We start from the raw sequence: 120,235 nt of genomic DNA, 5'->3' as shown, positions 1-120,235 counted from the left end.
TTAGTATGTGATTAAATATATGTAGTTACCTACTGCATGTATTAACAGCTCATGTCAATAAATCATGCCACCTTAATTCTGGCATTTCCTTACTTTCACTTATTTCCTCTTGTGTTTTGCAACTATATTTTTTAAATATAATTGCCCAGTTTAAGATGCTGGGGAGGAAAAAGAGCGGTATTAGCTTCCAGTTGGGCTTGTGCAGCTTCTGAGAGCTGCCAGACCTCACCTAAAGGGGAAAAAGGAGCAAAGCCCTCCTTTGGGTGTGCTGCATGGGGCATGGGGGGCACGTGGTGGGGACAGACCTGCACCAGCCCGGCAGAGCAAAGGCTGCAGCCAGAAGGGGAGTTGGGCCAAATTGCATTAGAGGAGCATAGTCCTGCTGGAAATCGCATTAGTGCCTGCTTGCCTCTCTCCTGAAACCCAAATCTTGGAGCTGGAAAAGCACGGAGTTACAGCCCCATCCTTCCAGTGCCCTTAATTCTCCCTGACAGCTTCCTGTGTGTCTGATGGAGGATCCCGTTCGGATGTGTGCATGTCAGGCAGTGTGCCGTGGGCAAACACAACCTTCTTCTTCTCAAGAAAATGGGGTTTAAAGAGATGTCTGTTGCCACAGCCTTCCCACCCAGTACTGAACAAGGAGCCCTCCGTGTTCCCCCTTTGTTGGAGGCACAGAAAGTGTCAAATGTGTGGTGGAGCAAGGAGGGAACAACCATGTAGGGGAACCCACCAGCCCTGGCGCTTTATGGCAATAGTATTTCATTTGTAAACTTCCCTCGGCTTAGCTGGCAGCTCTCACACCTACCTGGTGCTACTGCTCTGAGGGCTGGGATGTGCCTGGAAAGCTAACGCTGAGGACTGCTTGGATTTTGAGCTGTTTCTGAGTTTAAAGGGAAGGGTGACCAATTTGGGGGTAAGAAACAGAATAGTTCAGGGGGTGGGAGCTGTGTATATTATGGGCCAAAAAGCACAGGGAAGTTGATTGTGAAATACAATAAAAAGACAGATTTAAGCTGCGATACCCCAGTGTGTTTGGATAAAGGATATAAGCCACCCTGTGGCCACAGTGGCGAGTTGATATTTCACTACTGTTTGCCCAGAGAGCAGTTTCAAACCCCAGCAGTAACCACAGAGCAGCGGCCTGGGACCTCTGGGGTGAACCCAAGGTCGGTGCCAGGGCTTTCTGAGCATGACAACATCTGGTGTGAAATGCTGCGGGATTACAGCGGCTAAATAAAGCCAGGGAGCTGTACCTGTTGCTGCCTGGGGACGAGCAGGCTCTGCTTTAAGCTGCCTGGACGAACTAAAGGTGTCTGGTCGCCCTGCCGGAGAAACCCAGCATAAGGAGCAGTCAGCAGCAAGCCCAGCAGTGGTGGCTGGCCCTGCCTCATGACAGGCCAATTGCTTTGCCTAACTCTGTGGCCCAGCAGCCTGTTGCGGCCTCATCAGACTCCTGAGGCACTAAAGGAAGAAGGTGCCATGTGGTGAGTGCCACAGAGAAGAAACTTTGGGTAAATGTTAAAATACCCCGCATTTTGCAGCCGTACCATGTCGAATCAGAGCCCCTGAGCACCCAGCTGTGGGGCAGCAGCCCAGAGAGGCCGAGGGGCCTAGGGCACAGAGAAAAGAGGCAAAGCCTCCCCCCATTCACAAACCCATCCCGTTTTAGAGCCGGGCTGAAGGCTTGGTGGAGTAAAGCACACAGATCCCCACGGAAAAGGTCAGCCTGTCCCAGGTGTCAAGAGGCTGTCAGCAATTTGTCAGCAGCAGGGTTTCTGCAGTGCCAGCGTGGGTGACACAAAGTGGCTCAGGTTTTAGTCCTTGCCTGGCACATCCGTGGCCAGGTTTCACAGCGGGGCGGTCTGTTTTGCTTAGCACATAGATACATGAGGGCTGGAGGCTTCATAATTTCTGTCATATAAAGGGGCCGATGCGTGGCTTCGGCATTTCGGAGTGGAAGGAATTCCCACTGCCTACGGCTCAACTGGACGTGGGTGCTGAGGCTGAAGGACAGACGCCTGACACCTCTGATTTATGGTGATGATCAGCTCTGTATGACATTTATTTAGGGATATAAACCATGGCAGGTCTCCAGACATGCTCTTGGTTTCACCAAACTTTGAAGCCCCCAGCAAAAGCCCTTTAACGCAGGCTTGTGCTGGCGTGTGGTGCTGGAAGGACACCGCAGCCACGTTTCCTCCAAACAAATGGTTATTTTTGAAAGCTATGTTCGTGCAGGAACATCCTGCTTGGGCATGTTTCTAAGTGTCTGTATCAAAAAGCTTGACTCTTCTCATAGCTGAAAGCAGCGCTCCTTTTGAGATGCCCCGTGCACAAAGGAATACGAACGTGGACAGAGGAACGATCCCCGTCCTGAGAACAACTCCAAACTCACCAGTTGCTCAGGGAATATAAGAAAATGACTTGATTGCCTGATGATAATAGAGGCTGAAGAAATTGTAAATTAATATTTAATTGCTTTGTCTGGGCAAAACTAGCCCTGACACCGTGGCATAAATTAAAGGTGAGAGAATAAGAATCCTTGTAACACTGGGCAGGACATTTATTGAATTGGGTTGAAGAAAATCAACAGTGAAATGTCCCTGCAGGAGTCAGCGGGCGATCGGGAAGTTCAGGGTTCCCCTGGGAAGGGGACAACTCCTTAAGGCCAAGTGCCTGCCCCTCGCTGGCACTGTGATGGGCACAGGGCAGGATTTGCAGACAGCCACGACACCCCGTCGTCTACACAAAGCATTTTGTTGTGGCTTTTGGGAAACGTGCCTGCCACCCGATGTGCAGGACGATGTGCAGGACGTGGTGTGCCAGCCAGCGTTGAACACCTGAGCGCACGGCTCAAGTGTCAGGCCGCTGGGACGTGAGTGGTGCCAACCGGCACAGGCAGCACGGCACGGGCCTTCCTCACGCCCGCAGGAAGGAGGCCGGGTACCAGCTGCCAGGCAAAAAAGCAAGTGGAAAACCATGACCTATAGGAAACTATGCGAGGCACGTCTGGTCTCTGGAGACTACAGATGAGCTGACAACACCAGCACTGGAAACAGATGCTAAATTAATTGGAGATTATTTACAGGAAAGCCATAGCTGGAGCAGGAGCCTTGGTATAAGGACAAACTGATGCAAACGGGGTTTTTAAGTCTCAGACCTGCTTGGTTTTGAGAAAAGTGACCCAGCCTCTTTGTGGCATAGCTGCAGAAACTTGCAGAAGCCACATGAAAGCAGTGAAGTTCATGCTCACAGGCTGCTGGGTGGTACTGGGGTCTGTTGGGGGCCCTGGCAGGGAAGCAGCAGTTTCCAGACCGCCAGCTCTGGAAGGACGAGTGGGACACTACCTGCAGCTCCTCCTGCTGCAGGCAGAACTCTGACATTAACGGTGACTCCCTGCTCCAGCAGTGGGTAAAGAGCAAAAAGATCCTAAAGAAATATTACTGAACCTTGCATGCAACCAGAACAGCAGCAAAGTAACAGAGGCTGGTAGAAGGTGAAGGTTAGGGGACTGCAAGAACATGACAAAACTTGGAAAAGCCTTTTTCGCTAATTTGGAGTCAGGGGTTGAGCCTGCACTGCCGTCTAAACTCCTTCACCCTCACCCCGATGTCAGCTACACCAGCTCAGCACCAACAAATGAGACACGTGGAGAGATGCGGAGTGTGGGGCTCCTGCCAGAGCCCTCACTGAAGGTCTGGCATTGGTCTTCAACAGCTTCTCAAGATGACCATGGAGATTTCAAAGACTTCAGATACTCCTGAAGAGACTGGAATGTAGGCAGAAGGACATATAGTACATGTAATTATTAAATATGAATTCTTCTGACAGTGCCAGGCTGGCTTTTGTAACTACAGCCTTCAGCTATTTGCATTGGCCAAGGAACCACAACTTGATTGCAGATGCAGCTTTTATTCTTGTAATCAAAACAGGCTCCATGTGTTAACATTCTTCATACAAAGATACATACAGGTAGTTTCTATGAACCAGAAACATACTGTTTTTGACTGTTCACACAGTACCTCAAACAGATGCAGTCCTGAAGAGCACTTTAGGCCCTCTGTTGTAATAAAAAAACAAAATCCATGCAAGGAGAAAATGAGATTTTAAAACATGCTTATTTAAAATAAGTTTATTATCATGAAATAATATAAAAGTCTGTCAAAGGTCTTAACAATACTCTGAAAGAAAAAACAGACAGATGCTGTGTGATCTGAGAAATGATGCAGACTGGAAACTCCGAAGTACTTCAACACTGAGCTGCTTACGACAGCATGATTTGTGCAATGCTTACACTGGAGGAGGTGAGTTTGGGGGCATGAAAAAGCCCTTACAATTAAATTTAAAGGGTGATGCAATATACCTTCTCTTCTTACAATGTATTCATCTAAGTAAGGCTAACTGTAAGCTCAGCTTGACATTAATAAAATGAATGCCCAAAACTGGATTGAAAAGTGAAAGAAAATAGGAATGGAAACCACAGAAGCAGGCGGCTTTGGTTTTCAGTTTAGTCACCATATCCTGGAATGCAATTTACTTGTTTAGTTTCAAGTAGACAAATATCACAAACTGTCAAGGTAACATTAAATAAAGGAATCAAAGAATAAATTTTGGACCCCTGAATGCTGCAAAAATAAAGTAAACAAACATGAAACTTCCTTCTTTCCTGATTTCTGTTTAACACTTTTTTTTTTTTTAATTAAAAAAAAAAAGCTCATTAGCACATCGGGGTAGTACTGGAGGTGGGTGGAATACTATACCAAGAAAGGGATATTTAAAAATTCCAGTCAAGGGCCACATTTTGAGGAAACAGATGCCAGTGCAACAGAGTGTGTGTTTAAGTGAAACATCTGCCTATGCTCTAACTTCAAAGCAAGTGCTGAAATCCTTGTGCGAACTGTGAGCAGCTGTATGGCCTTACCCTGAGCCAGTGAGTGTGCTCTGATACTACCTCTGCTCGTAGGTAATTTTCTATTATTTGGAGAATGCAGAACATCAGAGTTCGCAGGGTTTGTTCACCAAGGAGCTACACAAGGTAGCAAAAAGGCATGAATTCAGTTTTCAGACATCCCTCCTCCCTTCTTTTTGTTTTCAATACTACGCATGCAAGAGAAGTAAGCCCATTTAAAATATAAAGTGTGTTCATTCGTAAGAGTTAGAACTACCAATTCTGAAGTGTCCTGATTTAAATTTCATCAGTGAAATTAAAAGTGGTATGGTTTTCCTGGCAGAATGTGTCAAACAAGAGCAAAGCTTTGAAGTCAAAGCAGCACATTCTCCACCTGACTGTGTTTGGTTGCCCGCCACTGAATTCAGATCTGCTTTTCAAAGCTTGTATTTTTATGGCTTACAAAACCTCCTGCTTCACACTTTTATAGAGGTGCTTCAGCTGGACAGCAACACACCTGGCAGCAAAGAAACTGATGAATAGAAGGAAAGGAAAGGGTGGGGAACAGGTGGAAAGAGGGAAAGACAGCTAGATAGGAATGTGCTAATGATCTTTTTCTGATGTCTTAAAGGCATTTCAGGGTCCTCTAAAGCTTTTCACGAAAGCTGAATTGATAATAAAAAGAAAGGGTTAGAGGGTCCAGCATATGCATGTCAATAACACTGGTTTCTATAGTGGTCTATGTCCCTTTGTCAAAGCACACTGCAAACAACTGGAGCACATTTTGGGCACACTTTTTATATGGCCAGCCAAGCAAGTGACAATATTCAAACTATGAAACATTTTTAAAGCAAACAACAGTAACCTAAATCATGATGATGCTTTACAAAAAGTTCGTAAATGAAGGTATATGGCCCTTAACTGTAAGTGCATTTGTTGAATTTGAAGAATTTGTTGACCCATATTACGACAGCATCAAGACAGGATGTTTCAATGACTCCTGAACACTAAAGCACTCGAGCGTCCAGGTCATACTCTACCATTGTAATGTCACAGAACTTCACTATGCAACTGAGTATGGTGTCTTAAAATAGCAGAGGGAGCTCCAGAACATCGTTTGTTTTAAAAAGAAATACAAAATAAATAAAATAAATAGAAGCCTCACATTGCTACGCAGAACTCTGCTGAAATTATCTGGGAGCTCTGCTCTAATGCCAATAGCACTACGTTACAAAGATGTGTGTGTGATTTCTATTAAAATCTGCTGACAGCCATTATTCAGCACTAGATAGCACTTTGATCAGATTGCTTTGGGATTAACCATGTCTCAGCAAGGACATGCACTGGATAGACTTTGTCCATGTCATATGCTGTACAGAGTTCTATACCCTGCCATACTAATTTCACAAAAACACTCTCACTCCCCTAGGGTAAGGCTGTGATTACTCTCATTTTGCCATGGCTAAGTAAAATCCCTGAGAATATGCAACTGTTGGACATCGAAGGAAACAGCCGAAAGCATTTCTAAAGGAAAGGGATGCAAAAACTTCAGACCAGTTTAAGAAAATAAAGCAGTTCAAGTCAAGTATACAGAGCAAGGGTGCTGTTTATCTGAGAGTCACATGGACCGAGATCAGTATGCAGATCGGTTGTTTATAACCTCAGCCATTAAAGAAAAATAACAAACACACTCCCCCACAATCAATGAACCAAACAAATCAAACAAAACCCACCCACCTCTTTCCCAATTCCGAATTTGAAGGCCAGAAGTTAGTTGTATGTCCTTTACAATCATCAAAAGCAAGAACAACCTTCTGTGCTTGCCAAACTGACATCATAAGAAGTTAATTGCCTAGCAGTGTTACTTGTTTATGCTTGGAAAACTGGTCTATCGCATCCCTAGAGGTATAACTTGGAGTTCAGCTCTGCAACATGCTGCATGGGTTCCTTTCTCAGTGGTGGCAGGACTGGAAAGATAGCATCTGTAAGTCTTCAAAGTGCTCAACATCCTGCAAGAACAGTGCGTGGTGAAGTACAGGATTTGAAGGCAAGGTGACCTTGCTCAGTTCCATCTCTACAAGTCCCTTATTAACCAACAAGGACTCAGGGGTCTCCTGAAGCCACTGAGAACGTTCTCAAGCACCAATTCCACAGTTCAGAAAGACCAGCTTTACACAGCAGAGTAATACGAGAAAGCCTGCTCTCAGGCATGATGCCACATTATTGGTTAGAGAACATGCGATGTGGACTACTATCTGCTTGTTAGAGGAAAGAAGAACTGTAGAAGTTAGTAATTGCTGAAGCTAGTGGCCCAATGAAGCTGTTAAGTTCTTTGCTTAAGAAATGAAGCTTCTTTACTTTTTGCATCAAACACTGGGTTTGATGCGCTACTAACAAACCAGTGGTTCTCCTGCTAGTTAAAAAGAAATAAAAAATAAAACCAAAAAACCTCCAAGCCCTTAAGTGCTAGATTTATTTTCCTACTACTGGAAAAGCTTACAGCAAAAACATGATCTTGCAATACATTTCTGAGAGAAGAGTGATCTCTTCCTGCTGTCCCCATATGCCAACTGATTTTGTGACAATGGGGGGGTCTCTATTGCTTTCTCAGAGCACTCAGCTAAGACCTATTATAGCAAAGTTTCCCTCATAATAGCTGAAAACCCTGAGGAAACCACACGGGGCAGAGAGCTGGTTGTTTGCTGTAGGTGTGGGTGTTTTTTTCTTTTTTTCTTTTTTTTTTTTTTTTGCATTCATGCTTACAAGAAGCAAACAGCCAAATTCCAAAGGCTCTCTGCTTCATTTTTAGCACTGCAAGTAGAGAAATAACTGAATGGAGCTTTGGTCAAAAGTTCTTACTTTATATGCTAACATAAATATACACTACTTAAATTAAGAAAACTCCAAAAATTAAAAACCCTACATCCTTTTGATTCTTCCCTGGTGCATGTAGCAACTACAGATAGGCACAACTCAGAGAAGATGACAGGAAAAAGAAAGTGACACTGTTTAAATACCTAATTACAGTCCTACTATCTTGCTTTATGCACCTAGTGTGACATTTGGTCTTCAAGCATCATATGCTTTTCTTAAAGCTTGCAATGCTGGGCTCCTTAGAAAGGATCAAGTACAAAGTACAAAACATGCAGAGAGGCTCCCGTCTCAGAACAACGCAGGGCAGCAGGCCTGCAGTACATTCATTTTAGATAGAATTAATTTTTTAGCCTAGCAAAAGCTAGTATTTCTCCTGTGAGTATGGCAACAATGAAAGTTCTCCTGTATTTATGAAGATATTACTAAGTTTAAGTACCTCATTAGCACAATCTTATCTCCTCCTCTACATGGGCTAAACTCATCTCTTCGGACAAAGCTATCCAAATCCCTATGTCATTACTGAGAGACCCACTTACGCCTTGTACTGGCAGTAAATAATTCACAGACAGTGTTCTAGTCTTCAACACAAATAGGAATTTTGTCCGTAACCATATCACTAAAAGGACTTCTTTATTATTTCTAATAACAGCAGTGCTAAGGAGCACATTTTTTTTTAAATTGATATTAGCAGAAGAAGAAAACCACCAAATCTTACTTTCTTAATTTCAAGTCACTTCTGCATAATTTCAGGTTTTAAGGTTTGTAATTCGCCCGATGTGTAATGGCTCAGTGACACATTCTAGCTTCCCCTAGGCGTCACTACTTCATGTCCACTTTCATGAAGTCCTGCCTATAACGGCAGCCTAAGAGGGACTTTAATGAAATCTGCTTTTTAAACTGCTAGCTGCACTCAATTTAAAAGCAAATATTATATTTGTATGAATTTAATTTAAAAAAACCTAAGCCCAAAATATAGAAAAAACACAAAACTTTAATAAACCAGGGTGATAGACATGATTTTCAATTGCTTGTGTAAAGCACTACTGAAACTAGCTGGGCTCTGCCACTCTGTGCCAGCTAAGGCTCTGGCTCACCAGCCACAGCACTGGGACATGGCGGGCAGAGGGAGCAATGGTGGTACCAGTGCAGAAGAAATGTCACCTCGTGCTTATAGCCTTCCTTCCACTCGTCATGTGTACACGTCTCCTTCCTGCACTACGATAAATGGTGCAGCAGGTTGCCCTGAACCACAGCTCGAGCGCTATGGGCAGGAGCATCCTCTTGCTGTGGAGGGCACTAGGGGAAATTTCCTGTACATTTGGCCCACTGGCAGGAGCTGAAAGGAATAAAACTCAGCACATACTGGTAGCTGGGAGGGAATGCAATGCCCAGTTTCAAAGGCTGGTTCCTGGTGGAAGCTCTTGATCACCAGCCATGTGTGCTTGTGATAAAGATCGCCTCTTTCTGTGGAGGCTGAAAAAAAAAAAAAAGCTTCAACCCAAATTAAAGGAAACTCACAGCATACACAATGAACTGGCATTTAACTGCCCTTCTCTTTGCTACCAGGGTAAAAGTAATGCTCACTACAGTGAGCAGCACAGGGCACGGGAGAATCCAAGCCAGCAGCGCCTGCTCAGGCTCCGTGTTGACATCATGACTGATCTGCTGCATGCGGGGCTCCCATGTAAAGTGAGGGAGCAAAGGGCAAATTCTGCTCTGCTACTTTGAAGAGGTGAGGGGAACAGGGGGTGAGGCAGGAGAGGAAAGAGTCAAAAACATTCATCACAGACATAGTTACGACCCAAAGAGAAACAGTACCTCTGCATTTAAACACAAAATGTGCACATCAAAAAAACAAAAATCATACATACCTTTCCCCCAAAACACTCACACCCTTCTCACCTGAAAAGCTACAATGAACAGAAACGATGTTAAAAAAATCTTTGTTAACAGACACAGTCCCTGAAGTTTTTAAGATGTTGGCTTGCTGTAGTCATACCACCTCATCCGACTCCAAACCATGTACTTCATAGAGAGTGTCCAAGATATTTAGCTGCTTTTCCATGGCTGGTAAGTAAATGTTGAGGTCCCTCTGCATTCCTTTGTAAAATGTTTCCTCCTGAGGATCACAGTCCTCTACTGACAGAGCTGCTACAAAGTCTTCGTATGTTGGAGCTGCCCTCAGAGCTAACTGGGAGAGGAAGCAAAGATTTTAAGCTGAAGGTCTACACAGAGATTAAGACATCTTCAGAGGTGCCTGATTTTTAGGAAGTGTCAGTATATCATATTTTGTACAAATAAAGAGTAAATATTAGAAATTAAATACAAAACCCAAATGAATTCTAGATTGTTAGAGGAGCTCCCAGGCCAGTGTCCCACACTTCTGCACTGAAGTCCCATGCTCAAAATGCTCTTCAGAAAACTCTCCCATTCAACATTCCTGCTTCTCCCTGTCAGTCTCCGTTTAATCAATTGGCTGAGGCTTTCGTTTTCCCTTTTATAGTTTCAGTAACAGTTTCCAGCGACAGACACACGGGGGAGCTGCTAGGTTGGACAAAAAATAAAGCATCTCCTCTAGTCTGTAAATTCTACTTCAACTCCCTGACACAACCTGCATCAGCTGCTCTTCTTGAATGCTAATGCCCCAAAGAGAGATCAATCCTCGAATTAGCAACCTCAAAATCTCAGTTCTTTTAAGAGCCCCCACAAGACTGCAAAACACATAATGAAAACAATACACATGCAAAAAGTAATCCTTCTGTTTTGGCTCCAGAAAACAAGCTCCACCCTGAAAGCTCAATACTAAACGTAGTGATAGCTACAATCCTCACCCTGAGGATAAGATCTGACAAAAGAACCTACTAATTTTAATGCTTCTAATTTTAATACCATTTGTTAACTAAAACCAACAGAAGATCAGAGTAACAAGACCCCCAGCTCTACCAGTAACTAAGATGAGCACTTACCGCAAAGACCCCACGGACAACCCAACCATGGTGCTGCCGTAACGTCTTTCCATAAGCATTGTCTTAAAGAAAAGGGAAAAAAATAGAAACATGTATGGAGTTTGCATTTGCATCACCATATCATTACTGTTTGATGCACATAATTGCCCTTCCTGAGCACCAAAGTTATAACTGAGAGGAAGGAGAAAAGGGTTGCCAGATTAGAGATTTCTGCAGTGGGGTCTCAGCTCTGCTGTCATTCTCCTACAAGTCATCCATGTCAAGTAAGTGTTCTAGTAGATACAAAGGAAAAATTATTTTTTATTTGATTAGCTGTGCTTCACGACTAACTTTTCTTCTACTTTCTAGTCCTCAGTTCAGTACAAGTCTGAAAAAATGTTATATGGGGTGAAAATGTTCTGCAAGCAGATGGCTAGCCAGCCTCAGTCTGGCTGGTTAGCTCAGACATTGAACAAGAACCTTCACTTTACATCTGAGAGTCAACTTTTAACCCCTCAGAACAGAAACCACAGGGCCTGTATTTAAAAAAAAAACGAACACCACAAACTCCATTCTTCTCTTACGAGCGCCCAAGTGTAGCCTTTGATGAAGGTCCTTGTTATGTTCCTAGACAGCTCCACTTTCATACAGAAAGCTTGCTATATAAAAAACTAACACCTTTGAGTCTCATTTTCTCCAGTCTTAGCACTGTCATTGTTTCATATCCTTGGCTTTCAGTTGAATTTTTAAATATCAGACGTTGTGTTATAGTTTCCCTGAGCTGAAGCAAGAAAATCTGTTTTGCTGTGTTTGGATATTTGCTCAGAAAACTGCAGACGGTTATTCTTGAAGAGTGCATAAAGTCAGTAAAAGCCAGGTACAATTTTTACTGTAATGTGAAGTACTTCCCCCATCTACCAGTCTAATGACTGGGGAAGGCGTCTTTTTCTTTACATTAAGATAGAGAATGTATGAGAAAGGTATTCAGTAATAAAAAAAAGAAATAAGGAGGAAAGAAGGTATTTAGTAGCGAATAGGATTGACAAGTCTATTCTCTGCCTTAATAGACAATATAAGGGACATTAAAAACATCAGAAGTTGCAAAGTTTGGATTATTATAACATAAGATTGCATGCACACAGAAAGGGTCTTACTCAGGAAGAACCAAGTCTATGACAGTTCTGTATTTTGCACTGTACTTGCTGTGGTCACTAACCTGACTCAGTAAGTGACAAAAATTGTGTATTTGGAAAAAATTATTTTTCTGTTGTGATCATCCTTCTAACTGACATAGACAAGTCACAACCATACTGACAAGGAGGTGATTTTAAAGAGTGCTGGCCAATCTCACAAGGAACTGAAGAAGTAAAATATCAGCTGTAAATTTGGGAATGCTCTCACTGCACACCAGTGGAGAAAACGGAATGAGACAAAATACTTTTTTCCCCTGAAGATATGACTGTCTCCACTGATAGAAGTATGACAATTAAGTGAATCTTTATCTGGCATCAAGTCAAGATCAACCAGTTATTTAATCTGCCCAAAGACTATTATTTTCAAAAAACCCCTACAACTTTCAAAAAAAAAAAGTTGTGTCTTGGAGATTACGTGCATCATTAATCACTGGAGAAAAGAAAACGCATGTTCTAAACAAAAAGGAAAGTAGCCAAGTATGTAAAATCACATGAAGAATAAAGCAACTAGCACTTACTCAGAGCTGTTTGGATATTCTTTTCTCCATTCTTCACTTCTGTCAAAAATCCTTTCAAGAACTTCAAGCCTCTGCCAGGATGAGCCCACAAAATAAAGAGAAACCATGTTTATAACAAAGTAAATCCCCACATTTGGCAGTACTGCTTTAACTTCAATATACAGTCAACCTCTTATTTCCATATCTCAGAGGGATATCCTGGAGCCAACCTAGCTTAATCTCCACTGCTTATGACACTCAGAATTAAGAAGCCATTTTCCATCTGAACAAAGATATGCAGCCACGTTCTCCAGCCTCTTTGCCAGCCCAAAGAAAAAAACACTTTGCTAAAACAACTGTACTGAACCCTGAAATTATCTGCCTGATGTACTGGCCCAGCAGGAACAGTCATTCCCTGTAACTTGTTCTTTTCTTTTATAGGAAAAAGGGTTGTCTGCAACCACTGTTTTAGGCCTTTTGGTAAAGTTGCAGTGACATGACTACAGACAATACAGTGACCTTGAACCTAGTAAATTTGGACTGATGGAGCCTGTGAAAGTAACTAGTTTGCTCCTGATATATGAGTTTACATTGCTGAAAGGTCCTTTGTTGCACTTTGATTGTTTATAGTTGAAGCTGATATGAAGCTGTTACCTTTTCAGCCACAGGAGAGCCTCTGTAGCAGAATTTCTAACTTGTGCTACACCTGCATTGACTTCATGGAGCACTATCTTCTGCAGGGTATCAAACTCTTCTTTGTTGGTTATAAATTTCTGGTTTATTTTCTGGAGGAAAAAACAAGAGGAAAAGTTTTAAGATTTTAAGATCAAACAGCATCCCGTCCCATAAACAGCACCGATTTATCACGATTCTTCCCTTCAAAAAGCTGTTACAGCTCTCCCCCAGTCAGTTCCTCCCTCAGGCTCAGAACGTGTGATGCATCGAGCAGCTGACAGGCTCACATCATGCATTCCCCATGGCTGTGCACCGGGAAAGTGTGCACAGCCCCAGACACACCTGGCTAGCCTAGAGCAGGCACAGCTCAAGAGAGATCACATTGCTGCTGGATCAACCTCACACCACAGCACTGCCTGGTTCTACCTGCACCAGGACTTAGCTGCTGTGAGCCCACCACACCTACATCATGCAATGCAAATAAAAGTGAGTGGCTTAGTCAAGGATCTCATTTTCTTTTTGGAATAGCATTCTTCCCTCTTACTATTTCTACAGTCTTTCAGTGGCCACTTCCAGCAAGATAAGCCAATTCCTGAGTGACTTTGCTGCAAACAAACCTGAATGTATACAGTGTTCCTTATCATACACACAGGAGATGTTCTGCTTTTTTTTTTTTTTCCCCTTGAAAAAAAAGCTATGAATAGTCTTACTACAAATACATCTTATCTCACAAATGGCACTTCAAACCTTTCCAGACTTGGAGCAAGAAAAACTTTCAGAAGAACCTAATCTACAGGATCTGCTCTGACTTGCAGCTACTGAAAAGCTGGTTCTTAATGCACTAATTTGCTCCTACTTTGCTGAGGAAAAGTATTTTTTCCCCATTTGTCCTACAATCTAAAGATAATATTGATACCACCACATCATGGCTTATAATCCTTTCAGCTCAGAATCCAAGTCACATTCATCAGGTGTAACAGACTTTTTACTTGGCAGTCAATCAAGTATTTTCTAGGTTTGGGTGTGCACAACAGTTAGATTTATTAAACACAGCACGTACTGTAAGGACAGAATTAGGGACATTTCAGCATTCTGATCTGACAGCAACGTTATCAAATATTAAAAAGCTTTCTAGTAGTGACTCCCATGACAAAAATTCTTGAGGCCTGGTAGCAAAGAAATGTATTTCATTCAAAAAGTCAGTGTTAAAAATCAGCTGTTACCTTGATGTTACCTACAAAATCCATTTTAACAGGAGCAAAGACAGTTGGTCCCAGCTTGTCTAGGAAAAAAAAAAGGCCAAACTTTAAGATTATGTCTTTTTCCAATCCTCATGTCTTAGCAACAATTCTATTTTACTGTCTAAACAATCCTTCTAACTGGTAGGAAAATACTAGAGGAACGACATAAACCTAAGTCTTTCTTTGGTGTAGAACAATTCTGCCCCAGTTGGTACAAATGTTAATGTACACTGACTTTCAAATTGTAAGTCCTGAAAGAGGTGTATACTTACAAGGACCTCACATCCACTGTTAAATTCAGAGGGAAAGGAGGTGGGGGTCTGCACTAGCTATAGATAGAAGTATTTAGAAGAAATAATAATTAAAAAAAAAAAAGAGTGACAATAGATAGTATAGCTGATAACGTGCTGTCAGTTGTACTGGATGCATAAGGCACTCCATGCAGTTCTGCTGAGGGGAAAAAATATTGTTCCAAATATACCCATAGATTCCCAGACACATTATACGTGGGTCACATCTAAATGAGAGTGGATCCTCTACAAAGAGCAAGAATGAGAAACATCTAGTACCATTCATGTTGATTCTGCTAATAGAAACTAATTCTATCACTTCAGAGAAGTAATAAATTCTCCAAACTAACCGCTCCACCTTCTTGTAGCTGGTGTCAGTCAAAAGGACTCAGAGGCACCCCAGCATGAAAAGGAGCTGCTTACCCAGAACTGGCACAATTGCATAACATGACTCCAGAAACTCTTCAGTTGGTATGCCTTCTTCCTCCCGAAGTTCAATATCACTGAATCTGGTATCCAGGACAAGCAAGAGTGATTGTTACTTTAATAATGCCTTTTCTGCAACTTCTAAAGACAAAAATTACATTTCATGCCCACTTATTTGAACAGAGATAAAATTTATAGACATTGAACCATCAACATGGCTTTTGTTTCACTCAAAGTAAATGACTGCAGAAAATGCGTATCTGCTGGCATGCAAGGCATGTAATTACAAACAAGGAAAAAGCCCTCCCACTCTTCTGTACAACTGATTCTACAAAGAATATCTTCTTCCATTTCTGTGCTGTCTGCATGCTTGTTAAATAATCTCAAACACAGCTTTGCAGACAGAACAGACTTGAAAATGAGTCAAAGGTTTAACAGTTTCATTATTTTTATATTGTAAATCTGCAACATGTACTACCTATTGCTCATGACACTGAAGAAGGTAGGAAAGCCATTTTCATTTTGATCTTCGTCACACAGAGTCAATCCACTTAAAGAATTTGTTTCTGACTGCAGCAACGTGTGGGCACCAAAGCCTTCTACAGCTTGCAGCTTGTTCTTTCCATCTTCTTTAATGCCTTACGTTCATGGGAAACAGGAGGAAAAAACAGAAAGATAAAACAGCCACACAACCCATATTGTTGTTATTGTTTCTCAAGATGTATTCAACTTGAAGGAAGGCATTGGGATATCTGGATCATGCAAATTTAATGACACCATACTTCTGCTGCTGTCAAATGCTAAGACAACATCCACACCAGTCCCCTCCCCACTACTTCTAGTAATCAGTCAGACCAATTGTGTGCAAGCCAGTAGCAGACATCTGTTTGAAGACGAGTGTAGTTCTCACCCAGTTGCAACTGCCCCAGTACCAATCAAGTGGCACAGCCCATTTCAGAAGCTAAAGAACAATGCAGACTTGTTTGCTCCTCCTGATGAGGAAGTACAGTGACTGCTCAGACGGGTACTGCTATGACATGAAAGGTTGCTACATTCTCCCCAGTTTGTAAGAATCGTCTTAAAGTTTGCCAGAAAAAGATCCAGTTGCCTTTCCCCCTCTTTGGTCTATTTGATTTCTTCTTTGAGGTCAAGCGCATCTGTTTCAAACAAACACAGGACTACAAAAGCACCTCCAAAGGAAGACCTATGTAAGTCTTATATACCCAAAGACAGGGAACATCCATGCATGGCAAGACCTTCTGACCTCATGGAGAACTGCAGGTAGCAAGTCAAGAAGCAGAAGCGATACATTCAACAGCATCCGCAGTGCACAGGCCGTGGATCACAGCAAATCTTCCTGCCACACCACCAAACTAACACGCAGGATTTCTCAAGGACCCTGCCTCTCCAGGAAAGGAATACTTTCAAAAGCCATTGAGCATTTGTAGACCTGAAGTGGAACTGAACTTGGCCAAAGAGATCCAACTGCAACAAACTTTCTTCCTTTGAGCAAAGCCTGAAAGCAAGCTGTTTGTAGAACCACTAAATAAGCCTGGTGCTGGGTGAAAAGAACCATTTACGCCTGGTAGGAGGAATGAGACTTTAGCCATGCTCTTCAGGGAAAAAAGGAAATGAGAAAGAAGTTTTTAGGGAGAAAAAAACGTCTTCCACACAAAATACTACGGAAGGCCCCTGCATTTAGGCTTAAAAAGAGTAGCTGCTTGACTGATGGCATATGGATGTTTTAGAATAACAGTGAGTCAGAGAAAGCTCCTGCTGAAGAACAACACAGTCCATTCAACAGAAGGAGGAGACATAAAATTAAGTCTATACAAGAAACATTTAAAGTTCAGCAGCCTTTAACAATATAGCTACAATGGATGGAATTTTATATGGAATTGGTTCAAGTGTTTTACCAAAGTCACACACAAATCCAAGTTTCATACTACTGGTGAAGCAATGGAAGAAATAAGGTGCTCTCTACTATACTCTCCATTGGAGGATGAAAAAAAGGGTTTACTTTCCATACAGATTTGCCAGAACAATCGTTAGCAACTACAAGGCCAACGCCTCTGACAGAGGCGCATAAAGCTTCAATGCACCCTTCTGACAGTGCAGCCCTACATAATAGGGGAGGTGCTGGTTTTCCCAGAGGAGGGCCTCTGGGAATTAAATGCTTGTCCACAGACCAAGAGCAGCTGAACCTCTGCCACAGCGTATTGTTCTTCATGTCAATCAACATCAACAGGAGCCTGCACCTGTCCTAAAAAACTTTTAATTTCCTTCCCCATTCAGTCCTAAGTTAGCTGTCAGCAAAGGCAGGAGCTATGCTGAAAAGACCTGACAACAGGCAGATATCAGACTAAACTACACTGACATTCCCTCTCCTGGGAAGCAAAGTATTAGTAGCACTCTCACAGGCAGCCTAAACCTCCCTCCACTTACGGAGCAATGATTCTGGATAAAAGGTGGTAAATATATATTTACCTGCCAGATTCTCTTCTATGTGATCCTCAACAGAACCATCGCTACACTCTTCATTTGCTTCCAGGTTTAAACACGCCAGACTTTTAATAAGGGTTTGTTCTTGCTGGTTAATTTCTGCTTTTACAGAGCCATTTTCACAGGGATTCAATTCCATCTGCCTGAAGAAAGCAAAGGAATAATGGATAGTACAAAACACTGCTTGGTAAGCTTCTTCCTGTGAAGGCACACAAATAGCAATACAGGAAAAACAGTTGCCAGAAATTACATGTTGTCACAGGCTTCTCTGAGGAAAAATGACTTGTCTACAATAATAAAAGGAATTATTAACTGTCTGTGGCAAGTAGGATAGACATTAATGATTCAACCTCAGCCTACAAAATATAGCGTATATTTTTAATAAAGATCATTGCCAAGAGACACAATCAAAAAAAGTTTAACTGATTACAAAAAAAGGAAATCACAGGCATACATTGTAGGTAAAACAACATCCCTTCATTACTGCTTTTAAATACATAATATACACTCTTGCCATCTCATCCACAAATAATAATCTACCCTTCATCAATGACTTTACAAGCATATGGAGTGGAACCTAATGTGCAGGAAAGAGCACTGAAGTGGAGAAGGATGTTTGGTGACTGGCCAGGAACTCACTGGGTGGATGGCCAGGGAAGAGAAAAATAAAAAGGAAAGGACTCAGAAAGAAGAGGCATTAAGTGAGGCGAGGCAGCTCTCTTTTATTGCATCTGTTTCCAAGTACGGAGCTCAGAGCAATACAATTCTGCCTGTATCCACCACTGGTAATATCAGAGCGAAAATATGGAAAGAACAGACACTACCCAAAACACATCAGAAAGACTGATAGTAACTCTTATTATACCTTTCTGTTGAGGTGTGGCTGGACAAGACTGAGTGTTTTATCTGTAAGACAAGGGGGGGGGGATAGAGAGACATCCTTTATAGCAAGAAGACTGTATTGTGTTTCTTGAACTTTTAATAAACCCAAACTGCAGTCAGCAGAAAAGCCAAAAAGCATAAACTCACTACTTCTGACCCAAAGGCACTGTACAGAGAAACTTGAAAAGGTGCTACAAAATCATAACATTAATATATTGAAGAAAAAAAAACAAACGACTTCTTTCAGAAGCTAGTTAGCAAGTGTCAGGTGAGATGCCATACAGCACATGAACAAAACTAGGGCAAGGTGTTCTTTGCAATGACATTTTCTTTACTTAAAAAAGAAATCTGAAAAACTAGGCTAAGTCATGTGAAGCCAGATACCAGGTACAGTGAAGTGAATTCACTTCCCAGAGGCAGTGAAGCATCTACCTTCCTACACAAACTTTAATCTGCTGTTTGCCAGAGATGCTCCAATTTTACATATGTAGCTGTGGATTCAAGATTCAAGAAAATGTACTTGTCATTGAAAAGATAAGCTCTTTAGCCCCTGTTGGCATGTTAACACAGATGTGATGCTGCAGTAACTTAAATGAGTTGTAATTGCTGTGAACTCCCACAGTGGACCAGTTTGCCATATAGTCAGGATGTTTTTAAACACCACTGTCTGCAGCTGGATCAGGCCCTGAAAGTCAGCAATTAACAGCTTTCACCTATCATTAAAAGTTAAGGACTTGACCAGTGAGTATTAAAAAAAATTGCCCTACCTAACTTGCAAGCCACAGGAAATACCAGAACGGGTCTAGTGGAGGACTGCTAGCTACAGTAGGAGTAAAAATTCATTCCCTGCTTCAACAAATGCTACTTTACAAAATGGTACCTTCCATGCCAAGACTGGTAGAAGAGGGTACTCATCATTACCTTGTTTGTTCTGAGAACTGCTAAATGAGGGGATCCAGGTGGGGTCTGATGCAATAACTCAGAAGTAAAGGCAGTATTTGCAATCTGCATACATTCTTCAAGAGTCTTCAGGAAAGTGTCACAGGTTGATTTCAACAGAGCTCCCATATCAATCCCACTCTGTGGGAAGAAACCAGTTGGAACAGAGACTCAACACAAAAGATCAACTTGGAGCAGCTAATGTCTACAAAGACCATGACTGCTACAGTCATGATTCTTGTTTCACACAAATTAAAATGCAAAGGGTCAGTTGATGAGAGAACTGGCACCACAAATTACTGGGGCTATGCCCTCTCAGAACATTGCAACTTCTGTGAGCCTCTCTCTACAACAAGCAGAGCAGACTTGGGTTTTAACAACTGCATCTTACATTACTCATCTCTGGTGTTAAATACATTAAATACAAGTCTTGATGTATTCAACAGTTGTATTCCAGTAGACATCACTGACAATGAAAGCAAACAAATGAAATAGATACAGATTAATCTGAGGGTAACAGTAACTTCAAAAATCCCACAAACAAAAAAAAATATACTGCAACTGAAAAACATGTAGAATGAAGTATCCCATTACCAACAACAATACAGTATTACTTAATTTAAACGAGAACCATTATGGGGGTATGCTATTTCCCACAAGTCCTCAGCAGAAAGAGGGTGAATAACACAGACAGTAAATAACTGTGAATGAATACTGCACTGACTAACCAGAAGGGTTCAGAACACTCAAGACTTTACAGAATCGGTCTACACCGAATAAATAATCGTACCTCTGGTTCTGATACACCAGAAATGCTGGCTTCTTTAGTTTTATGCACTTGCTGAACAAGGAGGTTACAGTACAGTCTAAGTTCAGACATTTTAGTCTTCAAGGCTTCTGTGTTTTCAGTGAACTCTAAAAATGAAACAAAAGATAAGTTAAATTTGTTGTATCCATCTTGGAGTACGTGATTTAAGAAAGCCGCTGCAACAATACTATCCAATCTAATTCAATCAATACTTCTTTATTTCAAAACGTTTTACAATCAACCCCAAAAAATGAGCTAGACTGCTATAAGTTATGCTCATGACAGGTAAAAATGTTTCACTATTTGCTGTGATGGGCAGGAACAGTGTGTTGCTAGGCTTAGAACCCAGAGGAAAAAGCAAGTACATGACATTTGACCCCAACGGGCTTTTTAAATAGAACAAAAGCCCTTTATATCTTTTTGTTTTCATTAAGTAGTTTAAAGGGCAAACAATTACACTGTGAGTTAAAGGATCAGGGTTCTGCGTAGAAAAATACTGGAGGGAAAAGACATGTACTTTTAAACACAAATGGATTCACTTAATATATATCCTTGAATCACAGAGTGGTTGAGGCAGGAAGGGACCGCTGGAGACCAGCTAGTCTGATTCCCCTTATTAAAGCAGGGTCATCTAGCGCGGCTTGCTCAGGGCCAAGTCCAGTGAGGTCTGGAATACCGCCAAGGATGGACTCGGCTTCTTTGTGCAACCTGTTCAGTGCTCTATCATCCTTACAATAAAACATTTTTTTTCTTCATGTCCCAATGGAGCTTTTCGTATTTAAACTTGTGCCCATTTCCTCTTGTCCATTCACTGAGAAGAGCCTGGCTCCATCTCGTTTATGCTCTCCCATCAGATATTTCCTTAAAACATCTCAGTGTCTCTTTGCTGGACCAGTATGCCCATGTATTTCTTGTACTGGTGAACCCAGATCTAGACAGAGTACTTCAGCTACTTTATGACTAATAGTCAATCTGAGATTTTTCAGAAGTCATTTTTTTTTGACATTAGAGTCCCGGAATTATGAAAGAAATTAATTTGTCTGTGATTAGTGAGGGTCTTGCCTTCATACATAGCCAAACAGTAACAGTCTGCATGCCAGTGACCCAGAGCCAGGAGCTAGTCACTCCTTGTACTCACAGAAGCCATCAACAGGCAGTTTTCAAATGATTAATACATAGTATGTCTTAAGGAAAAGCCAAAGTTTTCAGATTCCTGGACTAATGCCAGAGCTAATGCCTGAGATTTCCAGCTAGGGTTCCCATATGGCTTGATGTTTAGGAGCTCCAAAGACCAGAAGCACAGGTTGGACGCAGAGTTCAAGTACTCATTTTCTCATTTTTGTGTGTACGTCTACTAAGGTAAGGATGGGGAAATAAAAAGTAAAAAGTATGTGCCAGAAAAGGAAGTTCTTGCCTTTTTCCTTTTGTGTCCTGCTGTCTGTCAGACAGGCTTTGGCAGTTCCTAGCGCAACCAGCCACTTTTGCCTCTCAACTGCATTTCTCGCCTTCAGATAGAAGTATTGCTCCCCTGGGATGATCAGGTCCATTCGTGTGTTATCTGCAGGATGAACTGGAAGCAACACAGGTTTCAGGCCAGTTCTTCAGCCCTTCCCAGCCCAACTGAATATCCCAACAGATATTAGGTGGCAGGTCAAACAGTAATGGGAGAGTACGAATCTATAGCCCCAAACCTCCCCCACTACCATTTCGTTACTTCTCTTCTAAGTAAGGGAATGGACAGGGCATGTGTACTGCTGTGGGACAAAAGGCTATGAAAGACAGCTCTGTGATCAATACAGCATCATCCAGGAGTCACACTTCAGAGGCACAGCAAGTAACCCAATACAGGTGAGCAGACCTAGTACTGAGGTTACTCATATTCCTAGCTTTAGCTTTGTGCCTATGAAGAATTGTTGGAAGATGTGCTCTTCTACCACAGCTCACATAAAACAGTAACATACCTCCACGTAGAATATTCACTATTGTAGAGCTTTGCAGCCCTTGTAACATTTTCAAAATACTGTAGAATACAAACTTGAATAAAAATCAAGTTACTGGTTTACTACAAAAGCGCAATATCGAAATAAAAACAAATAGCTTTTGTGTCCTGAAATCTCATCTCAAATGCTGCCTGTGCTTATCGGACAAACTTTGTACAATTGTGTCACTGTATCATACTTACCTTGAATTTCACACACAGCCATTTGGATGCTTCCCTTACAACCCTTCCAGGCATCTTCCTGAGAGTCATAGTAGGACAAGATGCCACCACAGAGAAGAAACCACCGAGGCTGCCAGCCTGAAAAACAAAACTAAATTTCTCAGTCACTTCTCTCCTTGCAGTTCCACCACCCCTAATTCAAGACTTGCTGCAAATAAAGCCCCAAAGATTCTTGGTTCCCCCAGGAAAAATAAACCATTTGAACAGGTAAGATTTATGACAGGCCTGGATGTTGTACACCACAACCACTGCTTGCTAACAATCACATCCTGCAGGCAGCCCTGTCTGCACACAGCTGGGCTTGAAGGCTTTCAGCTACACCCCAGCGATGCGTTCCTGAGATGTCATATGTCATTCCCAGTACTTTTGCTAACACAGTATCACTGACTCTCTCTCTCTCCCCAAACCACCTTTTCAGACCACTATCCCTCAATTCCTTCACTCCTCAGTCCTCCCCTTTGCTCTTTCCAAAAGCCACCACAGCAGTCTTGCCTTACATATAGAATCATCCAGGTTGCAAAAGACCTCCAAGATCATCTGGTCCAACCGTGTCCTTCTTGTACTGAGGGGCCCAAAACTATCTTCTTCTCCTACAGAAAAGCCTAGTCAAACTAACTTCAAAAACAAGGGCAAGAAAATCCTAAATCAAGGTAAAGAGGAGACAGAGGAGGAAACAGTTTCTGAAAGCCATCTTTAACAATAGCTCTTGGAACTCCTGTGCTGCCCATATAAAAAACAGTCTTAATTAATAACTTGTGCTCCTGGATCCATTCCAAGTGGATGATGAAAACATCAGGCTAAACCAAAACCAATAGCTCCGGCTACCACTTTTGCCCACCCTGCTGCCCACCCTCAGAACTAAATTACCCCTTTTGGAAGTACTTCTTCGGTACGAAAAGATATAAACAAACAAGACACCAGCCATCATTTTACTTCCAATTAAAAGCTGAAGCTCATTAACGTAAGAAGCAAGACCACAGCGTTGTCACTGGAGGAAATCAGCTTTCATTCCTGAGCAGCACCAAGCAGCTCCCCAGGCCAGGGCCAGAGCCAGGACACCCAGGCTCCCATGCTGTGTCAGCAAACCAACTCTGGATTTACAACCTATAGATTACTGATCCTTCGGGACTGTGGGAAAACAAATTAACTTATATCCTTCTTCACACTCTTCTAGAGTTCCTCCATTGTCTTGAATATAAAAGCATTCTAAATGCCAAAATATTCTCCATACTTCTTTATTTTGTTTGAAAGGAAAAAATTACAAGAATGAAAATTTAAAAAGTGACAAAAGAAAACAACAAGACTGGGTTTTATTTGTCTTGCCACCAAACTAAAGAAACTATCCTAAAAGTCACTATTGATACAGGGACCTTGCAAAAAAAGGAGGCGATTGTTGAGCAGAGACAAGCAGTTAATTGCTTCAGACACTCGGTGGCACAGATCCAACCCTTTAAATAACACCCAGTGCCACAGTCGATACAAGCCTCTAATTCAGTCTGGGGATCCTGCTGGTGCACACCAACAATTTCAGCCACGGTCCTGCAGCTTACAATTGCAGCTGATGCTCAACCAAATTGCAGGCCATCAATCAAGGGCCGTGCAATCAATTAGCCAACATACACAGCGCTCTGCCTCCGTTCCCTTTGGATGCTGGTTAAAAACGTTATGAGTCAATATATTTGGAGGTTTTTGTTTGGTTGGGTTTTATCTGCAACATCAGCGGTTATTTGTCTTGCTCTGCAGAACCTAACTCTTCTTTATTAGATGGGTATTAAAAGTGCAATGATATGCTGTTCAACACACACACGTATATATACAGCAATTGCCTATATTTTCTGAACACAATTGTTATCCTAATAAAGCCATTTTTATAAAAGGAAACCAATCATAATAATGAAATCACAGCAGGATTGTGTCAGAAGATGCACTAACCACCTGGTACTCAATGACACTGAGTCAGCAGCCATGGGAAGGTTATCCTAAACAACCAGCTGAAAATAATGTGTGGCTGACAAATCCTGGACAGTACAACAGGGATACAATCTTCAGTCAGAGTAGCTTCACATTCACAGTCAGGCAAAGAACAGATTAAAAAAAATACAAAAAACGAAGCAGCAAAAAGACATTTCCATGAACACAAATCCTGTTTTTATTCTGTTTTATTCCCTCCCCACAAACTCCAGTAAGAATATTTCTGGAACTAAACATTCAGACTTCACCTGAGATAAAACGTTAAGGCTGAACCTCTCCAGGTCTTACTGGCGATAGAGCTAACACAACTCTGCAGAATTTACTAAGCCCATTCATACTGCTGGTGTACTGGCAGGACAAAACATAGCTCAGACTTCTACAGCTTGTCTAAGAGGCACAGAACCATTAACAATAAAAACTGACTTCTTGGAGGGAAAAAGGAAAAACAAAAAACCCAGGCAGACAATAAAATTCAAGGCACACGAAAAGAAAGCAATACCTTAAGGGCTCAGTCACAGAAGCCAGCAAAGAGATTCCAGACAACTCAGCAGCCACTGATTCAGGTCCTAATACACACTGTACTCCTTTGTGAAACTTAAAGTTAGCACCTGCAGTACCTGCAAGACCTAATATTGTCCACAACAGATATTTAAGCAGCCTGTGCCTGCTGAGGATTCCGTGTTTCTCCAGAAGTTCCCCCAGTCTGAAAGATCTGCCTACTTCCATCATTACACTTCAGGAAGTCTGGATGCAGCTATCACTAAGCAAACTTGACATTTCTTGATAAAGTTGAAATTTGGACTTAATTCAAACTTTAATGCTACGCAACACAGGCTCCAGAAAGCCCCGGTTCCAAAGTGCCAAGCCTGAAGAAAAAACCATCTGAATACACACAGATCACGACAGACATCCACAAAGCCAAACCATCTGGGAGAATTACATAGTCAGGAAGTCAAACTGATGACCTGGAAAACAAGCTGCAATTAAGAGATGCCAGTTCCAGTTGCATTTCTAAAAGGCACAAAGGCAAAACACTCAGGCTTTTTATTACTGCTCGCTTCCTACCAGAATTTTGCAATAATTTATGCTTAGTAATTTCTTGGGCTTCAACGTTAAGTCTTTAGAAAAACTTATGCAATAAATAGTCCCTGGATTTCCTTGACCTTAATTCATATTTTTAGTGTGGATAGGAGATAACTACGTACTTCCACATTGGAGCAACATCTACCTAACAGCAGGAATTAAAGCCTTCATCACATCCCTGCTGCCCACATCCCAGGCTGGCAGTAGGACTTTGTGGCAGCCCCCAGCACAGCTGCAGAGCAGGGGCAGCTCCCTGCTTTCCTTTGTCAAGTCACAAGAGAACCCAGATAGTCAGAGACATCTCACAGCAAGCACAAGCACCATCCATCTCTTCACCCCACCCTGGGCAAAGCAAGTAACTTTATCTCCCACCACCCAGGGACAGACAAACTGCAGCTTCAAAGACGGACAGCCAGGTGAAAGCTGCTGAAAAAGCACAAACAAGCCTAAAGCAGTGCTGCTAGCTTGCAAAAAGCAAGGGAAAAGCCACAATAGGTCCTTCCCCAGTTGCTAGTGCTGACAGAAGTCTACAAACATCATAAATTTTGGACCTTTGCTAAAACCCAGCCTGCTCCAGGTAGCAGCTGTTGCCCAGAACACACCATCTTCCCAAGACGTAACTGCTAAAATATCTGCCTCCCAATTATGAAGGAAGTCAAATTTTCCAGCTAGAGGACTTGCCTCCACCAGCCAAAACACAGGACTGAGTCAAGAGCTCTTATTTCCAGCCTCCCGTTACCTTGCTGAGCTGTCACAGGCAGTGCTGAAAACCTTCTGCACTTCCTCATCTGCACAACGCAAACATTTCGTACCAGCCCAAAAGCTACGCTCTTGATGCACTCACATCTGATGGACAAGGATATCCCTGGGGAACGAAGGCAATAAAAATCTTCACATTGCAAATGCACAGAACAGTTTTCAAAATCCCACCTGTGTGAAGGTACCATCTGAGGCACTGCAATGCATTTTGCAGCCTTAATTCCGTGGTGAAACGACTTGGCAGCACAAAACCCCACCCGTGGGGGCAGCAGAAGCACAGACAAACGTGGCACAACTTGCGGGCCTCCTCAGTGCTGTTGCTAGCAGCGGTGGAAGAGCAGCCTGCCTTCACAAGGCAACTGATTGCATGTTTGCAAACGAGTTTTATGCCCAAGGCCAGCCATCCGTGCTTGTGAGGAATGGAGAACACCGTGCCAGTAACGAGGCATTATTAATAGGGGCAGTGGAAGGATGAAGGGCAGAGAAGCGATTGCTGAGAGCGACGGAGGCAAAAGTGCAGTAAACCAGGTCACTGCTCAGACACACTAATTCGAGTTATTATCGGCAACAAAACGTTCACCTGCTGAAAGCTCCTGGGGATTTCCCTCCTCTGGTCACACTTCCTCACCTCCTGCCTGACCTGGGGGCACCCACAACCTGTGGTGTGGTCATCCTGCTCGCCTGAGCCAACACGACAGATTTACCCAAACACACAAGATGCTGTCTTTTTGCCGTCATTCTGCCACACCTTTTGATTCTGTCTGACCCAGCTACTCCAGTGCAGAAGGGCAGAATGCAGAGGCACCGGTACTGCAGCATACCTGGTGGGAAACGCAGCGCTGCCGGGCAGGCTCTGCAGCGTCACTCCTGCACCTTCCCCTACAGAGGACAGAGGGGACACGGCTCTCTGTTCCTGCAGCCTCAAACTTCTGTGCTGCCAGGCACGTTACTCAACTCCAAAAAGGTGTGACAAAAGCAGGAAGAAAAAGCAGGGGGCGGGGGAGGCATGCTTATGGGGAATTGATAAGAAAGGTCAAGCCACACAAACGATTATGTAAAATCCAAAGAGAATGACCTAAGCAGTCCCTGAAGCATCCTGGGTGAGACTCCGTCGCCCATCTAAACCAACGCCTGGTTTCTGACAGCTGCTGTGGTCAGTAATGCTGGTCACACCACCTCCCTTAAGACAGCAGGCACCTCTGCTGTTCAGTTCCACCTCCACAACAGCCAGACTTCTCGTTTTATGCAATCAGAAACTGGACTATACCCAGAGAGCTAAAACAAGGAAAAAAAGAATTATAAACAAAAGCGTTTTTAGAACCAAATGTTTATCTAAGTGTGAAGTTTTCAATTATTTCCTCCATCTCTACAAACAGAGGACCTTATTTTCAGAGCTTGGTATCAAACAGATGGGAGGTGGCTCCCATCCTAAAAGGTTGGATTTCTTAAACTCCCAAAACAAAGACTTGCTCTAAGCAGTATCATACTGATATCCATGGATCTATGCATCCACCTGCACCCAGAATCAAGCTATAAAGGCTAACGCTCTTTCACATTTTCTTTAGTGTTCCCCTCAAGTTTGGGAAGTCTGAAACATCAGAGAAAAGAGTAACTTCAAACTTTACATGAAGCCTGAAAACTACTGCTTGGTGTTGGTATCTTGGAAATAAACAGGAAAGAATTCAGAGCGCAACAATAAAATGATGGTGAACAATCCACAAAGGCGGATAGGAGGAGCCAGCCGTGGTACGTGGCGCGACGCAGCGTCACTAGTGATGGCATGAGTGTGAGCATGCTTCAGGGAAGATGAGTTAGTTAGTCAGCACAATTAAAAAAGAGAATATTTAAATACAGGAAAAGGTGAGCTTTCTGAAGAAAGTGATCAAAGCCACTTGCCTGAGCATATCAAGAACACTAGGCGAATCAGTGGAGGCCGTCAGCAGTTTTCTTTCTAATGACTAGGCTGCCTTTGATCCACAAGCCAACACCTGATACACACCATACCCTCCAGAGTCAGCCTCTATCCTTCCTGCGGCCAATTATCCCAGGTAAAGCGTCCCAGGTAAATGCTGGAGATCCAAACTTAACTGAACTTCAGTAGAAAAATCAGCTGAAAGTGCCAAACTGTTACACAACTGAAAGAAGGCATTCCTCAACTCTACTGTTTCCCTGTGGGTAAATAATAACTTGCTCATTCTGCAAGCCTTGGGATAAATAAAAATCTCAGATTATTGTTAGTAGGTCATCCCCAAAGACTAAAGAAATTTCTTCTATTAATCAGAAGGTCTGGTTGACAAGAAGCGTGACTCACAGCTGGAGTTCAGGAGGAGAGTCACACAGGAGACAGTTTCCAAACGGAAGTGAGCAAGTGAGTATGGGGAACATAAATAGGAGCATATGATCCAAAGCTGGCAAAGTTAGCTTGGCCTTACAAGAACAGCAATCATCACACTGAGAAGTCACTGTACCGGGGATACAACACCGCGAAGTTCTAAAAACTGAGCTCTCTCAGGCTAAAGCCAAACTCAGCCTTCAGAGGCAGCCTGGAACACCTGCATGTACAAATCACAACACGAGCAGAGGATCAATGCCAGAGAAAAACTTATCTCCAAACAGAAATCAAGCAACACTAACTCGGTTTATCCTAATCTACATAAAGCAAACAAGCACATTTCTTACAAATGGAGATAACTTGTTTGAGCAGTAAGGCGAGCTGACCTGCCTTTCAGTTGTTGGCAAGCAAACCCTGCATTCCAACCTTTGCCCACGGAAAGCCCAACGCGTTTCCTACTTGTGAAAGGTTCTTGCTGTCAATAACTGGGTAGGCTGTAACACAGATCTCGCTCCCCGCCCAAGGGCTGTGGGGAAATACCTCGGTGTGGACTTCACCTCTCACGGTGGTGCTGACAGAATACACTATAAAACCAAAATTCCCAGAGAAGACTCAATTACCAACCGACTGCATCAGCTCCTCTCTCACTGCAATAAGAGCAAGCAGTTCTCCTTTTTCGCAGACTTGAGCTTGTTCTTTCAGTGAATGTCTTACCTGCTCTCTGACTGTGGAAAACAGAGGCGTGTTCCTTATTATTAGGAGGAAAGGGCACAGGATAACTGCTGTGTATATTTACATAGACATACACTGACATACAGACAACACACATTTTTCCCCACTTTTAGTGTACACCATTAACCTTACACAAGTGGAAAAGCAGACTGGTGTCAGAATACTGACAGAAGCACTGCCCTGAATGACCCTCTGAGCCCTTGTTCAACCTCACGCTTCCTTTAACCTCTGAAATTAGGTTTTCCTGGCTCTCAATCCCTCGTTACCACTTCTACGATAAACACCGTGTTCCAGCAGTGTATTTCTTTCTGCATCACTGCATAAATTCATAACCTAATGCCTTCAGGGCAGGAAGTCTTCACTATATGCCAAAAGAAAGCACATGCAGGCACAGCTAGCTTGCAGAACAGCCGATCTACTGTTCTCAAACACGTAACAGACTGGCTTTTGACAACTGAAGAAAAGACATAGAGTAAGACTATCCCTAAAGACACAGAGTAACCCTGACCATCACGTTTAATAACAGAGTGGAGTTTCAGCAATGAAATAGAAAGATGCTTCAATCCTCCATCACAGATTTCCTGTCGAGAACAAAAGCTCAGCCAGTTCCCAGCTGTGACACACCTCTGGCCCCCAAGGAAAAGCTTCCTTCGCCCTGCACTAATTGAGACGGAGGTGTGTGAAGTGTCATCCTGCTTTTGTGGGCTGAAAGCGAAGCTCAGTGCTGGTGGTAGGAACGAAGTAGGTAAATGTGGAGGGAACGAGCACATTTCTGGTGGCAGTCCCGTGCGGCTGGTCCTAGCGCATCCTGCGGTGCCAAGGGCACAGTCACCCAGCGGGGCACCGACACGTCCCACAGACCTCAGTGCGAGCACGGGCACTAGGGCTGGAAACGCACAAACCAAACACCCCAAAACTTTCCCGTGGCTGGACCCAGGGCTAACTAAACCACCACGCCGCCATGGGGGAGGACCGATACCACCCCCAGAGCCCTGGGGTCCGAAGGGGAAAGCCGAGCGGGGCTGCCCTAACCCCCCACGCCCCGACCCTGCAGCGTTTCCCCATTAAACCCATTAACACCACCCCCCCCCCCAACCGGGACAGCCATTTAGTGCCCCCAACGCCCCGATGCCGGTCCCTCTGGGTCCCCCCAGCCCTGCCCGGCCCCCCCAGCCCCTGCCCGGCCCAGCAGGGGGCTCACCGCTCAGGTAGTTGGTCCACTTGTACAGCACCCCCTCCATGGCGGCCGCCCCCCCGCCCCCCCCGCCCCCGCCGGGGCCCAGCGCCATAGCGCGGCGCCGCCCGCCCTGCGCGGCCCGGCCCCCTACGCTCTTAGCGCAGGGAGCGGCTCGAACAGCGGTCCCGCAGCGCTACGCTAGCGCAGGCGGGTCTAGGAATCGCGAGCTGGACGCGAAAGGGGGAGGGAGGGGAGCGCGGAACGCCCGGGGCAGGGGGCCTGCCGCAGCCAATAGGAACGCGCCCCCCGCGTTGTGCGGACGCCAACGTTCGCTTCCCGGAGAGCGGAGGCCGCGCCGCAATCCGTGGAGCGTCCCCTCCGTCCGATTGGACAAACGGCGCGACAGACGGGGAGCCCTCCCAATGGGCGGCTGCACTTGCTCGTCCTCACCAATCAGAAGGCGTGCCCCGCCCACTCCGGGACAGCACGAAGCCGGGGGGCTGCCAGTCGCAGGCCCGCTGCCACGTCTGCGGGCCGGGCTGTGGGTAACGGGGCTAACGGGCCCGGGGCGCTGAGGGGGGCGGCCATGGCGGCCGTGCTGCGGGCCGTGCTGCTGGGCGCCGCCGTGCTGCGCTGCGCGGCCGCCGCCCTCATCCCCCCGGCCGAGGTGGAGGTGGAGGTGCTGCAGAAGCCGTTCCTGTGCCGGCGGCGGAGCAAGTGGGGGGACCTGCTGCTGGTGCACTACGAGGGCTTCCTGCAGAGCGACGGCGCCATGTTCCACTCCACGTAAGGCTGCCCGGGGCTCTGCGCGTGTATGTGTGTGTGTTGGGGGGGGGTGTATACGTTTATTTATTCCTCGGTGGGTTAAAGCAGCGCTGCACGGACTTGAGGGGATCCTTCCCGCCGTGCTCCTTGCGGAAAGCTGCCCTGCCCCCTGCTTCAGCAGCTCAGGAAGGTCTGGCGTGGAAAGGGGGATGTCAGCTGTAAGGCTCCTCTCCTTTCCTTTCTGCAGATCAAAGTGCTAAAATAAATTATAAATAAGCGCCGCTTGGCTTCTGCTTGCTGGTTGGCCTCCAGAAAGCAGCGTTGGATAGTGGCTGGTAAAAGATGAGGGTGATGGGTGACCTCTTGGACCGACCTGGGGACAAGTTTTGGTGTAAAGCCATCTGCTGTGCACAAATCGTTCCTTAGTTTCTGAAGCAGACTTAGAGGGGAGAAGTTTGCCTCTAATTTAAAAAAAACCAGCAACATCCCCCCCAAAATGCCTTCCAGCCCTGGCAGACACTGATGTTACTGAATGGCTGTAACACTGATGTAACTGATGGCAGTTACTGAAATGACCTAAATGACATATATGGGTCCGGTCTTGTTCAACGTCTTCATCGACGACGTTGGTGAGGGAATAGTGCCCACCCTCAGTAAGCATGCCGATGATACAAAGCTGTGAGGAGTGGCTGACATGCCAGAAGGCTGTGCTGCCATTCAGCGAGACCCGGACCGGCTGGAGAGCTGGGCAGGAAGAAACCTAGTGAAGTTTAACAAGAGCAAGTACAGAGTCCTGCACCTGGGAAGGAACAACCGCATGTATCAGTACAGGCTGGGGGACGACCTGCTGGAGAGGAGCTCTGAGGAGAAGGACCTGGGGGTCCTGGTGGACGACAGGTTGACCATGAGCCAGCAGTGTGCCCTGGTGGCCAAGAGGGCCAATGGGATCCTGGTGTGCATTGAAAGGAGCGTGGCCAGCAGGTCAAGGGAGGGGATCCTCCCCCTCTACTCTGCCCTGGTCAGGCCTCACGTGGAGTACTGTGTCCAGTTCTGGGCTCCCCGGTACAGAAAGGACAGGGATCTCCTGGAAAGAGTCCAGCAGAGGACCGCAAAGATGATACGGGGCCTGGAGCATCTTCCCTATGAGGAAAGGCTGAGGGACCTGGGTCTGTTCAGCCTGGAGAAAAGAAGACTGAGAGGGGATCTCATCAATGTGTATAAATACCTGAGGTGTGGGAGACAGAGGGATTTGGCCAACCTCTTTTCAGTGGTTTGTGGGGACAGGACAAGGGGCAATGGCCACAAAATGGAGCACAGGAAGTTCTGCACCAACATGCAAAAGAACTTCTTCACGGTGAGGGTGACGGAGCACTGGAACAGGCTGCCCAGGGAGGTTGTGGAGTCTCCTTCCCTGGAGATGCTCAAGGACTGTCTGGATGCCCACCTGGGCAGCCTGCTCTAAGGAACCTGCTTTGGCAGGGGGTTGGACCCGATGATCTCTGGATCATCAGCTCCCTTCCGACCCCTACAATTCTGTGATTCTGTGACATTCCTCACCTGCCCCAGAGCAGACAAATCCACATATTAGAGCAGCAGTGATGTAAGTAGGAGGAAGAGCTAGGAACTCAGGGAGCCTGTGGAGAGCCTGCAAAGACTTGCTAATGTTGCCTTTCCTGTAAAACAACAGAGTGTTAATAGTGGGAAGCAGCGAAATGAACAAGTACCTGCAGGCTATGTCTGAAATCTGCTTTTGTGGAACCCATTTAAATAAAAAATGTTTTGCATGTTCACGGATATAAACTAAAATCTCACTAATTTTCTCTTGTAGTTAACCTGCCTCTCTAAACGGAGTTCTAGTGACACTTTAAGTTTTTGATGCTGACTAACTTCTGTAAGTGCTCGTATTTCTTGTTAAGCACCTTTCCTGCATGGCTGTCAGTTGAGCTGACTGTAGTTAAAATTCTGTGCTTGTCAATAGAGTGAAGGCAGCCCTGGTGTTACCACCTGGTTAAACTGGGGAAGGGGATTGTCTGCCTATTTTGAACTTAAATGTTTTGCATGCACTTGTTTCTCTTTTTCTAAATTGTCTGCTATGTAGTCATTTTTTCCCCTACTGGCTTTTTCAGAAGAGATGTGTCAGGCTCTTCTAAGCATGCTATAAGATAGATTGTAATCGTGACCTAGCTGGTTTTTGATATGCACTTTACCAAAGATGTGCAATAGCCTCAGAAGTAGATTTTTTTAAAGTAGAAATGCCTTTCTAGTCTGATCAGTTTCAAAGTGGAAATAGGTGATCAGGGAAGTGAAGGTGGGGATCCAGGTTGCTCAGCATTGTCAGAAGCACACCGTGTATATGCTGTTTTATTTCTCTCCAGTTCTTAAGAAACCTTGTCGTGCAAGGCAGAACTTCTAAGAACTTTAAAAGTCTAGGTCTTTGATTTAAGAAATACCAAGGTGCCAACTGAGATTTTCTTTTTTATTATATAACTACGCTGTGAACATCTTCCATCTGTTCCATGTGCCTTTTATGGAGCTTGCTGTTTAAAGACTAAGTGTTTTATTCCATTCTTTTCCAGTCACAAGCATAACAATGGTCAACCTATGTGGTTTACACTTGGCATAAGGGAAGCTATCAAAGGCTGGGACAAAGGTTTGAAGGACATGTGTGTGGGAGAGAAGCGGAAGCTAACTATTCCACCAGCCCTTGCTTATGGAAAAGAAGGGAAAGGTAAAACCCCTGAAGTCCTTCCCTCGCTTTATTTTTTACTTTGTTGATTTACTCTTGGCCTAAGAGGTTAGCAAGCTTTCAAGCTCCTGTTGGTGCCGTGTTCAGTGGTGCTTAGCTTTATTTTATTTAATTTTTATTCAGTTAAACTTGAAGTGCTTACTTAGGTATCACCTTGGCTGTTGCATCTGTGTTTGTGTTAATACTTCCTGGATGTGCATGTGCAAGCCCCATTCTTGTTTGTGGGTTTCTTTTGAACGCAGAAGAACTCCCCGTACTGCTACCTATCCTCTCGTGTTCTCAGCTGATACACTGAAAACTCGCCGTTTATTTCTCCATAAAGGGATGCTTTATTCTTTCCCTCTTCCAGACATTTTTAGTCATGCCTGTTACCCAAAATGAGATATGCAGGAACATTGGCAGCCATGCTGACATCTACTGAAAATGTATTGAATGCTGTACAGAGGGATAAAAACATTGCTTGAAATGTTTTCTGGTCAGTAGTACACAGGCTGAGAGCATTGAGGATATTTTTTCCTTACAAACATTTCCAGACCCCTCTTTTAATGGGAAGGTCGGGTCTGGGATCTGCAGTTAAATGAGTGTCAGTTTGAATGATGCAGGAAGGTTACTTTTTCTGCTTTACACAGGGCACTACTGTAGATTTTTCCACAAAAAGCTACTAAACGCTGCAGAGCTCACCTAGTAATTACAGCCCTAATTGCCTTGATTAATATGTACAGCACTACAAGCCTTCAAAGACTTCTAAGCCTCACCTATGGCTTTAGTGCTTAGAAACCTGAACGAGTAAACACTGCTAGCTGCTGTAAGGAATGATGTATTTTAGGAAAAAATTCAAGTATTTGAACGTAATTATGTTGCTATTTTCAAACGATGACAGAAATACTCCATTTTCTTCATACTTTGCTCTGAACACACATGATTTCACTAGCCTCCCACCTGGTGCCTTGCCTGCTGTCTGCCCTGAATGATGAGTCAGATGCCTTATTCTGTAACGCTCAGAAAAAATTACCTGAGTTCCAAACCCTGCGCAAGCCACCGTGGTCTGCAGTTCCAGAAGTTTCTGCACATTTATTCTTCTCAGAAATCTATAATCTTGTTTGGTGCTGCAGCTCAGGGTGTATCTGACACCACATCCCCAAGATAGGGAGGATTAATTTTCTCCCTATCATCTCAATTTATATGGATATTGTTGGGGTGCCTCCATCCAATATAGAGAGCTTAAATAGGACCAAATGTGAGAGGAGCAAAGTTGTGTGCTGAACAGTCTTTGACATTAGCATCAGCCATTAGTGTGAGGGCCTTGACAGCAGCACTGCCCTTCTGTCCTTCTCTGCAAGAAGAGGTTTTGTTTTGTTTCTTCCTCAGTGCCAGAGTAGCAGGTACAAGGCGTCACTGGGCAACGGGGAGGAATTTGGAGACTGGCAGGGAGATGGTGCATCAGGAGGATGCACCTAAACTCTCCCTTCCTGCTATGCTGTCCATTGCTCTAGGCTGTATGATGCAGTAGTGGCCCCCTGGCTGTACAGCCTCCTTCAGTGTTTGCGACTCAGACTCCGACTGGCTCTGGGCATGAAAAAGTGGTTCAGGAATCATGTCTCATAAGCCTGTGATGATGATTGCTGGGTGTGGGCTCACATCAACACGTACTGGTCTCCAACAAAGGTGGCTGCATCTAAAGTTGCACTGCAGGGGCTGCTCAAAGTCTGGGCTACAGTCTGAAATATTTGCACTCAATCGCTGTTACAGGTGCTCATCCATATTCGTTCAAAATGCAGGATGCTTGGGAAGTGCTGGGATTAGAAGAATGTTTCTCTGAGGCATATGGCTTCTGTGTGGCACAGAATGCGTAATTGTTTTTAACCTTTCTATATGTTTACCATTCTGGGCAGGAAAAATTCCACCTGAGAGCACGCTGATATTCAACATTGACCTTCTAGAAATTAGGAATGGACCAAGGTCTCATGAGTCATTCCAAGAAATGGATCTTAACGATGACTGGAAACTATCCAAGCAAGAGGTGAGTGGGTTACTCTTTTTCAAGGAAACCTATTGGGATCATGTAGGGGAAAGGAAAAGATAACTAAGCTAAAGATGCACAACTATGCTGCACCAAGCTGAGCCTTGGATCCCAGCTGAACTGCTGGATCGAGGGATTTAGGAGGGGTGCATTAGTATTAATATTCTGATAGAAGGCTTTGCAATGTAGAACACCTGGGCTCTCAGTAGTTAAACGTTAAACTCAGTAAAAATCATCTGACATTGCTCAAAACATTGTTCACCGTTAGTAACTGGCTTGGTGTAAATAACTGTTCCAGCAGTCTTTTTAAAAGCTGCCTCAAATCTATTTGCCCTTCAAGGCTTTGAGATTTGCAGAAATAAGTCCTTATTAATGTAGCTCCCATTAGAGCAGCAAATGCCCAGTTTTTTGACAGATTTCTGTATCTATTTGGGGTGGCTGTTTACATCTGCTGGTTTCTCAATGTGCTAAGATGTGAAAAAGCTGTTTTGGTCTTTTACCAGTTGGTACCTAATAATTTCTGCCTAGCTATTCATACTTTATTGAATATACAACAGATGACAGGCTTTCTTGGCACACTTTTCAGTCAGATACCGTAAAGCTATGGCAACTGCTTTGCTAGTTTTATTTTCTGAGAGTCTTTCATCACTGAACGGGGCTGGAGAATCAGTCAGACGAGTATTATTCTGTCAGTGGCATAGGAAGGAAGGTATCTGTTAATAGTCTTAATGCTACAATCCCAGACATAATGGCCCTCTGTAACCCTCCAGTAATTAATTTTCTTGTAAGCCTAAAGACTTTAACCCTTTGTTTTACAGGTGAAAATTTACTTGAAGAAAGAATTTGAAAAACATGGAGCGGTGGTAAATGACACGCAGCATGACGCTTTGGTTGAAGACATATTTGATAAAGAGGATGAAGACAGTGATGGGTTTATATCTGCAAGGGAATTCACGTACAAGCATGATGAGCTGTAAAAAAAAGAAAAGGATGATATAATTTTTTTGACACAAATGGCAGTGACTTAGACTGTCTGGCTCTCTTGTCATCTTGATTCTATGTTTTGGAATTGACAGCTGCCGTTGGCAAAAAAAAACAAAAACAACACTTTGTATCAAAAGAGAATTTCTGTTTATGTAAAAATGATTTAAACTATTTGTAAGTATGAAAGTGTACTTTTGTGCAGCAAAGATTTGCACAATCCATGTTTTTAAATTTTGTATTAACTTATTTTTCTTAGAAATGAAACCAGGTTTCCGCTCTTCAAACATTTTGAAAATCAAAATCCAGTTCAGTGCCTTTCTGTGATTTGCTTGTGCATTGAGATCTCTTTCAGTGACTCTTATGTACAAATTCTGGTCTGTGGCTTACTTTTAACCTTCCTTCTTGTGTGTCAGTGCTTGAAAAGCAGTATGCTGATCTTGCTTTTTTCTGCAGATTTTGAAAAGCTATACCAGAAAGCATCAACATCTCCTACCATAGCTGAGAAACTGACACAAAGCTGAGTGAGAAGAATGGCTGTCCAGCGCTGCTTCTGCTTTTCTCAACGCAGAGTGTTATCAACCATGTCAATAATTGCCTGTTTTTTTCATTATGTGAACAAAGTAGGAGTTAAATGTCACTTTTTTTTAATCAGTGTCAGTACCATTCTAGGAAATAACTGCAGTTTGGAAAAAAGCAAGTTATCCTGCAGTGCAGGGGTGGTGTCCTTTACATACATACACACACGGTGTTGATTTTTGAACCTCAGTGCTTGTGTTCACAAAGAAAGATAATCCTTGTCCTCGAGTTTTGAGGGAGATCTGAATCAAAGTGTTGCAAAGCTGAAGCTTTTCCCCATTTTCAGAAGAGAGAGAGCGTGCTAAAATGAGGATTGGTATGCCCTGAAGAAAGCTGCGTTGCTTGCCTGCTTTGCTACTGCCTGAATTACAGAACCTGTCTCATCCTTGCACCTTTGCTGTATCTTCACAAGTAGCACAGAAATTATTTGAATTTTAAGTAATAAAGTAAAATTGTGAGGCCTGAGGTAAACACTACAGTGCTGCATCTTCATATGGGTAGAGGCAATGAGGATTTCAACTCCATCTCATTTGTTTGAACCCTCTCTGGAGAGGAAGAAGCTTAGCCATCATCCATGGGTTCCTAAATGAGAGGGTGAGGTATCTCTTGGAAGGAATTAGATTGTATTCTGACACCTCTACTGTGGGTTTCTGGACACAGCACTTTGTTTAAAAAAAAATAGCCCAAGGCTAAAGAGGGATGAAGGCAAATCCAGTTATGTAAAATCAACAGTGATGGATTGTACTAATCCTTTACTAGTGCCAAGTGGGGCTCTGCCTTCCAGGTTCTCTATACTCTAGATGAGTCAGTTGTTCTCCCTGCCACCTAGTGTTGCAAGTAAGCATCAGAAGATTGCTTTATTAGACAGAGTTGAGCTGTATACGGACATCAAGGATTGCTGCAAACAGTGATTGTTTTTCTGGGGAAAAAAAAGTGTAAGTGAAGGTATGCAGGAGTGAAATTTTTGTGTTCTTCCAGCATCTGGCATTTCATGGCCAATGACCTACATGATGTGGAGTTATGGTCACATGCATTGGTTTCAAGAATTCGTACATGTTTTTTCCTCTGTCATGCCATCTAGTCTCAAACCCATTTATACTTTTTCTTCCGCAGTGTTCCGTGGCAGTGAGTTTCACAGTAGAATGATGTAGCATAGTGCTTCCCTTTGTTTTTATGCTCGTTGCTTGTCCCGGTTCTTGTGAGGAAATAATGAATAAGCATTCCCTATTTATGTCTTCTTACCAGTCATATCTTTGCATATAACTTTTTTTCTTTTTTTTCCTCATCACTCTGGAAAATTCAGCTTGCCTAACATTGTTTGTGAGCTGGGTGTCTTGATTTCTTCTAAAGTCACTAGAGCACTAGGCACTTAGGAGCAACTCATCACATTTATATTGTTCATGTTGTGTCAGGATAGATGCCTTATCAAGCAGAGGTACCTGTCTTTCTCCATTAACTATGTGGGGAGCCTAGATAATTACTGTAGCTGAGGCCAAGGATGGCTAATGGGATATGAAGGTGGCCCTTAAGGCAGTCTTGCTTAGGATGAAGGAGCTGACTGGTAACAACCAACCAAATTGGAAATGCTGCGTATGCTCTGCTGGGGAGAGCAGAACTGAAACTTGGATTGGGTCTGCAATGTTTAGCATGTTCTCTGAACATCTGGCTGGGAAATTAAAGCATAAAAACATGAAATAAAACTTGCCCCTGATCACCAGACAAATACTTAAACCATTTAAATGGATGCTAGTGTGCCTCTTCAGTGAGGACCAAGTGTTTCCTTGGTGTTAAATACGAGTTGGGAGGCAGAGAATACTGTGAAATGTACATATGCATTATCTTAGATTTTTAAAGTATTTCATAAAAATGGCTTTCAGTAAACATGTACCATAGGCAGTTTGTTAATTCCAGCAGACTATTAAAGTTGCAAGACTGAAATGCTCTATTTGGTGTGGTGTTTGCAGATTTATGGCAGAGTGGATGGGGTTTGTTCTTGCTGCTTTTCGTGGTGGCTGTGGTACATTTTCTGAAATTGAGCTAAAAAAACTTTCAAAACTGCAGAATCAGCAGCAGATTTGAGAAGCCACTGCAACTTCATTACCATTTGCTATCATTCGAGTCCTTCTGTGAAGATGATGGGGTTTTTTAGGTAGAAATATCACTGCTTGTCTTACTCTCAGCTGCGTCTGCTTGTTAGTCCACAGGGCATATTGCTGCAGTACCAGCAGGAGCCAGCTAGCTACCTGCAGGAGAGCAGAGGCAGGCAGCTGCCTGCCCTATGAGGGAGGAGGAATATTGGAGCTTCAATGGCAGTCAGCAACATTTAGACCAGCTTGTATGTGAAATGCAAGGTATATTTCCATGAGGAAACAAACCCTCACTGCTTGTCTGTAAAATGCAGCACTTGAAAAAGTGGAGATGGGTCAAAACAGCGTTGTGAGCATGTACTGGATTGTTTCTCCTAAAGTTTATAGCCTCCTTCACACATTTCTTGTTTTATGGTTACCTAGGAAAACACATGCCGATGATTTTTAGAATGGCAGCCTGTCATTCAGAGCTACTACCTAGCAATTACAGAAGGAGTTGCTGCCTTTTGGAGGTACAGAAGCAGCCTTCAGAGCTCATTTTATTTGAAAATCCTCGCAATGCAGTGACACAAGAAGGCTTTTGGCAAAGCTTCAGGAACAGTTTACACTTTGAGATGTTTTCTAAAGCTTTCTTCTTTGAGATCAACTGACAAGGCAAACAGTGCCGAAGCTATAGGAATTGCTGTATTCGGTTTTAACTCTGCTTTTCAGTACCTTGTGTCCTTATGCTGTCAGCAACATTCTCAGTATCGAGGTGTTCTGGTTTGCAACGAGGTCATAAAATTGCAGTGTTAAGTACATACTGAACAAACTGCTATCGTAGTTTCTCGTCCATGACACTTAGAACTGAAATGATCCGTGGCATGTTTTTCGAGTATTTCAATGCAAAAATAGATGGTACTGGTCAGCCTTTAAATTACAACTGTCTTTGTAATACTTCCTTCTCCAAACCACAAAATCTCTGCCATTAGATAGGAGGATGTCTAATCCTCCAGAAATCCCAGTTTCAGGTGGCAGGTGAGTATCAGCAGGACGGAGAGAGCTCACTGCTTTGGGACGTTTCTGGGGAAAGGAGTAAAATTAGGGGAAATGCGCTAAAAGATGGTGGAAGTATGCAGAGCGATGTGAGAAATGCAGAAGGTTTTCTTTCATCAGTCCTTCTGGCATCTGCTTCCTTGGCAGAAAGAACACTAACAGCCACTGGTGCAGGTATTGCAAATTACAAGGCTGGTTCCTGATCTGACTTTGGTTAGAAATCACTGCTTCAGACAATTTCTTTGCAGATTCTACTGTTATAACAAAGCTAAATTCACACTTCCAAGGACCATTAAGGAATATTCAGAACAGTTATGCTGAGTTTGACGTCTTCTTAAAAATACATCAGCCTCATCATAGAGCTTTTGCAAAAAAACAAAAAACAACAACAACAAAAAAAATCAACTCTCCCCCCCCAAAAAATAATTAAAAATTAAAACAAACCAGCCCTGAATCCTTAATGTGTCTTCAACACTGAATCATTTTTGGTAATAGGAAATAAACACGCAACAACCAGAACCTACTTAGTTTTGTGTAATCCTGGATAATTTTAGCCTCTCCTGAAAGTTAATCATAATGCTTACATTCTGCGTCCTAGTTTTCTTCCGGCACGTAGGAAAAACAACTGTGACAAAATAATGATCCTCCTTTAGCTGTCCTGCTTCTGTTTTTTGTGTTTGTGCTTGATTATGTTAACAGTTTAACCCCATAAATGTAACTGAGAAGCTCGGTAGGAAGCTATGTATCTGTTACAGGGACAAGAACCTTCACCGTCAGCTTTTCCAGCCTTCAGGGGATTCAGATGGGAGTTGCCTCTGGCATCACATTTTTTCCTTCCAGGAGTTTGAGTTCCAGAAGCAGGCTCGTTTAGCTTTCCCCCAGTTGGAAGCCTTGTGGTATTTCTGCTATCTTGAAGGATATAAAAAAAAAGTAGGAGGTTGGTTTAGCTGAGAAATTTGCCGCTAAGAGGTATGATCATTTGAAGCTTAAGCATGTCAGGTAAATACTTTTTTGCAAGGTTTCTGAATACCATGGCTCTGAAGGCTGACTTTTAAGACTTTCTGGCTTGCTATTTACTAAATGAAATCCCTTTCAAAATGTTATTAGTAACACACTATGGATGTGAGAGCAATTTTAAGTATATGTTCTGTCTATTCCTTAGCTCTGTCTGTCTCATTTCCCACAAAGGGACTACAAGGGCTGGACCGAGCCGTAAGTGGCAGCAGGGGAAAATCATGTTCTGGAGCTTTTACTATCTTTGTGCACTGCTGGCAGGATTGTATGTGTGTTGAGCACAGGTTTGTTGTGCCTTTTTTTTTTTTCCCCTTATAACTGCTCAGCATCTCCACTAGGTAAACAATTAACAAAGCCACTTTTAAAATAGCAGGCTGAAATCTGGTGTATTGGCTCTTCAAAGCTTCCCAAATCCCAGTTATGCTTTCCTCTAATTTAAAAATTCTGAGCTGGATGCTAACTACCACTACGAGCTGCTCTTTGTATTAGATGCAACGCTTCTAATTTCTAGGTTGTCGTGACCTGCTTAAGGAGATTAAATGACACAGGATAGTTGATTCCTCACCTGAGAGTCTGACTGAAAGCATTAAATCAGTCTTGTCCTCTTACTTTTTATTGCCATTGAAATTTCTTTAAAGCAGCCGATGCTTTCTCTTCTGCTTCTTTCCCTGACTAATAAATGAGGTAATACCCATTTCTCTTGCATGTTTAGCCTGCCAGCTCTCTGGAAGTAAATAGCACAGCTTAGCTCTGGTCTCTAATCTGTTGGGATACGTTTTTAGAGAACAGGTTTTCATCCCATAAATGCAAAGTAAAATGTTATTAGTGACTCTGTGCCCATCTCCTGCTATAGCTGACCTGGGCTCACCGTGGCACCCTTTTACAGCCCCAAGGGCTGTGCGAAGGCAACCCAAACCTTTGCACCTTGCTTTTCGAGCAGGCAGCTGTGGGAGAGCAGCACGGAGATGTGTCGATGTCTCTGGACAACAGGAATGCCATCAGCCAGGCCCCTGCTGTCACACTGCTGCCCCTGGGTGAAGCTAAGCACAGGCTTGGAGAAAACACCAGAGGTCCTTGCAATGGGGAGAAATGGGAGAGAAGGTAGAAAGGCCAGGGAACAGCTCTCTGCACCATCCCATTTTTCTTGGCTGATAGCCACAGCCAGTGTAAGGAAGTTTAAAAACTCCTGGGTAATTTATTGTTGACATTTCTGTATTAAAACAAGCATGTAAAAAAATAGCATGCAAACAGTGTGAAATGTTGCTTATGTTTAAGCTTTGTTTTTGGTTTGGTTTGGTTTGGTTTTCCCCTATCTCCTGTTACCTACCATTTTCCAGTCACACACTGTGGGCCAGGCCATTTGTATAACTGGGAGCTCTTTCCTCAGAAAGAAACACTCAGTCATGGATATTTTTAACCTACGTTTTTCCCATCCTTTTGCAAGTGCTGCAACCAAAAGAATGTCTTTGGTTTCCTTTGTTTTCACTTCAGTCTGAAGCATTTCTGTTAGCAGAAGTCCCTTTCTACCTATTGACCAGTTTGTGCTGCAGAAACCCACCCCGAGCCTCCCAGACAGGACATGCCCTGTTTGCAGCCCCCAGTGTCTGAGGTGCACGCGATGGTGAACAGAGGCTGCTGCCACACGTTTCGCTCCTAAGTGTGCTCAGCAGACCTGTTGCTGTGGTAACTCCTGGGAAGCCTGTAACCTCCTCTTTGCATTACACCAGATGGCTGATACATCACCGAGTGGCATTTTCTGTCCCTTTTATTACTGTCCCATCTTTCCTCTAAGTGCTGTGATTTTATTTGCAGCAATTTACGTGCAGATTATTCGGAGACGACACACTACTACACAATATAAAGCCGTTTCGGATAATACGCAGTCACTTCAATAAATTCCTCCATCACCTGCATAACACCAGAACTGTTTTTATCTTATGCCTTGATGTTTAAGCTGTTGCAATTTTATGAATAAAGCTAAACTTGGAAAAACTATGTGCTTGAATTTTAATACAATTTTAATAGCAGTAACTATATAGCACATAGTTACTACAGCACGTTTCTTGCAGAGGGAAGTGAGACCACTTTTCCAGTTCATTGCTCTGCTACAAGCATTTCTGCACAGGCAGCATGGTAACAATGAAAGCATATATCAGGATTAAGCAGGATCATTTCATAAAAAATGCCATTGTATCTCTATTTTCTGGTTCTTTGTTTTTATAACTGGCTTCTGTTCTCAGGATGACAGATTTCCTTCCACCTACCTCAACTATTTACTTAGTCAAGAGTTCGTTGTTATAGATGCTGTTGTAACACACTAAAAAAAAAACAACCTACAGGTCCACAGACTTTATGAGCCAATAATAATAAATATGTCCTGTGATATCTTTTAGAGTTATGAAAATAAGTATGTGGTCACAGGTTATTATACATTAAAACAAGGAAAATTACAACATTTAGAAAAATCAAGCAACAGACTGATGCTTTTTTTTTTTTTTTTTTGGTAAATCCAATCATCCAGAAAAGCAGCAACCTTTTTGGATGGGTGCTAAGTTGTGTGGTTACGTGCAAAGTCCAGTAGGTTTCTGGATGCTGAGGGTTACTGCAACCTGGTGGCACGCTGGCTTCCTCTGTCCCCATGACATGGCTCAGCAGTTGTGATCACTTATGTCACTTCTGCAATGGAAAAATGATTTACTGTCTGTGGTGCATGAGTAAGCTCAGCATCTAAGCCTGCCTTTGTGCCTACAATGACATCGTACACACAGCTGCAGCCATTTACATAGATTTATCTTCAGTGGCATAACTGGATAAAGGGGCTGCACCCAGGATTTCTTGTATCTATATCATTTGAGCATTTGCTGAGCCCAGCAAGTGGGATCTTTACTTCATACCAGAATATTGCATTTGCTACCCTCTGTCTTTGTTATGGATGAAACTACCTTTAGTGTGGGAGAAGTATTCTCATCTCTCCACTCCAGTCTGCTGACCATATAAAAAGAAATCCCAGTACCATTGATACTTTTTGCTCCTTAGATCTGCATAGCATCATTTGAATTTACTGGCCTATGGTGTAGCTATGATCCTAGGGGCTTGCAGGGTTTTCCAATGTTACACAGGGTTGGCTTTTCTCTATTTGAGAAGATTTTTGCCCAATAACTAACTGCAAGTGGAATCCTTTAAGTTTAGTGGAATGCCTTTACAGCTAGAGGTTTAGAATTCTGACTTAGCAGCAGGCAGGTCATTTTTTTTTTCTGTATAACCCAAATACATCTGATTTTTATGTGCTCTGAATCAGTGCTCCACCAGAGAGAACAAGGCTAAGATGGTGGCTTGAAATGTCAGAAAGGAATACCAACAAAAGGGATTTCTTGGCTGTTAGTAGCCTTTCACAAAAATCTATCATAGTACATTTTCATATACAATTTAAACACTTGGATTATCTTTTTTGTTGTCTGCATTAAGTCAACTTCTCTCCTTCCAAACTGCTGAGAAAACTAGTTCCACCAGTTGTATGCCTGCGTGTCTGCTCTCTGACTTGCAGAGGAAAGTATTTTAGAAATCAGGAATCAAATAGATTAGTGCTGAGGATTTGGGGTACTAGTTCTGCTGAATAGGCTTTGTTCTCCAACTGAAGAGGTGTTTAAAGAAGAACAAAAATAAACTGTAACAAACTATGTGTTGCTCTGTTTGGGTTTTGGTCTCTGTCTTTTCACAGATAGAACAAATGTTCTTTGAATTTCTCTTCTGTAAAGATGTGTTCTGCACTCCTTCAATATTGTACCCCATTTAATCTTTTACAAGAGAATAAACATTTGTTTTGTATATCCATAAATTCTGCTGTCGTGTTATTAAAGATGATGAGCAAATAATCAATAAATAATCATTATGGCTTTGTCCAAATTGTAATAATTTTGTATTTTCTGTTTGTGCAGCAGTTCCACTCAAAGGTTTCCAAGATGCAGCTGTAACTAAATGCTCTCTGCATTTCATTTATGAGGTAATTGAATTTCCATGAGGTTACAAGTTTTATCCAAAGCCAAGCCGCAAGCTCATGGCAGAATGACACACATACACCACACAATCTCCTGCCTGCCCGGGCCATGCTCTAACCACTCATCCTTGGTGCTTTACATAGTTCATGACAGCTTACACAGAAAGGAAGCGTCAAGGACTTCTGCGTAGCCAGTATTTAATCACTCAGTAGACAGTCTAATAATTCTTAGGTAGATTATACTCAGCCATAATCATCTCTAGTGTAATTAGGAGAATAGACTTAGTCATCTAAGTGAGCATAATATGGGTAATGGAAGTGGTGTGTCACAGGATATAATTTAAAACTCCTTTTAAACTGCACCTGTTCTTTTCATCAGCTATCTTTCTGATTCTGAGAAGCAAGCTATGACACAGTTCATCCTTCACATAATTCCAGAGCAAGGAATTTGGGTCGTTATGTTTAACTGAAGTTGTTACAATTAAATTGGTATAAACTCCTCAGTTTTTCAGTATTGATTAAAGTGATTCAAACTACCTCTCAGTCAGATATTTTAAGGAGGAGATATCCAGACTTTTCTTCTATTGCACAACACATTGAACTGTAATTCTGATGGCAGAAAACTGATAGCACAGGAAATCAAAGGTCTTGTCTAAAATACGTAGTGGAAGATCTTGGAGTACCAACGGCTCCATGAGGCTACTGATCAGCCCTGTTTTTTAATAAAAAGCATTGAGCCTAAGTAATTAGTTCTAAATTAGTGCCTATTCAGGTTACTGATATAACCCCCAAAAGGTGTAGATGTCAGAGTATTTTACATTCACTGGGATTTAAACTAGGAAAGGCAAATTAATTTTTTTGGTTTCCTAATGAAGTTACAACTTCTGGTCTGCAATTATGTTTGACAGCAATATTGTCCAAAGATGACCCATAATTTCTGAACCCACGCAGACCCATGGATCCATCTGTTTCTTGAGGTGATGAGAGGAAATTCTTTTCTCTGTAGATGCTTCCAGGGTTTTTCCTTCTAAATTCTCTTTTCATGTAAGGTCCCATATGTAGACTCTGCCTGCCCTTTTGTCATTCCTTTGTTAGATTTTAAAAATAGATCTACTGCTCTGCTAAGCAGTGTGATACTCAAGTGTCTTGATTCCCACCTGGTAGGAGCGAGTGACTTGTACTAACTGAAATTCAGTGACCTGACTTCTGTGGTGATTGATTCTGTAGATGTGTTAGCTTGGCTTGGACCACGTTGACGAATCAGGCTGCTGAAGAGAAATAGGAAGACAAGCAAATGTCCTGAGGTATCCAACCTGACCACAAAGTTGTGCAGCGGTAGGGAACCCATGACAACATGGAACTTACAGGCAATTAGTTCTGCTGGCCAGAAGCACAAAAACCCGTGACAGGAGGCAATAGGGTGGAGAACAAAACTCTTGAATACGGACATAAAGCTCTTTTATAGATTTCTGTATTTCATGTGCCTTCAGCAACTTCCACACAGCTACACCAACCTATTTGCTTCTTCCTGCTCTTATGCTGAAAAGCTATAGTCCTTAATGCTTATTATTCTGCCTGTGGGCTCATCCTTGCCTTTCAGTCCTGCTCTCCAGCCTCCCTCGACCCTTCCATCTTCTCACCAAACACGGCAGCCCCTCTTCTCTGTGCTGAGTGGGGCTGGAGATGACATCTGTGAAGCAAGCAGTGAGCTCCTTTGAGGACAGAGACAAAAATGTGAAGCTAAATGTGAAGGTGCTCCCCCACACCCTGGGGCCAGCAGAGACCCCCCAGCCCTCGAGGCCACCCCCTCGGCTCCCCAGAACTCGGGAGCGGTGCGCGGGGTCCGCTCCCTCTCCCGGGCGCCATTTTCCCGGCGCCGCTCGGAGCCCCCCGGCCCGCCCGGGGCCGGCTCTGAGGGTAGAACCGCCGGGGCGGCGGCGCCGTGCCCGCTGCGGGACCGGGCGGAGCGGCTCGGGCGGCGGCTGCGCACACAGGGGGAGCGGGGAGGGTCGCGCCTGCTTCCACCAGCAGGGGCCGCCGCCGCCAGGCTGAGGGGAGCGGAGCTCGAGGTGCGTAACGGGGCCGCTACCGCCGCGGGCAGGGCGGCGGCTTCCAGCTCCCCGCGCCGCTACCGCACCGCTGGGGGTGGGGGGGGGGGGGGGGGTGGTGCGGGCGGGCACCTGCCCGGCGGTGCGGGAGGGAAGGAGGGGAAGGTGTCCGCCGCCTCTCCTCAGCCCGACGGCCGCGGATGGCGGAGGAGGGCGGCGCGGGGCCGTTTTCCCGGCGGCGATGGCCCCCGGCGGCTCCGCGCACCTGCAGCGGCGGGGCGGGGGCTGCGCAACATGGCTGCCCCGGCGGGCAGCGGCGGGGGGTGGCCGGCATCTCCGGTGTCCCTCGGTGTCCCTCACCCTCCCGTGCCCGTCTTCTCTCCGCTAGCTGCTTTCCCTTCGGGTTTTTAAGCACCCTGCCCCCCTCCCCCCTTATTTTTTTTGAAGGTGCCTTTTGATGTAGTCACCTTGAAATCTTGATGCCTTCGTGTGTGTGTGTGTGCTTTTCCTGTCAGGTAGGTGTGTGGTGGGTTCGTTCACCTGAGCAGGCGTGCTTCCAGGGAAGAGTCGGCAAAACTCAGCTCTTTATTTATGCCGCTGTAATAATACCAGAGGCTGTCGTTAACCTGCTTTAAAAAAAGATGTTTTCGCCAGTACTGATAACTAGAGAGGGGAAAAAAAGATCTCGTTACCCCAGCATCTCAAGCAGAGGACAGCGTTATTAGGGCCCTGAGCCGATGAGTGCATGTATGTATAGATCTGTCAGTATGTACAATTTCTTTAAACTGTGAGTGAAGCCATCCGTACCTGTAAAACGTGAAACTTTCAATGTAACGATCTTGGAGTAGAGGTTGTGTTGCAGTGGATTTGGTACATTCTGTGATGCAAGTGAACTGGGTATGTTAAATTTACTCAGCAGTTCAGAAAACAAATGCATGAGCTTGTGGGAAGTGGGCTCAGTTATAGACTATTACCATGTAGACTATTGATCTAAAAGCTGGTTTAAATTTATGGATTTAAAGCACCTCTAAGCATGCAATTTTGTTCATAACGTGCACCCCAAACCCTCCAATCAAACAAGCAGAAACCTCAAAACAAACCCTTAATCATATGTATTTATCTGATCTCTGCAAACGCAGGACTTGTTCTGATTTGGGATGAATCAAGGCTGAAGTTAAGCCATTCATAGTGGTATAAACTTTTAGAAGGAGTTTAGTTTCCAGAATTTATGTAGACAGTCAGAAAACACAGATGTGATATGGAGGCAAGTGTGGTAGATGGAAATCCTTATTGTTATGAGTAGGTTTTGTGCTACTCAAAAGAGTATTTCTGATGCTTGGAGTTTGAGATTTTTGTGGTGGCTTCCTTTTTATTTTTTTTGGAAGACATTTGTCACTTTTTTTTTCCTGGTAAAGTAGGATATGACTTAAGCTCCATTTGCTTACTCTTGCTGAGTTTAGTGTTTTTGGTAAAAGGTACTGAATTTGGCTATCTGCCCTCCCCTTCAAAAGTCATCATCTGTGTGTGCTTTACACAGCTTGCATGTGGGAAACTTGTACTAGTTTATGCTAGAAGCTTCCAATAAGAATTTGTTTGTCTGTTATGGACTTGAAGATTTGTGAAACAGGACATCATCTCTGTAGTTTACTGGCCTTCTCTTTCTGTAAATTCGGTAGATAGGGAAATTGCATGAAATTGGCATCAGTAAGGTACCCAGGTAGCTGGTTTCTGCCCCAATGTATTTTATTACATGGTACATTTACAAACTCTGTTGCTAGTCTTGCAACAGTTGCTGTTGTTTTGGGATATATTTTAAACAATGCAGAGCCTTCCAGGGAGGTACTTTGTATTTTACCCCTTGTTAATAGACCAGTGTTGCTAATTTCAAAGGTCTACCAGTCAGTGCATGTAGCCAGTTATGTGTGTTGGTGGACAGTCTTCCTGTGAAGGGATCAGGACCTCACTGAGCAGCAAAGCTGGCTTGTACTGCCTCTTTACAAAAAGGGAAAACCACCTTGCTAAATACTGTGCAGCAGTAAAGGAAGTCTCATTAAGAAGCTGTGTGCTGTACAAAGATACTTGGGATGCCAGCAGGTCCTAACCAGAGTCTCAGCCTCAGTGGTAGAAGCAAAGAGCTTGTGCAGGAAAACAGGTTCTTCTCTACAAAATTGAGAATGTTACAAATAAGACCTTAGATTGCAGGCTGAATGACAGCTACAAAAGGGATATAGTTCTGATACTGCTTGGAGACTTAATTAAGTGCATTGACATCCGCTCAGTGAAAAGTTTGTATAAATAATGAATTTTCCCTGTATGCACAGCCTATGATGGAAATGAGGTTGAAATCTGTTGTCTTCTGGATGAATGACCCTCATTTGTTTTTAAATAGAACGAGTTTTCATCAACATAATTTGAATTACTAGAGGCAAAAAATAAGATCCTATCTTCTTTTGAAAGATGTCTACGTTGAAAGGATGGGTGAGGGTATATTAGACAATGAAAGCAGAACTGGTTGGTCAGGGGACTGTAAACTTTCCTAACAGCTGAAATCTTATCATTTGTGGAGAATCTAAATGCTGAAGAGTTTTGCCAGTATCTAATTTGCTAGGCAGACTTAAGAAATCTGGCAGCTGTTGCCAGGACCATCTCAAATTTTCCCCACATACAGCAAGAGAAATATTTTCAATTCCTTCCAGGCCTGTTATGCATTTGTTCAGTAAAATGACCGAAGGGGGTGTACTGTTTGGGAAAGCTTTGAATTGCAACTAGATTTTATGCTTGTGTAGGGAATTGCTACTTCTTGTAAGTCAAAAATAAAAGTGAAGCTACTGGAGAAAATGGCCATCCCAAATCTCTGACTAGAAATTTGAGGTTTTCCTCATATTCTCCAAAATGCAGTAGTTCATTCTGGTGTGGTTAATGAGACATTTTCAGCGTGTAGTTAATGTGCAAGGGGAGCTTGTGACTTTAAAGAAAAGTAGAGAAGTTGAGCTTGGCTTGCTATGTTTCAGCTGCTAACTCCCCTTAGATATCTTCTGAGACAGAAAGTCAAAGCTGGGCTGCATTTCTGTAGGATGTGGCACCCTTAAGTGGTAAGTTGGCATCACCAGTCTCATGTGGTAAGGAAAGAGACAAACAGTTTGACTAATAACGAAATGTCCAAACCTTAGGAACGCACAGATCTGGTGCATTTTTGTGCTTTATATTCAGGAACAATCTCTGCTTTTCTAATTTCTTAACAAATGCAACCTTCCTCTCTCCTGGTAAGTCAGTCTTTAAAACTGTCCAATTTGTCAATTTAAAAAATAACCTTTCAGTGCCTCCCAAGATGGGAACAATATTATTATTGTGCCTTTCAGATTGTTGTCTTTGTTCTCTGCCTGCAGCTGAATGAATTTTGCTTTTCATTTCTGTTTCTGGAAACATTGCTTTTCTGCAGGATGCAGAGATCACATGTCTCTGCATAAGACACTAGGCCTGATTTGGAAATGGAAATACAAGCTTGTCTCCGGCACAGGAAGCATTTTGATTTGGAGGTTAAAATATCGGTTCAAAACCAACAGCTGAACTGTCAACAGTTCTCACAACTGAGACTGACCTTTCTCCTGCCACCCCAGTAAAAACATGGAAGAGTTAAGAGGATATAATGTGGGGCCCATTTGATATATTCTTTCCTTCCTCATGAGACAGTCTTAATTCAAATTTGAGGAACCTTGTTCAGGTCCTGCCTCCAAGTTTTTCATTGTAAAAGTGTGCTGTAGATTAGGTGACTTGTCCTTCCTGGTAGCAATGAAAACAGATTTATTGGATTCTTTAAACATTACTGAAATAGTTCAGAAGTATTAGCACAGCTGGGCTTCTCTTCTATAAAAGCCCAAAATATAGGGAGGAAAAATCCTGCTTTTATACCACAGAAACAAGTTGTATGCCTTTGTAAAAGGCTTAATATGCTCTCTGGAGTTTAGAAGCAGCTCAGGTCCCCTTTGCAATATAAGAATTACAGAAAAAATAAAAATGTTGTCATCACCAGAAAGCAGAGCTTATCGGCAAGAGTTTAGCAGCCCTGTCAGGAAAGTATGAGCTCTATACATAGGACTAGCTACTTCAGAGGGTTTTCTTTTGGTGTTTCCATTGTTTAGGATGTTTTCATAACCAAAAAAATCCCAGGTAACATGCTTTCCATTTCAGAAAACCCAGCTAACCTAGCTTGTATTAAACCCAAGGGGTTTAATATGGGATTCTAGGGGTATCTTATCTTTTTGTTGTTGGGATAAAGTTGTAGGGCATTGCTAGCAGCAATTCAAAAAGCACGAGGAGGAGTAAATATCGGTTCAGTTCAGTACGCACAAGTCAAGTTTCAAGACAGACCCTTTTTTTTTGACCCTGCTTTCTCTCCCTGATGCTTTTCATTGCCTGCTGCTTCCTAGTAAGTGCTGCACTTTCATTAGAAGCTATTGTCTTGTTTTCCAATTGAAAGGAAAAGCAGAGAAAAGAACTTGCTGTTGGCAAAAGCAATTTTACTGTTTTAGAAATAAGCTCCAGAATTGCTTGAACAATAAGTTATTAGAAGGGCTTCAAAAACTAATAGCTCATAATATTGAATGTTTATTTTTGGTAATTCTTTTGTAAAGTAAGATGTAGCAACTCAAACTGTTGGCAGGCCAGTCTTCACATATTTTGTAACTTTGTAAAACTGGTAATTACTTTGTACTTAATGTCTTCAGGGGGTTTTGGCAAACAAGGAAAGTTTGGCTTGAAAAGAGTTGATACCTACTGGATATAGGAGGAAGATATTTTTCTGAGAAGTAATTTTATTGTAGCAGTCAACTTCTTGAACCTTGTAAAGATGACTTCAATCCCAAATTGCAGCTTTCAGAGCAGCAGTGCGAGGTAGTATGAAAGCTTTCCTTCCTCCAGTTTGGACTCCATTGGTCTGCAGGCTCATCTGAGGCACGCTGACGTACAGCACAGGGTTACCTCTGTCTGTGTCAAAGCCTGTCTGAGGCATGTGCTGAGAAAAAAAAAAGGCAATGGGCACAAACTGGAGCACGGGAGGTTCCATCTAAACATCAGGAAGCATTTCTTTGCAGGTGACTGAGCACTGGCACAGGCTGCCTGGAGAGGTTGTGGAGTCTCCCTCCTTGGAGATCTTCAGAAGCGTCCTGGGCAAGCTGCTCTGGGTGGCCCTGTTTGAGCAGGGGGGTTGGACCAGGTGACCTCCAGAGGTCCCTTCCAACCTGAACCATTCTCTGAAGTGCATGAAAACAAGAATGAGGAAAACCTGAAGATGAACTAAGTAAAAAGGGAGGAGAAGCAGGAAAGTAAAAATCTCCTGTTCGGAGATTAGGTAGCTGCTAACAAACTGCTTCAGGTACATGATCAAGGAAGATGAAGATCAGTGGTGTTCGGAACAAACTCAGGCTGTGGGTGTATTTGAGAAACTGCTGTCCTTGTCTGATTTAAAATTAACCAAATGGGGTTCTAGGAAAAACTGCTACCCAACAAACTGAGTAGATTTACATTGTAGCAGACTGCTGGCTAGCTTCCCTGTTTGTAAATGTAATTTAAGATCCCAGTGCTAACTCTTACGATCATTATGATCATGGTCTTTACTCTTATTATCATGTTTTCAGTGCAGTGTTGTAACATTCAGCTTGAGGTGTTCAACCAATATTGCACTACATCTGCCCCAAGTATACTGTGTGTTAGGGAGTACTACGGAGTAGCTTACCCGTACTTCCGTACTTAAAGTACTACCAAAATGGTATTTTTATTTTTTTTTTCTGTAAGTGTTGGTATATTTAAAGGAACAAATAAATAAATAAATAAATAAAAATGACCATTTTATGCTAAGGAGGACATCAGGATTCTGCAGAACATTATATACCTACAGTTTTTTTTTTTTTTTCCCCTCTCTGCTCCATCTGGAGGTATGTAAAACTCTGCCTTGCATGCCTTCTGATTTACTCAGTATCATAGTGCTTAAACATTCCTTCCCTTCTTTTTAAGCCCACCTGGCAATAATTTGGTATGTAAGTAGTATATTTGATAAGTAAGCAGAAGAACTGAATCTAATAAAATTAGTGCTGTGTATCACTTCAGACATCCAACAGCCTAGAAAGAAAGGTTAGTGTCTTTCAGCTGCCTCATGTATTTCAAATAAATCCACTTAGTTTGTGTTTAGAATAAAGAAAAATTATTTTGCTTTCCGGTATCTACAGTAAGCCTGGGAGTTATTCAAGATTTTGGCTGGTCTGGCAAGATGACAGAAGATAAATTTAGAGCACTGAATGTTGCCTTACCTGAATGTAGATGTGAACTCTTAGGGGGCATTGGAAAGCAGTTACGTTGATGTTGCCAACAAAGCAAAATAAATCTACATACTCCTAATAATTCATGGCTTGCATACGTCAAAATACTAAATGCTTTCATTAGTGGTGGAGTATGGGTAAAGCTCTGCATCTGCAGTTTAATCACAATGCTTTGACTCACAAGTGGTGAGAATTGCAATTAAAGTGGGCCTTTGTCTTCATGTGTGTCCACAAGACACCCATCTACAACCAGTAGTATGCTGGGACTTAGCGGCACAACGTACAAGTCTGTAGGTAGGTGTCCTCTCGCAGGTGTATTTTTATCAGCAGAAGTCATTCCAACTTACTGCCACTTGTCCCTCCTTGCTGGTCAAAACTGCCTGTAAAAAGGGGTTTGTGAGTGTTACCTAAAGTATTTTCAACTCAGAGCTCTTCTATAAAATCTTGCCTAAATTAAAAGGTTGTGTGAATTCCCCACACAGTTCATCACCGCCCATTGGGTTGGTGGGGAATACCTTTAACACAATAACGTCTCTTGGTGTTTTTTTTTGCAAGGCTGAGCATGTCTATGACCTGTTTGTAGTCAATAGGTGAACTATAAGTGTTTTCTTCACAAACAATTGCTGCTCTGTGTGTTATAGCCTTTATGCAAAGTCATTCTTTCTTTGGTTTAACATTGGAAGCCTGCTGTTCTGTCTGAAAAATTTGTTCTCAAATGGTACTGTTTAAAAAAAAAAAAAAAAACACACCAAAATGTCAGGTTTGTATAGCATACAAGTTAATGATCAAAACCAGCTTTGTGCATCCCCTTCCCCCCATGCACATAACATTCTTTCAAATAAATTAGCAGCTGTTTGGGGGAAGTTTTGATTGTGTAGGTTGTTTCTAAGGAGTCCAAATGCGTGGATACGTTTTCACCTGTTCAGGGTATCAGGGAGGGAGAGGAGGAACATATTTGTTCATTTTGAACGAGGTGGACTTCTGATGCAATGATAAGATTTATGAAACAATCTGAGACATGTGCGTAGAGTGGTATTTTAACAAGCAGTAAACACCCCACCTTTTTCTTTTGTGGGCATGTGCCAGAAGGTTCCCTGAATGGAGAAAAAAGTCATATATAGCAATGTACAGAAGACATGCTACAGTAGTGTCATAGTCCTGAAACCATTTACATTTTTAATTAATATTTGTCATTGCGAACACCTGTAATGTGTGTGCTGCCATACAAGCATTTTAAAGAACGTTCACATTAACCCGCATAAACAACTAAACTACAATCAATTAACTTTAGGTAAGAGCAGCAATGCAGAGAAACCACAGAGGAAATAAAGTGCAGTTAGTGCTTCAGCCTCTGTGATGTGAGTAGATAAAATGACAGACAGGTTTTGCTATAATTGTGCTATGTCTTTGTTCTGTTTCCACTTACATCATTGTTCTCCCTCAGGAATCCCTCAGACATGTTTTCTTTTTCCTTTTTTAAAATTTTAAACTGCATTGGAACAGTGAGAGTAATTTAAAATTCTTCTGTGTCTCTGCACTTGTCTGAGTCAGCAGAATACATCTAGGTCATATGTTCCCAAACAGCTCTGGTGCAGAATATCTTCTTTCCCTCCATGGGGACTGGGTAGATTCATTAAGGTACAGTCATCTTGTCTTTTTCTCTCTTCTTTGTCTTTGCAAGGCCTGAGTGAAAAATGTCTGAAAATCACCACTATTGTTTTTATTAAACCCAGATAAGACTCCTCGGAGCTGGCATCGTCTTCCACTATCACTGAATAATCAACTGACAAATAGAGGGAATGTATTGTCTCTTGGCTGCAACAAATCACAGAAGAATGAATAATTTTCTAATGTATGAAATTATGAATTGGGTAAATACTAGTTTTTACTTCTTCTTTCCTTTTTCAGGATGGCTGCAGCTCCTCCAAGTTACTGTTTTGTAGCCTTTCCCCCGTGTTCTAAAGACGGGCTGGTGGTGTTTGGAAAGAATTCTGCACGGCCTAGGGATGAAGTGCAGGAGGTGGTCTACTTTGCTGCTGCAACTCATGATCCGGGAAGTAAAGTTGAGGTAAGGGTAAACATTCACGTGGTGTGAAATGACTGTTACCAGAAGAAATGACTGCTGCTTTTTTCGTTGCCAGATTGTGCAATCCTTGTTCCCTTCACTAAGTAGGGAGGAGACAAGATTTTTGAAAGTCTCAGAAGTGAAACTCGGAATGTAACTTCTTAGTTTAACTGAGGAAAAATACACAACCTGTACTTTCTCCAGCAGACAGGCGGAACGGATCTCAGAGAGCTGCACTGTGTAGCCTATATGACAGGAGAATTGTAAGGATAAGCAGATGTGGAAGGGTAAAGAAAGGGGACAAATGAAACAAGACGGGAAGAGGGGTGAGTGTTTGGTGCAGGTGCAATGAAGAGACTGAGGCAGCAGAAGAGAAGGATTGGAGGGGGTAGCTGCTTGAGCAGAGGACCTGCATTCAACCTCTTCCCATTCCTGTGGCTGTGCAGAAGGCTGAGGACACTAGGCAGCCTGTGCCAGGCTGGTATCTCCCCTCCCTGCCAGTCCTTTATGGATATCACAGTTGTTGCTTCCCTGAAAGAGATCCCAAGGCTAGTGCCATTTTCATCCTTCAAAGTGGGACCACTTCCAGATTTCAGAGGACTTGGTGCTGTTGGTCTTTGTAACAGCTAATGTTCTCCTGATTTGTTTTACTACTAACATGTACTGCAACTTGTGCATTATTAAGTGGTTTAATCTCAGATACAAAGCAAACCACCCCCCTCTCCAAAAGCACCAACTGCTGTTACTGCAGTGCTGTAGAGGTAGCACTGCAGTAGACCTGTGCTAGCATACAAAACACAAGCATGATGATAAGACAAGAAGAAAACTTTCAGAGCAGTTTTTTTAAAGTTTATTTTCACAGAACTGGAAAAAAAAAGTGTTGTTAATGCGGAGGAAGAAATTCTGAAAGCCGCTCTGGAGTCTTTGTTTTCTCAAAGGAGAATAATTTTTAAGAGCTTAGTATTAGAGTACTTAATTATTTTGGGCTCTGCCCCGTATCTTATTCTTCAATGAGATTGTCATAACTTGCTCTAGGATGTAATTGAGCCATACATAATGTATTATGATTCCCTTTAGCACCCCATGATTAACCAGTTTAATGCCTTTTGTAGTTGCCTTTTGGAAACGGGGAATACAGTCACTATGCCTAGCACACCACATATTATTGTTATTCTGCTAAGCAGTGTCTGCAGGCCCCCTTAAATTGCACAATCTTTTTTTTTAATGGAGATAAAATTTCTTGTGGTATGATGAGGATACAATGTTAGACAAGAGACTGGAGTGGGCTAACGCCTTTTTTTTTTTCTTAAGTAGGGGCTTAAGCCCGAATTAGATGGTTACTTTGGTCTCTGCTAGTCTATGCTACTACGTAATTCTACATTAGCTACCCTAAAGTTTTGCAAGTACACTGATTTCCAAAAACATACAAGCTCTAGTAGCTTTGCACAGTCCTTTAGCAGTTTTCCCTCAGATAGACCTAAACATGGACTTACTTGCCAGTTTTTCTTTAAAAGTCATGATTTTTTGCACGTATATATTAAGTTAAACAAACAAGTCTAGCAAATATCAATATTGGTGAGTAACTATCTTTAGAAATTGTCCTTTACATTTTTCTGTTTTCTTTTAAGCTAGTCACTTCAAAGGTCTTTCAAAAAGTACAATAATCCTTTTTGTAGAAATTTTGAACGATCGAGTGCATCATTAAAAGTTCTACAGTCTAGGTTTTGGGCTGCTAGATTTGATTCTAGATTTTGCAGTTGTATAAACTTAAGGATGCTGATTAACGAGAAGATTGCAACTTCAAGCATGGTAACTCTTCATGACAGCAGAACTGAAATAAGATCTTTCATTCTTGATAATTATCCAAAATGAATGTGTATTTCTTCTATTACAGGAACATGTCTTAACACTGCTCTTGTCTCATGATAAATGCATACTTGCCTGTATGCAGAGCTTGGGCAAAAGCTGTTAATTTCCTGTGTGCTGTTAGTTGTACCTCTAAAAGTTGAGAAGAGCTTCAGAGGACTTGAATTCATCTGCTTCACATTTTTTAAGTAGCAGCCATAGATAAAGTCTAACCACCTTTCCAGCAAACTTACTGAGCTGTCAGACGTAATTAGCTAATACAGGAGGTGAAGAGGAATATCAAAGCTTTTAGATGTAGCCTCTGACATGTGCAGAATTATTATTTTTTTTCTTGGAAAACTGCGAATGATTCATCTACTGGTGTTTTTTTTGTTGTTTTTTTTTTTTTTTGCTACAGCTTTTCTTCTGTTATAAAATTAACTAAACAGGTCTTGAGGAAATTAAAGGTATGATATTTTACAAATTGAAAAATATGATTAAATAGCTCATGCTACTGTTTTTTTAGCCAATAATCCTTTGTGCCACTGGCTAAACTTTCCTTTTCATTCATTCTTTTTTTTTTTTCCCCTCCAAATGAACAGATTTCTCTCCAGTTCATATTGTACTTTTTGTAGTGTTGTATTGGCTTCTTATGCTAGATACATATTCTTTAACTTCACTGGGCAATGATGGCCAACTTCCTTTTCGTTATATTCTCTTCTTTGCAGGTAATGTCTATCCCTCTTTCAGTACTCTTCCGTGACTGTCACTCACATTCTGAACTTCTTTAAAGAGGTGGTTTTGAACACACTTAGACCATGGGTAGTTTGTAAGACTCTCTCAAGAAGTCTGGATCCTGTTTGTCCTGTACTGCTCACGTTTGCAACCGTGATAATGCACAGTATAACCACACATGGCACTGTACTTCAGCCAGATTGTTGTTGTAAAGGAATGTATCAGGCTCTGCTCTGTAGCTCTCAGCCAGTGCGCCCTAAACAAGGAAAGATCGGTATTCAGTTAATACTGGGAGTCGTTTTAAGTTTGGTCTTTGTGGCACAATCTACCAGACAGTAACCCTGCAGCTAACTCATCAGCATAATTCCTTTCCTGCATGTCAGCAGGTTCCCAAGGCCCTGTACAAAAGGGCTTTTCATTAAGGTCTGTTCTCTCTGTGTGTGTGTGTGTGTGTGTGTGTGTGACAACTTTCTCAAAACTTTGCTCTTGTTTTGCATTGTTACTTTGCAGTTGCAAATGCTTATCAGCACTCTTGCTTGTTGTAGTGGTCAGTCTAGGAAATACGTGTGTGCAGGTGAAATGTTGCTCCCTTACGCGTAAATAGGGACCTTTTCTGAATCTCTCTACTAAAAGTAAGTATGTTTTTTTTCTCCAGATGTGGATTGTCTCATGTATTGGTTAGAATTTGTGTTGTGTCAGTGTTAAGATACAAGGCCCTCTGCCTTATTTTTAAGGTAGATTTTCCTGACTAGATTTCTCTTGTTCTCTGGTAATCTGCTACTTGCTATGGTTTTCTTCCTCCTGAAGAATTCTTGGGCTTTTTGGGGGGCTTTTTTTTTTCTTTTAGATCAACCATCCTTCGTTCTAACCTGGCCCTTTATCCAATTTGAAAATTGTCATGGTTGCTTGCTAGAGCATAGAGCTGTAAAAGCTTTTCTACCTTGATAGTGTGCAACTTTTTATGGAGGAAGGGAGTGGGGAAAGGGAAAAGAATGGCCTACAACCAAGTCTATTGCATTGTCAAAAATGCAGAGTTTTCTAATGGTATTGAATATTGGTATTGAGCACTCTTCTGGGCTTAAAGCCAGCCCTCTGTGGGGTAGGAAGAATTTTGTGTTCTCTAAAACTTCATGGCACAGTTACGGCTTAAAGGATTTTTTGTTTTATTTTGTCTTTTTAATAGTTTTTATTCATTTATTATTATTTTTAAGGATACAGTCCTTGTTCCCTTTGCTCTGAGTTTTCAGAGGAGCAGTATGTTTTTGCTGTGCATTACACTGAGTACTGCAGACATAAAAATTCACCTGAAGTTAGCTGAGGGGTCTCCGTTTGATGTTGCAAGATAGATACAAACTTGGAAAGTAGATTCTGGCTGCATTAACGTTGGCTTCGCGTTACCTGGAGGTATTTTACTCTGGTATTTGTAACATAATCACCAGGCATCGTGCCAGTGCTGCAGTTTAGTTCTGCTATACTTTGATTCCCTCTTACGCTAGCTGTATGGTTTATCTGCATTATACCTGGGAGTAAGACGTTTAAAATCTGGTAATAGTAGCCAAGCAGCAGCTGAATCTACTGCGAACTTTCTCTTTGGGAAGCCTCCAAATCAGAATGACAGTGCAGCACTTACAGTCACGTCACTGCAGCTGGGAACTTGAGCCTGGGCATCCTGGCGTCACACCTCCATGGGTAAGTGCTGGCCAGCTGGAGACCTTAAACAAACATAGCATTGTCTGTGCTGATGATAAAACTTTTCATTTACTCTGTGTAGATGCAAAAAGTTGTAGTCTAAAGGCTTCCAGTTCAGAGATGGTTTAGGAAATTGCTTTTTCTTGTTTCTCAGCTGAGCCCCAGTGTCTGTCTGTGTAAGCAGCCTCTCATGACAGGCAGTCAGACAGCTTAGCTCAGCCCACCTTGTTTAAGCTAACCTTTCCACTTCACACAAAGATAGAGGGGAGGCACTGTGCAGGCAGACATCAACTAATAAAAGAGAGAAAGTGGTTGCTGCCTTCAGCAGGGTCTGTTGCTTGGCTAATGTGAGCTTTTTCTCTGTTCTGCTTCATTGCACGCCGCTGGCCTTTAAACTAATGTGCTTGACTTTGCTTTGTAGCACAACGCACAGGCCGGCAGCAGTTCAGAGGTAGAAGCCATAATCTCTTGGATGCTTCTGCCTTCTCAAAGCCTCTTTTTTACTGGAGGAGTGCTGTTGCTTTGCTCCCTCTTGATACTAAAGCAAAACTGGTTAGCTTGAGCTATGCTTTTTTTTTTTTCAAAATTTTTTAATCTATTTTTTTAATAACTGGAACAGAGAGGAAGAGGGGGGAGAGTGCTGGAACCATGTTTGAGGGGCAGTAAAAACCATCTATCCTGTCTTGACTCAGAGCGTTTACTGGTGGCAGAAAAATGTGCGAGTTTCAAAGTGGTCAGCCAAAGGAATCAATAGTAGGATATCAGTGAATTCCAAGGATATCTCTGTGATGGGCTTTTTGTGGCTTCATTAAAATCTGTTTCTTACCAGTTTTAAAAAATAAAATTAATAAGCTTTGTCCTGATTTCAGTTTTATTTTTACTCAGAACCCAGGGGACTGCTAGGTTTGTAACTTACAAAAACAAGAGATGAATTCTTGACTGCTAAATCAGCTCTGACAGCTGATGTCTCCCGAGTGCTCTGAGCCTTGGGTGCCTTGCTGCACTCAGTGGTATTTTGTGTGTTTAACAACTTTTATATTTCGTTTTGTTGTGCTCATTTCCATAGCGTGGCTCAATGCCTGAGGCTCCTTGGTGGCTCTGCAGAGTAGGTCAGAGTGTGCGTACTTCTACTCTTTGGGAGCAGAACAGTTCAGCTTGTTCTAGCTTCTCTAAATCTTTTCTAGGATAAAATCTATCATTTGTAGTCTTCAAGTTTTAGTGTTGTTTTTTAAGACACTGCTAGAGATGAGAGGCACACAGATGCAAATGTTACAGTTATTGGTTGTAATGAATAGAAAAAGCAAGGAACAATATGCAAATATTGAAGTCTATGTAAAGTGTATTAGTATCTTAAGAACAGTTTTTCCCTCTTTATAATAGGAGGTAAGAGGTACTCTTCTGGCAGAAGTTTTTGTTCTGTATTTGTACACTTAGCAAATGCTGCTGCTGTTTTTTACCTGGCTACAACACGAGGTTGCAAGTACTAGCAGAGAGTGTGTTTTTGAGGATAGATAGCTGAGGATTTGTCATGCCACCCAAGAGACTTACGGTCGCAGTTCTGTTCTGACTGTGCAACTGCTAGAGCTGACTACTTCAGGTGTGCCCACGCTAGATTTATCCCAGTCCCCTCCACTCCGTGTGGGTGCAAAGGGACAGAGAATGGCAGTAAACATTAGGGGGGCGCTTAAGGGGTGGTGTAAAATTCTCCACGTGTCTTCTCTTATATGCTTACAGTGCTGCTCAGTGCGTAAGTGCAGGTGGTGGTAACAGTGTCAGCTAGACATGTTTTTTGTCTTCCGTGCTATTGCTTGCATATTTCTGTTTTCAGAGGGTGGTTATTGCCACCTCTTTAGCTCTATTGAGTTTGTTCTTGTAAATAAGCAGCAAAAGAATTACCTGTAAAACACAGTCAGGTACATCCACAGGAGATGCTCTGATGGGCTTTCTTGACCAACCATGTCCTAGCTTTCCAGTCCTCCATTTTTGCTGTTTTTGCCATCCCCCTCTAGGAGGGGTTGAAAAGCAGTCAAGGTGCAACTTCTCTTAACTGCAACTTCTCTAGTTACTGCAACAGCACAGGGATCTTGCTTCTTTTCAAATATGTGCTATGGTACAGCAGTGTTTGAAGTAGTTAAGCAAAGAGTTAACTCCAAGTTAGAGCCTGGATCCGATGAGGGGGTGGTGTGGGGGAGCCTTTCTGTAATTCTGTAATCTAGAATCTTACGGACTTTCTTCAAAGATCATTTTTCTAAAGCGTTCACTCACTATTGCCTTTGTTACCCAGGGCTGAAGCCTATGTGATTTCCCTGATGCTTTGTAATGACCTGGCTGACAGTGCTAGGAATCAGGCTCCTGCAGCCCGAGTACAGTAGAAGCTGCACAATAGTTTCTTTTCATTAATGAAAGGAGAAATCTCTTGTGCCTACGACTGTCATGTTTGCGTTTGGAATACCTCCAACATCTCTGGATGCCCGAGCTAGGGTGGGAGGCACAGTTGTGCCTTGTGCTATGTTTAGAACTGCCTTGATACAATTCTGCTCTTGATGCTGCGAAATAAAGGAAATGTCATTAGTATCCAGCCTGCTCAGCTCTCCTTAAAGGCATTGGCTGCATCTCTTGCACATGAAGCCTGTTCTTAACTTCCATATTTCCCAGTGGGAACCTCCTGTCACAGAGCACAATGGCAGTTCTCCTGCTTTCAGGACTGGAGCTCGAGCAGATCAGTGGAGCCTGACACCACTCACCAGCAGCCGTGGCCACTAAATGTAGCAGTGGTACTCTTCCCATTTTTAGCATGCATGCTCTAAGAAAATTGTTAGCGTTAGGAAATCCTGAGGCTGGATGCTTTGGGAATTTTAAAGAAGGGATTGGCAGCAGGCAGAATCACAGCAGTGCCTTATGTCTGTTTGATTTGTCATTGCCTAGTTTGGCACAGCTCATGTTTTAACAGGCTGCTATACCACTGCGCAGAGAGATGTGCCAGATCGGTTGGGTGCAGGAGAGGGGCTAGGGAGGTAGTGGTTTGGGCTTGTTTTTTGAAATCTCTTCACCTAAGCTCCCAGTTCTGAAGATCTAGTGGCCACTGTTTTTTTTATTTTATTTTTTTTTGGTGGATATTGTTCTTCTTCCCCGCTATTTTTTTCCATGTCTGAGCTGTTAAAAGTAAACGCTCTGATTTCTGTGGAATAGAATGGTTGTCGCACTGCAAATCCAGCAAGCGGTTTCAGTTGACCTACCTTTGTGATTGATGTGTCTTGGATCCAGGTGAATAGCCTGGCTCCTTTGTTTCCTGCATCTTATTTCTAGCGTGAAGATATTCCTTTATCCAGAAAATAGTTTTCTGATATTACTTTAAGAGGGAAACGGAGTTATGATGGGTGAGAGTTTTTAAGTTTAAAATGAACAATCTATTGTCATACCTAGACCCTACATATTAAAAAAAATAAAAATCCACAAAATTCATACTGTTATTAACAAATATGAACCAAGCTCCTGCATTTATACATCTGTCCTATTGACTGCCTACTTCTCTGCTTACTGGAATAAATAATTCTAAATGGAAGGTAAAATATCATCAGGGACTTTTCATTCCTGTCCGTAACCATGGCAAAGGATAGTTGAACACGTGTCACGTGAATGTTAGTTTTACAATGCTGTGCCATCTACTGTCAGATTGGCATAGCTTTCTGTTGTTTGGGTCTTCTAAGACAATTTATATATATAAGGCGTGAACATTTGTACATGTGTTATTGTACAGAAGCTGAAAGTAACATGAAAATATGGCCTGTGTTTGCTGGCTGTGGGGTGAGGGATGTGAAGAGTCAATACAGGAGGTGACAGCAGCATCCTGGTGGTTTGCTGTTGCATTAGCTCTCAGCTGCCCTCAGCCAGTTGCCTTCATTACAGACTGAGATGTTTCCAAATGAAAGAGGCACCTGGAGAGGCCTCTGGATGTTTTCTGTCCTGATTACATAGTTACAAAGCAAAAGCACTTTTTTCTTTTTTTCAGAATGTTCTGGATCCTTCCAGCAGGAGCAAACAACTTCCTCTTTCCTGTTCATTGACTGCTGCTGTTGATAATAAAATCTTTACAGTGAATAGCAACTCTGGAAATGCTTGGCTTTGGGATGAAGCCCCAAGTAATAGGTGTTTGATGGGCAGGTAGAGCCAGAATAGGATGATTTGCAAAGAAAATCTTTCAGTTGTTTTTTTTTTTTTTTTTTTTTTTAGCCTAGTGTTTTCATCATTTTTCCTTCTAGAAAAATCAAAGCCACAGTATGCGAGGTTGTATAATAGGGCTATTCAGACAGCGAATGCTGTGCAAGTGTGTTTTATGGAGTACTGAAGTCTCCCCCATACTGCCTCCAGGTTTTTGCTTTCTTCTCTAGAGCTGAGGTTCATGTCCTGGATGGCTCTGCAGGATGGCTCCAACGTGCTGCCCACCTATGAGATGCAGGGATACAGAACTTGTGCTGTGCACGGGTGGAGGTCTCCCTGCCTGCAGACCTGTCTCCTGATATCTGGTCCTGTCATGTCTTCACGTGTAATCTGGAAAGGTGCTCAGCCTCTTTTCCTGCTGCTGCAGCTCTGTGTCCTCCTTTGCACATCCAAGAAATACTGTTGTTCTCCGCTCACTTGTGCGTGCGTGAAGTGCATTTCCAAACAGCAGTGACCTATAGCTTTGGAAAAAAAAAATGCAGAGAATGTCAAAAATGAAATTTACTTGCTGACAGCTCAAATGGAGAAGGGGGAGCTTTGATAAGAAACGGCTGCTCTCTGACACGGCTTCGCTGGAAAACAAACAAAGGGTGAACCGCACAGTGTTTTTATTACCCGGATCTTAGTACCTGGCTAGTGCCAGATCTTGTTGCACTTCAATTGATTATGATTCTGCATCTACAAAAACATAGTGTATTACTTATAAACAATTTGTATCCTAGCCTGATCAAACATAAGGGATTTTCTCCAAAAATACAGCAGATAAGTCTCTGTCAGGGTCTTAACTGCCTAAGCCAAAAATAAAAATTAAGCATATGGAAAAAGGGAAAAGGGGAGCGTGTCCCTAATCTATTTTTAATTCCTAAGAATGGAAAAGTTTTCCTTTCTTTTGAGATATATATCCTTCATGAGAAATCATCCTATTATTTCACCTGTAACTTTCCTGGTTTTAGGGAATACCAGGAGTTTGATTTGTTAGCACACAATTCCTAGTGAAGGCAGCAAGCTGATTGCTGGTGTCCTTGCATGGTCATAGAGTAAAGGACTGTAAAAAATAGCGTCTTTGATCAAAAATGGTCTGTTATACATTTTAATTGCATGCTAGACTACTTCTATACAAGTCATTTTTCAAGATGGGAGGCTGAAGATGATTGTGCTGTGTAATCCTTAGAGGGGAAAGCCAGGTTAGAGAAAAATAGCTTCTCACCGTTAGTAATCTTGGGCAGATTCCTTTGACTTTAGGTTTTGTTGTAGACACGGTATGTATTTTCATGGCGAGCAACTTCTAGTTCACAAGTTCATTCTGCTTATCCTTCTCACTTTGCTAAGTCTGGACAAATATTCCTGCAGAATGGTACAAATTACTTCCTGTGAGCATGATGTTACACCAGGAATGCTAGACACTAAAAACTGTCTCATAAATATGACAGACGGCTTCAGTTTCCTCAAATGAAAAATCTGTGGTCCTTGAAGAACTTGGTGTGACCTCAGGAGTAAAAATTTAAAGCCCATTTCTTTGGCTTGTACAAGTCAATGATCTAACGATGGATCATGCTCTCTTCCATGCTGCCTGGGAAAACAGTGCTTGTTTTTATGTCCCAGAGCAAGAGAAAAGTTGTTATATGTGAAAGATAATGAATGATTTCTTTCTTCCTAGCAGTTTCAATGACTTTTGTGCAGCCTTCCTCTGTATCTTTGACTTGTCAGAATATATCCATAGACGTCTGATTACAGTAGACCATTTAAAATAGCAGAGACATCAGTTTTAAGCAAAAACAATGCCCGTGTTTTTCTTCCTGTGACTGTTTATCCACTGAACACTTTCAAGTCTTGAGCTTTTTCTGCCAGCACTCTCAGACCAGGGCAGCTGCAGGGAAAGCACCAAGGAAGAGGGGGACGCCTTCTAGTGTAATTTTTCCAGTTACTGTCATTACACCATATACCTAATAAACTAGAGGAGATTGCATTTAGGTGAGATGATGGTTTGATGTTGTTTTGCACATAACATGGTCTGTTTCTCTATGGTAACAGCACAGTCCATCTAGTGTAGCTTTCCACAGATTCTAGCACTTGGATTCTGCATGACTGTTTGAAACCTGCAGCTAGGTATCAAACTAGATGTATTCTCCCAGTCTTTTGCAGTATCAAGATGTGAAGGTTCAAACACGACAAATATTGTTTTAAAAAAGTCTACCTCTTGACTAGGAGTAGGGGAATTTTTTAATGACGTGTATCCTGTCTCTGCAGTAAATCTTGTGTTACTTTAGTCATAACATTAAATGAAGTGCTTGCAAATGTTTTGCTTTTTCTCTTTCCCAATGCAGTGCACGTATATTGAGATTGAGCAGGTGCCGAAGACTCATGCTGTGGTGCTGAGCAGGCCCTCCTGGCTTTGGGGGGCAGAAATGGGAGCTAATGAGCATGGAGTTTGTGTAGCTAATGAAGCCGTTGTGACCAGAGAACCAGCTTCTGAATCGGAAGCCTTGCTTGGAATGGATCTTGTCAGGTGGGTGGCTTGCTGAACTGTGACCATCATTTTAAGTGCCAAAGGTTGTGATGATGATGATGACAGGTAATGGCTTTGTGGCGTTGGCATTAGGAGATTTTAAAACAAAAGGCATCAGCTGAGTTAACACTTCAAAGCACCTGGGATCTGAAGTTGGCTGCCAAGTATGTGCTACTTCATTCTAATGTGAGTTCACTAAACATACCTTGTCTACCTACTCTACTGTCTAGCAGTGGCTATTTTGACAGGATAAGAGAAACGATTACATTGTTAGTTAGAAACTGCTAACTGATTTGTAGCATCAGACTGCTGATGCGCCCTTCATTCTCCCTCACTTTAAAACAGCCTACTCTGACCTAAAAAGCTTATCCTGGGCTTGTAGCCAACTGTAGTCATAAACAAACTACTATGCGTCGCTTCAGCCCATGCATTCCAATGCAAACCATTGCCCTTATTTAAATGCTGGCAAACAAAGCTCCATGGAAGTCTGTTCACTGAAGGCTGTCTGCCTGAAACACTTGTGCTGTGCTGTAAGTTTCAGCCTGCATGCTGATGTTGCAGTAAAGAGAATTTAAAGAAGGGTTAGATGGGGGAAGAAAGCTGAAAATGGAAGAACAAGAGAAAAGAGTGCAAGCTTATCAAAAGGAAAAGGGAAAAAATGTCAATCAATTTCAGACCCAGTGGTCCTGCTGAAATTTGCCATAGGACACCTAATGAGCCGGCTGAACCACTTTCAAAAGTATTGTCATTTTTCTTGGTTTACTGAAAGATAGGAGAGGTTCTGGATAACCGGAAAAGATTAAATGTTGTGGCTATGCCTAAAAGTGTTGAAAAGAGCTGTGGTTATAGACCAGCTTAACCTCAGTTCCTGAAGGGGAAAAAAGCCACTTAAATATCAAGGAGATGACATATGTCCGATACTGACTGTTAGTCATGAAAAACCCCGTCAAACCATTCTACTTTACCCCTGTAATGGGGTAACAAATTTTATGGATAAAGGCTAGGAAATAGATACTTTGACTTTTAAGAGGGCATTAAAACCTCAGAAGGTATTCTCATACGTAAGCTTGGAATCATGACTTAGCTGAAATTGCTGCTAGGTGTATAGCTGCCTGAAACTGCAAATGTAAATGTTCTAACTCTAATGATGTCTCTGCAGAAACACAGTATCGGGTTCCAGCTACCATAAATCAAGAGGAATGTGAGCCAGTCGGAGAGAATGCAGTGAAAATGGGAAATATGATCAGACATCTAGAGAATCTGATCAATATGAAGATCATGAGGGAATTGGGGTTATGGTTCTCTCTGTTATTTTTTTCTAAATTCTGTGTTACTCAAGGAATCTACAGAGAAGCTGTACGTAAGAGGACTAGTGAGTTTAATTGCATCAAGGGAGACTGAACAGACTGGGGAGCTTTTTAAGAAAATGTAGGACAAGCTTTTGACAAGAGAAGGGATACGTTAGGTGATTTTTCAAGCTCCACTGTAATTTTTCCTCTCCTTCTACCATTCGTTTACAATTTTAACAAGCCATTGTTTTAGGTGCAGCGTTCTGCTTATTTTGGTTACACTTACTGCAGTCTCAGAGTACTGTTTAACGTTAGAGTATACATGTGACCCAGCAGCTCTAGGTTTACCCATGCTAATAAATTAGGATGTATTAAAATCATAAACAACCAGCGATTCTCACCTGTAGATACTACCCTCCCTCTCTTCCTTCTTATTTGCAGAAGAAAATTGTTGATAGCTCAAAAGCAGAGAGTGCTTGAGGCAAGGAGAACTAGAGATGTTGCAGGCTACCATCTGTCTCGTGCGGCAGCCAAAATGGTTCTTCCTCTTGCTGCAAAGACTTGGCCAGTGGCATTAAGCTTACTTGTTTTGGATGACCTCATAGAATAAAGAGAGCCATCAAGTACAAAATCAATCATGTAGGCTGCGATGAAGCAGCTGGCACCAGCTCTGCCTCTTTTTACCCATCTGCAGAAATGGTTAGCTGTGTCACACAAGATTTATTGGAATGAAAATTAACTGGGGAGTTTTAAGCCTAAGTAAGAAATGCACACGTCTGCTGGCTCAGCTTTTTTCACACCTGTGTATGTGTTGGACTTTGGCATCTATGTCAGATCTTAGCTGAAGGATGAACGCTAACACTGTGTGCATGCATGGCTTTAAATGCTTGCAAAAGAAACTAAAAGCTTTACACTTTGAAACATGTTCTTCAGAGCAGGCATAAGAGTTGTCAACCCAAGAACATCATTCAAGTAGTAGAATCAAATTTTGCTTGAATGCTAAGACTCCCCTGAGACTTAGCTTCTGCATTCTCTTAAAGCTATTATTCTTTTCTGTAGGGAAGACATTCTTTCTCTTTGAACTTGTATGGAATTGTCACTTTCCAGTTAGGATTTAAAATCCAGCCAACACGGGCAAAGGCTGAATCCATCCAACAAAGGCAAAGGGTGTTGTGAGAGCAGGTGATGTTAAACAGGCCAGAGGCATCTCGTAGCTTTCTCGTATAATTCTGAAGTACAAATGGTTGTTGAAATTGGAAATTGAAAATTTATCTTAAAACCTCATAGATGAAGCATTTTTTTATTTTCAAAAGGAAATATGCATTCCACAAAGTTCTTAGCTTGTTTAGTAACTGGCTGCTGATTTAATGACTGAAAACCGTGTTACCTAGTATACTGCTACATGTGAGGATTAAGACAGATATCTGTGGATTTTTAGCTAGATAGTGTCACAGCACAGTATGTCAGAACATAACGGTGATTCTTAAGAAATGGATGACGTTTGTGTGATTGACTTGAGGGGTAGAAGTTGGTCCTACTACGTACCAGCTTCTCCCTATCCCAGTTTATCTAAGTGGAAAACGTGAAGCTAGTCACAACAGACGGAAATATTGAAAGAAAATTGGTTCCAGCACAAATTCCGAAGAGACACACTGTAAATGGAGATGTAAAGTTGAAAAGCCTATGATAATTTTTTGACAACCTTAAAATATGCTGGGGTGGGTTATTGAAGGCACTGAGACACTAGATTGTACTAAATCACTTAAATTTCCTTAATGAATAATTCAAGCTATCCAATCTGGGTGTGAAACATCCTAAAACTTTTTTATGGTGTCCCTTGAAGGGTTTTAAATTAAATTTCAAAACAAACAAACAAAAGCAACCATGGTACTGAGAATAAAGAAACCAGAGTAGAAAATAAAAGCAGCACTGATCTGGTTCTAAAATGAATAACTTAAAGACCTCACTGTTACATGTCTGTTTGAATCTGTTTTACCCTTTTCATGTAGACTTGGCCTAGAAAGAGGTGCAACCGCTAGAGAAGCGTTGGATGTAATAGTTGCCCTGTTGGAAGAGCATGGACAAGGAGGGAATTACTATGAAGATGGGAGTTCGTGCCATGCTTTCCAAAGTGCGTTTTTGATTGTGGACAGAAACGAAGCCTGGATACTGGAGACTTCTGGAAAGTACTGGGCAGCAGAAAAAATCACAGGTCAGTCCATCACACACAGCAAGCTTCTTTTATAATCAGTAGCTGTAATTATAAAGAATTGTCTTGGAAAAATTGGTCTTATAGTAGTGTGTTCAAGTAACTAACTGATTTATGCAAGCGTTCGATTAAACCATCAGTGTCAATTTTCTTTTATGTTTGTACTACTTCTAGCTTTTAAGTGCTTATTTGCATTGGTTAATGTAGCCAGGTTCTGTGAAGTTGAAGAGTATGTTACCTGTACACAGCATAAGTTATATAATAATATTATGTTTAAACTTGTATCTTTAGTAAGTGTTGTATTTTCCCAGAGTTATTTACTCTTTGGAATATGTCAAGAATCTTTTTAGTGGAGTTAATATATAAATTATTACTTACAAATCTAAAATATTGAGAGGCTAGGATAAGCACTGATAGCTTTGAGAAGAGGACTTAGATGTAGGTCTTAAATTGAATGGTCTGCTCCTGGTTGCTTCACTTCACTATTTCTCCACATATCCACTTTTCTTATCTAATACTGCAAAACGATAGTTTTCTTCTCTTTAGTAGGTAGTTTCTTCTTCTGTATGTGTAAATCCAGAGCTCAAAAGTGACTTGTAAATTTCCGTGGCTTGGTGGCTGGACTTGCTTTAAAACTTTGTCAGAATATGTGCTCTGCCTTTATATACTATGATTATCTAAGGCATATAGTTATTGTAATCCGGGTTATTGTTTTCAGTTTTGAAGGAATTTTTATTTTCATAAGAGTAGGGCTTTTTAAAACTTGCACACATTTGAATGAATTAAAAGATGCAAATAGTAAGAGGATTTTTACCATCTCTGCTTTGAGATCCATTTAATTCTCTTTTTATTACTCCTTCATTGAAAGTAGGAGGTAACAGATACGGGAAGGAGGGAGGCTTAACTTTTTGAGTGTACCAAAGCAAAGAAATAACTCCAGGCTGTGGAATGTTGTGCGATGGCCTATTGTCAGTTCGTACCATCAAATATGAATTGGCTTACCTTTGCAGGGATGATGTTTTGCCAAGCAAAGCTTGCATTTTAAGGATACCTGTAAAATGGAGGAAGTCTTCTAGCACAAACGGATACCAAACCTAGAGCAGGGGAGACTGATAATGCTGTCCTGATAAAATCCAAATTTTTGAAAACCGTCAGCTCCTGAGGTTTCTAGGGCTATGAGATGGCAGCCTTTCCTCTTCTGTTGACCTGCCTGGCTGCTGTTTGACGTGTTTTTTACTTAGTCTTTTTAACTGCATCAGCAGTATATAACCTTCACGTGCTTCTTAGCAAATAAACTGTCGACATCATCCGCAGCTTGCAGCTTTTTGAAATGATATTGTAGCTCCGTTCTCATTTTTACCAGCACTTTTCTCTTCTGGAGGCCCCTGTAAGCAACAGGTTAAACTGACTAGTTTCCATCTCCTGCAGCCTGCTGAGGCTTCCAGGAGGAGAGAGGATGCTGCTGGCTGTGTAAGAACTTTGCACTTCATACTTTGTTCAGGAGGTTCTGTTTTTCAACCATAAGCATGCCTCTTAAGCTTTCAGATGAACACACAAAGGTTAAAACAGGGAAAGTATGTCATTTCCCAGCAGTGTGAAGGAAATTTTTTTCCTGACCCTCCTGAGAATTTTTCTTTTCCTAATATTACGGCACTAGTTCTGTAAAGCTTATAGTGAATGTTTATCAAGCAACTTTTTGACAGTAATTTAAGGATAAACACTTTAAAAATCCGTCCTATTGAAGGCTGAACAGAGAATAATTTGCATGATAAACTTGTCTTTTTTTCGGGGGGATCAAAAACATGCAATACTATTTCACACAAGTTATTAAATGTAATAATTAAAGGGCTTTTAATGAATAGTTTGACTAGCTTGATATGAACACAAATATTCCTATCTCTCAAGTCAAGAAAGTTCTCTGTAAGGTATGCTGTTTGAAAGTGTGAATCAGACCAAACTGTCAGTGAGCCTGTAGTATAAATCAGAATTGAGGGACAGCAACTTTCCTTCAGACTGATGCACAGAACTTCCTACTGTAAGTTCTTCCTCATTATTTAAATTGCATGCATGGGACGTTAGCAGGGCAAGCTTTTGTGGAAGGCAGTATTAATAATTTTCAGAAATACTGCTTTGGTTTCTGTTTAAGAAAAAACTTGTGCCAAATTCCAGAATCTGGTCTTATTTTAGTTTGCATATTTACTTTATCAGCTCTTTCCCTGGCTTCCAATGCATTTACTTTATCCTCTCCGAGGAATATCTGCAGCAGCCACTGTTAGTCATGCTGTGGATATGGATATAAGCATGCATATGGATATAAGCACTGCGGTGTTTTTGAGAAAAGCAAATTAAAAAAAAAGCAACAAACATTTTAATATCCTTTGAAGCTTGCTTGCACTTTCCTTTTACTTCATGCCATTTTAAAATTTAGGATTAAAAATGAACTTCTTTAACTTAAGCCTATCTTTTGATGCTTACATTAAAATTGTTTTTCAATTGGGAAGCTTAAAGTAATCAGTAAGCTTTTTAAAACATTTTCCAAATTAAATTATTGGTTTTGGGGGGCAAGGAGGATTCATTAATCTAAATGCAGCCAGGCTGAAATATAGTTTGAAATCAAATTAGACCTCAAATCTTGTTGCAGCAGTGGAATACACCACTGGAGAAAATGTAAGGCTGGCATCTTCTCAGTGTTTTAAGTCTACCTTCTGGAATTGGGAGATCTCTTACTTCAGAATGTGTGAGGTACAGAGGAATTGTGAAACTATTGTCTTACTAAATAACACTATTAATCACGTGGTAGTGTAACTACCTAAATAGGGTACAGAGAACCAAGCTCTGCAATGTGAATGGTGACTCTGTGTATGTGTAGTTTTGTGGTTGTGTTAAATGTACATCCTAACTGATGGTTTAATTTGTCTCCTAATTGCAATTACTTTGTTCTTCTAGCTTCTCCCATAAGAACTGTATTAATGCTTTCTTCTAATTCGTGGCTCTTTCTGTAGAGGGAGTGAAATGCATTTGCAATCAGCTTTCATTAACTACAAAAATTGATGCTGAACATCCTGAACTGAGGAATTACGTGAGAAGTCAAGGCTGGTGGAATGAAGACACAGACTTCAATTTTTCTGAAGTGTTTTCTCTCGCTGATGACCATTTAGCCTGCTGTTCTGGCAGGGAGAGCCTGGAAAAGCAAGGTGGTAAGTACGAATCATTTTTCTGCATGTGCAGCAGGATTCGTAGTCACTGTTACCTCCTTTCCACCACTCTGTCCAGAACTACAAGTGGTTGAGGAGAATACCTACTTCTAATTGTAAACCATGTGGAAAGGAAGACCAGAACTGAAGACTGTTCCTAAACTTACCACAGTTTAGGCTGAAACTCCTAATGTCCTTCACAAGTTTGTTTCAAATCATGATGCCAGTTAAAAAATAACTTACTTTACTGTTGTTTTAGTGTGCTTGATGTGCCACGACATTTGTTCTTTGGTACAAATATAATGGCCCTACCTAACACTATAAATATAGTATTAAAAAAAATGGCTTTGTGAATGAAAGCTTGATCTCAGTGGATGCTACGTTTTGGGAGGTTTGCTTAGGCTTTTGGGGAAAGAATTCAGATGATAGATTAAGAAGAGAAATGCTATTCAGTTGCAAACTGAAGTCCTTTTTTCATTGTTGAGCAGAACAAAGTTACCAGAACAGACAGTGTGCCAACTGCCTTCAGTCATAGGAAGGGTTTATTTCCACACCAAAATTAATGACTGTAGCTGGCTAAAATAGCTGGAATATGACAAGCCTGCAGGAGTGCTGCTCTTCATGAAAAATGGTACAAATTATCTTTATAAAAAGCCATGTACTAAAAATGTGAATTTGTTATATTTATTAGCATTTTCATGTATTGGCAAATGTCGAGAAGAGTGTAGAGATGAAATGCTTATTGCAATGTTCCTGCTAACATTATAGAATTATTTGGAGCATAGTTGGTGTATAAGATGCAGATAAAAACAAGCGTGAAGGGCCGTAAGTGAAAGGTCTTAATAAACCTGGATTATAGCACTGGAAGGCCCGAGGATCTTGACGGACAGATGGCTATGGCTGCAGATTGCAGACCTGCTGGGCCATTCTATGTCTCCTGGTGGACTGGGGCACTCATGCATGGAAGGGAGAGGCTTAGGAAGCTGCTGTGGAAAGAAGCCCTACCTGTCAGGGAACAGTGCAAGGTAACGTGGAGGTGCCTTGGGGAGACAGTTGTGATAAGACATATGCAGGAAGTACCATGATAATAGGGGATTCTTGCAGGTCATGGTTTGGGGAAAGATCTCCTTGTCTAGGTCTGCTGCTGCAAGATGCAAGGAGTGTGAGATGAGGGTTCAAAATTTTGACTGAGACTAATGGAAACAGAGGAGAAGCAGAAGATCAGGGTGCTACCGTTGTGCCTGGACTTGGGTAGGGGTAGCGTCGTAGAGGAAAATGGGTGTTTTATGCAGGTAGTCTGTTCACAGTGATTGCTGAAGCAGTATTACAGAGATGATGGCCTTCTTCCTTAAAAATACCTTTTTAATGAGATTTTTCCCTATCTAGTAATTGTACTGCCTAATTAATGCTCCCTACTGTTCTCTTTTACTAGTAGGCAAGCTCATTCTGCTTTATATTGTTGAAAACAGAAACTGTTAACTGAAATTTGCTCATGCTAAGTGTTGCTGGTCATATTATGTCAAAGCCCATTCAGACTAAAGCCCTTCCATGGGGTCCAAGCCACCAAACACTTGGGAATTTTTTTCCCTTCCTATAGGTGACGTTTCTGCACAAACTATGATTGATGTGCTGCGTGACAAGGATAGTGGTGTCTGTGTGGACTCTGAATCTTTCCTTACTACAGCTAGCATAGTGTCTGTTCTGCCTCAGGACCCTAGTTTTCCCTGTGTTCATTACTTCACTGGCACGCCGGACCCTTCAAGGTAAGCTACAGCACTGGGGGTCCCCTGGGTGCAGAGTAGATGGTGGGTGGAAAGATATTAAACAAGCCTTGAGAATTGGAATTGAATAAAGAAGCATCTATATGCCATCTAGTCCTGTTTTCCAGAGACCTTTTGAGCCATACCAACAAAATTCTCAAAATGGAAAGCTGAGGGAAGCCATAGGGTTGTTCTGAACCCTAGAAAAATCCTGAATTATGGTGACACAAAGGCAACTTGAGAAATAATTATTGTCACTTCATGGTAGCTAATAGGAAGGTCCACTTTACTGCACTTCCTTTCCTACGAAAGCCAACGTAGAGTTATTTCCTTCATTTACAGAATAGACAAGACATGTGCTGTCTGTTTTGTATTAAGAGCTCTCATTGACTGAAACTACTTCTTGCTGCCGAAGGGGCTCTTTGCTGCCTCCTCTACAAGTCACCTTGGGCTGAGAGAAGAAGGAATGTGTTAGAGGGGCACCGGGTCAAGAGAAGATGTGGCTATGGCCGGAACACCACTGTGCCTGTCTAACAGAGAGGCTCGTTAATGCAGTTTCCAAGTTTCCAGGCTAAGGCAGGCAGGATGGGAAAGATCAGTACTACCTTCAGTAGTTGGTGGTGTGCAGTCTGACGGTCCTGTGTTACTGAATTGCACCTGGCTGCAAGTCTGAATGGACACCACTGGGTTGAATGGCCAGATTTGGGATCTTGCCTGAATTCAGAGCTTCTAGAGTAAGCACAATTTAGGGAGGACCCAGAAAGTACTGCTCCAAAGTGATTGTTTGGCAGCTGGATTCTTGTTGAGACAGTAAGTTCTTGAACCATTTCAGTCACCTCTCTTGGACAGGTGGGTGTAAAATTGCAACAAGTAAAGTGCCTAGCTAGCAAAGAGGGGTGTGTGCCCTAGGTAGCCTTGTATGGCATCAGAAAGTTGAGCAGAACAACTGCAACCCTCAGTTACCCCAAATATCTTTTTCATTGGAGGGACAATTTCCATTTCTTTAATGATGTCTTCTCTAGTTGAAAGCATCTGAGAACACGAGGGAACTCATGGGCCAGATCATCAGAGAACTAATGAATTATCTTGTGTTTTAAACAGAATCCACATGGGATTCACAGAAATTAAACTAAACCACTTGCAGTTATTCAGGAGATCTGCTACTTGAACTGAGGTAAAGAAGTTATGGGGAGAAGAAAACGGTGCCCATAGGAGTGGTAGTAAGCATCAGGTGCTAACAAGCGCTACAGAAGTCATCCTTACCAAAGGGACTTCTCACCACCGTGCATTATGCAAGTCAGACACTCAGGATTAAGAAAGAAGTTTAAGCTTGCTTTCCAGAACTTTTCTTTAACTTGATGCAAATTGTTTGGGATAAAATGGAGCAAGGCTTCAAATTGTTTTGGTGGGATTTCTTTCCTTTTAAAAGAATGAAAGTCTGGCTGTAAAAATAACTTCAGAGGCCTTTCTTGTTTTATTTTATACTCTAATGTATTAAAAAAAAAGCATTATTTTAACTGCAGGTAGAGAGTCATACTGACTCTTAGTCAGCAAAGCTTCATGACAGTGATGGATCATGTAGCAGCAATGAACCCGCTGACTGTATGCAGGCAGCAGTTATTAGCATATTTTTGCAGAAGTCTTGCACTTCTGGCAGCTGGAATGCAGGGTACAGCTTTGATGTGCATCTAAAAGGGAAGGCAGTTTCTCCGTGCATTTGAGAATACCTCCTCCTCTCAGATTCTCAGGAATGAAGATCCTGGGTAGTTGGTTTTATTTATTTCTCCCCTCTCTCTGGAGTTCAGATCCAAATTTAATACTGAAACTGCTTGAGATATGTCACAATATTAGGAGCTGTGTCTTTTTTTTTCCCACCTAACATAAAATTCTTCAGTGTTGCTGGTCATGTGCCAAATCCTTTGATACCGAGCGAGCTGTGTCCCTGCTCCACACAAATGTGTATGTGTGATTTTAATGGAAATTACGTCTGAGGGAAAATGAGAGGTGGCTATGTGAACAGAGGAGAAAAAGCTGATGTGAGGCTGAATGCTGAGGTTTGTTCAACAAAAAGTTGGAGAGGAAAATACAGTGCTACTGTAGCAGAAATGCCATGAAGGAGACCAAAGAAATCTTTAGGTAAAATGGGGTAATGCAGTTTTACAATAATTGGCAAACCTACATTTCTTTTTAAAGCATGGAGATTCATTTTGCTTCTGAGCAGTACCAACTCCCTAACCTAGTTTGTGGATGGTGTAGAGGGATTACCTATGCTTTCTCATATCTGTTTTAAAGTAGCCTGGTGAACATTTGAATCATGTATATAAAATCTGTCTGATTACTACCAGCGGTAATTCTCCTTTCTTTCAGGTCCATATTTAAACCCTTTATTTTTGTTGATGACGTAAAATTAGTACCAAAAGTCCAGTCCCCTTCTTTTGGTGATGATGATCCTGCTAAAAAGATACCTCGATTCCAGGAGAAACCTGATCGCAGGCATGAATTGTACAAGGCACACGAATGGGCCCGGTCTCTTCTTGAGAGTGATCAGGTAAGAACTGTGGGACCTGGGAACTTCATAATCTTGCAGAGATTTCCTTAAACCTATCTGCTGATAATGGCTTAGTTTGAGATAGGGCACCACAAAGGTTTTACACTCCACTCTCCTCATTTCTTAAAACAGTTCCGATGTGAATTTAGAATACCAGCTATCTTTGCGTTGTATAATGGTGTCTGGATATTTAGGGAGGAGGAAGTAAAACAGAGAGAGGGATCACCAGGTCATGCCAGCCATGCTGGTGTTGGTATTTCAGGCAAGTTGTGGAAGACCCACATAGTCATGCTGTACGTTCCTTCACAGAGGACTTGTTTTTCTGCAGTTTTCCTCTGCAGCAGGGTCAGCTTTGCATATTTACATAGGTCAGGGTCTTGGTAAGATCATAACAGCGTTCATTCAAACCTTTTCATTAAGGATTAAGGAAATAGTGGTAACCTCTGCCAGTATGATCTTTGTTTAAATGTAGTTTTGGCTAGATATAGTTTTAATCTCTTGAAATGGTTCAATTTAAACTCTGTGGCCTCTGTGGTAGTACTGACTCAATATACAGCTGTCTTCCATAGCATTCAGTTAAGTCTGTTACCTAGAGAGGAGTATATTAGTATCCTGTGAACTCTTCCCTATTAAAATAAAGCGTGGCACCAAAAGTTGTGTTAAAAAGGAAATGTACTTTCAGTGAGGTTTCATGCTATGGTAACTGAACACCTAAGAGTCTAAAGCTTACCTGAGGTGCCCTGCTCTTTCTGCACAAATGGCAGTATAAATCCTGGAAGGCTCTGAACCACCACTCATTCTAAACAGCTTTCGTTTCTGGAATTCAATTTTGAAAGCTGCAGGCAAAACAAACAGCATGTCTCCATTTAATAAATAAAAAAAAAAAGGCGGGGGGGGAAGACTTCAAGTAACTTCTGGATAAAACAAAATGACACCTTCTTCAGGAGTGTACTTCCTGCCCAGAAACATGAAGAGAAGTAAGCCAGAATAACACATGAAGCCTTCCCTGCTCTCTGGATTCTTACTGCTGTCATATTATGCATCATTTCAGATGATCTAATGATCATCTTGTAGGTGATGATCTGAGGGATACATGTGCGCACACCATGATCCGTACAATCGTCAGGGCTTCTAGTCATATCGGCTTCTCACATAGATTTGTTCACCGGTTTGCAAGCTTAAGAATTTGCTTTACTTCTTTCTCATGTGTATAACCTTTTCCTCTATCCATCTTTCACCTCATCTTTCTTCTATGCTTTGAACTTAGCAGCTGCTTCTTGGTTATTGTTTGTAATGCATGAAGTGTCCAGCACTGTTCTTTTTAGCCTTTGACCATCCAAAAAGGGTATTAACAGAAATTGTTTTTTATTTAAAAAGGCTTTTATTTTCAAAAATTCTTGAAAAGATCTTTGCAACAGAAGAGAACGGTAAATACTTTAATGAGCTGGTTTACTGGTTAATTCAGTTTGATTATTTCATGCATTTAGGATAAGGGCCAGAAACTGATGAGGATTATGTTAGACCTCGAAAAACAAGGCTTAGAAGCAATGGAAGATATCCTTACTCGTACAGAGATTCTGGATCCTGCTGAAGTAGTGGATCTTTTCTATGACTGTGTTGACACAGAACTAAAGTTCTTCAAATGAAGTAAGCAAACATTTTAATTCTTTAGATGCTGAGTTTCTGGTGCCAGGTGTCAGTGAACACGTAATGTTGGATCCAATTCTGATCACCCTCTTCTTTTAGACAAAGTTAAGGGTGTTCAGAATTAGGTCCAAAGCCACCTCTCCACTTCGGTGCATCTGACTGAATTGCCTCAAGACCCTTTCCCCTATATTACATTGCAGACGTTCATATATTTTTTTCAATTTCACTGTTGCTTGGAATGGATTTTAAACCAATTTTATCTCGTTTCAGCTACAGTGGCTACTGTTAGCCTTTTCACAGGAAGACTGCAGAGTTCTTCAAGCCTTGAAAGAAAGTCTTCACACTTGTGAATTTGCAGGAAAAACATTTCTAGAGGAAAAAATGTTACTTGCTAGCTATATCTGGTTAACAAATTGCTTTCCTTTGTCCAATCTTGTGGCGTTCCTGTTTGTGTATGTATATAGTGAAAGGAGAAAATCACTGACTGGTCCAATTACTGTGTGCATGCTGGCTAATTTAGTACAGAATGTTTAAATATGTATGTTGGGCAACCAATTAAAGCAAAGATTAACTTCATCAGGATAACTACCATATTGTCATTGAAAGCAATCTGTTTTTTTCCTCTGTTGCTCAGGTCTAGGCTTGCAGCAAAGCTGACTTGCATTTTTCTCTTCTTGCTAATTCATACAAAGAATGGTAGAGTTGAAATCCCAGTTTTGAGGGGAGGCAGGAAGGTAAGTCCTGCTTCTTGACCTTGCTGTACTGGTCTTGTACTGGTGTATCTGGTAACAGTAGCTCAGCATCTGGCATTGTGCCTGTGCAAATGACCAGAATTGGGTTCCCCAGGATAAGTTTTGCCTTTGCCTGCTCCCAGCTTCGGAAACTTTGTGTGTTTGTAATGTACCTGGCTACTGCCCTAGTGCCAAGTACTGCAATGCAGAGCCAGGCTGAATGCCTAAGACATGTACACACAACCTATTGGCTCTTAAGACACCATTGTTAAGGTGTTGTATTTATATACAAGCTATAAATTTGGAATATTTTTGTGGGAAGAGATTGATCAAAAACCGTCTGTTCTCCCTCTTTCTGCCTTGTAATGGAGAACTGCTACTGGTGATCTCAGTGATGAGTGTACACAGCTGATGAACCCACTAAGTACCCCTGGCTTACTGATGGGCCTGGTTAAGTTTAGAAATGGGCGTCTTATGCTTCCTTCCATGACGTGCAGTTCTGCAGCGTGCTTGAGACTTGGCAGTCTTACAGACAGACCTACCTTTTGTGTATTTTCTTCTTCTAGAAGTGAGACGGGGCAAATATTTTAAGAATTAAACCAGTAAACACTGTTTCCTGTGTCATATTAAGACAGTTAACTTAACAGGAGTGACAGAAAAGTCCATGTTTTTAATAAATAGAAGTTAGTATATGGGGTTAAAATTCTTCATTGTTCAGGGAAGGGGATAGTGATGAACCAGACTTTTGTACTAAAAAACAAAAAGCTCCTCAAGATGCAGAAACACCACAAGTTGAAACTGAAATTAAGGAAATTGCAATATTGACACACTGTCTTCACTGATTTACTTTATTATTTTTAAAAATTGTTCTATTCATTACCTTGGTATTGACTTATATGACAACTGACAATCGGAGGAGAAAAGTGTGTCCTTTTCACTTGCACAAAACAAACGTTAAGACAGTGTCTCATATGGCCTACATAATTATCTTCCCCTTCACACTGTAATCCTCCCAGGCTCTATTATAGGAACAGCTCTACTTGGCCAGGTCTTTATCCCTCATTTCAACTTCTGTGCCTCTGTATTGTAAAACTGGAGACAAGGGAAGGAGAAAATAGGCAAGTAAACCTAAAACTACTTTCTTCCTGGGTAGAGTAGCAACTGCAAGGAGCACAATTAATTTCAGTGAGTATTGCAGTGGATGAAGAACATGAAAGAACAACATGCTGACAACTCAAGTAAATGGATTTCCCATGAAATCCACTTGTGGGTGCTTTGAATGAAGATACTCCTAATCAAAGTACCCTTAACACACACATACCAAGCTGAACTTCAAAGCTGCTTCTATAGCTGTTGCTTGCTGAATGCTTTGTGTCATAAAAGGAGTAGCTGGATGTTTGTGAACAAAGCAAAAATGAATAAAATACTTATCCCAGCTAGAGGGCAGAGATTAGGATACACCATCTCACACAGCTCTTTTCACAGCTCAGTTCTCTGAAATTTTAGAGGTGGGAGGGAGGCAAGATGGAAAAAGAGGGTGTTCCTGCTAAAAATGTAATATTTGCCCACTGGAAGAAACAAACATCTGCAATTATCTTGTTGGAATTTGTCCTTATTAGGAACAGTTTTTATGACAGAACTAATTGTTTTGAGCACAGTGATCTGGAGAGTGTTTCTAATAGCTGAAGCAAAAGTAAGATACTAGGTAGTGAATTAAAAAAAGGGAACAACAAAAACCAACCAACTGTGCTACAGCAACATGCTCGGGGGCAATCACTAGTCCTACAACTTTGAGAAAACCAGAGTGCCCTCCTGGCCTGAAAGTTCCAGTGGTGTTGAGCACAGCTGTGGAATTAGCCCCTGTGATTCTCTGTACATCCAAGTACTGGGAACTTCTGAAGCTTCAATGGATCTTGAACAACAAGGATTTAACATGTATGAAATAACACTACACCAACACTTACAAATATGCACAGGCTTTGTAGTTTAATCTCTAAAAGATGTTTCTTTCTAAAACACCCTAATCAAAATAAAAACAGAAATAAATTTTGTTTTGTTAGGTATCTTCTGGCATGTGGTCTGAGCATTAAATAGATTTAAAATCCTTAGAAGGTACTTATTACAGAGTTATACACAAGTTGCAGAACAGATGAGAACTAGCCGTACATCAACCTTTAAAAACAATATAACAAAATATTATTTAAAGCAGTATTAAACTTTCCCACTTTTTTGAGAAGCAATACATATGCTGACCCCTGTTTATTACTGAACTCATGCATACTTATCAAGTAACTGTAATACTGGTGACAGTAAGTACTGGTCAAAGCATCACTTATTTTGTTTTCTTTTCACATGAAGAAAAGCAAGGTATCATAATAGGCTAGAAAAAGACTGATGATGCTTCTTTGGAGCCCTATAGGCAAGAGTTTCAAATGCTTCTTACCCTTACACCATCGCTACACCATCAGCATGCTTGTGGGGTGGGGAGTAGGAGTCACAGCGTAACCAAGCTGTTGCAAGAACTAAGAGAAAAGCAGAGCTATGCAAGGATGTAGTTACCTTTCTTTTCCAAATGCTGTTATTCAAAGGCATTGCCATGAGGAAGGATCTTCACCTACCATCTATGTTTTTAACAGCTGCAGATGAGGGGAATTATGGTATTTATATAAATAAATAGTACAATAACTCATAAATAGCCTGGCTGTTAGGCCAGAATAGCAGTGCAATTATTCAAGCTGCTGAACCCAATTAAACTGTAAAATGGGGAAATTACAGAATGGATGAAGATGGAAGGGACCTCAGGAGGTCATTTGGTCCACCCCCACCCCTGCTCAAGCAAGGCCACCTTCAGCAGGTTGCACAGGCCACGTGGAGCCATTCCAGTAGCTCCAAGGAGGGAGACTCCACAACCTCTCTGGGCAACCTGTGCCAGTGCTCAGTTACCTGCACAGTAAAAAGGTGTTCTGTCATGTTCAGATGGAACCTCCTGTGTTCCAGTTTGTGTGCCTTGCCTCTGGTCCTGGCACTGGGCACCACTGAAAAGAGCCTGGCTCTGTCCTCTCTGCACCCTCCCTTCAGATATTTAGGTACATTGATGAAATTCTGGCTGAGCAGTCCCAGCTCTCTCAGCCTTTCCTCAAAGGAGAGGCGCTGCAGTCCCTTCATCATCTTACTGGCCCTTTGTTGGGCTTTCTCAGCCCACAAGCTGCTGGCAACATTCCTCCTAATGCAGTGAAATGTTGCATTTCTATAATTGTTCCTGGAAGCAGACATCTGATGGTCTGAACATCAATGATCCAAACACCTCACTACAGCTTCACATTAAAAGTAAAATCTCAAGTCTCGTCCCTGGCTTGTTTACTTTTTCCAAGCAACTCAACTCAAGGGAGCCACCACTTTAGGGACTCCTTATTTTATTATTTTTTGGACAATGCATCCTTACTGCTGCTATGGGTGAAAAATAGGAGCTCTACTTGCCTGTTTACAACATATGCAACTGAAAATGATCTCAAGGTCTCCTAATTGCTGGGTAAAGAGAACCTGTCACACAAATAGTTAATAATATCCTCTTTGCCAGCAGGAAAAGAGAGGACACATGCCCATATGTATACACTTGGTAGTATGTGCATTTACATACACCACTTTTGCTTACAGTAGAACAACTTCCTCTTTGCCCAGTTTGTAAAAGTTCTGTTGTCTTTGTCAGGTCCGTAGGCACCCTACCCATCTGGGCTTCTTCAGACATGTTCACTATCCTATAAGGATCTGTAATCAGTAGAGGTAGGCTCAACAGCAGCCACAACCTGTTGTCATCTCTGTCCTCTTCACGCTTGTTGAGAAGAGGATTGTGGACCCGCCTGTTCATGAAAGTGCCATTCTGCTCAATCTGAGGATAGGCAGAATACAAGAAGTGAAGAAACATAAAGAGAGACTAAAAGCGTCACATTATTTTCAGACAGTTCATTGAAAAATATCTGAATAATAACTGGAGGATTTCCAAAGTACTTAAAAATATAGATGGAAGGGGAAAATGAATTACAAGCATATCATGCAAAAAGTATTCTTTGAGGTAACAACTGTCAGCATGATAAGAATTGTTTGAACTCTATAAAGAATTTAAATTTTATGCTTCTTTGCTTAAAAATATCCACATGTATACAGTATTTAAAAGCCTGTGCTAACATTCTTGTGGTACGTAGGCCACAAAGTACTTCAAAAAGTATCATTTACATCTCTCTTCCAATTTATAAAAATGTTAACGTTGCAGCACTTGTGATTCAAATATAATCTCTGCCACTCTAATGGGACCCCTTCTGTTTCCATATGTTATCTTGATGTTCTCCATTTTTAATACCAATCCAGAAAGCATCAGAACGACTCTTCTCATCTCACGTGTGTTCTTAATGGCGGATTTTTAGAGGGATCTGCAAATATAAAGGACGGGTTCATTCAGAGGAGATAGATATGTATGTTAGGAACGAATTTGTGATTAGTTCTACAGCAGTTTAAACAACCTAACTCAGGGATGTTATGTTTATCACCTTCCCTTGAACTGATGATATATATTGCTAATGTTCTGTAGCTCTTCAGTAAAAAAAAAAAGTCTTAGATCATATAGCAGATGATTTAGACTGACTTAAGCTGCTATGAAAAGTCATGCAAAGTACATTAGCATGGAAACAAAAATAATGACAACCTGGAGATAAATAGCCGAGCTAATAACACAGAAAACACTGGGTTTTATAAAAAGCAGAATATGGGCATGAGATCTTTCAGCAACTTCAACTACCAGTTTTCAAAGCTGGATAGGTGAACTCCTGCTCTTACAACGAAGACCTGACACCAAGATTCTAACTTAAGCTAAAACAAAGCACGGTTCAGTCAGTCACTACTTTCCTGCTAAGGTTCAGGTACCAAGTCTCTTTGTTATTGAGGTGTGTAAAAACACCATGCAAAGGATTTAAATCAAGACAAGTGATAGAAGACACGATGAAGTCACCTTGCTTTTGTGATTTCACAAGTTCATAAACAGATAAAACAACTCAGTAGCAGGCTAAGTCTATGTGATCATTGTTTTCAACTTCAGGGCTCCACAAACTCAACAATCTAAAGAACACAAACTGTATGTCAAGCCACATAACTTTCTTTTTTGCTACTAAGACTTTATAGTAACCAAGTGCTTTTCATTGCATCTTTGGTTTCTGTTACCACTGTAACAAATCTCAGTCCTATCTGTGCCTATCCTTGCAGCCCAGCTTTTCATGTTAATGCTGGTTTCTGTTCTTTATTCTCTCTCCTCATTTTAAATGCTATTTGATAACTATCTGATGTTCTCGTATTTACACACTTACCTCTAGCTATCTTGCTGGGATATATTTTCCGAAATGGCTTGAATTCATCAGGTGGGGGGAAATCCTCCACGGAATGGAAAGTAAATTTAGATTCAAAGTCATCTGGGAAGTTTCAGGGAAACAAATATTAGTCACTCTTAGAGATTAAAAAAAATAAAATTGCCACAGCTAATTTCAATGAAAAATGCTGATTCATTTTCCCCTGGAATTGATATCTGAGTGGCTTACTCCAGATAAACAACCTTGAGCCATCCAGTTTGTAAGCCATCCAAGTTTTCAGGCTTAATTGCAAACACTGCCTGGTACTAACTGAAGTTAAGCTTCTGGCTGCTGTTCCAGTTTTCTTCATTGATGATGTTGTGGTAATAGATGTATTCCTAGGTGGTTTTCAAGCAATTTAGCAAGAATGAATGGCCAATTCATTAGACCACAAAAGCAGTTCTTAGCAGGCTTTGCTGTATAGGGTTGAAGCCACTAAATGTCTGTGAACTGTTTTAAAGAATAGTAATGTAAGCACAGTACAGCAACTTTTCACAATCTTAAATAATTTTGCAGGTAGTGCATGCAATTTCTTGTCTACTGAATGGTTCAAAACATTTCTGAATAAGCTTTTACGAGAGAAATCTCATTGGAGAGGATTGTAAAAAAATTTCTATCGGTTTAACTATACTACCATGTTGTCATGAGAAAGACTCGCATGAGTTTTTAATGTCTGAGACACAAAAGCTTTTGTACCAAAATCTTTAACTAAGGCTAATTAAGATGACATTACCAATGATATGCATATTTCCATTTTTAAGAGGTGGGTAGGGGTCATGAACTGCCCAGGCTGAGACTCCAGACTTGCTCGTAAGTTCAGTCGTTGGTGATCTGGCTGGTGGCTGTGGAGGAACAGCTAGCTTCCCAGCACCAGGTCCTGAAAAAGAGGAAGCAGACCAGCACATAAAGATCACCATGAATTAACAAAACTGACAGTAAGCTCTGCACAAAAGTGGAGGGACTATAAAAAGGAATGCAGTATTTGGGGCAGACATGTCCAGGTATTGTAGGTGACTTCACAGCTGCAGTTTGCCAAGCCTAATCATGGATTTATAACATCAAGTTTTAAATTTAAGTCACTACTTGAGCTTTCTATTGGAGCTTCCTATTTCTAGTTCTTCTAGTTCTAGGGAAAGTAAGACACTCTAAAGTATGGTTTAGTCCCATTCTGGAGGGGAAGACCATTCTTCCGCCTTCAAAGAAGTTTCTTTAAGAAAAATATCACTAGATGGTATCTCTAAAGCAAGATCTTTTCCTGACATTTTGGCAGTTATGCAGTGGAATTTGCATTATTCTTGTGCATTTTACAGAGGAGTTGCAAGGGCCTTCCAAGTTTACATCTTCTAGGCAGATCTACCACAGGACCTGTGTAAGGGGGAGGGAGCGCGAGGCCTCCAAGTTCGCTTCTCAAACTGCATCTCTCCCTAGATAACCAAAATGGAAACCTCTAAAGTTGAATCACCATGAGAAGCAGGCATCTTGATAAAATAATGGTTCATCAGGCAATTCTGAAGCATCATTAATCACCACCACAAAGCAGCTGATCTGCTGCATTTAGATGGCCTTTCACTTGGCTGTCAAAGGGAAGCAGTAATCCTTCTCTCGACACGCGGCTGCTAAGATACAGGGTACAGAACATTCTCTCCAAACGTTCCTTATTAAGTAGCTGTCTGCATTTCTCAAACCCACACAGACCTAGACTCATTTTTTTTTTAATTATCCTCATTATATCAGATCTGAAGAAAGTTCCTCCTATCATCTGCTAAAGGAAACACAAGCCAATATGCTCACTTCCCAAGTAGCTGGAGAAGCCTTTGGCTCTACCACCTTGATTACAGGGGGCACTGGCCACTCTTTGTTGTGGCTGTAGCTACCCCATCTTAATTTTATTCTCTCCTGTAAAGTTTCCCAGCCAGTTACAGCAGAAAAGGGATGTTATGGGTGGGCTGGAATTTGAGGAGCTGCATGCCTGGCAGATGTTTCAAACATGGTGCTGGATGCTCTGCTGCCCTACCTGAGATTGTTTGGTTTTGATTGAGATTTTGATTGATTGGAGATCGCTGCTGAGCTCAGTCAGTGTGCTGCTGGAGACATACCAATGCCAACACAAAAGCAAGAAACCCAGCAGTTCCAAGATGTTCCTTTCACTGATCAGAATGCTGCTTCCAAGAATCACAAGATTAAATTATACGGCATGTATGTCCAGCAGTAAGAAGAGCCTGAGGTCTGGCATGCTCATTACACACTGTGCTAATTACATTCTTCCCACACAGCGGACTTCATCCTCCTGCTACACGTACGCTTTGTACCCCTCGAAGCTCTCCCCCCATCAGTGCAATTTCCCCCAGCAGCCCATAGGAGTGGGAGGCCTCGCTTCCCACCACCACTGCTCTCACCTCCGCCTCGGCCCGCTCTCTTCTTCCTGGTCTCCACCACTGCCGCTGGCTGAGGAAGGGGTGGGGTGGGAGGAAGAGGGAGCGACTGAATAGCGGGCTTGTGCAAATGGGACAGCAAGTGCGGGGACTTGGGGGGCAGTGGTGGGGGCACGTCACCGCTGCCGGCAGTGCCGGTGAAGGCTGGGGGGGTTGGAAAGGAGAGCCTGTTCAAGGCAGGAGGATGCACGGGGAGAGGAGGAGGAGGTGGTGGTGGAGGCGGTGTGGGAGGTGGATAATCCCTTCCTTCGGATGGAGAGGAAGCAGCAGCAGGGAAATCGGCTGTCCTGGCTGGAAATCCACAGGGGGGTAGGGGAGGAGGAGGAGGCGGCGGCGGCGGGTGTGAAGCACCTACTTGAAACTTGGGTTTGTCAGCCTGAGGAGGAGGGAGCGGGGGCAGAGGAGCGGAGCTGGGGGCTACCCCCTTGAAAGGCCTGTCTGCCAGAGGGGGGAGAGGCGGAGGAGGAGGGAAGGTGAGGGAAGGTTTGCTGGAAGCTGGAGGTGGCGGAGGAGGCGCAGGCAAGCTGGGCCGCGTGGCACCAGCTCGTGGGGTGCTTGGAGGCTCTGGCAGGACAGCTGCCCGCGGGCCTTCGGGTGGGCTTAGGGGGCTACTGCCCGCCTTTGCGGTGCTGTTTGGTGGGGCTGTGGTCTTCGGAGCCACTGCTCGGATGCCAGGAAGCTGCCCAGGCCTCCCAGCTGAAAAAGAGATATCACATGTTATACACCAGGATTTTGTTCTGAGTCATCTGACAAAATAATGCAAAAAGCAACTCTACAGCTTCCCCTCCCCAGTGGTCACTGAGTGATTAAACTACTTCACCCAGAACATCTCATATCCAACAAGTTGTCTCTGGTGTAAGGGCCTAGGAGGTGGTGATGTGTTCCAGTGGGCACCAGGGGCTCTGCTTAGTTAAATGACGACCTGCTGAGAGACCCTGCTCTACTCCTTGGTTGCTGCAACACAAAACACTTTAAGGAGAAGTTACTTCTCTGTGGAGGCCCGTGGTACTTCATATTGGCCTTATCTTAGTAGCACAACCAGCTGAACACGAACAAGTGGTCTGCTTGGAGGCGTCAAGAGGCCTACTGAAAAGGCCTCAAAGAACACGAGTAGATTGACACACATACGCTAACATCCTTACAGTTAAGGACTTGCTTAAGATTTAAAAGTTCACACAAACATTATATAAATCTCAATTGCCTGGATTTTCAAAAGTAGTGTCTTGAAGGCTTTCCAGAAGGCGCAGGCTCAAATGTTTTTCTTTTTTTTCCAACAGCAAAAGCCCAAAGACTCTTGACCTTACAGAACATATTTGCCTAAGTAAATGTCAAGGATTTTTCTGAAAGCAGGTGTCAAAAAGGTATCTCATCCTATATTCACATATTCTGACAAGTATGGTCCTAGTTTAAGGATAACTCAAAGAAGCTACTGCAGTCTTGTAATGAAGCCCAGTCACAAGCGGTGCTGAGCATCTTCGGCTTGTCTTCCAGAAAACACAAATGCACGTAGAGCCAAGTTCTTCCTTTCCCTGCAGAAGCCTGAGCAGGCACCAGCTGCCCAACAGCCCCAGAGGTCATTGCTGCCACTCAAAAAGAGTTTCCCCTCATTGATGCCTGCGTTTCTTGAACTGAAAGCAGCAAAATGGCTCCCAGACATGCCTTGCTGGATCAGAATTGTACTTTATAAAACCCAGAAGGCAGAAGTCTTAAATATTAAACTCTAAAGTAATATACAAACCTGTAATACCAGAGAAATACACACTAATGGAGGAAAGGAAATGCGACTTTTTTGCCATTTGTGCTGAAGTTGTTAAATACAGTATTTAAATCTGGGCTTATTTGAGGCACACTTACAAGTTTACATTAAGCTAATATAAAAAATCTCCATGTAAAACTGCAGAGTCCACTAAATCTCTTTCTTATCCAGTGTACAGGTATTTTATTATTTACACCTTAAGGGATAAGGTACTTGAGATCTAGAAAGATGATTTCAAGCACATTATTAATTCAGCCTTTCATGGTCAGAAGATGAATTAAAGGTTCAAAAAAAAAAAAAGTGTCACTAAAGCTATCCCCAAAGTACTTTTATTCCAAATCACAGTTCCCCCCAGCTATTCTTTCACAGAAATGAAGCCCTTACCTGGCAGGTCTCTCTGGCCTGCTGGTCTGAGAACAGGAAAGCCGCCAGCAAATAAGCCCCCCAGAGGGGGCTGAGAACCACCTTTATTAATGGCTGGATTACCTCCATTTCTGTTAGCTCCTTTGGGTTCTGTTACAGGAAAAAAAAAAGAAAAAAAAGTATAGCAGAAAGCCATTTCAACCTTGCTCTCAGACTGAGAGGATCAGCACCAACAAACAGCCAAGACCAGATTTTTCCTCTTTAAATTGACTCAAAGAAACTTACTGTTAATACAGTAAATTGCCATTATTCTCTAGCCGGTATCTTGAAGCACAGCACCCTCTGGTGCTTTTTAATCTCAAGTCAATCATGGCACCAACAAGAAGTTGTGTTAGACTACATTTGAAGTTATAGATTTGAAGATGCTTGTTGAAAAATGTCCCTTACTGATTGCAAAGCAATGGGATGCAGTGTTCCCAGTGGAAATTTATAGGAAGACACTAAAGAAAACACCTGTCAGGAGTGACATAGGGTTTAGTTGATCATGTCAAGCTCTTTCTAACCCTATCCTTCTGTTACTTGCTCATGTCACATGTGAATCAGTTGTATGTTACAAAATACACTCTTGCCTATTCCCCCACTGTCCCCAAGATACTTTATTTTAGCATATAACGCTAAGGAAGAGAAGAAAATTAAATAAAACAAAGAAAAGCAAAAAACAATACCAGTGATCTGCCATTACGAAGATGTGTGGAAAAGGATTCAGGCTAGTGAAAACACTAAAAAGAAAAGGCTCTAGCAACTGCTATTATCTTTTTAAAGTTAATCTTCTCCCTGATTTTAAATGATGATCAGACATGCATTCACAGCTAAAAGAGACTTGAGAGGGTAAACATTCCTGTCTCAAAGGAATCAAACGTATGCCTCCAGAATTTTTTTGCATATTTTGTTCTTTTTATCTATTAAAGAACAACTCTTCTGCCAGAGCCAACAATTCCCGCATAAACAGTTATTTTAATAAGACACTTACATGGGTTTCATCATTCACGATTTTTTTTTTGGACAAGGAATGTCTGTTAAGATGATACCCAGTTACAGACTTTTTATGAAGTGTTAATAGCTGCTGATCTCCAAACAGGATGTAAGTTTAGAAAATGAGACCTCTCCCCTCTTCACATCCTAAAGCCATATTAAGGTGCTGTCCCTTGATGAACTTCAAACCCGCCCTTCAAGTGGAAAACTGTCCAGCTGACCTCCACAGTCTCTGAATGGTTCTGCAGAATGGCTTCAGCGGAGCTCACCCAGGGACCTTCCTCAGGAGCCCATACTTACTTTCAATCTGCGGTGCACTTCGGTCATTGATTTGAGTCACTTTCCTTAAGCGAGTTCCCTGCTGGATATCAGCCAACAGTGCATTTCGTGCTTTTTGGTCTTCCTTTCGCAATTTTGGTAGTTCTGAACTTGCCTGTTGACGATATGAGCATTAGACAGCAGGTACAGATAAAAATACACACTTAGAAAGGGCACAAACAAACTTTGGAGAGAAAATTTGAAGTTAGTCATCCCTGGCAGCTGTCATTTCAAAGCTTTTGGGTTCAGTCAACCAGAACAGCATTCAGTTGTACAGAAGACATGAAACCTGGAAGTTTAAAGATAATACAAATCTAGTACTAGGTGCGTTAACATTGTTGAAAGGAAATTAAAGGGCACGTTTAAATGGTGTGTGACCTCTTGCTAGGCCGTTTATGGTCTCTGCTTCACAAATGCAACTCTGACTCTCTCTTTAGCTCTTTTCATTCTATTTACAATGTTTTATAAGTATAATTTATTATTATATTAGAATGTAACAGATTTTAGAATAAACATCCTTTTTACCCATTTTGCCTTAGGGAAAAAGCTCATTAATTGCTTATTGAACTTACATTTGAATGTGAACATTAACTAATTTAGGTTCTCTCTCCGTATCAAAGACACCAGTTTGAGCAGACTTCCTTTACAACAATGCAGTTATATTTCAGTATATTTTCTATCCTATCCAAGGTCCACAAATGTGAAGTCAGGTTGTAGTTTAAAGTTTTGTAATAAAAACAAAAAAATATTTTTATTCTTTCCTCTTATTTCATCAAGTTTCCTGTTATAACAAAGTCAGAAGCACATTCTACTTTAAGAAGTTTGGAAGTTTTGCTTTCTTGAAGCAGATAAAAATTGTCAGAACTGCTATTTCCCAACCTTTCATGTGGTTAACAGAGTGGTCTAACAGAGGGGAATCTTCACGTCATAGCAGCAATGTGCTGCTGCACCTTTACACATCTACTGCAAATTTGCAGGGGTTACCACGCTTCCTAAAGAGAATGAAATGTTTCTATAACTCCTAATTTTAGCATCATAGTCATAATAAAGCAGAACAATATTGTCATACTTAAAAAAAAACAAAACAAAACAAAACAAAACAAACCCCACTTGGTTAGAGCATTATGAAAGCAAAACGTAAGCTTGAAAAAAGCTTATCCAGCTGCTTGAATTAATAAAACGCATAACTTGCTAATCCTAAATGGAAAAATTATACTGTTACGACATTACTTGTGGTTATTGCACTAGTTTAAAATATCACTATATATTTATAGATTCGCACAGGTCCACTAGATGGCACTCCACATTGCTGCAAACGCCAGCTGCATTCCTGACACCTGATGTGAAAACTCTGAATTATACAATCCTGTGACTGATACCATATCTATGTATTATTTAAAAATATTAGAAAAAACACTGTTACACAGTTTCCCACTCTGAAACAGTACTACCTGCCCCTGTGTTTTAGGGACAGTGAGTCTCATTCTCATTATGACCACCCTCAATGCTGCATGTATACTAAAAGCAGCACTAGACTACGTACAAGCCAGAAACGATTTCCACTCGCATTTTCTTTAAGTTGACAGTACTTACTGTGAAAAATGGAAATACCATAACTGGAGCAAGGATGACTTCCCTTCTCATAAAAGCTTTTTACCAGTACCTTGAACTTCACGCCTCTCTACTGCAGCACAACAATTAGGATCTAGAGGGATCTGATCGAGACCTATGTTTAAAATTAGCTCCAGCAGCTGTGTTTTCGTTTCCAGGTTCAAGTGTCCGTATGCTCTGCCAGCTGTCCACTTCATCTCCCCAGTCTACTTTTCTGAGCAGGTAGACTGCTGGAATATGAAAAGTCTTAATATCCAAACAGCTATTAGACTAAAATATCCTGCTTATGGCAGCTTATATTCGCCAGTGACCTGTGACTCGATACCACTTGAAGAGAGCGAAGGTTTTAATTCATTCACCATTTCTAACGCAAAGAAGAAGGAACACTCTAAGCTGCAAGCCCAGAAGGCAGTGCAATAATCTGCCATTGTCTTAAGACAGATCCCCTTACTTATCCCCTTACTTCAGTACAACGCCATCCATGCCCCAGCTCTTTCTTCCTCCTCCTCAAGTAAGAGAGAGCATCTTCCACGTCCAGCCTGGTGGGCTCGAGTGATTGATTAGCTGCTGAGTAGCTCGATATGGATTCTCTTTTCCCATTACAAAGGTGGGATGGTCTGGGGTGTAATGTTGCCTGGCTGCACATCGGTCAGAGCTCCTTTGGATTCCTTGTTTGCTGCCTGCACTCTCCAGCCCTGTGACAATTCCTGTCCAGAAGCGTTTCAGCGGGTACCTCACCCACCCATCTACTGGTGTCCTGGCCCTGCAAATTTGTAGTTTACCATGTTGCTTTTTGATACACAATCAGAACGGAACCTTCCTTCCTCTGATTAATTAACAGCATACACTGAGTAAGAAATTAATCTGGAATTCACACTGATGCTATGCCTGCAATCCCTAGCTCGTGAAGAGACACTAAGCATGTATGTTGTCCTCAAAAAGAGGAACTCATGGGTTTTAAATCTCAATCCTGACCACATGAAATAGAAATACTAAGGCAGGAAGACAAATATATTTTCAGTCACTGAGGAAAAACAGCCTTGGATGTAGTTCTCAGACTGCTTTTTTTTCCTCCTTTTATCTGAAGGGCAGTCTCATTTATTTACAGAAACGTCTCAATCTTTCAACGAAAATAAAAATGGAAGCGGAGAAAAATGCAAAGATCATTTATTTTATCAGATGTCAGAGCTGCCTGAGGTAACAGAGACCAAAATTAAATTCCATACTTTATTTACATGGATCAGTACAGGAATGGTGGGATTTCATTACCCTAGTAACCATTAGGTTATTCTGCTACCATTTCAAACACCAGGAATGGCACCGTCAATATGTAGTTTGAAACAGAACAGAACAAACCACACAGGTAAATAGCTAGAACATAAGAGAAATACTTTCTTTTCATCTCACCAAACTCCACTACTTTTGTCTCCAGTGTCCCAAATCACCCTCTCAGCTGTGCCATTCGGTAAGGCTTAGGATCAATGTTTGGGCTACATGACAGGTCTCTAAAGTACTTGTAAACAGGAAAATATCGTCAAATCACAGTATTTAGAGCGATGTTCCAGACTATAAATCAGCAAGGATAGAAATAAACATGCTGCTCCACCACTGCGGTGGCAGGGAAGATGCACAATATAGAAATGCCAAATGTAAACCCCAAAATTACCAGATGGGAGGTTCTGGCCATTACTCTGAAACAAAAGCCTGCATCCTGAGTGCTGCAGGTCCGAACCTGGCAGTGGGCTCCAGCAGTCAGACAGCACAAGCGAGTCAGCCTGAACTCCCTGCACAATGCTGGGGCAAGGAGGGCTGGCATACTCCTCAGCTGTACTTCATCCTTACAGAAAAACAACGTGAGCAAAATGGGAATTGCAAGCTCAGTTCTGGTCTCCAGATCTTTAAACTGATGTTGAAAACCTGGAGGTGCACAGAAGGGAGCCACAGCAGTATTCAAAAAGCTGGAGAAAATAGATCAGATTTTAGGAGCTCAGCCTGGTCGGTCAGCCCCAAATAAGCCCGTGGGGTGATCTACCTGCAGAATGCACAAACCTTTAGAGGGAAATAATGGTCTTACTATGGACCTGTTAATCCAGCAGAGACAGGCATTTGGTGAATTTATGTCAAACATCTGCAAACTACAAACAGAAAGCAGGAAAGTGTGGAAATAGCAAGAGTGACTGTTCCTTGAAGCAGACAACTGAGGACAGCCGCAGATTATTGATCTCTTGCTTTGCAGATTAAGGCTGGACCCTGTCTGGCAGATTGCTTTTTGTGAAGCACCAGCCATTGGGCCCAGCAGAGAGCTACCTGGTGGCATTTAACACATTTAATAGCAGCGGGGAGGTAGTTGGTGTTTTCTAGTAGCTTCTTCCAGTTTTGAATTCTCTGACGGTGATTTTTTTTTTCCCCCCAAAGAAAACAGACTGAAATCTGTGGCAGTGAGCCCCATTTCTAGGTGCATTCCTGCTGCGTGTGGTACTTGCATCACCTTAGGAAAGTCACTTTACATCTTGCAAGACAGATGGGAGCATTGACCTACCCTCTGGGCTCCTATGATACTTCAAATATTTAAGAGGTATATGTGCTTAGATAGTAAAATGATGTAAACGCAGAAGGCACCAGGCATTTGAAAAAGTTCATGGTAGTCTTAATTATAGGGACATGCTAATTATTACCTTTCAGATGTTAAAGAGCACCCCTGCACACAGAAAAGGGGAATTCCTCTGGACTCTGAGCAGGTAGATCAGGTCATAATGGATGCATAAATTGTCCCATAAATGGGTTATATTTACTCTGATGTTTAAATACATTCTGTTTTTGAATTTGCGAAGTAATTCAGGGTAGCGTAGATCTTCATAAACAGGACAGTTGAAGCAAAAACATACCTCCAGCCTTCTGGACAATCCAGTAACCAGGCAGTCATGGACCTTTGTTTCAGAATAAACTCATCATCTGATGGGAAAAAAGGATCCCATACTCTGTCTCTATAATAGGTAGGAGCCATAAGTAAGATAAAATAAAGCACGATTTCATCCAAAGATGCTGCATTCTCTCTTATTTCAGAAAACTTGTAAAATTTAGCATCCATACTCCTAACATGCAATGAACTGTATTATCACAGTAGATTCCCTTTCCTGGTCACTTTTTTATAAGAAATACGCTAAATAGAGCTGTAGAAAATGTATTTATTTGCCTGAACTAGATTTAAAAAGAGAGCCAAAATATATTTAGCCTATCCCTAACAATATCTATTTGGTGAGATGTATAACAACAAAATTAAAAATAAATCAATCAGCTTGACATGTAGTATTTTATTATGGGCAGAAAGATAGAGCTCTCATTTACCGACAGTTTCATTTCTTTCTGTGAATCTGGTGTCAATCCTCCTTTCTCTCTCCCATGCCCCATTTTTCCCTAGACAAAACAGGATTTGATGCAGAGATCAAACACAGACACTGGCAGAAGGAAATCACTGCGTATATTTTAGTAAACAAAGAGTTTGAGGACAGCCCTTATCAAATTCTTCCTATTATTTTCTACACTGTTCTCAGTAAAACCTGCCCAGATACTGGCTGAGGCAAGGAAGTCTTCCTCAGTGCAGCACGCAATACCTCTGTTTTGCGTTGTAAGAGAAGGGACAGGCATCACAGCAAGATGCAGAAAGATGAACAGAAAGCTTTAGGGGAGGGGATGGTTGATCACCAAGACACATATTAATGAAAACAGGCTCTCCTGGGCCAGCCCTCAAATGCACAAATATTATTCCTATATTCACAATGACAGGCATACACAACATGGACTGCTCAGGAAAGGCAACAATACAGGTAAAACTATCTGTGGAACACTGTCTGTACATAATGTCAGGGATGGCCAAGAACATCGGGAGGAAAACAGCCTGTTTGGGGTTGGTTAATCACTCTGAGGAACAACGATCAGTGTTCTCACTGCCCATATGGCACAGCAAGGCCCTCCAAGAAGGAGAGCGTGGAGGGAGACGAGATGTCTAGGTCCCCGTCCGGATATAAAGCTCCTGCTTGCCTGAAGGGCAGCCAGGCGCAGGGCAGGTGCTCACGACAGCCTCAAAGGGCAGAGACCCAGAGCAAGGGGCCACCTTATGGTAAGGTGCAACACCCTGCTGAGACACCCTCCTGGGAACAGCAGTGATGAAAAAGATCAGAACAAGAATAAGGGGGACCTGCTTGTGAGCCACTTACTCTGCAGCTTCCTTCCCCTCAACCACAAGCTGCTGACCACTGAATATTTAATAAAGTATCCCACAAGAAGATCCCCATAAGGATCAGGGCTAAGGTATTTAAATGAATTCAACTTTTAGAAGACTGTATCCTTTTCAAAAACAGAACCGATGACAAATATTTGCGGTAAGATGCCACAACATTTGAACAAACTGCAATCTCATAATTTTCATTGAAAGAATGAGGATATTTTGGAACAAGATGGAAAACTGAAAATGCCCAGAAATGCCACTGTGAGCCAGCATGTCTTCCTTGACATAGCACAGGATTATAAATCATCTAGACTTCGGTAGCCTAGCCCGAAACACCAGATGAACTTGTTTCCCTCGAGATCAATCCACTATTACCAGATTCAAATTATGCCAAGAATTCACGATGTTGAATTTGTAGCAGAAGCAGTTTGCCCAGCAGGCAAGAGCACTGCTTTTACAGAGCCTTCTCAAACTGGCAGCTGATGTCTCCCCAGGGAACATGCTGGGAAATGCAATTGCAACAAAACACAGGAGCTTACAAAAATAATAAAATAAACCCAGTTTCCAAGAAGCCACAGAGATAAACATTGTCATTCTTCTGGCATTTGCTTTAAGTGTGCGTCAGGTGTGGTTTTACTCATGCACTGTCAAATGTTAAATAATCAAAACAAAGTCCTTTTCCACTTTGAGGAAAAAAATCCAACAAGTCTCGATAACATAGCATATCACTTCTTGTATTTTAAGTTTTCTGAAGTGTTAGCTCACAAAGAAGCTTGCAAGATCTAGTATGTGTGAGTTGTGGTTCATCTACTCACAACTGGGTCCCAACCTCTGATTTAAACCCTTTCACTTATGGGAAACCTCCCCGCGGTACAAGACTCCACCTGTAGAGTCAATCTCAAGAGCAGAGCTGCTTCTTTTACTTGTGCTCCACAGGATGAGACTAATTAATTATTGGCACTCGGCCTACCTGTGCAAACACGGCTATCTCAGGGACTTCTAGCAAGCTGAGCTCCCAGCACACGTAGCGTGAGGGGTCACGATCCAGCCAGCATTTCTTCTGAGGGAGCCCACATGAGGGGACCTGCCAAATAGCTTCCTGGCAGCTAATTAAGTCATTGTTTCGAGAGAATGACAGGACCGGGGTTTCACGATTCCACCCCGCTAAATAACTATTAGCCGTGATCTCAGCATTCACCGCACCGAGTTCTGCGGCCTGAAGCTGCCGGGTTGAAAAGGTCAGCGAGCAATGTGTGTACTTCGATAGGCTGTGTCTACACCGGGCCTCTTTCCTCAAAGTCGAGCAGGAGAAGTGCTGTACAGAAGCTGTCAGAGGCCTGGTCCCGGCCTCACAGCCGCCGCCTAGTCCTGGCGTTAGCAGGCATAAATAACGAGGTGATTCAGTGGCAGCCTGCTACCCGCTTGTAGCATACCTCTAGATGCAAATGTACCGTCAGACACAAAGGCAGGGAACAAAAGATTAAAAACTAGCTTAGCAGGAGTCCCCCTCTCCAACATCTGTATTCCAGTGTTCGTTTCAATCACCACCTCACCACATACAGGCCCTCCTCGCTTCCTGTTGGCACCGCTCAGTCAGACAATGCAGCAGTTCGCGTACTTACAGGTTACATCGATCCTGCTTAAAACAGAGCTGAGGGCTCATTAACAAGGGGGTACTTAAAGTTTTCCCGGGTGGGCTGCTTAATTTTGTTGCCTGAATGCAAAAATGCAGCCGAATTAACGCGATGATTTATACCTGCTGAGCCACTTAGCTTTCATGTGAGTATTTAACTTGCTGACACCCACAATTGAAACACAAATTCTGGCTGTTCTTTCACTACAATAAGTGATGCAGTAATGTAAGCCACCAAAATGGAGGCATTATAAGATGAAAACTACCACAGAAGTGTTTTCCCAGCATATCAGAAAGATCACAAGTCAGATATCAAAAATACCCTGGGACTGGCTTCAAAAAATCATTTTGAATTTCACTTTCTGATTTCTAAATTTTTGGGATTTAAGTTCTCAAGTTTTCCTCAGCATCAATTAAAAAGCAAAATGAAAATTCACGTATAAACAAGAACACCTGAGGTCCTGACATTACAATGAAGATACCAAAGAGCACAAGGCTGAAAACACTGCAGAGGGAACTGGTGACACCACCTGTTTATTCTCTCAATCTACTACAGCAGTGTCCCCAAAATGACAAAGGTTATTATGAGTAGCAGTAACAAAACATTCAGCAACACGTGCCAAGCCACACAAATCACAATTTAATCTTACTCTGCTCTAAGAATGCTATGCCATTTATCCCACCCAATTACCTGTGTAGATGGTACCGGTAATTTGGAAATGCCTTTTAGCATCAATGCAAAATGATGGTTGGCCTAAGATGGGACCATATTGAGAAACTAAAATTTCTTGCAATGTCACATTCCAGCAATGTAAAGAGGTCCAACCCAAGTATTGCTATAAGTCTGGGTTCTATTTTAATTAAAAGGCTACAAGTCTAATATTAATCTACAGATGGAATTTAGTATGTAGCCTTTGCACACAACACAGATGGACTAGTGATTTTTCAGGGCAATAATACCTTGTGAGAAGGATGGTAAATTAACACATTAGCTCTCTACAGCTTCTGGTACCTGGGCTTAATCATTTAGAACTACTTATGGTACCTCTGTGACACACCACAATTTCCATAGTTTTAGCCTTTAAATGCAGGAAAGTGATGCACAAATTGTACAGGTGAAAAACGGACAGCCAAAAGAAGAAAAATAAATGCTTTCCATTCCATGAAGACATGTATGACATATGGCATTATGAAAAAAAAAAACAAAACAAAAAAACAACACAAAACAGAACTCACCACTTAAATACATTAAAAGTAGTGACCAAAGAGATCTCAAGCAAAGTATTCAAGAAGATTAGCACACAGGAACATATACAGTGCATGCTCTTGTACCTGTTCAGATGAAATACAAGGAGCAATGTCAACCTACAACTTCTGTTTTCTTTGTGTCTTCTCCACCTTTCATAGTCCCTACTCATCCTTTCTGTATTTATTTACAAGTGCAGAAGGCTACAGTGGCAACACTTAGAGATGCCATAACCTATGCAATCCTACATTTTCCACTATCTGAAAATAAAATAAAATAAATCACACACAGACACCCTTTTTTTCCCCTACACAATTGCCCCTCATTCTTTAAGAAAACAGATTGGTGTGAGATGTGAGACATTATTAAAACACTATAAATCAGTTTCCTTTATTTTGGCTGGAACAAAGCACCATCAAAAAATTTCAGCTATACCTTGTGCAACCCCTGGTGCAATCTGTATGATAGCTAGTCATCAGCAAGATTACTAAGCCTGTTCTCTCTCTAGCTCTGCTATGTTTTCACCTAGCAGCAATAAACATTATGATTTAATATCTCTTGAACTAGGGACTTCATGACAAAGTAGCAAGTATCATCTTACTTGTGGCTCGCATAAAATTTTAATGAACACATCCCTAAATATTTTGTAAATGGCACTATGCATGACTCTGTTAAGCTCTCAGAGTTCTGTTCGCACATCTAGGAGTTTGAATGGAAACTTCATTTTCATGGGAAGTGACCTTGATTTTTACAATCAATAATTAGCAAGCATGCACAGACATTTATGTATACAGATATATATATGCACATTTTCTTTCTCTTTATATTTGGTAGGCCCAGATCAGAATCCCATAGATCATCATTATCTTCAACCAAGCTGTTTTACATACGTTGTTTTTCTCTTTCCAAAGAACAGTAGTACTGAATGGTACAGGAGCAAAACCAACTCCTACACAATTTCAGACAAGCACTGTCGTTCTCTGAATTTCTTGGGAAGGTTGGAGTAAACAGCTCAACAAGGTTTGCACTCTGACAACTGCATAAAAGAGGAAAAAAAAAAGGCATCCCCACAAGGAATACTATAAACTGATATTTTCCTTATCACTGGAAATCCTATCTCTGTGTAGATTATGCATTTATCGATGTTATACTATATAGAGTTGTTCTTCCGAGATCTTATTACAAGAATAGAAAGTATGGTCAGAATAACAAACTTGGTAAACTGACATGTTCATCTACAACAGAAATTCTATTAAAAAAATAAGATAAATGAGAATGCAGTAATCACTGAGATTAATCTACATGCCAGGTTAATGTTCGGCATTATTTCAGCTTTCATATTTCTCTCACTAAAGTAAGCATATTCCTTTCTTCTTCTGCACTCCTAGTTATTAGAAGGCCGTTAGGGCAAACAAACTCCTGGTGCTACTTTACTGGGTTTAATCATTTGATCCATTGTGTTTTTTGGGGTTAAGTTCTATGCTAAGGTTTTGATAATAACAATTCTAAAGAGAACAGAAGTATTTTCTTAAACTCCACAAACATATGAATCATTAAACAAACATCTCTGAACAGCACTCAACCCATCAAGCCTGCTACACACTTCCTTCAATATTAACATTTTTATAAGTGATGACTGAACGTAACTTCAGGAATTTATATGTACAGACAAAGGCAGCACAGCACTGCACGTAAGAAATGAACATGGTTTATCAAAGCAAAATTTTCTCTTGATCCTCTCATGGGAGCCTTACCTGATATATATATATATATATATATATATATATATATATTTTAAATCAGTCTTAGTATCTACTTTTGGAAATAGTAACAACCTAAACTAACCAGAATGTCTCATACAACTAAAAAGCAAAAGGGGTAAAAAGAAATAGAGGAAGGAAAAAGGGAAAGAGAAAAGCTTTGACTTTCGCAAGTCAGAGCCAGAAAATACATTGGGGCACAGTTTTATTCTGCCTATTCATCCCTCTCATCTTTATCTATGACCCCCAGAAGGCAGCCATTTGAAGACACACTTAATTAATCAAATTAACTGTATTTACATTTTGACTCAGCCACCTACATCTGCTATTACAGATACCCTAGCATTCCCTCTTGAAAAAATACACTTGGTTTTCATTTAAGTATGCCCTGACAGACAGTAGTTTTTCAGCTGTTGGGCACAGGTGGCTCTTAGGATGACTTAAATACCATCTCCAAATCACTTTAGTATTGCCTTGCAACAGCTTCTGTAAGTGAGAATTCAGTACAAATACTTCAGAATATCTGCAAGTTCAAAGCTTTGAAAATTGTAGGAAAGGACCTAACTTTTCTTCTGCCTTAAAAGGGAGTTAATAGTATAAAAAAGTCAAGTGCCAACAGTACTTAGGTTTTCAATGAAGGGCTGAAAAATCATTTGGGACCATGGCTCATTATATTCACTAAGAAAATCTGCAGAAAGAATAATGTAATGTAGTGATTATTTCTGCTAAAAATCTCTTAATGCTGAAAGAAAGAGGAAAGTACAGCTATTATCCATACAATTAGAAAAGCAAGACAAGTGTATAGTACCCATGCAACGGCATCTTGCAAAACGACAGGATTCTAAAGCCTCAACCTACACCCGGACATTTCTCCTTTAACGTAAAACAAGCAAGTAAAACTTGTGGATCAATACAGAGGTTAAACCCTAACTTTTATTTGCCAACATGTAAGTATTACTCTGGTTTAATTATATCAATATAAAAGAATAAAAATCAGAGTGCTGTTTACTTTGGAACCTTTCCGGGTGTTGCCCAAGTAAAACTTGTTTGTTTTGAAGGTTTGCTTAAAGCTATGTGCCTATGAGAATTTTTATTCCTCTTTTCCTCCAACTCTGGATTTAGCAGCTGTAACAACAGCTGGGCAGTTTAGCAGCTGTAAAAGGCAGATGCCAAGTTCTAGGAAACAGCTTCCTAGTAAAAGAAAATAGGGCCTGTAGCAAATTTTCATGGATTCCCCAATTAGAAGGTTTTACTCTGCAACTTAACACCAGCTAGAGATTTGACTCTTTCTTGTATTGTGCTTTTGCTGAACTCAGACTACAGATCCTTGCAAAGTTGTCCCCCTCTGTTTCTGACAGGGAAAAATCCTTTCACTGTTAGAGAAAAAAAATGCTCTGTCACACGATTATACTAATTCTTAACGGTGGCTCATGTGCTCTTTTCAGTGTCAACATTTTCATCAAAAGGAAGGCTTTAATATCAGAAATTATTTATAAATGCATTTGGTTTGTGTCAATCACAAAGATGAAACTGACTGTAAATTCTGTACATCTTACCCACAGAAGATCATTTTAGCAAAAGAATGATCTAAATAAAATATGGAAACACACTATAAACCTCCTATTATCAAAACTCTTTCATAGTAGTGGTTTTGGTCATCAGCAAAGAAAGGGAACAAAAAACAAACAAACTTGTTTATACTGGTTCTTAGGAGTCCTCTCAGCTTTCCCAAGTCATTTACAATCTGGAATGTGTTAGAGGAATCTAAAAACATCTCCAGATATTTACTGAGCTAAATTTATTAGGATAAGAACACTTGCAGCTTTGTTGACTTTGATTGCATTTGTGGACATTAAGTTGCTCACAAAATTCATCCCACTTATTTCAGTATCTAACTATAGGTTGTGTATCAACTCAGAAGAGCTGCTAACTGAAAACACTGTTGATGGTGTCCCAGATTAAAACAGAATGACAATAGGAATCAAGCACTGCTGATTTAATGTACTGTCTCAGTCCTCCTCCTCTTCATCTCCACAATTCCTGGAGAGTTTTACAAAATGGTTCAGCATGCAAAGCAGCAAAGAGAAACATGCGAAAAAAAACCCTCCTCCTGGATGAAGATAAAGTAACAACATTATTAAACAAAGTCAACAGACCTTCATGGGAACAAAACAGTAGAGATACCAGAGAATGAAAGGCAGAAATATAGTTCTTAAAAAAATATATATAAATCAACAACCCCCCTGCTCCCTCTCCCCACCCCAAAAAAAAAAAACACAAAAAACAGAACAAAAACATTTTGAAGTATATTCAAATCATGAAGAAATGCGGTTTGCTACAGGGACTAACATACCCTGGAAATAATTACAGCAGTGACAGAAAAATAATGAAAATTAAGGAGAGATTTTATGTCTTGAACATAAACACACCAGGTTTCACTACTTAAAATATGGTCTAGGAATTTCAGTGCAGAACCAGGCTATGAATAACTGGTTACAATATACAAGGAACAACTTAAACTTGTTTTATCATAGGTACAATAATTGTGAAGGTATGAAAATGTAATACCATGCAGAACATCCTCCCCTTATTGCAAACATGCTGGCAGGGCGCATGTTCTACTTCATGGCTTACAGAGTAATGATCTGTTACAAGCAGTAATTGTTCCTGCACACGTATAAAAGCATATTGTGCTGTATCCCCAGGAAGGTGGCATGTGCTAGAGAGAGAAACACCTACAGCTGAACACTGTGAGTCTTAACAGAAGCTATATGAAAGAGGATGAAGAAATTAAGACTTACCACCTGCAAGTTACCAATACAAAAATGAGTTTCCTGTGACTGGAGAAGTATTTACAAATGCTAAATTCTCACCACATGCGCTTTAACATAGGGGTCTCCAAACTTTTCGTGATCACACACCCCTATCAGTAAAAAATTTTTGAGCACGCACCCCCAATACATGTTTGTTTATTTATTTATAAACTACACACATGTACCACTGAAGTTCTAATATTTTTTCCTGCACTCCACTTTGGAGACCACTGCTGCAATGCACGGAAGAACAGGAGCCAGCAAAACGGGCACCCACCCCAGATATTTGCTATGAATATGCACGCCAAAATTCTGGGAGCTCTGAGCTGGCTACCATACCTAAGCTATTGCTAATAGAGATAAAAAGTCGATCTTACCAGAGGTGGTGGTGGAGGGGGCCCTCCAGAAGGCGGTGGAGGCGGTGGAGGAGGCGGTGGTGGCGGCGGCGGCACAGGCATCCGTTAGATTTCTAGCTTCACGCAGTTATGAAAAATATAGCCAAAGTCTATGTCCTTGAGGGGAAGGAAGGGAGGAGAAAGAAAACTGGAAAAAAAAAAAAAAAGAATGTGTTTATGCACTGTACGCTGAAGATCAGCCAAATTTCTAGCTCTCAGCAGACTGAAGACTTTTGCACTGCACCGCTTCCAAAACTACAGTATGAACAGCCTCATTATAGTTATCTGATGACAACACTCATCCAAAGAGCAAGCTCCCATATTTGGACAAGTGCCATGAATACCAAATGCATAGATGCCAACCTGTCCAGCTTTAATTACTGTGCCTTCTCCTAATCTCGCCCATAGCCCTGAAATGCAATTCTGCAGAGAACAAATCACAGTCAACCAAATGTAGACACTCCTGCTGGGACAAAAGCTCTGTTGACTTTAAACCAGGGTTTTGCTGCTCGAAAGACACAGCAAGGAACTTTGAAGCTAGTCCAGTGACCCTTACAATGGGAAAAAAAAAAAAAAGGACATGACTACATAACACACAAAGAAATAATTCTACAGTTTCATCAAATATAGTTCTATTACTAATTGACAGCATATAAGGATCAGACAGCTCAAGTACTGAAGTCAACTGTATGGCGTTTCCTGACACTTTAAAATGTTAACTTTTCACAACTCTTTAGAAGCACACTGACTAAAAGGACAAACATCTTCCAACAGAAGGGTGAAGGTGCTAATTTACAAATAGGGGGCTGTGGTTATCAGTATGCAAAGCTTGTGCAAATGTACCTAAAACAGCATTGACATTGAATCATTAATACTTTGCAGAGTTTGGGTTAAGGACTAAGATTTTGGTTGACCACATCTCACTTTTGATATAAGGCTCCCATGAGCTGTATTTAAGCAACGTCATGGATGTTGAGCCAAATATTTCTTCCTACAACCTATTCACCTGACTGGCTTCTAGGTGACTGTAACTGGATGGCACTGTTTCAGGAAAGATTCAATTTTACTCTGTTTTAGCATCATTTTTAGAGTTAAGGTAATTGCAGAAGCTTTAAGTACCTGGACATATTTAAATATGCCTGAATGGCTTATTCAAGCTATAACACCGCAAAGACATCATTCAAGACTCCTACTGTCCCCACAACACTGGAAGTTACATGATTACTAGAAGAAAATAAGCACCATTTGCAATACGTTTAAATGGTACCTGAAGAATTGCTGAGATACTAACACATGCATTACAATAAATCCTAATTGTCAGGTCAAAGATCCTAGTCTTTGTCCTCTCCCCGAGTTCTTCCCCCCCAGCATGCACACAAGCACACACACTCTTTTTTTCCTCCATTAAGAAGGGCACGGAATATTCCACAATGTCTTTGCAAGATACGAGAGCTTAATGAATGACCTCACTGATTCAGTTTCCTTCAGGTGAGAGCCAGAGAGCAGCACCCCATGTGCCAGTAGGGGAAGGGGACTCCTTCCAGCAGCAATCCAAAGGAGAATTTACAATGCCAGTGTGAAGTGAGGAAACGAAACGAAACAGGCAGCCAGGTTGGACTTTGCTGGAAATGCATTAGCTCACAGTTGTGTAAGTTGTAGAACATCAGTCAGGCTGAAGGAACAGGACTGGAAAAGTGTAAACAAGGATGCACGTGGCCAGGGACTGAACAGCCACAGCCGAATCCCATCAAATACGGGGGAACGGGCTTCAGAAAGGTAGCTGTCAGCTGCACCTGGGGCATTACTGACTGTGCTTGTCCAACCTCTTCTCCAGATCCCGCTGTGAAGGAGATGGCATGACCGAGACCACCTACTCCAGGCAACCCAACCATTGGAAAAGCCTTCTGTTAGCTGAACACGAATCCCTTACTCCCTCTGGACAGAGAAAATAATAGATACATAGAACAGGTTGTCTCCTCTCCGTGCAGCACTCTGTTACGTATTTAGAGGCTTATGCCTCCCCCTTGAGTCATCTCTTCTCTATGCCAAATACCCTATTTTTATAGACCTTGATTGGTAGGCAATGTTTTCCCAACCCCTGGTCATTCCTGTGGCCCTCCTCGGAATTCCTTCCAGCTGCCCTTCTTGAGATGAGAGAGCTCGAGATTAGGAGAGGCAATGATGTTAACAGGCATGTGCAGCCTTGCATCTTTACAAGATTCAAGATCTTATAAAACCCCTTATGGGAGATCAATCACTAATTAAACACACAGAGCCTCTGCAACAGTTGCTTTCACCCTCAGAGGATGCTATGCAAAGGACTAACATATCAAAGCACTCTGGATCTCTAAGACAGGTGGTTACAGTCACTTCAATAACGCCTTAATGAAGTTTTCCAAGAGAGCCAGCATCACCAGCATCCACTATTCCGCCCTCATTGTTGTCCTGTGCAAAAAGCTATTATCAAAAGATATCTCTTTTCTTCAATTAAGTCATTCAAAAACATGGACATAAGGAGAATGAGTCTTCCCTGCTAATAATATGTTGCGGGTTATTATCTTTCCACCCTGCAATACAGGCCTTTAGTCTTTGCTAAGGATTTAGATTGGGAAATATGCTCTTAGTCAAATGAGAAAAAAAGTACAGCCCACGCTCCTGTGGCAGACCATGTGCAAGGCAGCAGGAGGCAAAGCACACTGGAGGCGAGCAGCAGTGGGAGAAAGGAAACGGGAATCAGATCTTGGTATTTAGAAGTCAGAATGTGAAACGCAATCAGATGAGTTTTCTGGCTGCCTGTCTCACCAGCCCCAGTACCAGCCCCAATCTGTACAGCCGTCTACCACCCAAAATTCAGCGTGCAGGAAGTATTACTAGTCACCACGTACCCCATTCGCCTATCCTGAATCCTCTCTTCCAGTGACACAGGACGCATTCTGGGGGGCTATAACCCATGACCCTTGAACAACATGTTGGAGATGCCCTATAGCTTTCCTCTCACGCTGCTCCAAATCCTCTCCAAACGAGCTATCCCTTCTTTCAGAAAATTCTGCATATGTGCTTTCCTTTGTCTCTTATCACAAATTCAGTCTTGATACCCTGACCTTGTGTGCACACAAACTCACAGTCTTTTTGCACCGTACTATTACGCTATGAAGGTGAACACATCTAATCCCTGCACAATGAAAAAAACTTTTACACGCAAGGGTTCTGTTTGTTCAAGTGGGACTTGGAAGAAGGAACGCTGTCGTTCACACAAGCAGGTACTGACAGTAAAGAAAGACCGCACGTAGATAAAGGGAGGCATCTCAGAACAAATTTACACCAAAAACCCCAGGCTCTTAAAGTTCAGCCACAACCTCATGATCTCCACATCTTAATAGGTAGGACTGTTGTATAACTGAACCTCTTCTGCATTCCTGTACCTATCTCACCTACACGCAGTTTGTCTTTGATGAAAATTATGTAGGAGACTGCAACACTTTCCATGCATCAAAACACGTTTGGAGGCCCCTATTGCTGATTAAAGGCTGTATTTCATTTGCCTCTTCTCCTCCCCATCAAGTTGCTAGTTAAAATACGGTTGGCAACCTCAGACAATAGCTTCAGAACATGCCTGGGTTACAGATTTGCATATTATGAGCTAAGTAAATTCTGAATTAAAAATACAGATAATAAAAAAAAAAGTGTAGCATGATCAGTTCTATAGTCTGTTAGGAGTCCGACAAGAGGGAAATGCTGTAAAATGTCCTTATGGCACACATGCCCTTTCTCCTCTCAACTCCATGCTGCTTCTATTTCTGTTTCTGTTTCAATAGCATTAGTTTGCACTTGTAAAACCCTCCTCTCCCTGCTGAAAAAAATCTTACAAATATTAAAAATTAACAGATTAAGGTAAACATTTCGGACGAATGAGTCCCCCTCCTTATTACCACATTGCTACTCAAATCGCAAGTGTTGGGAAAGCCTAGCTTAAATATATTTATTTATAATTGGAAGAGTGGGGTATGATCCATCCCTGAGGGACAGAAATAAAAAGATAAAGGTATTTGAGTTTAAAATATTGGCAATAGGTGGAGGGGAGAAGCCAGGAGTGATGAGTCTCAGTTTTCTCCTGCCAAAACTAATGTAAATCTTCCCTTGACTTCCACTTCGCTGAAGAGAATCAGACCCCCAAACTGCAAAATTTATTGAAAAAAAAAGAAAAAAGGAAAATCCCCAAATATGCCTTTCTAGTCCACCTCCCTACCAAACCAGGGTTGTAGATTTTTTTAGTGCTTTCTGAAGTCTAAATTTAGGTGTCCCAAATAATGTGGCTTGTATTATTTCCCTTGGGGAGCTCTTTCACAGTCAGATAACTCTCCTAGTTCAGATTGCCTGACACAGCCTAATTTCTCCTTCTCTTAATTTGATCCCATTTGCACTCCACTGCAGGTGACTCTACCTTGTAGCACACAAAATCGTTTCTCCTGCCCCTCAATATAGTTTTGTGAAATATTAGAATTATAATTCAGAAGTACACTTGCAGGGACTAGTTATGTTTTTAAGCAGCTTTATTTCTCACAAGTCATCCCATCAGTCACTGAACAACGGTATTACTCTTCTCTGATCTACAAACACTTGGTCTTTTTTGTCCTCTTGGTAACGTTAGCACTAAAGCTGGTAATTTCAGGTGTCACAGGCTGTTCCCTGCTTCTACTCACAGTGCTTGCTCGAATAACAGCTGACTTTAAGGACAGCAGCACAGTCCTCAACTCACAACTCAAGAATCAAAGCTTTCAAGCCCCAAAATCTTCATCCAGACTTTCACCTTGAAATGGCAGACAACAAGGAGTAGATCTTTCTTCTTTGCAGATCTTCCTTCTTCAGTAACTGCTCTCTCAGTCCTGTGTTAGATTCACTTGCGGACAACTCAGCATAGCTGCCTGTGCTTTTACATACATCTGGTCTCACCCTGCCCAGCTGCCAGGCATACACAACTCTGATCCAAAGCTTCCCAAAGAGGTTCAGGTTGGAAATGAGGAGACATTTCTTCTCAGAAAGAGCAGTCAGGCATTGGGACGGGTTGCCCAGGGAGGTGGTGGAGTCACCGTCCCTGGGGGTGTTCAAGGAAAGGTTGGACGCGGTGCTTAGGGACACAGGTTAGTGGGTGACATTGGTAGTAGGGTGATGGTTGGACCAGATGATCTTGGAGGTCTTTTCCAACCTTAATGATTCTATGATTCTAAAGCATGGCTGCCACAGCGCTGGGATGGAGAAAGGACTGCAAAACAATGGATTCACTATTATTGGATTTGCAATAGTTGGTAATTCAGCTTTGGGGAAATATTGGTCTTATCTTGTAGATTAAAAATGAAAGAATGAAAGTGGACCACAAACTTCATTTTTAACTTTTACTGAGCTTTTATATAATCATACTTGCTATCTCCATTAATCATGCTGTTCTGAATTCTACCTTTTATTTTAACAGTCCTTATATTTCAACAGAAAACTAGAAAATTGCAAAATTACACAAGGGAAACAGCATTAATAAGCAGCTGTTCAACTCTCAGCATCTGAAAAGTAGACAATGAGATTAATTGTGCCCACACTTGTTCCTGTCAACCATCACTGAAGAACAGCTGAAATCACTGGTATAAGCACACCACAAATGTTTTAATGCCAGTGTAACATACGTAGAGGCAGAAAAGAGAAGAAAGGGAGCAGAGTATATGTGTGTTAGACAGACAGATTAATTTTTTCTGCTGTCACTATCACACAACTGGAAATGATGCAGAAAAAGACCCTGTTTGGAACGAACTATTTTAGATTTTAACTATCACAGAAATCAAAACATGTAATTTTTAAGCATCATATACTACATTTCCTTCTACTGTTTGCAGTGTGAATGATTTCATGTATTTAGAGAACAAAACAAGAAAGAATCGAAGAGCCTCTGAGTACCCTTGCAGTCTCTATCCTCTGCAAAAACAACGCTGTTCACAAAATACTTGATGGCCTCTGCTGTATTTGAGAGATTCAAGAGCACTGTAAAGGCATGAAACTCTTACAACATTCTCTTGCAGCTCACCAGAAATACAAAGTCTCATACGCATACGCATCTTACTATATATTTTAAGACATTCACAGGTAAATTCCCATAACTGACTAATAAAACTAAAGTCTTTCACCACTACCTAACAGCCTGTACCTTGGACTGTATAGAATTTATGAGAAATTTCTGCTCTCAGCCCCCATTTACATCAGCGCAACTAAAAGGAGAATCTGGCTTTTCCATTTCCATTGAAACTGTACAAACCATGGGGACTCTTCCTTCATTTAATATCCAATGAAACACTCTTAGGAAGCATTTGCCTACACAGGGCTTGTGCAATTGTCTCACAGCACGTTAACAGTATTCTGCATTTAAGCCAAGTAACGTAAATTCTCCTCAGCTTGAAATATTTCCACCAGGCTTGATCCAACCGAGGGCTGCATCCCATTTCTGCCTGAAAAAAAAAGAGCCCACAACACAGTGCAGCTCTTGTTCTGCCAGGAGCCTGATAACACTACAGCTAACCAGCCAAGGCTGACCTAGTGCAGATTACAGGAATCTGAAGACGCCTTGCTTCCATGTGTGCCGTGGGCAGATATCTCTGCTGGGTTTCCCATGGTGCTGAGGCTACAAATTAAAGTGCTGTGTCTTGACAAACCTTCCTTCAGAGGTAAAGCTGCGCAGATGACTTCATACTCCCTATACATGACTATTTCAGGGTGGAGCTTCCTGTGCTCTGCGGGGACCTACCATAGAGGAATAATTGCTGGAATGCTGCAGAATAAGAGAATTTGTCATCCTCTTTTAAATCAGGAGTAAGGGAACAGAGCTACACATAAGAAAAAATATATTATGCCTACAGTATTGTTAACCTCATGCTAAAGAGTCCAAAGACAACTAAGGTAGATTGGAAGCAATTAGGACATTCACAAAGATGCAACTTTGCAAAGGAAACAATTTATACAAATGGTTTCCTTTAAATATACTGTATCATCCACACAAAGAGAGACAGGGCCAACTTCACTGCCATATGCATAAACAATGGTGAATTTGATATACAGTCATTAGCAAAGTTAATCATTGGCCTAAGCTAAATAAAGAAAGTGTAGCTCAGCTGACGTTCAAGGTCACTGCCACAGTCTGAAGACAACCATTTGTTTTTATACTCTTCAAGTGTTTCAGTGTGGACAACACTTGAGCTCTTTCAGTAGAGGCAATCTCATGTTCCAAGTTACACTTCAAAGTTTTGCTATCTCTGCAAAGAAGCAAATTGTTTTCACATAATTTTTAATAACATCATGTATTTATTTACAATCATTCACATGCTACCGAGAGATTTGAAAAGTATATCTGTACACAGAATGGTTTCCACCAAAGAAGTTCCTACACCTGTTAATCAATTCCTACACCTGTTAATCAAAACTTTCTTCTACAGGAAGAAAGTTTTGCCTTCCAATTAAATAGCTAGCATTAAAAGGCAGTATTCATAATCTTGCTTTTTCATATTTGTTACTCACCTCAACAAACATCTGTTTTTAAATGCCAATCAAGTGAAAAGAATTTGCAAACTTGGGCATTAGAAGACTCTAAGAGTCACGAAAGCCATGTCTCAAATCATTCTAAAATTTTCACTTTCAACCACATGATGCTTCATTAAAGATCCGTTAAAGATCCTTTAAACGTTCTCAACTTTCCATCTTGCAAATATGAGTTCACAGAAAACTGCATGCATGCTGTACCAGGCCGATCTCTACTAGCTTAAGAAATAGTCTAGTACTCACAATGCAAGGAAAATGAGTCTGGCACTGCAACGTGAGTCATCCTTCCCTACAAGGCAGTATCAATATCGTGCCTCAGGACGGGGTGGTGGTCGCTGCGTGCTGGAAGGGTAATTGTCTTTCATAAGGGATGTAAAACGCGATGGTCTCACCACCTGTGGGAATAAGTTTCCAGGGAAATCATCACCTCAAAGAAAGAATTGCAAAGTTTTGCTCCAGGTTTTCAGTGAAGCTGTGATTACCTCATTTCCCTTCCAAATCTATTGCCAGTGGTATAAATGCTCGCACTAATGTCCTGACAAGCTAAACAGCAAATTCTGAACGTGCTTACACGTCCTTACTGTCCTGCTCTTATCTGTCAATCCTGTTGAAACTCCTGCTTCATTTCCATGCTATAACTGATGATTTTACCTTGGATGTTCTTTACAGCAGGGCAAGGCTTGCATACTTGCAGTTAAAAGGTATATAAAACCCTAGGTTACTAAGGAAGCCTAGCTACATTACCATAATGTTGTATTTTTAGTACTTTAAGGATTTCAGTGTTCTGAAATAAATAAAATACAAAGTGTTGTTACTGCTCCTAAAGTGTCATAGCCAATAAGTGTATAAAACTTACTATGTGCATACAAATGTAAATATTTTTTCTCATACAGAAAATTACCTTTTAAGTCAACAGACAAAATATCTAGCTCCACTTACATCCATTTACTCAGGACAATGGTTTCACTTTGTACAAAGAATAACAGATTGCAAAGTCACTCGTAACTGGTAATTCCCTAAAAAGTTGCAGACAAAAAGTGCTTCGATCTGCTGACCCAGTTCTGAATTCATAGGAAAACAAAGTTCTCAGAGGAAGCAATCTGAGTTTTATTAAGTTCGAGATTCAGACCTTCAATTTACTAAAGGACTTGAGTTGCAATTCTTCGTGAAAGTCATCACATTCGGAGTGGACAATGTGATGGATATCTACACATACACACAGAATAAGCAACCAACACTAGACATCCAAAAATAGCCAGCTTCCTTTGTTGCCTGCTGAAGAAGGAAAGCAATTCAAAGGGATTAAATGACAGTAGAAGATTGTTTGAAGTGACATCATCATAAACACAAAGAAGCAAAGTGGTTTCCCACATTATTCCTTCCCTGAACAAGCAGATTAGTCTATACAGCAACAGCTTGATGCCACAATGAGCTCCCAAGACTATTTCCAGTGTAGCCAGTATCTCCTCCCATCAGACCAAGCAGGGGAAAGAAGAGGACTCATTTAAACTGACTCTGGTACCAAGTTTTGTTGTGCTTTTGGACTCAGCGTTCACTTCTACCAGTCTGGATTTGGCCCTCCTCTTTACTTCTGTGCAAATCTCTCTCCCTTGCTAGTGGTTTACTGGTCTCTCTGTTCCCTCTCCCCACTTTTGTCCTTCTTTGTCTTTGCTCTTTTCACCGTTCGCCTCACCTGTCGCCTGCTGCTGATACCTGCAAGACAAACTGAGACATTTCACTTAAAAGGTTGAGCTGTTGAAAGAAACACTGCACATGGCGCACAAGTAGGTAACTGCATGGTGATACCAGAGCTTCAGCACAGATTGCCAATACTGAGAGAAACAGAAGAAATGCAGAATTAGGCTGATCTAGCTGTGAAAAGGAAATGTGATTTCTAGTCAGGAGCTACATCCTGAGTAAATAGCTACATTTTAATGCCAGTGTACAAAGCCTCACCTGATGTTCTTGTACAAGACTGAATATTGGGAAAAAACCAACAACAACAACAAAAGACAACAGGTAAAATCCAGTCTGTGTAGAGGAAAGCAGCAAAGCAACTACAGCATACATATTCTGCAGCTGTGCTGGGCCTTTGCAGCTCCTGGTACAGCTTGTTTAAAGCAAGCTCAGGTACCCCTGCATAGCACTGCACTATTTATCCTACTGCTAAGTCAATGTAGACTCATGATCACTTGATCCAAAAACACTTTCCACAATCTGCTTTTGCATAATTTCCTTGCTTCTTAGTCATTTCAAGGCTAAAAAAGACTTTCATTCTGCATTAAATGCCCTGTTGGGCCCCACACCTGTCACTCACACAGTACATGACAGTCTCCACCCCCTCTGTCAATTTACTAATTTAGGGACTAATCCATCTCTCATTAATTTTCATGCTAAATTTTCCATTGTTTTCAGTAGAACTGTTCCCAGTTCCTTAGGGTTTAATTCTGAAAACTTAAGCAAGTAGCAAGCTGACGTAGCACAAGTAACATCCCTAATGCATGTTAAGCTATTTGGGCTTGTACAACTGATCAATCGAAGAATATTTCTGACCAAATCCTAGACAGAATTTGGCAGATGCTTTTGCAGTGATTCATGCGTCCCCAAGAGGAGCAAACATTCCTTCTGAAAACAAGTTGCTAAAAAAATGTGCTGTTTGCCTGATATGCAAGCCTCGCTTGCCTTCTCTGCTCCTCGTGATTTTCTTTATGTATCTATTCAACTAATACAGCAGATCTATAGGTTTTGTACAGATACAACGCTTTTCAAATTTCTTCTTTAGCACATGACAGAAGCATGACTGACTTGGACAAGAGCCCCAGACCTGCCAGGGGTATTGTACACGCAGTCAGCAGCTCTGCTCTGTGACAATTTTCACTGCACAAAGCAATGCCAGCTAGGAAAGCAAGAACATAACACCTTCAAACACAAGGATACAAAGGAGGACCAAAAGATCCCAAGACCTCCATTGTAAGCTGGTGCCATACTCTGCTCTCCTCATTCTTCTTTTATTTATTTATTTTTTGTTATTTATAATGAAGAGAGTGCATGATACACTAACCAGTTTTCATAGGCATTTGTAGGAGCAGTTTCAAAACTGAGCAAATGCTTTCACGCTGAACGTTCTGTTCTTATAACCCCAGTGAATTTTATCTTGTAGGAACCTTCAGTCCAGTTTTCCTCTGTTTTTCACTTTGTGTTATCACTTGTAGTGTAGCTAAAGCATAGCTGTTTTCGTGCTCTCGTCTGCCCAGACGGGCTACAGGACGATACCACGCTGGTCAAACAGGGCACCTACTCTTACCAGCAGGCAGCGACGACACGGGGTCAACACAACAAAGAATCAGGCTTCTCTTCTATGACCTTATCCAAGAGAGAGTTATTTCTGGTAGTATAGAGGAAATCCATCTCAGCTGTTATCTGAACTACCAAGGCATGAAAACATGCTTTTCACACCTTATGAAAATTCTTTAGTTGTTTCACATACTTTCAAAGCTATCCAAAGGTGGCTTTACAGCTGTCCTATGTAATACCGAATGAAGCCACCTGAAGATTCTCAGAAGTCAGCTTAAGGTGGGCATATTCAAAAGCACACAAGTTGGTCTAAAGACAGACTATTTCTCTCTCAGATTTCGAAGCCCTGAGGACATCTTTTCAGTTTGCAAACATAGCACAATTCACATCACTGGTCATCCTGGCTACAAAGCCTCTGAACCACCCTGATGCAGAGTGACCAGAGATTAGTAAGCAACTCTGAAGTGCCAGTAAGGGTTTGCTACTATCAGCCCATTTTCAGAAAGCTTCAGTCTTTCAAATAGAATAACTATTTCATGTAAGAGGACAGAAAAATTGAGGAAAATCTCTAACTGTAAAGGTGTTCCAGAAGCTTTACCTCAAAGCTGCATAGCAGTCACTAGTAGCTCAGCATTAGGTGTGTACTGAAGACTTTTAGACTGAAGAATTTATCGGATATTATATTTTACTTAGATATATTTAGATATTAATTTTACATACACTCTGTAGAAGCTAGTAATCTGTATTGTGGCACAACAGAGCCCATTATCATTTTCCCAGAACAATCATCTGCTTCAACTTTTCATCTGTGGTCTGATTTATTAGACCTAAAGCTGAACGGTGTAAAATACCCACATAATAATGCGTCTGATGCTCACATACATCCAGGACCACTCAGCTGCAAGTCCAAGGGAAGAGAGCTGAACTGACCTAGACCAGTCTCACCTACTTTTGATAACTAAACAGAACTCGTCCCAGTCACTGAGCACAGGGTAGAAAAACTTCCACAGAAAAATCATGGTTTCCCTGTAGAAAGGTAACAACTAACAAAACACACGAAGTTTGATACCAATCCTTTCACTGCTCTAGTTCACTTTGGAGCTGGAATGTGTTTAAAATACTAAACATCTGACTGATATTTTAGTATCATTATCATTTATTTTATAGTTAACTTAAAATATTAAATTGTATGTTATTCAGCTTTGCAGCTTTCAACATTTATCTTTTAAAACGTGCAATTACTCTTCTATTTGTTATGACTAAGGGACTGTTTTCAGTTCAAGGTCTTCTTTTCAGATGACAATTAATTTCCCAAAATACTGACCTCATCAAACAATAAACGATCTTTTTGAAGTACAAAAAGCATCTATTAGCATATACACTAAGTGCTGCTAAGATGAGATATTCAACAAGCACTGCTGACTCTTATGGTATAATTACTGAGATGAAATACCGCTATATTTTGATTTACTGTTTAAAAATTTTTAAATACTTCCTGAAAATTCAAGTTTAATAGTCATCATACAGGGATTCCTTCCTGATGGCCCTTCCTGATGTATTGCGGCAACTGAAACTGAGACACTACAGGATCTTTACACTTTATTTATATTTCCTTTTGGAGAAGCCACTGGAGATGGAGAGAGAAAAAGAAAAAAGGAGGCAGCCGCTTTGTATTGTACCATATAATTTGATAAATACAGCATATGTTGCTCTTTCCAGTGCAGAATCAGAATCTCAAACGCATCTGAACCTTCTTCAGGAATAGAACCAAACTACGAATGATCTGCACATTGCACTTAATGAATCCAGCTCTGCACCTGCCCCCACATGACCAAAGCCTGTATACAAAGCTGATCAAACTGTTTCTACACCCTGTCTCCATAGAATGCATACCCTTGATTTTTAAAAAAAATCATGTTTTGTACTTACATTGCAAGCTGGCACAGGCACTGTACATTTGTGCAGTTTTACATACCACTTAGCATACTGGAGCCTGATTCTTAATAAGACGTTGTAGACAAAAATGTTTAGTAACAACGACACTGTAACATCAAGAGGGGCTGTGTGTCGGTTGCTAAGCCCCATCCCCTTCCAGGATCTCCTACAGGAGGAATCAACTCCCACAGAATTTTTTTCCGCTTATGAGTCTAACTCACATTCTGGCATCATCACCTAAAGCAAAATATCCAAAGCACCGTCACTGAAACAAAACACACTTACACAGTCCTCTGTAGGGGTCCCACACTGAGCTTCTTGTACTTTAGTTTGTACGTGGAAGCTGGTAACTGATGGCACAGCAAACTGAATCTTTCCACCTCACATTGGGCAAAGTCCCTCGCCAGCTGTGGGCGGCAGCAGCGACCGTGCCGCCCGCACATTCCAGCCGGGACACTGCTTGGGGTCACGGGGCCACGCAGTGAACGGGAACCGTCTGCATGCACACGTACCTAACAAGTGTCCCAGATCAGACTGCCGTCACAGAATTAACTTGTATTCATTTCCTTGGTCGTCTCCCCTGTGGCTTGTTTTTCAGCACAAAGGACATGAACTGAAGGCTGTAATGATGTTTACACGAATGCTCACACATCGTAAAATAAACCGGAGTTTGTGCTGGATATATAGATGGCGAAACTGAAAACACGGACTGTGTCAGGGGCAGTTCACCATTTCTAATCGTGCAACATGCGTGATCACAAATATCACTGTTACCACAATTTCAGCAATATCGCACTGTCTGAAGCAGCAGAAGCACTCCGAAATTTTAGACCCTAAAGCCAAGCTGTCCTGAGACAGCTCTGTGTTGAAACCATGAATCTCTAATTGTAAACCTCGTTGCCTCTTCTTCTAAATCAGACTTTGAGATCCCTCACTTCACAACACCGCCCTCCCAAAGCGGCACCTTGGCCTGCCTGTGTCACTCCTTCCTCCACCTCGTCCCGGCAGGTTAGAGCCGCTCTCACCCGGCGCTACCATCACCCCATCGCCCCGCGTTTCCGCAAACTGACCGGTGCACGAGCGACGAGATTTCGGTCATGGTTTGAAGCGTGTTGATTTATTATTAATGAACAATAAATAAAAGCTGCTTGGGGGCACTTCTCCAGCACTCCCCCCGGGATAGCTACACAAGCGTTTATGCACCGCAGCGCTTACTGTTATCCAACCCCCCTTCCCTCAGCACTCCTATTCCAGCACAACTACTTTAAAGGCGATAACAAGAAAAAAAAAAGTTCTTCCCATCCGTCGCTGTACAAAAACAGCCCCTTTGAGGGAAAAGAAAAAAAACTAACAGAGCAGCACCACACCAGCCCTGCCGCTAGTGCAGCCCTGCTCCCTCCACAGCGACAACCGCACCCCGCAGTCGGGGGCACCCCGGCCGCCCCCTGCCCTCCCCGGCCCCGCAGGAGAGCTCCAAGTTTCACAGACCCCAAAACTCCAAGACCCCAAAGACCCCAAGACCTCGGCCCGCCGCAGCCCCCCGGCCCTCCCGGCGGCCGCCTCGCCCCGGGGCCGGCCCCTCCGCCGGCGCCTCCCCGCCGCGCTGACACGGGGCGAGGCGGGACGGGGACACCGGGCACCCCACGCCCCTCTCCGGGCCCACCTGCTCGGCGGCCCGGTGCCGGTGCCGGTGCCGGTGCCGGTGTCGGTGGTGTCGGGGCCGGGGCGGCGCGGTGCGCTCCTCCCCGGGCAGAGGGCGCCAGGTAGGGCGGCCGCCCGCCTTCCCTCGGGGGAGGTGGGGGCTGGCCGGGAGGCGGGGGAAGGAGGTGTGTTTGTGTGTTTCTGTGGGGAATCTTAAATCTTTAGGGGATAAAAAGTAGCCCGTCCCGATCCTCGGGGGAGTAAAATTAAGAGTGTTTTTAAAAAGTAGTCGAAAGGAGCCAACGGCCCCGCAGCGCCAGCTGCTGCCACCTCACTCCAGCCCCGGGGCGGCACCGTGGGCCTTGGCCACG

At 41.9% G+C, this 120,235-nt stretch overlaps 4 protein-coding genes across 8 annotated transcripts; 2 read left to right on the top strand and 2 right to left on the bottom strand.

Annotated features, from left to right (window-relative positions):
• Positions 1-3,897: 3,897 nt before the first annotated feature.
• PLEKHA8 (pleckstrin homology domain containing A8) lies at positions 3,898-30,743 on the bottom strand. Of its 2 annotated transcripts, none has more exons than XM_040547428.1 (14): positions 30,460-30,743; positions 22,343-22,459; positions 21,575-21,730; positions 20,143-20,267; positions 19,335-19,493; positions 18,397-18,437; positions 17,517-17,674; positions 15,508-15,667; positions 15,027-15,112; positions 14,296-14,354; positions 13,052-13,182; positions 12,419-12,489; positions 10,729-10,790; positions 3,898-9,953 (listed from the first exon to the last, which is right to left on the bottom strand). In XM_040547428.1, the coding sequence occupies exons 1-14, from the start codon at positions 30,545-30,547 to the stop codon at positions 9,756-9,758; spliced, it is 1,611 nt and encodes a 536-aa protein (XP_040403362.1). In that variant the 5' UTR covers positions 30,548-30,743; the 3' UTR covers positions 3,898-9,755. The 2 variants fall into 2 exon arrangements, with proteins under 2 accessions (XP_040403362.1, XP_040403363.1); XM_040547429.1 differs by having other exon boundaries at positions 22,343-22,472; positions 30,460-30,503.
• Positions 30,744-30,903: 160 nt separating this feature from the next.
• FKBP14 (FKBP prolyl isomerase 14) lies at positions 30,904-37,255 on the top strand. The gene is made up of 4 exons (XM_040547430.1): positions 30,904-31,221; positions 33,777-33,928; positions 35,839-35,966; positions 36,785-37,255. The coding sequence occupies exons 1-4, from the start codon at positions 31,022-31,024 to the stop codon at positions 36,941-36,943; spliced, it is 639 nt and encodes a 212-aa protein (XP_040403364.1). The 5' UTR covers positions 30,904-31,021; the 3' UTR covers positions 36,944-37,255.
• Positions 37,256-47,581: 10,326 nt separating this feature from the next.
• Positions 47,582-80,308, top strand: SCRN1 (secernin 1). 3 transcript variants are annotated; one of them, XM_040547935.1, is made up of 9 exons: positions 47,582-47,725; positions 55,924-56,083; positions 66,892-67,073; positions 70,372-70,574; positions 73,574-73,768; positions 75,363-75,528; positions 77,893-78,073; positions 79,561-79,720; positions 79,991-80,308. In XM_040547935.1, exons 2-8 carry the CDS (start codon positions 55,925-55,927, stop codon positions 79,717-79,719), a joined length of 1,245 nt encoding a protein of 414 aa, XP_040403869.1. In that variant the 5' UTR covers positions 47,582-47,725; position 55,924; the 3' UTR covers position 79,720; positions 79,991-80,308. The 3 variants fall into 3 exon arrangements, with proteins under 3 accessions (XP_040403869.1, XP_040403868.1, XP_040403870.1); XM_040547934.1 differs by having other exon boundaries at positions 47,674-47,797; positions 55,922-56,083; XM_040547936.1 differs by lacking the exon at positions 47,582-47,725 and adding an exon at positions 48,123-48,219.
• A 38-nt stretch (positions 80,309-80,346) lies between these two features.
• On the bottom strand, positions 80,347-120,022 carry WIPF3 (WAS/WASL interacting protein family member 3). Of its 2 annotated transcripts, none has more exons than XM_040547932.1 (8): positions 119,887-120,022; positions 105,408-105,573; positions 91,725-91,857; positions 90,414-90,542; positions 88,238-88,969; positions 86,575-86,718; positions 85,803-85,904; positions 80,347-84,875 (listed from the first exon to the last, which is right to left on the bottom strand). In XM_040547932.1, the coding sequence occupies exons 2-8, from the start codon at positions 105,486-105,488 to the stop codon at positions 84,835-84,837; spliced, it is 1,362 nt and encodes a 453-aa protein (XP_040403866.1). In that variant the 5' UTR covers positions 105,489-105,573; positions 119,887-120,022; the 3' UTR covers positions 80,347-84,834. The 2 variants fall into 2 exon arrangements, with proteins under 2 accessions (XP_040403866.1, XP_040403865.1); XM_040547931.1 differs by lacking the exon at positions 119,887-120,022 and adding an exon at positions 118,509-118,651.
• Positions 120,023-120,235: the final 213 nt, after the last annotated feature.

Source organism: Cygnus olor, chromosome 2 (genome assembly GCF_009769625.2).
Source record: "Cygnus olor isolate bCygOlo1 chromosome 2, bCygOlo1.pri.v2, whole genome shotgun sequence".
Taxonomy (NCBI): Eukaryota; Metazoa; Chordata; class Aves; order Anseriformes; family Anatidae; genus Cygnus; species Cygnus olor.
This window is presented reverse-complemented; position numbering and strand designations above follow the sequence as displayed.

Coding starts and splice junctions, on each gene's coding strand:
- SCRN1 (XM_040547935.1), top strand. CDS start 55,925: ATGGCTGCAGCTCCTCCAAGTTACTGTTTTGTAGCCTTTCCCCCGTGT. Junction 70,575..73,573: donor GGCAGCAGAAAAAATCACAG/GTCAGTCCATCA, acceptor CTCTTTCTGTAG/AGGGAGTGAAATGCATTTGC. Junction 73,769..75,362: donor GAGCCTGGAAAAGCAAGGTG/GTAAGTACGAAT, acceptor CCCTTCCTATAG/GTGACGTTTCTGCACAAACT.
- PLEKHA8 (XM_040547428.1), bottom strand. CDS start 30,547: ATGGCGCTGGGCCCCGGCGGGGGCGGGGGGGGCGGGGGGGCGGCCGCC. Junction 15,668..17,516: donor CATAGAAGAGAATCTGGCAG/GTAAATATATAT, acceptor CATGAACGTAAG/GCATTAAAGAAGATGGAAAG. Junction 15,113..15,507: donor TTCAGTGTCATGAGCAATAG/GTAGTACATGTT, acceptor CCTGGATACCAG/ATTCAGTGATATTGAACTTC.
- FKBP14 (XM_040547430.1), top strand. CDS start 31,022: ATGGCGGCCGTGCTGCGGGCCGTGCTGCTGGGCGCCGCCGTGCTGCGC. Junction 33,929..35,838: donor TTATGGAAAAGAAGGGAAAG/GTAAAACCCCTG, acceptor CATTCTGGGCAG/GAAAAATTCCACCTGAGAGC. Junction 35,967..36,784: donor GGAAACTATCCAAGCAAGAG/GTGAGTGGGTTA, acceptor TTTGTTTTACAG/GTGAAAATTTACTTGAAGAA.
- WIPF3 (XM_040547932.1), bottom strand. CDS start 105,488: ATGCCTGTGCCGCCGCCGCCACCACCGCCTCCTCCACCGCCTCCACCG. Junction 86,719..88,237: donor GAGAGCGGGCCGAGGCGGAG/GTGAGAGCAGTG, acceptor CCTCTTTTTCAG/GACCTGGTGCTGGGAAGCTA. Junction 85,905..86,574: donor TGGAAATATGCATATCATTG/GTAATGTCATCT, acceptor GAAACTTCCCAG/ATGACTTTGAATCTAAATTT.